The sequence below is a fragment of the Pyrgilauda ruficollis genome, unplaced genomic scaffold (genome assembly GCF_017590135.1).
Source record: "Pyrgilauda ruficollis isolate IOZ18807 unplaced genomic scaffold, ASM1759013v1 scaffold59, whole genome shotgun sequence".
NCBI classification, from domain to species: domain Eukaryota; kingdom Metazoa; phylum Chordata; class Aves; order Passeriformes; family Passeridae; genus Pyrgilauda; species Pyrgilauda ruficollis.
This window is the reverse complement of record NW_024527599.1, coordinates 2,499,770-2,611,817: the sequence shown is the minus strand read 5'-3', so window position 1 is coordinate 2,611,817 and position 112,048 is coordinate 2,499,770. Positions and strand designations below refer to the sequence as shown.

At 42.8% G+C, this 112,048-nt stretch overlaps 5 protein-coding genes across 15 annotated transcripts; 2 read left to right on the top strand and 3 right to left on the bottom strand.

Moving 5' to 3' along the window:
- Positions 1-481: 481 nt before the first annotated feature.
- PTRH2 (peptidyl-tRNA hydrolase 2) lies at positions 482-2,098 on the bottom strand. Of its 2 annotated transcripts, none has more exons than XM_041482673.1 (3): positions 2,013-2,098; positions 1,649-1,765; positions 482-1,146 (listed from the first exon to the last, which is right to left on the bottom strand). In XM_041482673.1, the coding sequence occupies exon 3, from the start codon at positions 1,123-1,125 to the stop codon at positions 604-606; it is 522 nt and encodes a 173-aa protein (XP_041338607.1). In that variant the 5' UTR covers positions 1,126-1,146; positions 1,649-1,765; positions 2,013-2,098; the 3' UTR covers positions 482-603. The 2 variants fall into 2 exon arrangements, with proteins under 2 accessions (XP_041338607.1, XP_041338606.1); XM_041482672.1 differs by having other exon boundaries at positions 1,675-1,765.
- On the top strand, positions 2,076-60,824 carry VMP1 (vacuole membrane protein 1). Of its 5 annotated transcripts, XM_041482668.1 has the most exons (14): positions 2,109-2,163; positions 3,331-3,373; positions 4,921-5,046; positions 9,104-9,205; positions 11,376-11,511; positions 13,829-13,919; positions 15,038-15,148; positions 26,501-26,668; positions 30,702-30,833; positions 44,000-44,080; positions 46,889-47,005; positions 49,151-49,212; positions 58,683-58,785; positions 60,007-60,824. In XM_041482668.1, the coding sequence occupies exons 4-14, from the start codon at positions 9,130-9,132 to the stop codon at positions 60,148-60,150; spliced, it is 1,221 nt and encodes a 406-aa protein (XP_041338602.1). In that variant the 5' UTR covers positions 2,109-2,163; positions 3,331-3,373; positions 4,921-5,046; positions 9,104-9,129; the 3' UTR covers positions 60,151-60,824. The 5 variants fall into 5 exon arrangements, with proteins under 5 accessions (XP_041338601.1, XP_041338603.1, XP_041338602.1 ...); XM_041482669.1 differs by lacking the exon at positions 3,331-3,373 and having other exon boundaries at positions 2,103-2,163; XM_041482667.1 differs by lacking the exons at positions 3,331-3,373; positions 4,921-5,046 and having other exon boundaries at positions 2,076-2,163.
- Positions 60,825-69,864: 9,040 nt separating this feature from the next.
- TUBD1 (tubulin delta 1) lies at positions 69,865-75,188 on the bottom strand. 2 transcript variants are annotated; one of them, XM_041482582.1, is made up of 9 exons: positions 75,154-75,188; positions 74,160-74,354; positions 73,720-73,867; positions 73,318-73,534; positions 72,576-72,807; positions 71,729-71,893; positions 70,960-71,091; positions 70,281-70,464; positions 69,865-70,191 (listed from the first exon to the last, which is right to left on the bottom strand). In XM_041482582.1, exons 2-9 carry the CDS (start codon positions 74,329-74,331, stop codon positions 70,089-70,091), a joined length of 1,353 nt encoding a protein of 450 aa, XP_041338516.1. In that variant the 5' UTR covers positions 74,332-74,354; positions 75,154-75,188; the 3' UTR covers positions 69,865-70,088. The 2 variants fall into 2 exon arrangements, with proteins under 2 accessions (XP_041338516.1, XP_041338517.1); XM_041482583.1 differs by lacking the exons at positions 74,160-74,354; positions 75,154-75,188 and having other exon boundaries at positions 73,318-73,569; positions 73,720-73,852.
- A 145-nt stretch (positions 75,189-75,333) lies between these two features.
- RPS6KB1 (ribosomal protein S6 kinase B1) lies at positions 75,334-90,260 on the top strand. Of its 4 annotated transcripts, XM_041482357.1 has the most exons (15): positions 75,334-75,495; positions 78,687-78,736; positions 79,339-79,459; positions 79,781-79,849; positions 80,268-80,415; positions 81,035-81,092; positions 81,405-81,505; positions 82,380-82,470; positions 82,672-82,762; positions 83,055-83,162; positions 83,459-83,521; positions 84,267-84,344; positions 85,664-85,771; positions 86,325-86,437; positions 86,923-90,260. In XM_041482357.1, the coding sequence occupies exons 1-15, from the start codon at positions 75,424-75,426 to the stop codon at positions 87,158-87,160; spliced, it is 1,509 nt and encodes a 502-aa protein (XP_041338291.1). In that variant the 5' UTR covers positions 75,334-75,423; the 3' UTR covers positions 87,161-90,260. The 4 variants fall into 4 exon arrangements, 2 of the variants coding, with proteins under 2 accessions (XP_041338291.1, XP_041338292.1); XM_041482358.1 differs by lacking the exons at positions 85,664-85,771; positions 86,325-86,437; positions 86,923-90,260 and adding an exon at positions 85,478-85,653; XR_005956356.1 differs by lacking the exons at positions 85,664-85,771; positions 86,325-86,437; positions 86,923-90,260 and having other exon boundaries at positions 82,672-82,740.
- Positions 89,036-100,044, bottom strand: RNFT1 (ring finger protein, transmembrane 1). 2 transcript variants are annotated; one of them, XM_041482359.1, is made up of 9 exons: positions 99,952-100,044; positions 97,853-98,253; positions 97,449-97,525; positions 96,779-96,879; positions 96,006-96,159; positions 94,432-94,590; positions 93,597-93,662; positions 93,021-93,122; positions 89,036-92,838 (listed from the first exon to the last, which is right to left on the bottom strand). In XM_041482359.1, the coding sequence occupies exons 1-9, from the start codon at positions 99,954-99,956 to the stop codon at positions 92,704-92,706; spliced, it is 1,200 nt and encodes a 399-aa protein (XP_041338293.1). In that variant the 5' UTR covers positions 99,957-100,044; the 3' UTR covers positions 89,036-92,703. The 2 variants fall into 2 exon arrangements, with proteins under 2 accessions (XP_041338293.1, XP_041338294.1); XM_041482360.1 differs by having other exon boundaries at positions 89,036-89,242.
- Positions 100,045-112,048: the final 12,004 nt, after the last annotated feature.

Sequence of the window (112,048 nt, the reverse complement as noted above, 5' to 3'; positions counted from 1 at the left end):
TCTGTCCCTGAGTGCCCAGTTGTTTATATGGAGGGTAACTCCCCACACCTTGGCTTAACTGCACATTTTTGTACGTGTAGGAGCTACACAGACCCCTCCAGAGGGAAGCTCAGCTTACAGCTGCTCCCCACAACTGTTTACTGGTCTGGGCTGCAAATCCAGTTGAACTGGTCAGCCTGGTACCAGTTACAAGCTGTTGTAGCAGTTGTTTGGGCAGGAAGTTGGCTACAGTTACCCCCCAGCTCCACTTATTAACTGCTTCAGCAGCTGAGCCTTTCTGAATTAAAGAATGTATTCACTGCAGAAAGAGGAAACTCTTAAACTCTATCAACCAATGTGCAAAATCCTCAACCAACTACACAAATTGTAAAATTACTGAGTTCCTTGTGCCAGCTCTGCTTTCCTCAACTGCATTGTGCCTAGAATATTCTTTCCCACTTTTGGAACACAAGCTAGAGAAACTCATGATTTACAAATTAAATCTTACAAAAGTTTCTTATTTTATTAACACTGAAGGAAGACATGGAAAAAAAAACCCAACTTAAACTTTTATCCCTTCAGTACTGACATACATGAACACATCCAGGTCTTTTTGGTACCAGTTTAGAAGAGCTTAAGGTGACCAGAAACTTTATCTATGACATCAGCTGGTCCTGGTCCGATCCCAAGGACTGTCCTGGAGCCTGGAGCTATCTGAGTACGCCCAGCATCCTGTATCAAGCTCACAGTCAGCCCCAGGCGCTTCGCCTCAGCCAGCAGCTGCACCAGAGTCTCTTCATCGGGAGCTTTGAGAACCACTTTGGGTTGTCCACAATATTCCCACTGCTTCAGGAGCTCGGGATTCCTTTTGTGGACCTGCTTGTAGGCAGAGACAGCAGCGTGGGAGCACTGTGCTGCCACTTTGCCCTTGCCCATCTTCAGGTCGTTGCGGACGATCAGCACCAGCTTGAGCTCCCCCGACTCCCCCATGATGTCGGCCTCGCCCCCCAGGCTGTTGGAAGGTTCTGGCACTGTTCCAGCTCCAGGCTTCCTGCGGAGCCTCCCCCGGATGCCCCAGCCCAGGCACACGCCACACACCACTCCGACGATGACTTTCAGGAACTCGGGCTCAAAGAGAGAAATCATGGTGGATTTTGGAGACTGCCTCTGGAAGGGGGGAAAGACAGGATTTACTTGAGCGTTTCCCAGCTTCTGAGAGCATTTTGTGTGCTCTCACCTGGTTTTCACTCGGTTATTTGAACACAAAGAACATTTGTTAGGAACACAAAGGAACAGCTCCCCAGACACAGCTTTCTGACTGCAAACATCTCACTGGAGATGGGCTTTGACTCAGAGCTAAGATAAAATGGGAAAATATCACAGAATCAGAGAATGGTTTGTGTTGGAAAGGGCCTTAAAGTTCATCTGTTCCACCCTCTGCCATGGCCAGGGACACCTTCCACTATCCCAGCTTGCTCCAAGCCCTGTCCAGCCTGGCCTTGGACACTTCCAGGGATGGGGCAGCCACAGCTTCTCTGGTGCCAGGGTCTCACCACCCTCACAGGGAAAAATATTTTCCTAATACCCAATCTAACTCCCCTGTCTGTCAATGTGAATCCATTCCCCCTTGTCCTGTCACCCCAGGCCTCTGTAAACAGTCTTGCCCCACCTCTCCTGTAAGTTCCCTTCACCTACTGGAAGGCCACAATTCGGTCACCCCGGAGCTTCTCTCCTCCAGGTTGAACGCTCCCAATTCTCTCAGCCTTTCCTCATGTCAAAATTACACCTAAAAACGGGGAGAGAAACGGTGAAATGCCGGAGGTTTTAAGACAATACCCCAAATTCAGCTGAGGAGCGGGGCCGCCTCCGGCTCCACCGCGGGCTGCGGCACCTCAGCCGCGCCAGGCCCGGCCGCGCTGGAGCCCGAGCGGACACGGAGGGCAAAAACCGAGCGGAGACCGAACCGTGCGGGACCCCGCGGCCCTCAGGAGGAGAACGAGGGGGCCATGGAGGAGCATCCCCTCACCGCTCACCTGCCGCTCCCGCCTGGCCGCTCCGCCGCGCCCGCCCGGAGGTGACGGGGCCGCGGCGCTCGGGAAGTGACGGAGCCCGGGGCGGGACGGGGCGTGCTGTGCCGGGCCGAGTTCCGCGTCGTGCCGGGCCGAGCGGAGCCGCTGGAGCGTGGTGAGTGCGGGGCCGGGCCCGGGGCTCTCCCTGCGGGCGGGGGTCTCGTCACCGGCCCCTCAGCGGGACCCCTGAGCGCTGCCCATCGCTCCCCTCAGCGCCGTCCCGCTCCCCTCACGGCTCCTCCGGCTCCGAGGTGCCGGCGGCGTGAGGGGACCCCCGGGCCGGGCGGCCCCCGGTGCTGTGCGAGCCGTGTGGGAGCCGGAGGGCGGCCGGGAACGCTGTGGGGGAGCAGGGCGGGAGGGGAGGCTGCTGCTCGCCGGCCTTGAGGGCGAGAAATGAGCCGCTGCCACCTCACCGCGCTGGAGAGCGGCTCTGCTCCTCCAGAGCCCCGGGAAGGGTGGGATAGACTCGCCCTGCTCCGGCCCAAGGGACGGTGCCTGGTGACACAGGGAGAAATCTGTCCTGCTCCCTGCGGAGAGGCAGATAGCGATGGCCTTTGTCTGCTTTTCCACTGGAAATGTGCTTTGCTTTCCCGGCTGGGCGCTCCCTGCATCCCTGTGGGCTGCCTGCGGCTCGCGGCTGTGAGGCCCAAATCCACGGGGACATTTCTGCTTGCTGGGGTTAAACACCTCGTCTGGTTTTTATTTCTCCAGCCAATGTCATGTGGTGTTTACAGCACAAAATAAAGCAGCAAGATTCCCGTTTTATTCCAGTTTTTCCTCTCAGATGCCTGGCAGGTCGTGTAGGTGACCTGAGAGAAGGGGTGATAAGTGTGTTTGATAGCAGCTATTTATCTCTAAAGTGCTGGTGAATCCAGGTTATCCCCGTCCGACTGCACTTGTGGCATTCCTTCAGGGTTTTCTCCTGCCCTTGTTTTCTCTGCTCTGTGCTTACCAACAAGTGGATATCCTGGTTTAGTTAATGGTGACAATGTGGATTGAGGTGGAGAAAGTGTGGTGTTACTCTTTCATGCCTTGGACGACCTGTGTTGTGTTTGGGCGGTGGATTTTGGTGCTGTTTTGCTGTTAGGAATTCTGCTCTTTTAGAGGTATTTTCACCTCAGTTTGACGGGGGATTTTCGTGCTTCCTAACACCTTATGATAACATACATCAGCTCTTCTTGATGCATTGATTTTTCCCATTGAAACAAGCTTTGTTATGTCAGTCCTCCTTCCAATCCTTCATTTCTGCAGCATGGAATAGACTTTCCTTTATTCCTTATAGGATAAGTGGCAGTTGTAACGATGGCTTCATCCCCTGTTTTCAGGTGAGCGTTTCAAAAGCCAGTTTCCAGTTGTGCAATGGGAGGTGAGCTCTCTTTATTAGTCTGAGCTTTATTTCGTGTCCTGCTGAGCTGCTGAAATCACTGGTGTTTGTAATTGCTGTGGGGAAGGGTAGGAGGAGACTCAGTAGCTTTCAAGTGGGTGGTAGCAATGAGGAAGGTGAGTAGGCTGGAACAACTGCACTCTTTCTGCCTTAAATCTTTTTTTCTAAGTTGTTGTCTTGGAATTCCTTCTGAATGTCATAACTGCCTCTGACTGCACCTCATGAACAGCTCTCTTTGGGGTGATCTCTGCCATTACGGCATGCTGGAGATTCCTTATTTCTTAAAAAAAAAAACAAAACCAAAACCTCTAATTCCTGATGTACTGTGATGGGAGACAGAGTTATCTGCAGGTTGGAACTTTAACTTCTTTTCCTTGTGGACAAGTGTGAGCTGGATGGACTTTGCTATTCCCTGAGGACGAAGGGCACAACCTTGAAGCTGTTGCAACACTGAGCTTTTTGTACCAGCTTCCAACACAAAACCACTAAACCTTGCTGGTTTGGTGCTGCTTGGACCAGAGGGAGCCAGGAGATGTTATTAATGAGGCAGGCAGTTGTTCAGGGTATTTCAAGCTTATTAAAAGAATATTTTTCTTTCTCCCAGGCCTCAGAATTGGCCTCTGTGAGCCTTGTCTGGGCACTGTGTCCTCACTGGATGGCCAAGTGTGAAATCTGAATTGGCTGCACTTAGAGACTGTTCCTGTGAAAAGCAGAATTTGTTATGTCAGGAGCTGCTTTCAGCCACTCTGGGCTTTGTCAGGTCCTTGTGTTCATCCCTTTTCATCTGTGCTGTGCCTCCTCTGCATGTCCTCTTATCCCTGGGTCTCACCTTTTCATCTATTTATCTCTACTGCTTTATTATAGCACCTGATTCTACTGCTGGATGTAATTAAAATTCCTGTTTCAGCAGAAAAAAATACACCAAAAGATGAGTTTAATATATGTGGCTTTAATGGCAGGGACAGAACTTTCCATTGACTCAAAAGAAATTGCATGGCATCCCTGAAGCTCATGTTACAACAGTCTTTCCTAAAAGGCTTTTTTTTTTTTTTAAAAATGGAATTTTAACTCTAAATTCTAAGATGATTTATTTGGGTAGGAATTGGAAAATAGGTCTGGTGTACAGAGGCATAACCCACAAAATGGAAACCTGTGGTCTTTAACTGAATTACTTCTCCTTTGAGGAATTAAACTATTTTAGCTAGGAAAACATTTTTAGTATGGGAATAAATGCACTCATATCAAAATACCCCATTATGGCTAAATCTGTGGAGATTTGGAACATCCTTCAGATGTGGCCTCATTTATTTTAATTGAAAACTTCCCAAGAGTGCTGAAAGACTGGGGAAAAAAAAATCAAGCAGTTACTTTTTCTATTTTCTGCCATCTTCAGGAAAGTCATGAGCCCCCAGGTGAGGGGCTGTGTCACTCCAGTGTCACTCCAGTGTCACTCCAGTGCCACATGCACGCTGCTCTCTTGCTCTGCAGGGGCAGCAGCTTTCAAGAGGAGGCTTTGGGCTCCAGTGCTGCAGAGCTGAGGACGTGGTTGGCTCCTCCACTGCCTTCAGATCCTGGAGAAGTGGTGGAGAGGGAATAACTGAGGAGCTGGAAGGGGTAGGTAATGTTTCACTTCCAAACTGATCCCATCCTTCACCTGAATGTGCTCCTGTGCCAGGCAGTCTTTGGCTTTTGAGGGAAAGTGCTCTCCAAGCTGTTTCTTTGCCAGGGAATTGTTAACTTATTCTCTCTGTAGAGCATTTGATGACTGAAAAAAAAACCCTCTCACAGATGTGCAATTCTTTACCCACCTGGAAAGGCTGGATTTTAATCCTTTTTTCTCCATATTGTAACTGAAGAACAGTGGTGTAGAAAAAGTAAAAGGAATATCAGAAAAGTTGAGGAGAAAGTAGCAGCAGGATTGGAACATTTGGCTTTAAATGCAAGAAATAACTGGAAATGTGTTGCTGAGGTGGCAGGGGGGAACAACGAAATTCTTCAAGCTCTAACTCTGGTTCTGGGAGCTGTGTGAGCAGGAACTGGTGGAGGTGAGAGTCAGGGCTCTTTCAGTAAGAAGTGTGATTCAAACAATGTCTGGGAGAGCAGTGAGACCATGAAAACAGCTTCCTTGTTGTTCCAGTACACTGGAAAGGAGTCCTCCAAAAATCCTTAGCACAGCAAGAGTCCACATTCTGCTCCTGCAAGTGAGAGTGCAGACACTCAGCTGCCTTGTCCAAAACTGGTTCCTTTTGCATAAATGCACCCAACACTTGGGTGCTTCCACAGCCTCCCCTGAGCTCCAAAGAGGCTTTTGTCCTTTTCTCTGATTACAGAGAGCAGATACTGCAGTGCCCAATTTTGTTGTGTTCTCGTGCTCTTGTTTTGCTTTGTCTCACTTATGTTGTGAAGTGCCAGTCACAGTTACCATAAACCCTTTTTGTTGACCAATTTGCATTTTTGCCTAGCAATAATTGTCTTTTTATACTTCATGTTTTGGGTTGCACTAAAGCTCAATGGTGTATTGTCAGCTCTTTGTTCAGCCCTACAAAGCAGTTCTTGTGTGAGCACAGCTCTAACAAATGATCTCAGCCACCCTGATACAAAAACTGGCCACAGTTGTTTTCCTCGCTCTTTTAAATAGTTTATTTTTATGTTTGCTGCTAAGTACTCCATGCAGTAGGCAAATTTATTTTTAGAGATGGGCTCTGTGTCTTTCCCAGCATCTGTCAGAAGTGAAGTTCTGTTTAGCAGATGGAATTTAATTTCCTGTGGTGAGCTCTCATGGATTGGGTGTGAACGTGAGAATATGGAGTGAGTTAATGAAGGATAACTCCATTTTGGGTCAGCCTCCCACTCCAGTTCATCCCTGTGGGGAGGCATTAGTGCAGGACTAGTGCTTCTGATGGGCACCAAGCAGCACAGCAGATCAAGGGCGCTGAGCTGAGGGGATGTGCATCCTCCAGTCCCTTTGCTAAGATGCTTTGGGTATAATTAGACTTAAGTAAACCAGGGAGGTTCTTTTCTGGAGAAAAGAGGGGTTTGCAGCCCTTTCAGGCCTGCCATGTGATAAGTATCCCATCTCCAAGTCAGCTGTGTTTTAAAATAGGAATTTTTAGAGCTTTCCTGCAGAATGGTTGAACTTTAAGACCTTCTTGACAAGTATTTGTCCTGCAGAAGTGTGGAAGGGGATTATTTATCTGCTTCATTGACTTGTGTACTTGAGGTGCTGTTATGCAAAGCTAATCCTGGATTAGTGCCTTTCCAAGCAAGCAGGGTAAAAGTGGCTCCGGCAGTTGAGCTCCTGAAAAAATAGCTGTCATGCCTTGGGAAAAACACACCTGAGCCCCCCAGAGATGCAGGAGTTCCATGGATTGCACTGGAATTCAGTGTTGTGCACAGCCTGGGCTTTAGCATCAAACATGGAGAGCAGTTGGCATTGCACTAAGTGAACTTCCTTGGAGTGTAATTAAGCTGAGAGCAGAGACCAAACCAATCAAGGCTTTAATTTTGAAGGCTAGATTTGCACATGTGAAAAAAGATAGATTTCAAAATGAGGAACGTGTGGCTTCCACTGAAATTTGTGGCATTTTTTTTCCCTAATCTTTGCTATATTTAAGTCAACAAAATGTGACTGAAGTTCCCTAAGCCAGAACACTTTTTTTAGTGTTGCTGTGTGTGCTCAACAGCTCTGGATGGCTTTTGCTTCCTAAGCAGCTTTCTGTGAACATCAGGCTTGCTGTGTGTGGGTGTGTAATTTAAATATTGCCCTCTGCAGTTTGAGCTCTGTGTGTGTAAATCCGTGTGGTATATACATGGTATGTGTGTATATAAACTTACATTGTAGGTGTTCATAAATACTTATTTAAATATATACAAAAATAAGCACAACTGAGTGCAGTCAGAAACAAAACACAATCCACCTGTCCTGATGGAACTAAGGGGTGGCTGAACATTTGATCCTGCTATTGCCACAGCAACTGGCCTGTTATCCTCAGCTGAGGACTGGGGTAGCTCCAGGGTGTCAGGCTGCTCTAAACTCACCTGGGAGAGGGAGAGCTTCACATTTTCCTGGGGTTTGAGCAGTCCCTGGGCTGCAGGTGATGCAGAGTGATGCTCTAGAGCTCCCACTGCAGCAGCTCAGCCGCTTGTCCTTGGCTGACTCAGGAGCCCTTGGCATTTTTCAGCTTTTGCAAAGGTGTTCTGTTCATTTTTTAGGTGCTTTGGGTATTCTGGGGTTCACATTGCAGTGAATAAAAGCTGTAACATTCATGAGATGACTTTCTGCTGCCCTGTTTAACCAGACAGATTTCTGTTTCTGCACATTTTGTGTCAGGGGGAGGTGTTGAAGAAAGGACTCCTTCCTGAGACCTCAGTGCTTTTGACTACTGGATTTTAACTAAAACCTTTAATAACTAGATTCTAGCTAACTACTTTATCTCTATTGCAAGTAATGCACAAGGCTTGTACCTGTTTAGAAAAACACCTGTCTAAAACTGACTTGTGACACCCTGGAAATGTCAAATACAGCATCTGAAATCTTTGAACATTTTATTTAAAAATTTGACAAAATTATTGCAGTCTGAATCCAAGAGGTGATCTCACTCCTGTTTACCAAACCTGAGTTGCTGCTTGGCTCTTAAACCTAACATAAATCAATGGGGAAGTATTTTTTCTGTAGAACTTCAATTTCTTCCACTGAAAAGTTTTATATAACCTGTCATTTTAATATTGCACCAGTTTTCTTTCCAACAAAAGCAACGTATCAAAAACTGTAAATCAAGTATGCTTACAGGAGAAATACAAGGCAAATAAAATGCTTTAGCTTTGTGGAACTCTCTTTTCCAAATAAAACTCTAAAAACTGTTTTAAGATTCAAGAGAGGGTTTTTAAAACAAGAAGTCTGACTGGTTACTCTCTTTGTGTTTGATTGCATAAGAATTGTCAGCTGTTCAGGTTTTTTTTTTGAAAGAAAAAAAAAGGCAACTCTTGCAACACTCTGGTTTGTGCTGGCTCCCACTTCTTGCATTATTTACTCTCCTGGATAAGGAAAACCACATCTGTTCTTTTGGGGTTTTGTTTTAGGGCTCATCTCTCTAGAGAAAGACTAAACCAGCAGAAAGTGTGGACAGTGCCAGCAAAGCTTCCATCAGAAAGCTCTTGTCCTCTGAAGAGTTTGCCTTTTGTGCTTCAGAGACACCAGGCTGTGCAAAGCTGGAGATGCAGCTCTGTATCTTGGTTACCACACTGAGGGCTAATCTTTCAGCCAGGGAGGTTTTTGATGTAGTGACAACCTGCAAAGCTTTAGTGCCAGGATGAGGAGCACACCTGAAGCACCAGTCTCAGGATGGAAGTGAGGTTTGTATGAAGCTCTGCTGCTCCTGGAGCCCAAACAGTGGGCTGGGTCAAGGAAGGGGTTTGTTTAATCAGCTTTTGTTCAGCTGTTAGAAGTGAGGGAGTTTTGTCATTTGAGTGAAAAATTTAGAATTATGTAGGTGGAAATGTTTTAATCTTTGTCACTGTGGGGATTGAATCACTTTCTGCTGTTGGATGGTGTAATGCAGGATAGTGTGAGTTGGGTTTGAAGAGCTGCTGGGTGTTTGACTGCATCCTTTGACTGTGGAATGCTCCTAACCAGAGCCACACCTTGTCCTTTTTGGGTTTCTTCTGCTCTCAGGTCCCCACACGTGGCTGATCTATGAAATGGCAGAGAATGGCACAGACTGTGACCAGAGACGCATAAGAATGAGCAAAGAGCAGCACAATGGCAACTTCACAGGTAGGTGGGAAATCACTTCGTGTTCTCAGCTGCCCTGTGTGGGGTGGAAAACAGCACAAGATGGAGAAGGAATTGATTTTGGTTTTCTGTTCAGGCCGGGCTGGATGGAGCCACCTGACCTGGGAAGTGGCACCTCTGCCCATGCCAGGGGGTGGAATGGGATGGGCTTTAAGGCCCCTTCCAACCCAAACCATTCTGGGACTCTGGGACTTTATGCCCACATAATGCAAAGGGCTTCCATGCCCAAATCAATCTTAGAAACCTCAGTCAGCTCTAAACCTGAAGGATTTAAGATTTCAAAGCCATGGAATAGATTCATGCTGTGTATTTCCATTCACATTTCTCTTAAACTCCTTTCTTCTCCTAAAGTTCTTTATACATTTAAGCCCCACAAAGCTGACCTGGGTACCAACAGAGGCTACAACAACAACAAAAAAAAACCCTAAAAAAGTTTAACTCTGTTGGCAAATGTGTGGCTGTGGAAGCCAGACTGTACAACCCCACCCTTTGGCACTGAAAAGTCAGTTCTTGGTAATAAAAATCTGATTTACTCTGGGACAGATCCAGTTATTAGTCTCCCAATTTCTAGCTGTTCTGTTGAAATTCAGTGTCACTGTAATTTATTGGTTTCAGTGATAAATTACCAACAGAACAGTTTTAACTGCTTCACCTCCTGCCTCTCCTCTGTTTTTCCTGCTGGTATGTCTGAAGTAGCCTGGGGTTAATGTTTAGAACTCATGAAAAATAACCTGAAAACAGTTAATGAAGATTTTTCTGTCACTGAATTATCCATGCTGTGTAGTAAAGCATGGAAATTATAATAATCTTTGTTTGTTTCCTGTCAGCTTTGAATGTGCCAGTTCCATATTTAATTAAGTTTTGTAATCAAGTGATTTCTCAAGTTGTGTGCAGTCTTACACCATTGTCTTTTACGACCTTTTACTAAAAACAAGGTCATAAAAACAAGGTTGAAACATTTTTATTGCACATATTAAACGAAAAAGATTAACTGCATGTTTGTATGTATGGAACAAATTAAAGCCTTTTACTTAAAGTCTTAAATCATTCTGTAACTCTGAGGGAATGTGGATGTTCTTCAGTATTTGCCAGGATTTCTGTTAGTTCATCTTAAGCAACTGATTTTACAGCTAAGGATACAAAATTAAGTGGGTTGTGTGACTAATGAGAGCTGCAATTTCTGTGTAAATATCAGCATCTGATAAGGCAAAACGTTTCAATTACTGGAGTAAGACTGAAATAATACATCTTGGGTTCCAATATGCTGGAGATCAGATTAGATCAATATTTTAAATGCAACAGCTTTTTAAAAATCTAAAATTTATGAATATTATTACAATGCAAAATAGAATACATGTGTTGTGACTGTGTAGTAAGTGATGTTTAAACAAGTTTGGTGTCTGTTTGGATACAAGTGTATTTTTTCATTGTTTACTGGTATTATTTTTAAAATCTTATGCCAGAATTCCTTTTCTTTAAAAGTTAAAAAATTATTACTGCTCATTAGCTTGACAACCTTTGAACAAGCCATTCTCCTCCAGAAAACCAGCTCGGGTTTGGGGTTTTATTCATCTTATTGTGAGCAGAAATAACACCTTGATTAGAAAAGCCCTTTTGTGAGCAGGGCCTGGGCTGGGTGTGAGCTCAGTGCCAGGCAGGGCTGTGCTCCAAAAGCAGCTCCTTTCAGGAGAGGAGTTTGGGAGAAGCTGGGAGGGCAGGTGCTCCTCTCCAGTTACACCGTGTAATTCCATCCCCTGGAAGTGGGAGGCTGGGAATAGCTCTGCTGGAAAAGACCCAGCCCAGAAGTTCAGAGGGAAATGTCCCTGCAGCAGGTGCTGAGGTCACATTTGACCTGAGGTGGTGGCTGCTTTCAGCTCCCCGGGCAGTGCCCTGCAGAAAGGCTGCTGGGGTGCCAGGCCTGGGGCACTCTGAGTGCCATGGGGGAGCAAACCACTGCATTCCCTGCATGTCACCTCATTCCTGAGGCACGGCAGGAATGCTTTGGGATCAGGAGAAAAGATGACTGAGAGCTCACATTAACTTCCTGACAAATTTAAAAAAAAAAAAAATCCAGTGTATTTTTGGGTGGGATAGCAGCTGACCTGCCAGCCTGTGCTTTTACAGATTTTTTTTTTTTGCTTTTCTTTTGCAGATTCCTCGATGTTGAGTGAGCGGAAGCGAAGGGAGCGAGAGGAGAGGTTGAATATTGTGCTGTGGAAAAAACCCCTTGTTACCTTGCAGTATTTTTGCCTGGAAACTCTAATAAACTTGAAGGAATGGACCATAAAGTAAAGATCATTTCTTTAACTTCTACTAAGCGTTCTGGGCAAACTCATGCTCTGATTCAGTAGGTCATTCTGACATCTCACTTTCCCTGATGATTCACAGCTTGAAAACTGGTTTTTTTTCAGAGAACATGTGTACTTTTGTCCCTTAAAGGTGGCTGCTGGAGCATCCCACACTTGTAGCTGTGCTCTCAGATCTTCTGCCTAAATTACATAAGTGCAGCAAGGTGCTTGGGAGAGAAAATGGCAAATTGCCTTTCTGAAGGGTTGAATGTTCCAATTTGAAAGAGTGGGACAGTGTTTAGGGATCCTCAAGGCAAAGGGATGTTGTGCTTATGGCTGCAGTGTTAGCACTGACCTACTAATGCAGGTGTTGGTGTCACTGAATAATCTTCAAACAGCTCAGCCAGGGCAGAGATCAGGGCTCTGTGGAGCTTGCAGTGATGTTTATGATGCTGTAAAGAGGACTTTGCTTCTCTGTGGGCCCTTTTACAGCAGGAAATGATTTATTAAAGCACTTTCCTTGAGTGTTATTTTCACACTGGATAAAACCAGCTTTTATTCCAGTGAGACAATTTGTGAGGAGCAGTCCTGCCATTCCCTGCTAGTGCTGAAAGGCAGAGCCAGTTCTTAAGGCACAAGGCCCGGGGGTTTAGGCTGCCAAAACATGAGTGTAATCTGCAATGAAAATGCCAAGAGTAGCAGCCATCCAGTGCTTGTGTTGGTAACTGGGCTCTGTTGTGCTTGGGACTGAGTTTACAAAGCCTTTCCCAGTCAGGAGACAGGATCTAATGTCACCTTGGGTGACTCCAGCTGTTGGGCTGCTCCTCTGCAGGCTGAGCTGAGCCTGGTACTCAGGGCTCTGCTCACTCCCTCTGGGCTAGGCTGGAGGTGCTGGCAGTCCAGATTTACTGACAGTTTCCATTTTGTTTTGAAATTATTTGTATGAAAAATACCAGGTTTATGTAGTGTAGCCTTAATTCCCTTTTACACCCCACACCCCCCCAAAAAAATTGAACCCCCCCAAGCCTATTTATTTTAATATGTGCATTCTTCCAACTACCATTAGGAATTGTCTCTGAGAACTGTTTTACTGGGTCTGACATCTGTAATTTCTGACAATGGCCAAGCATTTATTTAAACTAAGCAGAAATAACATTTGAGGATTTATTTTAAGACCTCAAATCTTATTTGGCTTCCTAGACATCCAATTTTGTTACAGATAGCACTTGCCTCCTCTGCTGAGCAGCACATTCAATTGTCTGGCACTCCCCTGACAGAATCTTTACAGAAAATAACCCTGACTATTATGAGCTATTAAGTTGAGACCTCAGATTGACTCTTAATGATCTCCTGTGTTCCATTGCATAAATTGTGTTTTGAATGATAATAATTTGAAAATTCAATTGTCATACTAATGTAAGCAGCACTGACTTTAATTTGAAAATGTTTTGAGTGCTCTTTTCAGTTTGCTTAATATGAAATATTTGTCACTGTTTTCCTGTATTACGCCTCACATTTCTATGTTTCTGTCTAAATAGATAATTTGTGTTTATAGTTTGCTATTATAGGCTGGGAATTTTAAGTGATGCTAGCACTTGCTTTTTTTATATATCATTAGGTGACAATATAATAACGTTTTCTGGAAAATAATGTATTTGCTAATCTACTGTGTGTGGCCACATACACATCAAGCAGAAAAAAAGAGTAAAACCAAACATGCTCAAAAATTATTTGGTAGCAAATTACTTTGGAAAACACTTTTCTCCCTTTACTCACCTAATGCTTCAGAGTTACCTAAAATATATTTATTAAATTTGGAGCTGTTACAAGATACTAATTTTAATAGATAAGGGGAAACAAAAATAATGTAAAGATTTGTTCCTGTGACTGTCACTGTGGCTCTGCCCAGCAGCACAGTTGGAAATCAGCACTGCTAAATTCCACCCAGCTCGTCCTTGCCCAGGGCCAGTGCAGGGCCTGCTTTGCTCTGTGCTTGGCCACAGCTGCTGCTCAGGGCCTGGGTCTGACTCTTGGCTCCAGAAGCTGAATTGTTTTCAGCTTGTGTTTGTTTTCAGACAGTGACTTTGTTTTTCTTTATTAAAAAAAGTAAAATATGAGTGGCTGAACTTTGATCTCGCTTGCCAGTGACGCGGAGGTTTTTCCCTAAAGAGTAAAGGCTCCCCAGATATTTTCCTGGGAGGTTTTACACTGCTGCCATTGTCCCTGCTGAGCACATCCCCAGTCCCCAGAGGTAACTGAGTTACTCTGAGATGCGTGTTTAATGATGAAAAACCCTAATTTGCCATTTGTCTTTAAGATTGTGGCAGCGGCGAGGGGCCCTGGTGTGCGTGTTGCTGGCACTGGCAGTGCTCACAGCCCTGTACTACATCGAGGGAGCACATCAACAGGTACCACCTCTGCTTCCCTGGCTCCCACTCCCTCCCTGTGCTGGGAATTGAATGAATCCTGCTGCCATCTCCATGAATTTATAATGGATCTTTTGAGCTGCTCACTAAGGTTTTGTTTCTCAAGTCGTGACTGCTCTGTTGGTGCACATGAGTTGTGTTTCAGAGGTGGGGAGGGATGAGCTGTGTCATTTGATCTGTTCTGGTGGATCTGGAGGTGTCTCATGTGTTCCTGAGTGAAGCACACCTCGGGTGCTGCAGCACTCCTTCACAGCTGCTGTCAGCAGGATGTTAATGGTGGAGGGAGCTCTTGAGGGGAAGTGTCACCCTGAGTCATGGCAGAGCTTCGTGCTTCCCAAGAAATGATTCTTGTGCTGCTGTGGAAGGTCTCCTGCCCAGCTAGGACAGGCACACACAGAGATGTAAAATGGTTTTGTCTTTCAAATCTGTTCCTCTGATGTGAACACAAAGCCTGGTGCTTTTGCAGCACTGGAAGTGTAAGACATGGCTTGAGCTTAGTGATGGTGCTGTCTACACTTTTCCCTTCCCCATTTCTCTTGGAGTTTCAGATTTTCCTGGAGGACACAGAAGCCTTTTTAAAACCAATTCCAGCTGCTGTCACAGCTCTGAAATGAGCAGGTTCCCAATTCCAGAGAACTTGCTTCCGTCCCTCCTGCTGTGGTGTGGCACTGCCTGCCTAAGGGATCTGCACTTCTGGAACCCAAGTCCTGAGTGCCCGGGTTTCCTTGAGCCTGCTGGGAAGAAACCTGATCCTCTGGGACAGGGCAGTGTCACCCTCAGGTGACAGCCAGTGCAGGAGCTCCCTGTTAAGGAGGTGTCAGCCATGTGCACTTGGGAACCTCCTGCTATTGAACCTGAATTTCCATCTATCTCCTTGGAAACTTGCTGATTCCAAAATATTGGGGGTTTTTCTTTTGAAAGTGCACTTTCTCTATATGTCTGTGCTGTTACTGAAATAAATTGCAAATAGAAGTATTTAGGAGTCTATTTCAGTTGTTGTAATCCACATAAATGTCTGTGTTAGCTTGTAGCTTCATTTTCTCCCTTGGGTATTTCATAATTTATATTTTTTTTTCTTTTTTATGCCTTTCTTTGCTCAGTATGTGCGGTACATGGAGAAGAAGTTTTTCTGGTGTGCCTACTGGGTAGGACTGGGCATTCTGTCCTCTGTTGGGCTTGGAACAGGTCTCCACACCTTTCTGCTCTACTTGGTAAGGATATTTCCACACCATGTCCTTTTTGAATTGAGCACTTTAATTGTTGCGTATTTTAAAATCAATGAATAAATTATTTTCTGCAAGTTCTCAACATAAAATACATCTAAAGTTGGTGCTCTGGAGAAAGCTGTTCATGTTCTACACTGCATCACCTAGTCTGTAGTTTGTAAGCTCTGTGTTTGTTGAACTGTGGATATTGGCCTGCTGTTGGTTAATCCTCACTTGGAAACAATGAGCCAAATCTGCAAGCTCTATCCTCTAATCTCCTCATTTAAATGAAGCCTGTCCTACTGTGTGCAGCTCAAGTGTTTCCATTTAAAATGTTTCAGAGTATTTTTTTAGTAGCTTAAAATGATCATTTTTCTAACTGAAGCCACCAAAACAGGCAGCTGGTTTGAAGTTCAGTCTGTATTAGTTTTGCTTTGAAAATAATAGCAAGAACAATGTTTTTCTGTGAAGATAAAATATTAAAATTTGCATGAAGTTGTTTATCTCAACGTAGCTATGAAAGTCAGGGAAATGTTTGGGTGTGTTTTGCTTTTGGCCATTGGATTAGTTCCTGGGTTATGAAACCACTGTCCTGGATTCAAGAAAAGGATTCATGGCCACAAAATAATTAAAACCAGTTCATGCAACAAATGTCGTCTTGTATTTGGAACCATTACAGATGTTTACTTTCAGAGCTGCTTTAATCATTAACAATAACACAGAAAACACTACAGGAAACTCCTGCCTCTCCCCCCAGCAGGGCAGTGCCTGGGAGATGGAATGGCATGGGATGAGCAGCCTCAGATTTGCTCTGACTGTAGCTTCTGTCCTAAAGGTTGTGGAAGGAATTCCTGCCAGACAAAACCAATTGAGCACTGTCAGACCCCAGGCCACTTAAAAATTATTTAGGCACATGAAATCTTCCAAAGACAGCAGCACTTCTTTTCTTAAAGGAGGTGGAACCTTTCTTTTACTCTGTATTTAAAAATCAAAGTTCTAAATCCCTTCAATGTAGAAAAATCAAATTCCGTAATACATCACTTTGATTATCCTGTGGGATATGTGAACTTTGTGGAGATACTTAGGCCTTGACCTGAGCTGACACTGAAATAATTTACAGGAAATTCAACTTCTCAGTTGGTTTATCAGTATAACTTCTGGTGGATGTTTGGGAGGTTCACAGCTTTCCAAAGATTCCTGGAATGTGTCACCCAGGAAAAGAAATTGAGTTTAATATTGGTAGGGAAGGTGTTTATTTGGAACATAAAAGGGAAAGCTTCACTTATCTTTCCTATGGGGGGGAAACAGTCTGAATAGATTACATTGAGTAGTTAGAACGTGGTTATAGAGTAAAATGTAATAAAAATATACCATCAACATCTAAAGTGTAAATACTACAGGAAAAAATACTGTTTTGCTTTAAATATATGAGGCAGATAAGCATGTTCCTGTTTCACTGAGGGAATTCCGTGGAGGCAGTGAGTGCAGGAACAACGAAAAACCGGGATTTGTTTCCCTTTTTTTTTTTTCTCCTGAGCAAGATTTAGTGATTAGCATGGTCTGCTCAGGTCAATTAACACCTGGGCACTGCCTGAGCACCTCATGCTTTACACCTCGGTGGAAGCCACGCGGTTGTTGCCACTAGATGGCAGAGGGAGCGTAAAAACAGCAGCTCCTGACCCTGAGAAACCGTGTTTGAACTGCTAATATTCTTATCACTGCAGCTGTACCAGCAAGGTGTACTTGGAATATGTTATCACTGTAGTAAAACAGGGCTTGATATCTGCTCAGAGTGGGAACAAGGAGTACTAACCTGAGGCTGCTGCTGCAGCTTTTAGGGGTGAGCTCTTTCAGAGTGGTGTTTTGGATTTAACCCATCTGGAAACAATGCAATTAGAAGCTCCAGCTCTCAAAGGGAGGAGCTGTAACTGTTTTGCTTTGTTAATTGTACAGCAGTTCCCTCTAAAAGTAGAAATATGACGCATTAAGTGGGGCTCTCAATATTATCTTCTGCATTACCATTGATCTCCTTTTCATGTTCCATATACTTTAATTATATTTCTTCATAATGGTAAAACTTATTCTTCTGTTGACTCAAAGAAATGAGAAGTTACAAAACAAATCCTCCTTTGCTTTAGTGCCTGGATTCGCTGGCAATAGAGAATAGACCCAGTAAGTGCTTTCAAATTGCTTTTAATTAATTGCTCATTTTAAAGCTGTATGTACAGGGAGATTGTTGGGAATGCAATTACATGCTGGGAGAACAATGCCCTTGGGCCCACCCATGTGGTGCTGAGCTCTGCTGGGACTTGCAGCACTATCTGTGCCACTGAGGGCACGTGGAGGAATTGATGGCATGTAGGCACCTGCTCAGGCTCCTTCAGCTGTCACACAGGTGCATCTGAATTAAATACACCGGATTAGCCATTTACTGCATGTGGCCATTCCCAAGCACTGGGCAGGCCGTGGAAGTGGTTATGCAATGGCTGCAGGATATGAATGACTCTGATGTTTGCTTTCCCTGGCCTGCTTAGCTGTTTCTGCAGTGTTGAAAACTGTCATTTGTCTGGATCCTTCAGAGCATCTCTCACCAGCTGCCTTTTGGAGCTGCATTCCGGTGCCAGGAGAGATCCCAGGGTTAGCTGAGAAGAGTACTTGGAAATTGCTAAAAGTAGAATTTAAAACAGCTTCAGTGTGGGAGGGGTGTTGCTGCCTCAGGATCATTTCAGTTCACATCTGATTTGGGATTTTTTTGGTCACCAATCCTTGGTGCAAGAGGGACAGGTCGAGTCTATCAGTTTGATATCAGGCTTTTAATTGCTGCTCCTGTGATTGGAGAGCCTTCTCTATATGTTAGAAAGGGCCTGAACATTGTCTGAGGTATCAGTTCCTAGTTTAATGCTGCTTCCTTAGTTGTTGCCAGCACTGGATGTAAAATCTGACATGGCTTTTTGGAAAACAGTTCTCGTGCTGCACTTGGCACTGAGCTAAGGGTTGGCACAGAGCAGATCTTCAACGCAGGAACAGGGAAGCAGGCCACCCTTCCAAGAATCCTTTCCATTCTGACACTTTCAAAACAAGCCTGCTGGCTTATTTTCCTGAAGCCCATTAAAGGTTTTTCACAGTTCTTTAAAAACAACCCTTAAAAATAGGAATCACGATGTGGTTCTGTAGGAAATAAAACTATTATGATTAATGACTCCAAATACTGATTTTAGCAGTACATGGCTTTTTCCTCGGTCCTGAGATGTTTTCTGTTGGTGGTATATTAAAATACGAGCAGCATGAATCACCTCATTACCAGCAGAGGATGGCTGAGGGTAACTCATGAGGAATTTTTGCTGTTTGTACATCTCTGAGAGATCTTTGCTGCTGAAAATGAAAATGAATGAATGAGGCGGCGGTGCCGGAGGGCTCCGGAGCGGGGCACGGGAGGTGCAGTGCTGGCTTGGGATCGTGGGCTCAGGCCATCCCCACCCAACGCCCTGCCTCGTGCTTTGGTTTCACTTCAGCTCTGAAAAACGGATTTTTGTCAAAGATGTGGCCAAAAAAAAAGTGCTTAAAACGAGTGGTTGAGGGCGCGGTTAAGTCCCCTCTCCCTGGGGAAGTGAAATCCCTGAGGGGATGAATGGCACCGAATTCCTCACCCTCAGAGCTCAGGGCGGCTCTGGCTGTTTGCACTGGTGGTGGTTTTGGTGCTTAAATGTGGATTTTGTTTGTTTGGAGCCAGGGGAGCAACTACCGAGGGGGTACATTTGTATTTAACTACTGAGGGGGTTCATTTTTATTTAACTGCTGAGGGGGTTCATTTTGATTTAGCTGCTGAGGGGGTTCATTTTGATTTAGCTGCTGAGGGGGTTCATTTTGATTTAGCTGCTGAGGGGGTTTGTGCTGGTGGCCAGGCCCTGGGCGAGCACAAACAGGAAATGTGAGGTACAATAGCAATGGTTGTGTTGAGGTCCAGCCCGGATATTTCAGTGCTGGAATATGTGGGTTTGTCAGGAATTCTTACAGTGCTGCTCGGCAGCAGAGTGGAAGAGGGCACAACAAAAAATAAAGAGCAGAAATATAGAAAAAATAAAAAAATAAAGAGCAGAAATGTGCCTTTAAAGAGAAAAGTGAGTCAAAAAGGCAATGCTCCTGTTGCCTGGGCTGCCCTGAGAGAGCAGGGCTGGGTTTGTCTGGTTTAAGGGCTCAGCATCTCACTTTCATTCTGAATTGGTTCCCCACACCCGGGGTCACATTCTGGCCTCCCCAAACAGTCAGAGTTTGCAGCTGAAATGAGCCCTGTGTTGGCCCTACCCAAACTGGTTTAGGTTAGAATTTGAAGATTTAAAAGCCAGACACTTGTGCAATAATGAGTCCATTATCTTGGAAAAAAAGATGTTGGTGGTGTAAATAATTTTAAAAGAAACAAACCCACACAAATAAACGGTTTCCTGTCAGGACTACTAAAAGCTTTTTAAAGTCAAACCTAATTCCTTTTAGTTCTCTTGTTCCGGGAGCTGAGCTTGTAAGAGGACTCATGATAAAAATTACTTAAGTCCCTCTTAAAAGAGAAGCTCACAGAACACGACTTACTCCACTTTTATGAAATAGATAGAATAATTTAGAAACCCACACAACTTATTCTAATTTTTTTTTCTCTCCCTTTACTTCCTCGTGACTAACACAGGAGTATTTTCGTAGTAATTATCAGCTTCAGGAGAGGTTTTGCTTTTTCCACGCAGATCATTCAAAACTATTGTGAGTAACCCAGAAAATGATGGTTCTGTGTGTGAAGGAAAAAGTGAGAAACAAAGGCTGAGCTGCCTGAGCCAGGTGGGAGGTGCAGCAGTGCTCCCCTTCCCAGCGCTGAATTCTTCTTGTGAAGTGAGGTGTTCATTTCCAGCCCTCACTGTTCTCCAATTCACACGTCAACTTAGAAGCCTAAAACAAAGGAAATAAAAAAGGGCTCTGTCTAATACCTGTGCTCACGTTACTGCTATTGAATTGCTGAGGTGGTTGAAAGAAAAATACGTGGAGGGTGCAGAAAGCAGAAATTAATTCTAAAATAAGTTGAAATTGAGCCTGTTTGTGTGAGGGTCGTTTTTGTCTCTTACGCTGTCATTTGTTTCTTTCCTGTCTTTAAACTACTTCCTCCAGCTGTCCTGAGCTTTCCACAATTAACTGAAATATCCTGGAATACATGAATCAACATAAAACTTTTTTTAAAAATCACTTTTGCAATTATCTCCCCAGAGAAATTCCTGCTTGCAGCACACCTGGGCTCTGTTCTGCTTGAAACTGCGGCATTGATATTAATAACGCACTGATGAGCTGGGAGGGTGTGCTGAGCTGCCTGGACACTGCTGCTAAATCAGTTGTGCAATCTGGGTGTTCCTTAAATCTGCTGGTGACTCGCTTGCATTTTAAAAATCTGAGGTGAAAAGTGATGTTTTCAAGGAGAAAAAATTTTGTTTGATGTCTTGGTCCCCCTGAGTGCTCCTGTTGTTGTGTTTGGTGCCTGTAGGTATCTACAGAGAGTAAACCCAGCACTGCTGCCTGAGGTCAGGTTGTGCAAGAACAGTCCCGGGGTGGTGGAGGAGTTAATGGGGTGGTGGCTGCACCCTTTTCTTCCTCCTGAAGGTTGATGGACTTTACCTTTTAGAAGCTGACGCCCTGTTTTCATTATCTGCTCTCCACTTCCTCAACGTTTGTTCTGTCAGATCTCTGCTGGGAGGACACCCTGTGCTTTCTCCTCATTTGTTCCCTTGGAGTTTCTAAGTTTTTTGGTTGGTGTTTTTTTTATGCACAGCCTGAACTTTATACCTTTCACGTCCTGCTTCCTGGAGCAGGTTGAAAATAACGATAATGCAGAACGATCTCTAATTGGAGATTCTAAAGCCAATCACCACTGCTGCTGGCAGTTTGAATAAAGGCTGAGGTTTACTCTTTAGAAATGAGAGGAGGATGGCTAGGGAAAGGCAAGGAGAAAGCACTGACAGAGTATTTTATGATTTTATTAATGATTTTCTGTCAGCAGCAGAAGATAAACTTGAATTCTTGCAATTGTGCCTCCCCCTGACGAGTCTATCTGTTTTGATAGAAAGTAATGTAGGTGCAGCCTTAAAAATAATCTGCTTTTCATGTCACCCCTTAGAGCAGCACCACGGTCCTTTACACAGACAGTGGTGCCAAGTGCTGCTCTCTCAGTGGCTCTTGTTTAGTCAAATTCAGAGGTTGTGGCTGATCATTTGGAATTTCCATCAGCTCTGCACTGTGGGGCAAGGCTTGGCTGAAGTGGGAATAGAAACTTCACCACAGCCACGTGAGTGTAAAATTAATACACAGCTTGAAACGCTGTGAGGGTCTAAACCCAGCCCTGACCACTTGATGGATGTTGGTGTCACTTGAGGATGCTCTAGGTGCAGGATCCTCTGTCCCCAGCCCAGATTTCCAGCCAGCACCACATACCAGACGTTATAAAATCATGAGACATTTTAATCTCAAAGCACAGACAGACAGACAAACTGCACATATTTACCAGCCACCTCCAGACCAAGCTTCTCCCTCTTAATCACAGAGCTGTTCTCTCTGTGGGTAGTTGTCCACTGCTCTCAGAGATAAAAAAGATGCTGTAACTGTGGTGTGACTTTCTGGAGAGGTGTAATGACTTCATGGATAAGTATGGGATGAGTCGTGGCCTGGGGCACCACTCAGAGGATGTTTCCCATGAGAAGCAAGCTTTTATTTTTCAAATTTATCTCCATCAAATGCATCATGACATGTTCCCCCCCTGTGCAAAGGCTGAGTCTTGAACCCGGTGTGAAGAGCAGTGTATCCATGGAGGAAAACAGATTTTTAGTGCATTAAGTTCAGCAAGGAGTTCAGGGTAATATTTTTCTTGCTGGCAGACATATCACTTTTCTTTGAGAAATGTTTCTAAATTAAAACCAGTCTAAAATTATATCTTCCCCAAAAATAAAAGGTTAAAATTAGATGTGGTTGTTCCTGTATCACTTGAGCAGCCTGGCCATTCTGTGAAGGGGCATGTGAGAAACCAACACTTGATACAGGATTTGTTTGGAGCTTTAATTGACTTCCCAGTCCAGGTGCTCAGAATGATTAATAATGTGAAAATACAATTCATTTTTAATTGGATATTCAGTCACTTTTCCTTATGGTAAAGACTTTCTGCTGTAAGAATTGTACAGATCAGCATGTTTTTAAGGATTTTAACTCGTGATTTTTTTTACATGTGGCTGCTGTCTCTTTCTGCTTCCACAGATGAATTTCCAAGCATAATTCACAGATAAAAAGATTTTTACTTTCCAGAAATTTCATAATACATCACTTTAAGTAACTTATTTCTGTGCCATTCCAACTTGGGTGCCTTCAACCACTGGAATCAAACTCCTTTGAAGGCCTGTGAGTTCAAGAGTTCAAAGTTACCTTCTCTGAGACATCAGGGTTGTGCAGACAGGGATTTCCAAACTCCCCTGAACTGCTGTTGCTGAGAAATAGATTTATGTTGAGTTCATCTCGATGAGCAAATCCTGTCTTGTTTGATTTGCAAATTGTACAGATATTTCTAACACATCACATTCCGGCCTGACCACAGGCTCCTTCTGGTCGTCAGCAGTGGCAAGCGAGTGTTTCTCACCTGAGTCAGCAGAATGCTTCTCAGTTTCTCCTCTGCCATCCTTTTTTAGTCCCTCCAAGGGGGGACATCTGAGAGGACTTCCCCAAGTGTTGAAACAAACTGAATTATTGCAGGGAGGCAAAACACTCCGTATTTCCTGCAGCCTCACAGAGAGGAGGAGGAGAGAGTGGAGAAGGTGTTTTTTGTGAAGAAGACTAAAAGCCTGGATGAGAATGAATCCTCCTGGCTGTAGAGTCAGGGACTTCCAAAGGTGGCACCTCGAGCCTGTTTGAAGCTGGTTCCCTGCTCCTTTCAGAGTTAAACCATCACTAAATGGAAATGAATTCCCCAATGCTCCTGCTCTCCTCCCAGCCCTGGGCCTGTCCATTCAGAGTTAAATCATCACTAAATAGAAATGAACTCCCCAGTCCTCCTGCTCTCCTCCCAGCCCTGGGCCTGTTCAGCCTAGCATTGTTTGGAGGTACCCAGGGCTTTGGGGAGCCCCAAAAGCAGATGTTGGGGTGTTGCTCTGAGCCTGGCCAGCCTGGGACAGAGTCCCTGTGACCCACAGGACACCCAGACACGGGGGAGGACTCGGGATTGCTCTGCCTCCCTTCGCCTCGCTCCACTTCCCTGCCACACTTCATCACTCTGAAGAAACCATTTGCACTTTATTCCTCATTCCAGTTCAAATGTGGCTTCTGTGGCTTCCACCACTCCAACTTTTTTCCATTATAGAATTGTTTACATTGCTCTGGGAGAGTTCTGTTCCCTTGGCCTGGCCTTCAGGTGGCCGTTTGCAGCTGTTTGGTGAAATGCCTTCTTTTTTTTTTTTTTTTTTTTCCATTGACTACTCCCTGTGAAATTTTTCCTTTTGCAGACATTTGTTGAGGCTTGGGAGGGCTCTCAACAGGAGGGTTTGGAGGATGTTCAGCCACTTCCAGGGTGGCAGCTCTGCTGGGAGAGGCTCCTGCAGCATCTCCACTTGGGCATTTTGTCCTTGTGTGCTCCCCTGGGATTTTAGGACCTGCTTTATCCACCTTGGGTGCACTTTGGGAAGAAATTTGGGTGATGCTGAAGCCTTGCAAGGGCTGAGGGGCTGCTTATCACTACTGACAGTTTGTCTCTTGCTATTCCAAATAAGCTGGCTGTAGTTCCTCTGTGCTGTGGTGTGTGTGTTCCAAATTTTGTGGAAGTGAAAGCCCCAGCTCTGGATTCCCTATCTCTGCCTTGGCCATGGCCCGAGGGAATGAGGCAATGGTCATTTACAGCTCAAACACCGGGGAATTTCCTCCATGCAAACCTGCCTTTCAGGAGAGTTTCACTGCAGATTTCTGCAGGTGAAAACCATTAATTTTAGGATGATGGCTTGAGACCTTTTTGTTTTTTGCGCCAAGGTAGCTGCCAGACCTAGGGGGGGGCAAGCAGGGGATGGGATTAAATCCTCCAAGTTCCAGAGTGAGAAAAGGGTTCCCAGGTTTGCCATAAATGTACTTTACAATTCTAGGGAGGTTTCAAATCTCTTTGCATCTGCCCTTGGTGAGTGAAGTAGAGAGATATTATTTATTTAGCTCTGAAGCTGCTGTGGAGATGATCTTGCTACAGGTACCAAGACATTTATTGCCATTAGGACCTATAGAAATATTAATGATATAAATTATTACTCCTTGGTTCATTCTTCCAGTGTTTGTTCTCCCTTCCATATCAAAATGACCTCGGGGGGGGCAAGCAGGGGATGGGATTAAATCCTCCAAGTTCCAGAGTGAGAAAAGGGTTCCCAGGTTTGCCATAAATGTACTTTACAATTCTAGGGAGGTTTCAAATCTCTTTGCATCTGCCCTTGGTGAGTGAAGTAGAGAGATATTATTTATTTAGCTCTGAAGCTGCTGTGGAGATGATCTTGCTACAGGTACCAAGACATTTATTGCCATTAGGACCTATAGAAATATTAATGATATAAATTATTACTCCTTGGTTCATTCTTCCAGTGTTTGTTCTCCCTTCCATATCAAAATCTCTTTTCTGTGTCAATTTCTGGATCCCCTCTTTTTCAGTTTTATTTCATTGAACCTTTTTCTTCTCCTCAAGAGAGACTGTGCCTCATTTATCATCTCACAGGTTTTGTATTTCTGCAATCCAAAATACACCCAAGCACTTGGAATGAGTCTCCTGTAAAGCAACGAGGAATAAATAAAAGCATTTTCTTGCTCTCAGAGCAGCTTGTCCTTTACGAGTTGCATGCCAGAAAAATGGGTTTATTTGGAATTGTTTGCATATGACAACAGTAGTTGCAGCTGCCATACAGAAAATATAACTGGTGTTTTATTTCAACATTCTTAATTCACTGCCACTGAAAAATCACCGTGTGGATGTCATTGCTCTGAAATGTTGGTGAGTGAACCTCATCTCCCCAGCAAATCCTGGAGTGCTGGAGCTTCCCCTTTAGTGTGGGACCTGCTGGAATTTCACCCTTTAATGTGCAAATGAAGCTTTTGGGGCTGATGTGTCCCTGGCTCCTGCATTTCAAAGGGAGCTCTGGGAGCCTGGGCAGGGCTCAGCTCTCTCACACTTTCCCTCTGCTCTGTCATAAATTCAGCTTTGATTTTTGGGGGTATATCAAGCTCCCTTATTGCTCTAATAAAATGAAAATAAATTAAGATTGCAGATAAAAACACAGATGAAAATTGCTGGCAGTATTTCCCAGCACGATGTCAAAACCCATCAAATAATGAATAACAGAAGTTAAGGTTTGTGTCATTTGTTCTGCACTAAATGAAACTTTTAGATTTATTTAAATGTGTGGGTTTACACAAAAATCTCACTTTATTGCAGTAATTTTATTTTTGTCCCCCTCCCTCTTCCCTGGACAGTGTTTCATGACCTTTGTTAAGTGATTGTTTTTTAGCTACAATGTCTGGTGTTCAGATTGTTTGAATTGCTTCTCAATTCTTTTGTATTAAAAATAATGGCAATTCTTTCAGGTTTTTAAACTATGTAGCAGTTCATTGCTTGAATAGATTTTTATGCTCCTTTTATTTGGAGGTCTGTCCAAAAAAATCTTTCAGTGTAAGATGGAAACTAAAATTAATTCAGTTAAATGGTATTTAAATAATGTTTAAGTTTTGAATTACATTTCAAACCATTTTTTAGCAAAAAGCACTGAGGTCCCTTTCTTGTTTACTCAGAAAAAACAGACACAAATTAAACAACTGGCTGTTGGAGAAAAATACAGAAGTTAAGAAAGTCTGCTGCAAGATGTCATTAAACCCAGTCATTAAAAAAATCAATATATAATTTAAATGCCTAATCCTCTAAGAGCAACAGCAGTAGGGTAAACACCTCCTCTAATAAAGCAGTAGGTCATAAAATACCTTAAAGAGAACATTGTAAAATATTTGAAAATTCCTGTTTTTTTAAAAAAGTAAGGATTGTTATTTCTCTTTGGCGACCTTCTAAATGGCAGGGCAAAAGCTGAAAGGCTCCCTAACATTTCAGTGGATCAAAAGAAATATTTAATTTTTTTAAAGTACTTTAGTAGCTCAACATTGTGATTCAGATGGTCTTAAAAGAAACTCCAACAAACAAGAATTTTACATAAATAACATTATTTAAAGAGAGAAGCACTAAGTTTTAGCCTAGGGACAAATGGGGGGGTTGCTAATTTTAATTTTTATTCCAACTCACATAAAGTAAAATTGAAATTTCTTTGATTTTTTTTTTCTTTTCTTTTTCAGGGTCCACACATAGCCTCAGTCACTCTTGCTGCCTATGAATGTAACTCTGTGAATTTCCCTGAGCCTCCTTACCCAGATCAAATTATCTGCCCTGATGAGGAGACAACTGAAGGCTCCATCTCCTTGTGGGCAATCATCTCAAAAGTCAGGCTGGAGGCCTGCATGTGGGTAAGGCTTGTTTAAAAACCTGCACTTTCCATTTGTGTGTTTCATTTCTGTGGCCAGCAATAGACGCAAATTCCTTAATTAGCAAAATAATGATGCCCAAGGTAATGTGAGGAGTGAACCTTTTAACCCTGATCATTTTAATGCTTTTTTTAATAGGATATCCCTGGGATATTTTTATCAGCTGCACTGCTGTTTCCTGAATACCAGCAGAGAATTTGAAGGCTGTTGATGTAAAAAGTAAATTTTAGGAAGGGTTTCTTCACCCCAGATGATCTGGCAGCTCTCAGGTCTAAGCAAGAAATAATTCCAATAATTTTGGGGCTGTAACGTGAGTGAAGCTGCAGTTCCTCATCTGCAGGACTCAGGACCTCAACCCACAGCTTCTTCTGGGCTGCAGCAGTAAATTGCATTTAATTAAAAAGTTATTTTCCACATTTTTACATATTTTAATAAAATATATAAATTTTTAATTAAATTTCATTTAATTTTAAAATGTTCTTTTCCACATTTTTACATATTTTATTTCTGTTTCTCTGCCTGCTTCCACTTTTCACTGAAAAGCTGAGCTGCTTTTCCTGTTTAAGTGAATCAGGGTCTTAGGAAACTCTGTCATTGGAACTTCCTTTCTGTTTTCCTCTTTTTTTTTCTCTCTGCAGCTTCTTGTAGAAGTTTAATTTTTTGGAGAATTTTGGTCAGCCAGGCTGTTTTTTCATTACATGTAGATAATTTTGAATTGCAGTTTATACAGATGCATCTGCTGTGTACTACATGCCAAATTAACTTTATTTTGCTGCTGACTTCCTGTCCTAGCTGATGATTTAATTACTAAATTCTTGGTTGTCCAACTCAAATGCAGAGAAAGGAAATTCTAAAAACAGTATCTGATGCCTGCCCTGGTATTTTTTAATATATAAGGCAACTGGTCACTACAATTTTTTAAATAGCAGCAGTTGTGTTAGTTACAAAAATTCCAGTCAGGTTGTGTGAGTTTAGAGACTAAAATCAAAATAGCAACAGAGAAAGTGGACTCACAGCCCTGTCAAAAAGCAAAGTACAGCTTAAATTTGACTCTTAATGAAAGTCCAGAATTGCCTGGATGCTCAGTAAGTAGCTAATCACACAAATACTTACAAGACTATAAATATATCTAAGATTTCTTTTTATTTTCTTCCTCATCCCTCTCCGCTGAAATCTGTTTAATAGAGACAAGCAATAAAAATGGCATTTACAGCTACGTTTCTAGGGTTGCAAAATAAAAATGCAGCTGAGGGTAAACATCTCTTGCTTCATCTGCAGCATGTAAAAACTGAGCTGTGAGGAGAATTAAGTTCAGAAATGAGAGAGCAGAGTTGCAGCCTCTGGAATCTCGTGTCCTCCAGAGCAGCCATGGGGGAGAACAAGCAGTGCCTTCGTGGTCTGAGCTCCTTGGATTAGATTAGGGAAAGGACAAGGGAACAGGAACATTTGTATCCCACTTTTTCACCCTTTCCCCCCCCTCCTTTTTCAAATTCCCTGTCAGCTACCTTTGCTCTGAACTCTGTCTCCTCTGGCTTTTCCCTGGGGAGCATCCTCTGTCCTCCACTGGTGTCTCGTGTAATGTTATGCTTTCTTGGAATGTTTCTGAGTACATAAACTTTGCTTGCTAATTTCCTGTAAGCCAAATCAAGTTGGCAATTGCTGCTGCTCTGCTTCCAGTGTGTTTCTTTTGTCCTAATTCCAGCTCACTTCTTATGGAAGCTGTGGAAGAGAGTTATTTTGGATTCTGTCACTCTTAAGCTAAATGTCCACTTAGCAAAGAGAAAGGTGACTTCCAGAAGGTGAAAAGGCTGATTTTTGCAGAAAACCCCCAGTGACTTTGCAGAGCTGGGGCTGTAAAGCTGCCCAGGCTGAGTGTCCTGTGGGGTGAAATGTGAGGATTTATCTGCACAAGGGTCACCAAACCATCAGCAGCCAACTTCAGCTAGAGATGAAAATCATTCCCAGTCCCCAGCGTGTCAGGGATGGCCATTCCTGCTGACAGTGAGTGTGACAAGGATTAAATATCCCTGTGCCCGAGGAGTTATTAGGTGGGATGAAAATGATGCTTTTTTCGATCCCTGTAAAAGTTGGCTCCAGCAGCCCTGGCCTGCAGAAGGGCTCACAAACAATCTCTTAGGTGAATGCCAGTTTTCACAGCCTCCCATCCCACAGGGACAAGGAATTCAATAGTGCCCTATATTTTTAATGTGTTGCAGCCTTTTTGGTTTTTTACAAGAAATAAGGGGAAAGAATAAAAATGTTTAATTGCTTGGGATTAGCAGAACAGGCTGCCTGTGTCCTGAGCAGGATCAAATCTGTTTAAAAGACTCTTTCTAGGGGAGTCATTTCCCAGTTTCCTTTTCTGAATGTAAAAGAATTTTGATTAGCATTTGCCTTTCCAGTTTGTTGTGAGTCCAAGGAATCTCCATGTAAAACTGGCATTCAGAGTTAAATGGTGAAAATATCTAATGTTACAAAAAGCAGTTAAATAGTTACTGGTTTGGAGCCCTTAAATGCTGCTTTTGCTTTTTTTTTTGCCTTTTTTTTTGCTTTTATGCACTTAAGGAACCTATCTCCAGCAGACATGAAATCATATGATTTTTGTTGCACTTCTGAAATGTTTTGTAATAATGAGCATGTGACTTATCCAATTTAAAGAAAGTTCATGTCCAGTACACACATGCAAACCTCTTCCTCAGTTCACAGAACGAAGCCAAAGCGAATTGGCAGAGCCTGGAGGAGCAATGTGACTTTTTCTTCTTGCATCACCCTGAGAACATAACCTCAAGTTAATTTTTCTGAAGTGTTGTTGCTACTGTTTTCAGGCTTATCTTCCCCTTGTGCCAGAAATACGCAGATTAATGAAGTTCAGCTTGTTGCAGTCATTTAAATTTTTTCTTCTGTGGAAAACAAGGGCATAAACATTTGAGGCCTGTGTGCACTTTGGGTGCTTAAACTGAGAATTTAACTGCGGTGGTATTTAAAACCACAACCTGTTGATTTGGAATATCCACAGCAGCTGGAATTCTTGCTTGCAGCTGTGTATAGAGCAGGAACAAAGGAAATTGAAAAGCTTTCACGTTGCTTCAAAGGAGGAGAAAAGCATTTGTTACTCACTGCTGACCCTGGGAGAGAAAAGCCATCTGCAGGGAGCACATTCCCGTGCAGTGCCCAACTATTGTCTCTTACCTGCCCTAAATTTAAACCATCCTGAGTTAATTCCAAGTTCCTGTTCCATTAGCCTCTGTTTATCCATATGTTCAATCTTAGCTTGTCTCTCTTTTTTCCCTTGGTTAAGCTAAAGCTGCCTTTACCCACAAGACTGAAATGAGTCATTTGATGTCCTGAGAAAACAAATACAATTTTCCTGCGGTGAGAAAGCAGCCGTCCTTTCATCTGGGGTTGGCTCCAGCTATCCCAGCTGAAGGAGAGGGAAAACTCAAGCTCAGGCTTTGCTTAACCTTTTTTTTCCTTGCTGTAGTAAAACCTGAGTCTGTTTTCTAACAAACACTTGCCCAGAGTCTCATGACTGAACAAGCAAACTCCAGGACAGCACCGGGGAGGAGCTCCCGGATTATTCTGGAGGCCCCTGGGGATCAAGGGTTGTCACATGCTGGGGAATGCGTCTGGCATCATGTGGTGGGGTGAGACACAGCAGTGCTGACTCAGGATGTGGGGGACAGCAGGGATGTGGGGGACAGCAGGGCCACCAGCTCCAGCCTCCCACGGCTCCGGCCACGCGCCGCTCCACGGGGCCCCAGGGATGCACAGGTCACGTCTGCTTGACCCTGCAACCCCCAGGCTTTCCCCTGCACGGGAAAAAGAAAGGGAAATAGGGATTCAAAGGAACAGCATTCTGTTGGAAATGATGGGAATTCTGACCTGGTGGATGAAAGCAAACTGCTCCAAACAGCTGGTCTTGTCGGCTCGGAGAACGGCCACGGCATTTGTGCGTGTCACATGTTTTGTGTTTGGGAATAAACAGGAAAATAAATCAGGATTGTTCTTTTCCCAGGGTGCTGGTACAGCCATTGGAGAGCTGCCCCCCTATTTTATGGCGAGGGCAGCCCGGCTGTCGGGTGCTGAACCTGATGATGAGGAGTACCAGGAATTCGAGGAGATGCTGGAACACGCAGAGACTGCACAAGTAAGGACAGCATGTAAAACACCAGAGTTAATAAAACACAGAGCAACTTAGAGGGAGTAAATAACCATTCCAATTAAATGATAAGGGGCCAAAGAAGCAGTTGGTGTGAGTTCACCACAGACTTCCCAAGGATGGAAAAAGATTCTGCACTGGGTGATAACCTGTGGTGATGGCAGGACAAGAATGCATCTTGTTGAAGCAGATAAAATAGTGCAGCCAAGTATTTGCTACAGGTACTGCAATTATTTGGAGTTCCAAGAGCAGCACAATAAAGGTAGGGAGACACTGGGCTGGGAAAACAGGGGTAAAGGAGCTGCTGTTCCATAATCCTGGTTGTTCTGGCTGCATTTAAGTCCTCGCTGGGCCAGAGATGATTTTCAGCCTCAGCTCATCCCTTTCAGATGACATTTGCCTGCCTTGTCACTGACACCCTCAGGGACCAGTGTGTGACCCATTCATCAGCCTGAGGAAGTATTTTTCCTGATGTGGAAATGCAGCAAAACTGCTCCAAGTCCCTTTTTGTTGCTCTTGTTATTTATTTTCTGCAGGGCTTGAATAGTGCACAGTTTGCAATCGATGCTGCACATCAGTCAGGTACTGCTGTGGATAATTTTTCCTTCAGGTCAGGAGTTTGTATCCTGGTCACGAGTTCCTGATTGTGTTTTAGACGAAATCAAACATTTTTTCCTCATGCTGTTTGCCACCGAATTTTTCCCTCTGTATTTTTCCTTCTTATCCTGTTTTGTCTGCCACTAAGTTGAAACGGGTCATGAGACTGCTGTTAAAAACCAGCAGATGCTATTTACCATGCACTGAGGTCTTTAAACTCCTCTGCCAGGGTAGTTTCTGGAGATAAATATACACTTTTCTTTTCCTTCCTTCAAAAAAATGGATGAAGCTTTTCCATGAAAGTGGTTTGTCTGGAAATACTGAGTGCAATCTAGTAATTCTAACAGTAAACCCTGTGTTTCCCAAAAGCCTCCCCCTACTAGAAGGTTCCAAAGGGTTTTTCTGCTATTATAAATAGTAAATTCTTCTGTTTTTTTAAAGATGCAGCAGGGGGAAAAAAGAATCTGCTTTGTTCTTTTCTCTCCCATCAATCTTTGCTTTGCAAAGTAATCCCTTAACTGTATGAAAATCAAGTTGTGGTAAAAAAAACAACAAGGAAACCAGTTCAATACATGACTTCAGTATCTGTGTTTACTGAAACTCTCCCAGCAAATTATATGTGTGTACAGTTGTGGGAGCAGCCAGAGATGGTTTCCAGAACGCACAGTGAGATTCTTGGGAAGAAAATTTTTGCTAGAGAGCATTTTGTCAGGCCAGGCCAAACTATAGCTGTATTGACTGCCTGGAGTAAACAAATGACCTTGTGGAATTAATGAAGGAAAATTATGCTGTTATTTACCAGTACTTTTGATTTTATTTTCTTGGCAATTGAGTTTGGATTGAAGCGTGTTGTTTTGTGGATGGATGGCCAGGAAAAAAAAAAATCTTTCAAACTCCACTTGTGGTTTGGTTTCTATAAACTCTTTTAACATGAGGCTTTGACAATCCGATTAAATTGTATTGTGCTCATAAAACTGACAGTTCAGTTTTTTCCATTTGCTAATGTGACTTCCTTTTTGCTTTTGGCTTCAATCATGTTTTCTCTGGATGTCTGTGGGAGACAGGCCTGCCTTTCCTATGACCTCTGTAAATCCCAATCTCCAGCATAGCTTATCACTCTTTGCCCTGTAATTTGTATTCATGAGCAGTGGTGATGTCTATTTTTAAATTGCTCATTAACAATTGTTATTACCTCCATCAGCTTTCTCCCACTCTGAGAGTTTGAAGCCTCACACGGGGGCTGTGACAAGTGTCCTGTGCCTTGGGGATGCTGCAAATGCTTGATGTCAAGTGACAGGAGCATTTTTTCAGTAGAAAGGTCTCCTTGCACCCAGCTTTTTGAAAGGTTTGGGGATGGGTGTTGGATTTTGAAGAAAGCTGAGCTGCTCTTTGCCCATGAGGCAGAGCCAGCTGCTTTGACGTTTTTGCTGCGTGTGACTTGTTCAGAGAGCTCATTGCTGCTGTTTCTCAAAAACAATGGTAATTTGGAGAAACAGATGAGCATCTTCTCTGCTGAGAATAGATGGTGGCTACAGCATCCAGCCTGAAGGATCTGGGAGGGGGAATACGCTCCTGGCTGGACCACAAAAAAACAGCCAAAAAAGGGACCTAAGAGGATTAAACAGCATAAAGGTTTAGTGCTCCATTCAGAGTTACACAGAGTAAAATGCCATTTACTTTAAAGAGTCTATTGATGGATTTTCTGTCCTGAATGTCAGATCTGAGTGACCTGTCTCCTTGTGCTGGCTTTTGAGAGAGCTCATTAACCTGCAGCAGATGTGTCCGTCCTGTACTTCCCATTAGCACACTTGAGAAAAAGCCCCTTATTTTAAAGGAACACTCACTTCTCCTTCCTCGCTGTCCCTCTGTGTGCTCACCAGTGAGTCCCAGTTCCGTGCAGGGAGTGTCACAGCTGCCTGGTGGCCGTGCCCTGCAGAAGGGGGTGGCTTTTCTTTGTCCCCAGAGCCGCCACAAGGCAGAGCCCAGCACGCCCCAGCTGGGATTTGCTCATACTTAAGGCAGAGTTTAAAACCCACCAGCGTTTCAAACAGCATCTCAGCTGCTGTTAGCTCTCTTCCAGTCGGATTCCAGAGGGAAGGAAGGTTTTATCAGAGCTCCCTTTTGGCCACGGGGAGTATCTGCAGTGCGGCCACTGAAAGCAGCCTCAGGGGAAGCGAATGCTCCGTGCTGGGGCAGCACTTTGGTAATGACACAGTCACGGACACTTGGTGCACTTTTGTGTCCCCACACGCATGAGCAGGGACTCTCTTTTACCAGTTTAATAGTTGCTGCTTGGTAGTTTTTCTCGGTTCTCTGTCATGCTGAAACACTTCAAGCCGAGGAGTGAAAAAGCAACTTTTGGTGCCAGCTTCCCTCAGGGTGCCCGGTGACAGTGCGTGGGCCTTGCTGTATCCTGGTGCTGCTTGCTAAGAGGGGAAAGTACTGATATCTTTGCATATCTAATCCTTAATGGCTGTGAGTGTTTGGCTTCATTAAGTGGCATTTCTTTAAGAACTAATGATTTACACATCGGGGGTTTGCTTCTGTGCAGCCTCGCCCGCAGCCAAATTTCCATGTAAAAATATTTTCTAGTTGCCTATGTTACTATCAGCCACTGCTGTTTGTTTACTCTCCATGCTGTGTCCTGCCTGGGGAGGAACACAGGCTTGGAGAAGGGTTAAATCCATAGAAATGCCGAGGTGCAGCAGGACTGGTTTGGAAATGACTGAGTGCCATCTGCACACTGGCTGTCAGTTGTTGCTGGGACCTGTTTTTGCCTCCACTGAACCTTTACTGGTTGTGGTTTGTCTGGCCATCACATGACTTCTCTGAAAATTCCCCCTCCCCTCCATTTCCAGTAAACTGTTTGAACAGGAGTGACTCAGACTGAAACCAGCTTCCCTGTAACCACAGGGCTTGTTAAAGAATTTGTCAACGTGGACTCGAGAGGGTTTTTGTGTTCGGCTGAGCTGCAGCCGCCTGCCTTGCCTTGCGTCAGGAGCTCCACCGAGCCCCCTCCTGTTCCCCAGGGCTACAAGGGGTTAAACCCACGCTGCTGCGATGGGGACAGGCACACACATCATTCCAGCTCTTCTGAAAACCCTGCGCTGCTTTTCCACATCTTCACGTGGGGCTGCTCCGTGCTGGAGCAGAACAAAGTCCGTGCCACACCCGGGAGAAGGCAGCGCTGTGTTCTGACACGACACTGACTTCACTCCCCGGGAATGATTAGGCACGACTAATGAGCGAAATCTCACTTAATTAGCAGCGTTTTAGATGGCCAAATTCAAAACGGATCTCTCCCGTGATTAAATTAAGAGCTCCCATCTGATAAGTTCCTGCTTGAAAAGGCTGCTGGCTTGTTTAATCAACAGCGTTTAAGGGTACTTGGGACAAGAAAAAAGAAGTTCAAGCAGACCACAAGCAGGTCTTTATAAAGCATTTATCATAAAAATGGAAGTGGAAGGGTCACGTATAATAACTGGGAAACCTTGACTTCTTTTTTATTTCTTTTTTTTTTTTTTTCTTTCCCAGAAACTACTTGTTGAAAAGGAACATCGAATTCCACTCATCCTTTCTCTTGCTCAGTCTTCCCTTTCCTCATCAGCTTCCTCTCTTTATTAATTGTTATTTATTAACTGCTGTGGGTGGTCACCAGGAGGCTGCTCCATCACACCCTGCATTCCTCAAGTTTGATGCCAGTATTTGTTAATAACTCTGGGGGAGGTTTCTTCCCTCTTTTATGGTGGTCTGTAATTAAACAGAAATTCAGAACTGATCAAACCTTGAGCTGCACTTCAGAAATTCCCCACGAGTGCTGGGGAGTGAGGTGACAAAGTGACAGCGTGTTTTCACAGACAGTGTAACGAGCGGTGAGTAACAACTCAGTTTTGAGCTGTTCTCCAAAATTACCTCGTTTAAAACAAGTTTTGGAATGAGTCAATGGCAGCTTTAAATAAGGGAACTTGAGCACTTCCTGAGAGAGGAGATAGCAAAGAGTTAAAACAGGCAGGGGGAGACAAAGAGGGCTGTGAGTAAGGAATGTGTAAAGCACCTCCTGGTTGGATTTCTTTGGGCACTGGCAGGAGAACGTGCCCACATTGTTCTATTCATTTGCACACCTGCTCACAGATAAGGAAAAAACAGCACAGGGCATTGCACTGGTTACTAATGCTGACTGGAGATGACTTTTTGAGTTCTATTTTGAGGGGCTCTTTGTGTCTGTTCCCTAAAAATTTATTTCAGTGTTCAGTGTGGAAGTACATAAATCAGAAATCAACCAGGCAGTGAGGAAACCTGGGTTACTTTGCAACATTTTCACTCGGTATTAGGTCAGGAGGATTTTCTCAGTAACAAATTCCTCACTTTACAACAGAAATTAGAAATAATGTCACCAAGTGTACTGGAAATGCTGGCAGCTGCATTTGCACAGGAGTTGTGTAAAAGCAGGTGGTTGAATTCTGTCATTGGATTTTCATGCCCTGTTCTATGTGTGTTGGGAATGCTCAACACAAGTTTCTAAGGGGCAAATTTGTCCCTAAATAATTGATATTTCCCTCCTCAGTATTCTGAGAAAGACCAATAAATGATCAAAAGCTGGGTCAGAAAAGCTGTTTTAAATTTTTTTTTAAGGACAACCTTCAATAACTGATAGAAATTCATTCTGGCATCATAATCAAGAAAAAGGCTGCTTTATTTCCCCCCTGCTCCAGACACTGTTTAAATATCTGTGTTGTACAAGAGTCTGGTATGCAGCCCACTTCTCTGAGCTGTCTGGGAACCTCTGTCCCTTCCAGGGAGAACAGGGGAGAGGTTGCACATCTGGGCTGAGAGGGAAGGCTTGTGTGTGCTAAAGGCTTTGTCAGCTGTGTCAGAAGTTCCTCACTTCCATTCTATTTTAATCCTTAACTTATGTCTGAGTCCTGTGTGAAGAAACAATTTTTTTTTTTTTCAGTACTGATAGCTTTGAGTTATCAGAGATTGAAAATGTCAACTTTCGTGACTGGTTATCAAAAATTCCTTCCTTACAATGTCTGGATCTTAAATCACCTCAAAATAGGGCTTGATTCTTTAGAATGGATTTTTAAAAATTAACAATATCCTGGGACTGGCAGAGCTGTGCTCACAATAACTGATTGCAGTGCTAGCTTTGAGATCAATGAGCAGCTGCAGTGGGGTTTTTGGCAGTGCTGGGATGTTCCTTTACTCCACTCATCTCCTGCCTGTGGCTGTAGTATCTTGTCATGGAATCACAGAAAAATTCACCTCGAGAGGGACCTGAGGCAGTTTCTAGTCCAACTTTTTTTTTTTTTTTTCCCCTAGTCCAGCTCAGGTTCCTCAGGGCATTGTCTGGGCTGGTCCTGGAGCCCTCCAGGGCTGGAGGCTGCACAAACTCCCTGGGAAATCTCCTCCAGTGCTGCTGACATTGCCACTGACAGCTCTCCTGCCAGATGTGAATAGAAAGTGGTTGTTCAGCAAGGAAAGAAATCGGTTTATTTCGAGTTTCTGTGCAGGGCTGGAAAGCTGCAGAGTGTCAAAGTGGACACGTTCTGCTCTGAGGAGCAGAGGTGGCAGGGGATGTGGTTTAAGGGGCTACAGCTCTGCAGGACAGATCTGATAAGGCTGAAAGGACATGCTCCTTCCTCTTCCTTTAGGCTGTTTCCTTTAATTGTGTCTCATTCTTTACGAAATTTCTTTATTCTTACAGCCTCTGAAGCGAAAGGATATTTTTTTCATGTAGAAGTTTGAGGGTTTCAGTTCTAGCTGTGGAAAAAGCTGGCTTTGAAATTGAGTTACAGAGCTCACAGATCCCTGTAATCTGTGTTCCTTTTGATATTTCCCTTCCGAACCTGAGTGTGGATTGTAACAGGCTGAAATCTTGAAATGAAAGCTCCTGAGATGGAGTTTGTTGTAAAAAAACGTTTTTGCTGGTTCTTCCCTGGAGAAGGGGGAGGGAGAAAGAGGGAAATAAAAAGTTCCTACCGTGATCCTGCTGATTAATGAAATGAAGAAAATACCTGGAAGTTCCTGGTGGAACTAATGGACTGATCCAGAGCTGGTTGACTTCACTCCTGCTCTTGTTAATGGGGAAATCTTATTTACCATAAAATGGACCCATAATTTGGAAATTTCACACTTTTACTTAAAGACAAGCTAAAGTTAAATGACCAGGAAAGCCAAGCCTGCTGTTGGAATGGACACTTCACTCTGTTGTCTGTTTGCAAAAAATTAAGCTCCTCACACAACTCTGTGCCTTCTTTTGTCTGTTTTTTTTCCTAACATCTAACAGCAATCTTAAAATCTGATAACAGCAATTTTAAAATCTGATAAGAGGACAATGGGTTTAATTGTATTTTCTATAGAAAAACTTAAGGTTTTCTGACCCAAGAACTAATTGTAGTTACTCCTGTCTGAGTTTACAAAGTCCCAAAGATGAGCATCCTCCTGATTATCTCTGGATTGCAGCATCATCCCTGAACCTTAACATGCAGTCAACCTGAAGAATCTGTAGACAAACAGATGTGGAAATAAATCCCTCACAATCTGTGTCCTGCATTCTCCTCAGAAAGGAAGAATCCACCTGTAGATAGTTTCTTGTTGACTTGGGATTTGTCTGCAATATCTACTGTAAGTTCATCCTTGCCTACAAATATTCTGGATATTGAACTCTTACCACTTTCAAGCCCTCTGATCTCCAGCACAGTCTGTTTAATGAGGCTTTGTGGGTGCTGCTCTCTTCCTTCCACAATTCTTTGGAGAAGCCAAGGGTGTTTTATTGCTGCTTGGTTGCCTTCATCTTGTACTTTTTAAAACTGCTTTCACGTTCAACATCTATGTCCTTTTCTTTTGCAACTGTTCCATGATTACCCAACTCCTTTTCCAGAATTTAATGCCTCAGAAAACCCAGACTTCTCATGAAGTGAAACTTACTTAGAATCTGGAATATCTGCCCTGTGCCTGTTGTGTCAATCCCTTTCTTTCATCACATTTAGTGCTTGCTTAGTTCTGCCACCATCCCACCACTGCTTTCAGTAATCCTTGAAAACTCTTTTTTCCAGCTCCCTCTTTTGGGGGTCTGATTTCCCAGACAGGACCTTTCTCTCCCAGATTTTTGGGTGATAAGGAAGTTTAAACCTTACCTCTCACACCTCTCCAGGCATCAAATGGAAATCTCCCCTTTTAGTTTGCCCCTTTGCATTTACCTGGAAGTATTTTGGAGAAAGCCTGAACAAAGATCCGTGAGCTGCTACCACAATATTCCTGTTTGTAATTTACTCATATTTTTGATATTTTGGGGGGGGTTGAGCAGTGGTTTTTGGCCAGTGAGTGCTGACCCATTGTGTCCTCCCAGCCTTAGGTACCTCTGTGGCTCCTCTGCAGCTGCTCCCCTGCAGTCAATGCTTTATTCCAAGGAGTTAATAATTCCTCCCAGTCTGAAATCCTGGAATCCATTCCCTGACCACAAATGGTCATTCTCCCATAAGTTGTGTTTGATTCCATTGTGTTGTAACAGAAAGCCAGAAGAAACAAAATACTGTGCAGCTCATTTTTAACATAACTGGGATTTTTACATAAAGAGGGGCACTGTCTTTGGAGGCAGCTCTTTAAATGTTAAGGACTCTGTAATTTTGGTGATCTAAGTCGTAGCTTCATGCCCAGTCTTCAGTCTTTGGTGGGAAAAAAGTGTTCTCCACTTCAGATGATTATCTGGACAATTAAACTTTTTTTATTACAACAATAATAGAAGTAATACTCAAATCTTGAGGGATTGTCCACACAAAAGGACACATTTGGCCTGGGGAATCTGCAGGAGGAGGAACTTCCCTCTCTCCAGCAGTCCAGAGTTCTCCTGGAGAACCACTGAGGTGTAACACACTCAGATCTCTCTCTGTGCCCTTCCATTTTTTTTTCACTCATGCTCCTGTTTTCTGTCAGAGTCACAAATTCTGTGTTCCCCCTTCCAGGCCTTCTAGAAAATCTTTTAACTCTTCCATGCCAGCACCTGCCAGGTGAGGAGTGTCCATGGCATGGATGCATCCCTGCCTTGCCCTGCTCCCACCCTGTGAGACCTCTGAGCACACGAGCTTGGGAAGGAATTGTCTCCACTTTGTGTTAAATCTGCCAATTTGACCAATTTATTGTAAAGTGCTTGAGGTATTTACAGCAGAAAAGAAAAGGGAGAGAAGTTTTTCCAGGCCTCAAATCCTTGGGATCTGGATGGTTTTTTTTTGGAGATTGAGCTGGGATGTGATGGGAGCCACTGGTTTCTTAGTGCTTCTAAAATCTGATTGCAACTGTTTGAAAATGAGCTATCACATTGCATAATCTGTGCAGGCTTCAGAGAACAGAGCTGGGGAAGTGGTACACGTTTTTTTCTGTGGGATTCAGTCCAACTCTGATTATTCAGAGCTCCTTGGATACCTCCAACCACTCCTGTGGATCAGTCAACCACCTCTGCGCTTGCAGAGTAAGAAAAAAGAGGCTTCACAATTTCAGGGGGAACAATTAATTGTGACTGTTCTGTTACAGAGGGAAAAGAGGGAAAAAAAGTATTAAAATTATTTTTTCCTCGAGCTTGTTAATTAAATCTGGTGAGGTGCTCGTTCTTCCCTCACATTGAGGAGCTCACCAACTTCACAGTGAGAGGAGAAAGAAGAGAGAGATTAAATTATAAATGGAAACCAAATAAAACAGAGGGATGGGGCAAAACTTTGTAACTTAGACAAGGTTTCAGGAAGGATTTTCCAGGGATAAAAGGCCCATATTTACACAGGGAGTGAGGCAGAACATCTAAACTCTTCTTACCACCCCTTTAGGTTGAAACTTTGGGAGGGTTTTTTGGAGCCAGTGGGGTGAATGAAATGATGAAAAATTCCCTTTAGCTGGGGCTGAGCAGATCCAGGACAGTTCCCCCAGCCCGAGCTGGGCCTGGGGAATCATCCCTGACCTTTCCCTGCTCTGCCCCAGCCCCGTGCTTGGGATGTGATGATTAACCCAATGAAGTCATCTTTAATCATTTAACCTTCCTCTGCCTGCTCTGGGGCACTCACAGGAAATCTATTTCCAAACCCCAAAAAATAAATCATCTTTGAAAGGGACACAGTGAGCTAAAGCATCCTGAAATGTTATAAAGAATGAATCACAATTAGCTGAGAGGCCAGTCCAGTCTAGAAACTTTAATTTGGGGGGAAAATGGTTTGCCTGTAAGTAGCTGAACTTTTGTCTCTTTTCATATATATATATAAATATTATTTTTTAAAGCAGTAATTTATGAAAGTTATTTTATTTCAAATGCTAAAAAAAAAAAAAAAAAGAGAAAAGATTGTTCCCTGTGCAAGCTTTAGAAAAGAAAAAAAATTCTGTTGTGAAAGAGGTAAAAGTTGTAAAACTGGGGATTGTATTCTCAGAGAAATGAAACTTTTAAGGCTTTTTTATTGTTGCAGATGTTGCAAAGGTTTGTCAAACAAAATTTAAGGAGGGAACCAAAGAGAAATAGTTCTGAACTTGTTTTCACAGAGTAAATGTTGAGGCTGGAATTCATAGTTTCGTTGCAGCCCTGGTAGGTTTATTACCCTGCAAATTATTAATGGCTTTGATTACATTAGATCACAGAAAATAGGTACAAAAAAATCTTCAATTTGTCTTTTGACTAATTTAGAAAATTTGGGAAAAAGGAAGACCATTGACAAGTTCTTGAGTGAAATTTTTAGAATTTAAAATTTGCTTTCTATGAAGTACTTTGTGATAGACAATGTAAAACCAAAACTTAACAAAGAAACAAGCTGAGTAATAACTTAAAAAATAAAGTTATGAATTAACAAGGTGAGAAAATTTGCTCCAATATTGGTTTTGGTTTGGGGTTTTCTTTTGAGACAACTTGTTAAACTTTTTTTAAAGACCTTCATTATTAGCTTTTTAATGTTTTATATGTTTTTAGCTAGAGGGAAAATATTAGTTTCAAGGACAGCCTTGAATTTTGTAGTTGAAAAATGTGGGTGAGGGAAACTGGTTCTTTTTAAGAAATTTGGTTAAAAATTGTGCACTTTGCCCTAAGTTAATACAGTCAATTTATATCTAATTATAATAATATATTTTATTAAAGCAGCTGTGCTGCAAGTATTAGTTTATAGGTCATTTTCTAGAGAGTTTATTTCCAATTCCAGCTTGTGAAAATGAATACAACAGTGCATTAGCAACACAGTAAAAGATAATGGGGGAATAAATTAAAATCAGAATAGAAACAACTTCCATGCAAATAAATCATGAAGCCATTTGAATAATTGTCTTGGAGTGTTTTATTTTCAAGATACTTTGCTATCAGATTTATGGAACTGAGAGGGAAAAGATATTTATTGGCTTATAAAAATGAAAATATTGCTGCAAGCCCGTGAGCTTTGGGAAATGGGGGGAAATAGGAGCTGAAAATGGGCACAGTGAGCTCTGCTCCAGAAATCCCTGAGGAGGGAACCATTTCAGGACACCTTTCCCAAGGACAAAATCTGCTTCAGCACCTTTTGGTGTTAAAGGAATTTATAAAGAATCCTAAAAAACTGCTTTTCACTGCGTGTTTGCCTGGGGAATTGGAGAGGTGTTGTTTTCCTTGGGGAAAATCCTAGAAATAAATCAAATAAAAGGGTATTTTTATAAAATACAAATAAAATAGTATTTTATTCCTTCCATCCCAAATGCTGAGGGTCCCACTGGAGCAGGGATCCCCTTTTTGGGTTCTGTTTCCTTGGAAATAACCACGAGGGAATTTGGGGCTGCAGCAGGAACTGCCCTGGATGTCGCAAGATTTTTGGGCTTGGTCGTCAGGAAATTGTTGTGTTTTGTTGTTTAGAACAATTTGTGTCAAAATTCGCTCTTTTAATGAAAAAAAAAAGAAAAAGTTTTGCTTTCCAGATTGTTTCCTGTCAGAATAAACTCAAGGGTTTGGTGTCAGCCTCACTGGGAGCAGGTTTAATCCCTCGTGTTCTGGGGGGATCCTACAAATATCAGGGGAAATTTTCATTTAAAAAGTGAATTTTGATCTCTTCCATTTGGTAATCGTGAGCCCAAGGTGTAACTCTTGGTCAAAGTGTGGAAATTCACCTTTATAGGGTATTCTAGAGGGTTTTTATATTCCCCTGTGGTTAAAAATGTCCTACTGAAAGATTTAGGAAATCTCATTTCTTTGGCATTTTTCTTACAGTTTTAATTTGAGTTATTTTTCCATGCATTAAATACAATGAATAGAATTATTCTGACTTGAGCAATAATTGTTTTTTGGGGGTTTTTTTGGGTTTTTTTTTAGTTTTCAAATAGGGAATTTAACTGTTTGAAAGCACAGTATTGGAGAAAAGTTACTTGAAAAAGGGCTGTAAAAAGAAGCAAATGGTCTCATCACAGATCTATTATTTTTTAATCTGCCACAGAAAATGCTGTCAATTCTACAGCTCAGAATTTAAATAATATGCAAGAACATTGTAAAATAATTGTAGTTTTCTTTCTTTGGTGTGTAGCGTTTAAGGTTTCAACAGAACTGAGTTCAAATTGCATACATGTAATTTTTCTGGATTACCTTGCAGTTGCTTTAATCAATAATTAAAGATATTCTAAATTCTACAATTCAATAGTAAAGGATGGAATTTAGAATATCATTAATTATTGATTAAAGTAATTTCCTTGGGTAATTTATTGCATTGCTCCTGGAAAATCAGAATTTTATTGCTTATTTGTAGGTTTTTAAAAAGGAATGGGTAATTATTTTTTAATGTTTGCTATTCCCAAGGATTCCCAGCTTTTTGGAACTGTTGTGGCCAAGCCTGAGCAGGGAGCACTGACCTTGCTTTTATTTTTCTGGACTGTTTTGCTTCAAAATAATTTTATCTCCTATAAATTCCCTTCTCACATGCAAAGAAACTACTTGTGAGAATCTTTATTTTTGCTTTTTGAGGGGTTTCCTGGGTGTTTGGCAAATTCTGAGCCTCGGGACTAAGGACTGATCACAAAATAAAAGGAGGAGGCAGCTTTGTGCAGAACAGCTCCAGCCACAGGGGCTGCACCTCCCCTGCTTTTAAAGTAATTTAGGCTCAACTTTCTGGATTTTAATGAATTTTACAAGTCTGTTGTAGGCAGTGCCTGGAATTGGCAATTTTGATGGAGATCCTGGGTTTGGGAGACCAGATCTGAGGATATAATGGGATTATTGTGCTTTTTCTGTCCTCAGAAAGGTCCTTTTTACCCCTGGAAATGGCATTGGAGGAATTCATTCCCTCTGCTTGTTTAAGGAATAGGTATAAGCAGCACTGGCATTCCAAAGATATGGGGAAATAAATAGTGGGAAATAATAAATATGCTGTTTCCATAGCAGTGGCAGCTCAGTGCCACTCACAGGGTGTGGAAAAACAAAACTCAGATTTCCACCACGATTGTCCCTCTAAACTCAGGGTTTCAAACTGGCCTTTCTGCTTTAAAATCTCTCCCAACTCCCAGTTAGGAAATCCTGGAGATCACACACCTCCCGAGCTCTGTTCAGGTGGGTTTCCTCATGAATAATTTGGTTTTTCTGCTTGCAGGACTTTGCTTCCCGGGCGAAGCTGGCTGTGCAGAACCTGGTGCAGAAGGTTGGGTTCTTTGGGATCCTGGCCTGTGCCTCGGTGAGTTTTCCCAGGAAATGGGGGATTTATGGACTCAAAATCTGCTGGAATTGTGTTAGGATTTCTTTAATGTGTTGTATTTGACATTCATGACATCCTCAAATCCAGAGGCGTGCATGGATTGGAGGGTGGAAAAGTCCCAGCAGAAATCCTGATTAGGGTATCTGTCCATCCCTTCCAGTCCTCCCAAATCTGCTCTTCGGGTCATTAGAAACCAGAAAGGCAAAAAAAAAAGCAAATTTCAATTGTGGCTGTAGAGCTACAAACTGCTCATGTTTTTTTTAATCAAGAGGTGAAAGGAGCATCTCCAGTGATTCTATTTTAGTTTTTTGTGGGAAGCAAATTTCAATTGTGGCTGTAGAACTACAAACTGCTCATGGTTTTTTTTAATCAAGAGGTGAAAGGAGCATCTCCAGTGATTCTATTTTAGTTTTTTGTGCTCTTCTTTCAGAATAAAAAGATAATACTGGAGGTTTAACTCTCTCTCTGGAGCTGGTAGGAGTGGTGTGCTTTGATTTCATCCCACACACAAGCTGTGGGGTGTGATTGCAGTGTGTGGGACCCCCGAATCCCATTTTTCTGGAATAACCACAACATTACCCAGTCTGAGGCTTTCACTCCACACTTGTCCAGCATCTCTTGCTTTTCTAAACTGTAAAGATGACACAACCAACTGCTTGCTCAGTTGTGGGTAACCTGTATTAGAATTAATCTGATCAGATCTGCTGACATAAAGCTCACTAATCCTTAGAAATGTCTTCATGTTTGGAGTGGAGTTTAGGCTACAAGCTGCTCCCTAAATCCTCTCAGGAGCTGCTCCCTGCTCTGCCTCAGTCCTGGGACACATCCCTGCCCCAGCTATTCCCTGTCCTTGTCACCAGCACAGCTTGGAGCTGGCAGGGATGAAGAACTGGGCAAGGTGGAGGAGTGGAGGGCAGGAGGAAGGGGTTGGTAAACAAACAGCCCAGAGTTCCTGCTCAGTGATATTTAAACATTTGTTTAACTTCTTCCCCACTTTGCTGCCCAGGCCCTGCTCACCCTGAGCTGCAGCTGGGCTGGGGGAGGGATGAGCATCCACCAGGGCACACCTGGCCTTTGGAAATGTGCTCACACAACAGCTGCAGGAGGAAGGGAGAGGTGGAAGGTTCCAGAGGCCTTGGAAAAGCAGGAATGTAGAGCTGTCCCTCTGTGTGGCACCTCTGGGTGAGCCAGGGAAGGAAAGCAGCCCCCAAGTGTGCTCCTTGCATTTGGCTGTGCCCCCACCAGCCCAGGGGCTTCTCAGGGCTGCTCTCTGCTCTTCCAGGTGTCTCCTCTGCTTGCCTCCCATGTAATTGTGATCTTCCTTCTGGATTTTAGGCAGTTTTATTTGATGTGTATTTTATGAGTGGAGAATTTGCTGGTGAAGTGGTAACGACTGTCCCAGCTGTGGGTCCTTGTCTCTCAAGTGGTGGCTTCTAAATGCTGCATAAAAACACCAGCAAATGGAAATTAAAATTCTGCAAGCTTATCCAGTGAAGTCAACTGACTGTCATGTTGTTTAGTGGCAATAAGGAAGTCAGGATTGTCTGGAGCTTATTTCTATATAAAGGCAGCTCTGGGCAAGGAACAAAGCAAGAGTCAGCCCTGAAGTTCCTCACTGTGACTTGTGAGAATTTACCCTCTTGTTTTTGTGGCCTTTTTTTTGGCAACTTTGAGTAAGAAGCACAGAGAAAACCTTGCTGGGGATGTGCTGAGTAATTTCTGCCCGTGGTGTGCTGTACCCACAGCACACCTGCCCCAAACTCTGCAGGGATTAAAACATTCTGTGAACCAACAAAAATCCCTGAGAGCAACCAGCCCAGAAGGGCCTGGAGCAGCCCTGGCTGCCAGGAGCAGAAGGCTCTGGGCTCAGTCATTGCCCAGCTCCTGTGGCCACAGCTCCTGTCCCACCTGGGGAGGGGAGCTGGAGCGGACCCAGTTCAGGTTTCTTCCTCTGCAGGTGCTGCTGTGGCTGCTCATAAATCTGAATTGCTGCTCTCCAACAGTCCAGTCCAACCCTTTCTCACAGGTTGCAGGCTTGGTGGCCGAGTGTCCTTTATTCTTGGCCAATCTGCACTCTTTAATTCTTTATTTAAGTCACAAAACACCAGCAGTGCTGCAGTTTGTCACCCCAGTACCACACTGCTCCTGGGAGTGACCCTGCTCAGACACTGCCCCTGTGCTCCAGGCTGAGAGGGAAAGGTTGGAATTCAGACACTTTCTTGATTTCATTTCAAAAATATTTTACAGATAGTATCACAATACCAAAAGTCAGGCCAGCAGTTTAATAATAATAAAAAATTCTTTTAATTTTAAATGAAATGCATATGCTTAATAAAATCTAATCAGTGTTTTTAAACTGGATACATATGACTATAAATGCCAGTTTTTAATGTAGTTTCTCAGCTGGAAATCACTGGGGATCAGTTGAAACTCTGGCTTCCAAGAGTGATGTGCTTGTCAGAGAGAAAATTTGATAAATCACTCAAAATGGCTTTGCTGTGGTTTCTGTGCATTTCACATGGAAAACTTTTCATTAGCTTTTTTCAGGATCCAGGGGTAAGGAGGGACCTTGAGAATGGAATTGTCTGGGACATTGTCTAGCTGAATCCCAGAGACTGAAGTTATGTGGTGGGACATCAACATTTTTGTAATTATTAAGACACAAGAGTTCTGGATCAAGTTGGAGAAGGGGAAACTGTTCATTTTTCAAAATTTCAGACCCTGTTTTGTTCCTGTCCATCCAATGTGTGCTGCAATTCATGAGCCTCTTTCTCTTGCACTCCACAGATCCCAAACCCCCTGTTTGACCTGGCTGGGATAACTTGTGGCCACTTTCTGGTTCCCTTCTGGACCTTCTTCGGTGCAACCTTGATTGGAAAAGCTGTGATCAAAATGCACATCCAGGCAAGTGCTGAAACCTTTGAGACCTTTGATTCTTTCCCTGCCTGTTCCACTGTGTTACTTGGGAATGAATCCTGCAGTCTCTTTGCCCGACTTGAAGTAATGGAAATTAATTTGGTGCAAGGGATTTACAATAAAGGAGCTGCTGGGCTGCTCCAAACTGAGGCAAGTGAGTAATTTATAGCTGCTGACCCGCTCAGGAAATTGGTGGTTAGCCAAAGTATTTACCTACAGCCTTTACCAGACTGCCAGGGCTCCAGCAGTGAACTCCTTTTTGGTAACAAACACTCATTTGCACTTTGAAATGCCCTTTTTTAGCTCAGTGAGAAAACCCCAGTGAGCCCTGCCACTTTGGGTGGATTTGCTGCAGTTTTGGGGCTGCTTTGCCCACTTTGGGTGGATTTGCTGCAGTTTTGGGGCTGCTTTGCCCACTTTGGGTGGATTTGCTGCAGTTTTGGGGCTGCTTTGGTGGCCCAGGTCACTGGGGAAGGGCAGTGCCAGATGTGCTGAGTTTGACAGTGCAGTTGTTTGCACAAAATGAGGAATTCTCTTGGAAATGCATCACCCTGGTCAGAGGAGAGCTGGAGTTGGGAGTCCCTGGGGGATTTGCTGGTGTGGTCAGGCTGGAGCTACGTCTGTGTTTGGGATGTTTTCAGCTGAGTTTGGGTTTTTGCAGCTCCTCTGCCTCTGTTGTTTGGAAATCTCTGCTGTGACTCCCATCAAAACAGCAGAAGCTTTTAGTAGAAAATAATTTGTGTTGCAGCCTCATCAAGCTGCTTTAAGATCTTTATTTTGCTCTAAACACAAGCTTTTTTCTTCCCATCATTTTTTAAATGGTTATTTTATTTTGCCCAGCTTAAGCAGAAAACAATAAATAGATTTGGAAATTCTTCCATTTCTTGGGATAGAACAGCTTTTTCACCACACTTATTTTTGTAATATCTGAGTTTTCTTCTGCTTTTAAATCTGTGTGTTGCTAAAATGTGTTCTGGCAGCACAGAAAAGTGAAATAATATTAGATCAATATTCCTCTTATTATTTTAATTGCCTTGTTCAGCTACCACAGTGTTTGCTGTGTAATTTATAGTGCTCCACACTCACATCCCATGTAAGTGAAAAAAACATTTCCCAGTGACTTGTACAGTTGATAAATCATTTGATTTTGTAATAGGCTCAGCTTTTAGAATTCTCATTTTCAAGCACACCCTTGTGCAATAACCTTGATTTTTTGGAGTGATCTGGCTGGACTTGGAATTTAGGAAATGTGAGAGTCATGGAAAAGGCTTTTAATGCAATGTTCAGACAGGAAGTGAGTGACTGGTGCAGTGGCCATCCTGGGACTCCTTTTCTGTTACCTTCCTAAAATTGTGTCAATTCCATTTCATTTTTGCATTCTGATTTACTTAAGTGCTAATGATTCCGTGGTTAGCAGGAAATTAAGAGTTATTCTGTTTTGTAAAATTTTATTAGATAAATCATGGCCTTTTTTCTTGTAAGGTTGAAATTGTATTGGAAGTTTGTCTTTTAATGTGTTGAATAGTTTTCAATATGATTAAATATTATATTTGGAATTACAGCTTCATGGGTACAGGTTTGATTTTTATTTAGGGGTAAAACTTGCTAGGTTAGATTTTCATATTTAATATTACTCTGCTAAATTGTTTTTATGAAGAGATTTTTGGATACATTTTGGATGAGGTTTAGGACTGTGATTATTAGGGACTGTGATTATTCTGTTCTATCACAGGTGCCCAAAGGCTCTTTCTTTTTTTTTTTTTTTTCTGTTTCTGTCTGAATCAGGGGACTAAACCACATTATTTTCCCCTCTGTTATCCTGTTTGTGTGAGGGGCTGTGAATTTCTCTGGCTGTTTTTCCATTCTGACATTGCTGATGGAGTAAAGTGACCTTGAGCTTCTGGGAATGGGAGTTTGGGGAGGATGAGAATGGGCAGCAAGAAATGAAAACTGAGCAAAAACGGGCAGAAAGTGAACAGCTTTTTTTTTTTTTCTCTCTGCCTCTTTGTTGAGGAGAAAAATAAAAAAAAAATTTAAAATATTGAAAATATTGAAATATTGGAGAGGAGGGAAAGCTGTGCAGGAGCACAGAGTGGCTCCAGGCTTTGTGTGACTGCTCTTGTCCTTCCACAGAAACTCTTTGTCATCATCACCTTCAGCAAACACATCGTGGAGCAGATGGTGGCCCTCATCGGGTGAGTAATTCCCAGCTCAGTAATTAATTAAAACCTGCACCCATCAAGTGGAAAACACTGCAGGAGGGTTTTGCTGGCCCTGAGGCTCAGGGTTGTGGGATCAGCTTCACCCCAAACCAAAATTCAGCTCCCCCACTCCCAGATCCCTGCATTTATGGGATGTCTGCCCTGGGTTTTCTGCAGTGCTGTAGTGGGATCCTATGGCAAAAAATGAGAATGTTTATAGAAAATTGTATTTATAGGAAAAAATCAGAGAATTCTGTGGTTCCATATTAAAAACCTGAGATTTTTTGCAGTGTTCAAGGTTGACAATAAACATCCTCCTTAACTGGAAGTACCTTATACATTTACAACATCAAATCACTCATAAAACACCAGAATGAGAAATTTGGTGTGTGGAGCTTGGTCCCCATTCTGTTAAATTCTGTAGAAATGGATGGAGTGTCCTGTTTTGAAAGTTTGGTTTGGGTTTTTTTAAATTAAAATGAATCCAGCCTAATATAAATCCATAAAATAAATTGTTCCTGCTTTTCCAAGGTTTCTTCTCTGGGGTAAATGGATATTTTGCTGCCCAAAGTGTAATAACTATTATCATATAAAAACCACACTCCTCAAGAAAAGTTCCAGAGGAGGAATGTGGAAATAATTCTTTTTAAATCAGAACTCCAAGCAGTGATGCTGTACAAAGAAAAGGAGTGTCAGAAGAACCTTGCAGGGTTGAAACAAATCCTGGCTTTATTATTCCTGATCTTCTGCTCGAGCCTCTGCTCTCTTCCAAAACTCAAAATTCATTTGTTGCTGTGAACATTATTTTAAAAAAGGGAGGGAGAGAGAGAGAAATGTGGTTTCTTTTAAGCATCCTGAGTTTTTCTCAGCATCAATCACTGCAGACAGTTTGATCTGCCCCCAGCTCAGGTACATTTCCAAGGATTTACTCTCCTGTGGATGCTTTGAGCCAAACCCAGTAGATTTTTCCTACTTCATCTGTCTTGGAGATAATTTTGCATGGAATTACTTCGAGTGCATTCACAGGAGCTCTGCTGGACTCGGGTTTTATTGGAGGGTTGATGTCAGAGTTAAAAAATGTTCCTGGGAGACAGTGAGATTTTTGGAATGTCCTGGTACCCTTGACTTTTCTCAAGCTGTCTCCAGCATTACCTCATCAATTTCTGTTAGAGGGGAGCCTCAAACATGTTAAACAATACCTTGCTCTAAAAGCCCTATTATTGAATTAAAACAGAGCTCTGTTTAATGGTCAGTAACTTCATTTTAATCAAATTCTATCCACCACAATGACTTTTAGACTTTCTTTGTCAGGGCTGTTGCTCTTAAACAATAGGAAATAGCTGAGCACAATACCTGAAAATAATGAACACACTGATATCCAGGGTAAGTGGAACCTAGACAGAAGATTAAGTTGTGAGATAAAGTCTGAGAAGATCTGATTTTATAAGCCAGGGAGAATTTCTTGACAATTTGGTGATTTTTAGTCAAAAAGCAATACTGATTCATGTGCAGACCTTGTTCTTTATTGTCACTGGGTGCTGCTGGGTCCCTCACTGAGCCTGCCATAACCAGGCATTTAATATCATTTAATTTGATTTTACAGTTTTGTCTAGGTCTCCGTTACAAACAGAACATAAAATAGTTTTTCTAGGCATTAAATTTAAAAAAAAGAAAACATGGCAGGAAATGAAGAAGCTGTTTACAGAAAATTTTAAATTTTTGTAGAATTTTTTGGAACAAACCTTGCTGGGAATGAGGGAGATAAGTGGGTTTGAGAAGTGGGGATGGTGTGAGGTGGAAATCCAAGCTGAGGAGGGTTTCCAGAGGTGCTGGAGCTCCCTGGGGCTGGGAGTTGCCAGCCTGTCCCAGCAGCTCCTGCCCTGGGCTGGTTTTTGGTGCCTCAGAGCAGGGAGAGGATCCTGCCCTCCCCAGGGACCTCCTGGGCTTTGCTGGGGGAAGATGCTCTGGAGGAGTTCTGTGTTCTGTCACTTCAGCAAGGGTTTATTGCTGATTTTATTCAACTGTTTCATTACCTTGTGTGCTGTGGGGTTTTTGGCTCCTCCATCTTTCTGTTCCTGTTTTTTACCTCCAGCTGCAGGGCTGTTGGTGAAGTCCCACCCTGCAGAGTGCTCCAGAGCAGGGTGATGTTCTCTGGGAAGGGGCAGTTTTAAATGTGCATTAAGAATTCCCAGAAAACCACTGAAGAAGTAGTTCTGAAAGCACACAGCATCCACTCAACTGTGGCCATCCATTCTGGTGGAAAATGGTCAGAAAGAAAAAAAAAAAAATTACATTTTTTTTAGGGAGAAATCCCACCCTGCCCACACAGATTCCCTCTGGCTGTGGTTAATGATGAACTCCTGGGCTGGAGTGTCTGGGATTGTTCCTGCAAGAGGAGCTCAGGTCCAGGGCTGGATCCTACAGCAGAATCAGTGAATTCCTACTTAAATCAGAATCCCAGAATGGTTTGGGAGGGATCCTGAAGCTCATCCAGTCCCATCCCTCACCTCCCACTGCTCCCCGTCCAGCCTGGCCTGGGACACTTCAGGAATGGGGCAGCCACAGCCTTCTTAATTCTAAAAAATTGCCTTTTAATTCCAGAAAACTCATCTATTCAGTTAATTACTGAGTGCATAACTGATTTGGAGTTAAACAGCCAGTGAGATTTTGCTACTTTGATTTTTAAGTCCCTTCTCGTGGGTGTTACCTCTGAGAATCCAACAAACTCTGGGAAATCCACCCAAAAATATCAGTGCTCCTGAAGTGTCCCTAACTCAGTGGTTTTTGTGGAACAGCTTTCCCTCCTTCCCAGCTCTGCAGGGCAGTGTGAGTGATTGCACACTGAAAGAAAAGCACTTTTTTGGTCCCAGGTTCTGGAGGCTTTGCCTGGACAAACCAGTTTGCTGCTATTTCTTGTGCCATAATTCTTTGCTTACAGCTTAATCTCAGTTGATGCTGGTAAAGGGAGCGTGGTGTTCCTTTCACCAAAAAAGCACAAATGAGATCATGGTGACTGAGGTAACTGGAAAGTTTGCTTAAAGATTGTTGGGGGTTTTTTTTAGTCAAAAATAATTTACAATACAGGTGGAGGTTATTTCTTTAGAACACAAGGCAAGAAGTGATCAAGGGACAACCAGAAATCTTCTCCTGGGGTGGGAAGAGGTGGGCAGTGGCTTCACAACCTCCTGGGAGGAATTTGGGAAGGTTAAACCAATCCCCTGGATATTGTTGGTTCAAAACTCAACAACCTCCCTGCCACAGGTACATCAGAAACCTGGGGGATGTGTCCTGAGCACAGCAGAGCAGCTCCACACAAAAATGGCTTTATTGCCCTGAAAGGGACACAGATGTGGCTGAAATTTGAGGAGCTTTGGTGTTGAAAGCTTGCCAGTGGATCACAACAGAATTAGAAGAGTTTATTTGCAAAAGGCTTGAAGGATTTAACTGAATAAGCAAAGGTTTTTTCCCTAAATTGAGTTTAAAAAGAAGAATCTTTAAAAAACAAGCAGAAGTTTACTTCCAAAGAGCAGCAGTGAGCAGAGCTGAGGACGGGCAGGTCAGAGATGTTGAAATTCCTAATTTTGAAAGCACTGATGGAACATAACAGAATGTCCCAAGGAAGAAAGCCCTGGAGCCTCCTGGGCTGCCCTGGCCACTGGAGCGTGGCTCAGGTGAACCACGTCAAACCCGGGCCCATTTCAGCCTTGGAACCTCCAGCAGGACCTTTCCTTTTCCTTCCCTCATCTCACAAAGCAAATGAAGCTGCCAGGGAGCCTTTTAACCCCAAAACCTTCCTGTTAAACCTGACCATAAACCAGATTTATTTTCTGCAACTTCAGAGCTCTGGGCACAGGGAGCAGCTCAGCCCCAGAGCTGGGGCTGGGGGTGGTGCTGGGGGCTCTGCTTGATCCTCAGGTTTGGCTGGAAAGGGAGCTGGGTCCAGCTCTGGGGAGCCCCAGACCCCAGGAGTCAGGTTTTGGGCAGCCTCAGCTCCAGGATTCAGGTTTTGGGCAGCCTCAGCTCCCAGGAGTCAGGTTTTGAGCAGCCTCAGCTCCAGGATTCAGGTCTTGGGTAGCCCCAAGTTTCCCTAAACCTAATCCAGGTTTTGGGCAGCCCTGGGTTTCCTTAAACCTAATCCAGGTTTTGGGCAGTCTCAACTCCTAGGATTCAGGTTTTGGGCAGTCTCAGCCCCAGGTTTCCCTAAGCCTAAACCAGGTTTTGAGCAGCCCCAGGTTTCCCTAAACCAGGTTTTGAGCAGTCCCAGCCCCAGGTTTCCCTAAGCCTAAGCCAGGTTTTGGGCAGCCCCAGCTCCCAGGGCTGAGTCAGGCTCAGGCTGAGCCCCTGTGAGTCACTGCAGGGTCCTGCTGGTGGTGGAGCCTCGGGGAAGTGGATGGTTTAAATACTGTGAGAATCTTTATCAGCACAGGAAATGACAGCTCATTAAAATACTAACCGTTGAGCCAGTTTAGATCACTGTCTGGAAAAAAATTAACCATTGAAGGCTCAGAGGGCTCAGGAGAAGAAAGGTGCCCTGTTGAGACAAAGGACACGTTATGCAAATGAATCAGCTTTGCTAATTGGCCAGTGGCATAAACATATTTCCACTGGAATCTGTTTTTCAATGATTTTTCAAATATCTGACTTCCAAAGAAATCTATGCCACCGTGCTGGAGTGAAGTTTTTGAGGGAGGGGTGGCTAAAATACCCTAAATACTAAAATCCCCAAATCCAGTGCCTGTTCCTGAATGTTTTATTGTTTTGAAGCTGCAGGATGGATTTTTCTTGCGTTCTCCCAGGGGAATGGAGAAATGGGAATCTCATACAGTTGCTGTTGGTGGGATTGTTCAGTGATGTTGTCCATAAATGCTGCCAAGGTGAAAGCCTTTGCCTTCCCCCTCTGGCCTGGCTGTCAATAATCCAGTTGAAATGAATTATTTGAAAAGAGCTGAAGGTCCGCGCAGGGAGGAGCCCATCCCAGCACGTTCCCTTTCTTTGTGGGATCCTGCAGTGCCTCTTCCCTCCCTTTTCTGCAGCAGGAGATAATCCCTGGCCTTGGGCAGTGCCAAGCCCCCGGGGATTTGCTGCTCCTGTGTCAGAGCTCTTCCCTGTGTTCTTCCTTTGCAACTGTGCTGCCATTCCCAAAGGATCTTTTTCTCTGGATGTTTCAGCCCAAAAAGCTGAATCTGGGCAAAACCTGCTGGTGTTTGCCCCAGTGTGTGGAGTCAGAGGGATTTTCCAAGCTGAGGGCTGTGAATATTGGAGGGATGATCCATAAAGTGGAGCCTGACTCAATATTGCATCACCTTCCCCAGGTGTGTCCAGCCTCGTTTGCACCTTCTGCTCCCCCACGGGGCTCTGGTGTCCCTCCAGGTTAGAATTCCTGTGATTAAATTAAATTAAATATTAACTCCCATGTTTGTGACCCCCCCAGTGCTCCCAGTTTCCTGAGCATCCCACTGGGATGGATCCCAGTTGCTCTCAGGGCTCACTGGCTGCTCTGAGGTTCTCATTTCCATTTTCAATCCCGTCAGGATCAGTTTGAGAACAGCTCAGGGTTATTAATCAGCTGCTTCAGCATCACTTGGTGTTTGAGGCTCTAATAAACGGGAAACTTCCATAAACTTTCAAATTTTCACTCATGAAAAATCCCATGGTTTTGTTCCCAAAATTTGAGTCTACAGTGGCAGCTTCTTTTTTTTTTTTTTTTGGAAAATACTTGGGAATTCCAACATTTCTCCCTGGAAAAGTGAACAAATATCCACATATACTTCGGTAAAATGGGACTTTTATATTCTAATTTATGGTGTGACAGATTTTTTGTGAGATATTGGTGCAATGGCACTGACACACCATTTGATAGGGACCTGTACGTGAGGATTTAGCAGAGTTGGAATTAATTCCCTGAGTGTTCCCAACCTCTCAAAGCACAGGCTGAGAGATTTCAGTCACTCAGGAGCATCCCATGCTCCTAAAGACCTTGTAGGATGAAAATTATGCCTTTCAGAAATGCAAATATCATTATTAAATCGTTATAAATAAGTATTTTTAATATTAGTAAAAATGCAGATGACGAATATCAAACAACTTCCTACTTTTTGTAAGCTGACCCAGGGAAAATACAATTTTTTTCTCCTCTGGTGTTGGTGCTTCATGCTGGTGTCTTGCAGAAAAATCTTCCTGTAGTTCCAAAGGTTCTGCTAAAAAGATTTAAAGTTACCCCAAAATAATTTAATGACCAGTGAAAGGCATTTGAGGTGCAACTGCTGACAGTTGTTCTTGGAAAAGCAAATTAAATAAATTTAAACTCAAATTTGCTGTAACTGGGCTGGAAGTTTTTGGAGTCAGACTATGCAGGTTCTTGGTGTAATTTTTAAAATAATCCTCGAGCAACTTTGCTGAATCTCTGTCATGTTGGGGAGTTTTGTTTTATTTATTGGAAAAAGAGCTTTAAAATTTGTCTTTTGGATAGAAATTGTGGCTCTGAGTTTAAAAAATGAAAAAGTGCATCTGTTTGATTACAAATACCAGGTAATTGTTCTGAAAACAGGCACCAAGAGTGGTTTTTCAGTGAATCCAATTTTTTATGGGTGTTTCTGTTGTAGTATTAGAACAGAAATAATGGTTTTGACTAAAATGTTACAATTTCAGTGAATTAAGGATTATAAAGGCTGCTGCAGTTTTGGGGAGCCTGTTCTCAGTTTCAATGCCTTGTCAAACATTAAAATTTAGCAAAGAATCAGCATGAACCCAAACGAAAATTGAATATTTAACATTAAGAGTTTCTAAAACAACTTCTGGATGAAAACAGCTTCTGAATCTGAATTTCTCCTTCATATCCTGGGTTTGAAAGAAAACGGGTTTGATTGCCGAAGGAACACAGGGAACTGGGTTTGGATTATTCCGGGGTTATCTTCCAGCATCTTCCTGCTGCAGTGCTGGGAAATTTGCCGTTTTTTGGAGGTGCTGAGTGCAGGAATTGTGATGCAAATCTGGCCCTGCCCGGTCCCACCCGGATCCCACAAAATTCATCCCAAATTCCCCCTCCAAAGGTCACACCGAGGGATCTCTGAGTTGGATTTGTGAGCTTTGCAGGGACACAGAACTCACTGAAATAAAATTAAATTCGTTTAAAGATTTTTAGATTTAAGATTATGCCTTTGGATATCAGGTGGCACATAAATAGGTGATTAAATTATTTATTTTTTTTCCAAAAAAGCACCAGTAACCAACACTGTGCTGCCCAGATGGGATTTCAAGAATTTCATGTGGATCCCTGATTTTCTAGGTTTTCCTCTGCTTATTTTTTACTCCTTATTTAAATCTGTGCACATTTTTTTTTTCAGAATTAAAATCTTTACCAATGTACCAAAAATAGGAGCTGAGGTCCTTGCATTTAGGATCTTGCAGTTCTTCAAAATGGCTTTGATAAAATTAATTTTGTGCACTTAACAAATAGTCGTGCCCAGAAAAGGAAATAAAAAGTGAATTATTTAGTGAGAAATTTTTTGAAATATTGTTTTGATGCACCAGGACTCTTGGGTTTCATGTCTTTGTTTTGTGTTTAATTCGATTTGGGGACTGACCGAGTTCAGTTTTCGGTGAGGAGCGGAGTCATTCCAACACCACCCTGTTAATCATTGATCCCTCACCATTTAAATATTCCTCATTTCATAATCATGCAGAAGTTCAAAAGTAAACCATTACCTTGCAGTCGCTGCTCAGGCCTCCCAAGGATTGGGTGAGAAAGAAAAGAAACCTCAAAATGTCGCTCATGTTCCAGGCGTGACTCGTCCCGCGGGCCCTGGGAGAGCTTTTCCCAGGAAAGGGCAGTGCTGAGACACCTCTGGATCATTGGAATCCTCTGGAACATTGACACGTCTTGTGTAAAATGGATAAGGGACGTGCTTGGGGCACCACAGGGTTTTTGTTTTTTTCCCAGAATTTTTACCAGTCCGGGCACAGAATTTCCTCACCCGGCGGTGAATCACGAGGGAAACGACCTTTTGCTGGGAAATGGGTTCAAAAAACCTCCTTTGCCCCCGGCCATGAAGGAAATAAATAGATTTACTGGAGGAGAATGAGACACTTTGTTTCGTGCTTTTCATAAATTCCTAAAATTAGAAAGCTGTTATTTTTTAATTGGGCTTCGGCCTGGAAAGGAGAATATGGTGTCAGAGCAGGAGGCTGAGGGGAAGGGTTTGAGCCACGGGGAAGGAGATGAGCAATTCCACAAGTCCTGGGATGTACACCCGCTGTTCCTTGGGTCTGAGGGTTTCACTAAACCCTCCCTGGGTTTAGTATTATTATTATAAACCTCCCTGGGTTTAGTATTATTAGTAGTGGGTATTACACCCACTACTCCTGCTGCTCCTGGAGTAGCAGCAGGAGTAGTGGGTATAATAAAATCAAATAATCAAAATTTAAGTGAGTTTTTTGAATGTAGAAGACCAGGTGTATGATAATGTATAATGTAGATTTCTTTAAAATTAAACAAAAATCAGAATCTCCCTTCTCTTTGCGGTTGAAGTGGTCAGTAATGAGAATGCCCCGTGCTGGGGTTAGGATGGGGTGGATCCGACTTTGGGAATGCTCTCCCCACACAGCTCAGGCCGTGGGGCTGCTGCTGATCATTTCGAATTTATACTTGGAGAGATTTTGAAGGGTTGTGACCACCCTTACAGGGTTTCGTGTCTCCTGCTAAGCAGGATTTGAGGAAAAGCTGCTGGGAAGGCTGGAGGCTGCCGAGAGCCGAGCGCTGCCGTTCTCAGCCCGGGCGGGTCCCGGCCTCGGGAGCGGGGCTGAGCGGGCCCGGGGAGCCGGGGCAGCGCTCGGGGCTCGGGGCTCGGAGCCGCTCCTTTGTTCCTTTGTTAATCCCGGCTCGGGGGAGGCGCTCCACGATCGCTCCCGCATTCTTTTGGGGCCGGGATGACGCACGGCTTGTCCTAAAAAGGACTTGGCCGGGCAGAGGGGCCGGCTCCGTGAGGGAGAGGGGCGAGGCCTGGGCGAGCAGTTTCTTTTTTAACCGAGGGATGACACAAGCCCCAGTCATTTCCTCATTAATCGGTTCAAACCAGTTCTTACAGGAACTGCCGCTGATAAATGTGGGACTTCTCCGAAGTCATTCATTGGGTTCTCGGCGCTGCAGCCTCCCAGGAAATGCTCCGGCTCTCGGCTTCCTCCTCTCCTCACAGCGCTGCCTCGCTCAGAAAGATTTTTCTTTTTAAGCACTTTTTGAGGATCTGGGGATAATGCATCCCTCCCGAAATACCAGATCAAAAGATGAAATGTGATTTTATTTCGTGCCTTTCTGTTTTCTCGAGTAGCTTCGAGTTCTCTGCTGAGCTGCGGCTCAGCCTGAACTTTGTTCTGATTAGGTAAAGTGGTAAGTTTAAAAAAAAAAAATGTTTTTTCCGTTTTTTTTCTCCTCTATTTTGTCTTGCTCTCTGGGATGAACTTTCCATCAGTGCTATTCCGAGTATAGGTCCTTCTCTTCAGAAGCCATTTCAAGAATATTTGGAAGCTCAGAGGATAAAACTTCACCACAAATCCGACAGTGCTGTGCCACAGGTAAGAATCTCTTTGCCTCCCTCCCCGGCTTTCCCCTTCCCTGCCTGCCTTAGACTTGTAGATTTACAAACATAACTCCCCATTCTGTTCCTCAAACAGGGAATCTGTTCCACTGACCCAGGGAATAGATAAAAATCTCATTTTAAAAGCAACCTGGGAATTAAAAATATTAATTGTGTGCTACTGGATTTAAATTCTTTAGAGAAAAAATTAAAGTATAAATTAAAACCGGTGGCTTGTCTTGCCCCTCTGCATTAGGTGCTTCTTTGGAAAGTTAAATTTAAGGAGAAAAGTTGCCTTTCCACGTGAAATGGTAACAAACTGGGCAGCACCGATGCTTCAGAATCCAGTGGGATCTGTGGCTCTGTGGGCAGTAAGGGAATTAAAATCCCCAAGCCTTTAGTCTTTGAAAGGAAAAGAAATTCCAGTTTTCGGGGCACGTACATGGGGCAGAGGTGTCCTTTGATACAGAAAAAAGTATTTAAATTTTTTTCAAAACTTGCCCTGAATTTTCAGTGGGACAGAGCAGCTTTGACATGAAATTCTTGAGGCTGCTGAGGCATTTTGAGGTGAAATCCATGCTGACATTTCACGTGCAGCACTCGGAGCTGTTGGAAAGATCCCTTTGCCCGTTTGTTACCACAAAAGAGCCGCAGCTGGGAGGCTGTGCCTGGAGCCAGGACCTGTGTGAGATCGCTGAGCTGGGCTTTGCTGCCCTCCTTTGGCTAAAAGCACAGCTTTAAATTCCCGTCGGTAAAACGCTGCAAGTGGCCCCGGCTCCGGAACTTCAGGGCCACCAAAGAGTGGGATCCTAACGGGGAGATAACCCAGAAAAGGCAATTTAGGGGGAAAAAAACCCCATTATTAACCAACAACCTGATTTCTTCGCGAGGAGCAGGGAGTGACAGGCAGGGGCTGCTAATTCTGAGCTCCACGAATTGTTAAGGAAGCCCAGACAATACTGGGAATAATAAATCACTTTGGGAGCACACAGGGTTTGGCAGAGGGTTTGGCAGCCCCTGTTTGATTTTCTTTCAAGGGACTAAAGTCGGCTTTGCAGAGGGACCTGCAGGAATCCTGTCGGCTCGCACTTGGTTCCTGCTTTTAATTTGATTAATTGCAGAATAAAGACACGGTCAGGCTTTCCCCTTCCACCAAGAACTCTCCGTGTTCTTGTCCACTAATCTTCATTCTCCTCCTCCTTCTGTTTTGTCTCCTCAGGGGGAAAACTGGCTATCCTGGATATTTGAAAAATTGGTGATTGTCATGGTTTGTTATTTTATCTTATCTATAATCAACTCCATGGCCCAGAGCTATGCCAAGCGACTGCAACAGAAGATGTACTCGGAAGAAAAAACCAAATGAGCTTGGAAAAAATGGGAAAAACCCCTCAGGATGGGTTTTGGCAGACACGAGAAATGACACAATTTTTCATATGTTTAAAAAACAGCGTTATTCATAAGGGGGAAAAAATTTTAACATCAATTTTCAACTGTTAACAAGTTGGGTTTTTTTTTTTGTTTGATTTTGAAAGTAATTTGGATATTAGAGCAATGGTTTCATTGACAAACTGATAATTACGGTAAGGTGTGAATGCTTCACGAGTCTGGGTTGTGTTTTACAGGATGGGCTGTGGGATGTTAAAGGGAGTTTAACACAAATGTTGTCCATCCAAATTACTTCCAAAACGGATTATTTAATACTCCCCATCTCCTGATTTAACTACAGACTCACCTGAGGGTAACGTTTTCTTTTGAAGGGTGGCTGGTTTGCTTTTCCCATAACTTTCAAGACCATGACAATGTAAATAATTGAGTACAGGTCGGGTACAAACTGTTGCATGTCCCTCATGGTAAGGCTGTTCTGTCTGAATTCCCAGTGTCCCATTGCATTGCACGCTGGAAAAGCCACCCTCCAACTTCATGATGTTAGCAGAGATGGTTGATGTCAAAATGCTGAAGCCAACATTTTTTATTCTGTATATTTAGAATGAAGTTAAGATAAAAACTTTATAAAGTCATCTTATGATCATTCCAGAATTTCTTGTGTCAGTCTTTTTAAGCTGTTTCTTTTCCTCTCTCTCTCACTTTTGGATGCTCTGTGCATGTTTGCTCATCCTTCCTGCACTAATGGTGCTCAAACCCTTTGTTCTTTTTTGTTTTGTTGGTTTTTTTGTTCTTTTTTCTTTAGAACTTTTTGCTTAGCAGAGGGAGGAGGAAGGCTGTTCCTTGCTTGAAGCACAGTCAGTGCTTAAGTAGGTGAAATAGAGAACAAGATTGGTTATCTTAAATTCTGCTCAGGTGTTTGCCCCTGAGCCCAGAACTGGGGGCAGTGGAGGAGAAGAGAGGGGGAAGAGTTCAGATTCCAGCTGAAAGCAGATTTTGTGTCTACCCAGTGCAGAGAACTTCAGAGAACCTTTACCCTCATGCTTTCAAAGTCGGATTTGTTATGATCAGTGTGTGCCAGTTCAGATGTCCAGGAGCAGAACTGATACTAAAATGGCTCTTTTCCCTCTTCAGTGCCTCAGTCCCACTGCTGCTGTACCTGCACTGCTCTCATCACTTGTGAACACTTGGTTTTCATTTTTATCCTAGGGGGGTAAGCACCAAGAATGAGTTTACCTTTCTAATGAGCATTCTCAGGAGGTGGCCTAGAGCCCAGCTTAGCTCAGGCTGCTGGCTGGGCAGTGAGGCAGGGCTGGGGCAGGAGTGCTGAGCTGTGCTGTGCTGTTCTGTGCTGTGCTGTGCTGGTTGGAGCCCGTGGTGTTGGCAGTGCCATGGCTGTACCATCCTGTCGGATAGCTTATCAGACTGATGTTGACTGTTGGATCTCATGGCAACAACAGTCGGTAGGCTGTCTGACATTTTGGTATCTCTCATCTGACCCCTCCTCATCCATCCCCAGCTGTTTCCATTGAGCATCAGCAGCACATCCTGTGTGTGTTGGGCTGGGACGAGCTCCAGTCCTGCAGAACAAAGCCCTGGTGAAGGTGAAGCTCCCTGGCGGGGCTGAGGTTTGTACGGTTCTCTTGGCTTGGCTGCGAGCTCCAGGCAGGTGGGGAGGGTTTCATGGGCTGCTCAAACTCCAGCAGGAGCAGTTCCAGTGTCTGCAAGTCCCAGAGCAGGACTTGGTGTGAGGGAGTTCAAAGCACAAAGGCTGTTCAGCTGCTCCTGGTGGTTTCTAAAAGGTGACAGTATTTAATAAATTTACCATTTTTTGGCCTGAAGATGGCCTTTGACAGTAATGTCACAAAGAACTTGTTCTGGTACAACTCCAAACCCCACAGCTGGCTTTGGGACTTCACCTTTTCAGCCTACAAACCTTCAGTGCTGCACTTTGTAAGGGAGCACTCAGGACACTGGATCAGTGACAGCCCTTGGCTGCTCTCCCCACTTCTAGTGGCAGCTTTTTGGTCCCCAGATCTGTCACCTGAGGAACACAGGTATTTATTTATCTCACACTTCTGGGAGGGGATGGCATTGATGCCATGCTGGGGTCCCTGTGTGTTCTCAGGTTGCAATCAGGACACTGCAACAATAACTAAAAGAATAAAAACCCCAATTTTCCTAGAGCCTGAGCCAATAAACTGCACATTTCTAAATGCTTTAGAGGTCTCCTGAAAATTCTGCCTCTTGCCCACAAGGAAAACTGAAAGCTTTTTCCCACTTTTGGTTCAATATGTTTACATATTTATAGTGTGATATATATATATGTTCAGCTTGTGTTTCCATGTGTCCATTCCAGTAAGCTCTGCTGTTATTTTGAAGCTTTTTAACACTGTTTAAAGAAGGAAGTGATCATTCTACCTGCTTCTGTCTGGGAGATAAGACTTGGTAAAAGGTAAAAAAAAAAAAGAAAAGTGACACAAACCTGATGAGATTTGCAATGGATAGTTTTATGGTTGCTAAATAAACAAAGAAATAACGTTTCCCAGTGTTTATTTCAGCTGGATTGTTTCCATTGTCTGTATTGAACTCTCTTGGTAACACTGTGACATTTGCTGTCCCAGACATTCTCCAGTGTGAACACAGAAGATAATTCAGCAGTTGCATTTTGTGCTTCAGAGGAAGACTCAGCCTTTAGCATTTGACCTGAAAACATGGATTTTGCTCCCTTAACCCAAGTTTCCTTTTGTTGTACATATCTTCATTACACATTAGAAGCAGTCAGTCAGTTCAGTGCGTTGGGGACAAATCCAAAGGGAGCTCTTGCAAGAGGAACAATCTTGGCACAAATCCCTATTTTTAGCTGCTGTTTTGTGCAGTTAGACACTAAATAAAACATCTTGCTTTTTTTTTTTTTTTCCGGGAATGACTGAAAATCACACGGAAGTAACAGCCCTGTAAGAACAACTAATGACTTTAACGTGACAGATTTTTTTAGTCTCATTATCTGCGAAACAGGTCAGGTAGGGCTGCAGCTCCTCCTCCTCTGGGTTCTCTCCCTGTTTCCCTGCCTGCCCTGAGGATTGTGCCTCCCCACCCCTCGGAGAGGTGGCAGTGCCCCAGCAGGCAGGAATTGTTGGTGGAAGCAGAGCTCGGGTCACAGCGAGCCAGGTCAGGTCAGGCCGTGCAGTTGCAGCCTCACATCCATCAGAGCAGTCAGAAATCTCCCCGTGCTCAGCCCTGCCCTGCCAGTGTCACGCTGTTCCTGTTCAAGCAGCTCCCTCACAACTCCCAGCTGCCTGTTCCTGCTAAAAGATCCTTGTCACTAACACTTGACAGTGGCTTGGTGCTGTTCCAGAAAGTCCTTCCCTGCTGTGCTTTTGGGCTTCATTATTTAATTTGTTGGAATCAGCCTCCCTCTCGCTGCAGGCACTGCTAAGTGCAGGCAAAACACTCTGGATGTTTCCCTGATTATCAAGCAGAAATATAAATATTAGTGAACAAAATTGATGGCAAATGTAAAGAAAAGTGGGGCTTGGATGTGTTCTTTGGAGGTAAAAATAATCGGTTTTCTTTGAAGCACATGGTTAAAAAATACTTTGTAATCAGCAGTTAAAAGCCTGAGTGTAGTTCTAGATAAGGTCATTGCAATGACTCTCGTGAGATTTAAAATTCTGCTTTTTTTTCCTGTAAATTTGGTTGGTTTTCTGGAGAAGGAAGGACAGTAAGACAACACTGAGTGGAGTGTGGCAGTGGGAGGGGATCCTGCTGGGCAGGGGAGGGGTCAGTGCTGCATCAGTGACCCCGGGGAGGGGAGGGGAGCGCCCCCTCCCCTGTGAAACCCCTCTGATGCATTCAGACAGGAGGCACGTTTGCGTTTGCTCGTGCAAAGTCATTTTTAGAAGGATTATGGTGAAAAGCTCGCTGTGGCTTTGCTAATTCAAGTGTCTAATGGAGAGTAGGAAATGCTGGCCTGAATTTCTTCATAGATTTCACTTGTTTATTGATGCATCCACTCTGCCTTCTTGGAGGCAGCAGAACATTGTTCTGGCAGAGGGAGAGGCTGGAACAACCTGGGGCAGCTGTCACAAGAGGGGAAGGAGCTCAAACAGAAACTCCCAGCAAGTGGGGAGAGCCCTGCAATCAGTGACTGCTTGGAATGTGTTAAAAAAAATCGGGGAAATAACCTGGTATTTTGGTCAAAAAAAAGGTGATTATTACCATGTTTGAATTATGAGTGAAGAGGCTGTTGAGGCCACTGAGCCCTTCAGTGCTGGTGGTGTCCAGGTGTGGAACAAAGCTGCAAATGGGAACCTGTGGAATGAGCCCAGCTTGGGCTTAGTTTGCTTTAGCACTGCCCTTTGTTGTGCTGAGGAGGTTTTATTAATTTATTATTACTGTCCCTGAACTGAGTCAAAGAGCAGTGACTCTATTAGCATTAAACCAAAGGTCACCTTTCAGCAGAGCTCGTTTGAGGAGCTGCTGTGGAATCTTCCTTGTTCCCGGGCAGTGGCTCCCGGCTCATTGTTGGGCTGTTCCCGGGGCTGCCCGGGCAGGGGCAATGAGGAAACCGCGGCTCCTTCCTGCTGAAAGGCGAGCGAGAGCAGCGTCAGCTCGGGGTATTGTTCCTGCTCTGGAAACAGCCACACCCGGCTCCTGGAAACGGCTCTGCCGGGCCTCCAGAACGGGCTGGTGACTCTGGTGACTCTGGTGTCACCTGTAAGAAATTCTTACCAGAGCCAATGCAATTCCCAAAGTTTGTTGCATCCACAGGAAATGACCTTGTGGTGCTGTCAGGAAAGAACCTGGCAGTGCTCTTGCAGGAGCTGCTGCTGCTGCTGAAAACATCAATACCTTATTCAAGGCTCACACTTGAGGGACTGTGGCTTTCCTCAGAAAGGTTATTAGGATTTTTCCATCCTTTGATGGGAAAACACAAATTTCTGTGCTCAGCAGTTCTCTGTCTCAGAGAGAAAACACATTCAGATTTACAGCCTCGTGCAAATCCCACCATGGTCACAAAACCTCTCAGGGCTGGTTGGAAACCTCACAGCTCCCAGTGCCTGGTGTGCTGCAGCTGCTTTCTGGAGAGCTCTCAATATTTAGGATATTTTCATAACGTTTCATTTCTCAGATTCCTGGATTTGTAGGTCTCTCCTCAGCCCAGCTGACCTCTTGTGACACAGGCAGTGCATTCCTGGCTGTTGTGTAAGGCCCGAGGTGGGGAGCAGCAAGGAAGAAACTTTTAAGATGCCTGAAGCCAGTATTTACTTGACTTCTAATTAATGGATGCCAAAAACATTTTCAAAGCAGTATTTTGCTACTGCAAGTGGTGATTTCAGTTCTGTTGCCTCCTTTAACTCCTGTACAAAGTGTCTCTCCCTCTTCTGCGTGGGGCAGAGCCCAGGGCAGCCCTGCCCAGGAGCAGCCAGGTGTTTGTGGGGAAGTGAGGCAATGCTGGCAATCGCTTCCAGTTGTGACTGAGATCCTTCCAGTTCAGTGAAAAAGGAAAGGGTTGAAGTGTTGTTTGGCAGAGCCTGAGAGCCTTTGCTTGAAATTGTCACTGCTGTCCCCTCCCTCGGGCCTTGGAGCCCTCTCTGCCCTCGTGTGGAGCCGTTTTTGGCCAAGTTCAAACCCTGCAGGTTTGTTCAGCTGGAACAGGACCCCACGTGCTGAGGTTTCCTTCCTGGTGGCACTGAAGAGTGAGCTCTCCTTCCACAGCACAGGTTTGTGTCAGTTTTTTATGTGAAAATACTGGATTGGAGGAGAAGCCTGACTAAATCTTTATAGAGGAAAATAATGTGAGACTGAGCTAGTGGCTGGTGGGGGGAATGGAAGCTTTCTTCTTGGGAGCAGAGTATTTAACTGCATTTTTGGTCTTTCATTGCCAAATTTATGGTTTTGACTGTTTTATCAGTTCCATTTGGTTTCTTCACCAAAATTCAGCCTAAGATTCACAACTCCAAATCACTGCATAAACACAATTGCTGACTCCAGTGACTCCCAGTCAGCTAACACAGGCTGGAATTGCCCACAGTGTGGTGAGGAGGAAACTTCCCAGAGTTTTCTTTGCAAGTGGCAGCAGGACAGGCCAGCAGCAGCAAGCACCTCCATGGAAAGGTGGATCCTTGAGCTCAGGATTGTCCCAGGCCCTCTGGGAAGCAGGAGCTGTGAATTGGAGCCCAGCTCTCAGCACCCCCACTGAGCAGATTGCAGGGAGTGCCCTTCCTTGCCAGCCCAGCCCAGGCAGGATTTGGTTCCACCTTCAGCCACTTCCCACCCACTCTGCTCTCCTGACTGCTCCTGTAAATGATCCATTACATCTTGGACACTGCTGGGCAGAAATTCAAATCCAGTCCTGCCATCTGCCCACAATTACCCCATCTCAGGCAACTCAAGTGTATTTTTGTGAGCCTTAAACAAACATGACATTGTCCATGTAACCAAATATGTACAATAATCATTTTAGCAGAATGCACCCATTTCAGTGCAAATCCAGCACAGGGCTTGTTTCTCCTCACACAACCAGTGAAACAAAAGCTCAAGAAATGCTTTTCTGTCTTTTTTTTTTTTTTTTTTTTTTTTTTTTTTTTTTTGCTGTTGTGTTTAACCAGTGGCTTATTTTAGTTTCTCCACTTAGTGCTTTTACTTTCAGAATAGGAATTTTGGCCTAGAGAACACCCTCAGTTTACTAATTTTTCTGTCTTACAGTGTAACATTTGGAATTTTTAAGTTTGGTTTTAAGACAAGAAGGTTTCTAGCACCTAATTCACACAGATAAGTGTGACTCTTAGGAGCCACTGTTTGATATCTCTCAGGCCTGTATGAACATGGGCTTAAAATTTACATTTCTTCCCTGCTCTTTATCATGGAGCACCATTACTCTAAAAATTGCCTTGATTTCCTAACGAGCAGCTTCTCCAGTCTCTGGGGCCGTTTCCACCTTTTCCCTGTGGCTGGCAGGAATTTCTTGCAGCTCCTGGAAAGGGTTAAGCGGGGCCGAGTGCTGCCCCAGGCGGAGGGAAGCGGCCGGGCCTGCAGGGACAGCATTCCCACAGTGCGGGCTCAGGAGGGACCATTGTGAGCCCGGGTTGGGCTCAAAGAGCCGGAAAGGCTCCGAGCTTCAATCCCAGGATTATCAGCCGCTTCCAGGCCGTTCGAAGCTGCCCGAGTGCGCGGGCTGTGCCTCGGGAGCGGGGGCAGAGCTGGAGCAGGAAGCTCCGGGGGAATTTGCTGCCCTGGAAAAGCTCTGTCTGGGCTGCCCTTGAGGAAAGGCAGCAGCTCAGTTCCTTTTGGAAGTTTTTTGTGCTATATCGGATCCATGAATCACTTTCCTGATTCCTCTTGTGCAGTTTTTAAAGTGGAGTCCAGCAAAAAGCAGATTCCTTTAAAGTACACTCAGTCCTGTTTCCTTTTGGATGTTTGGGCTCTCGTTTAATAATATTTATCCATACTAAATTTATTAGCAAATGCAGAAAGAAGTGAATTATTCATTCAAGGCCCTTTTGTACCTGAGGGTTTCTCAGTAGTGTTTCAACTGGTAATTTGAATATAATTTCCTCTTTTCATGTATTAAACCCTGGTTATTGTGGGAACCACAGATTTTTTTTCTCTTACTTATTTCCATCCTTCCTGTGCTGGTACTGAGTCTAACCTTAAAAACACCAATATCCATTTATGCCCAAATAAATAATTTGTAACTACACTGCCAAACACTTACTGTGTTTAAAACATTTTAGGTTGTTAAAGGTTATTTTTTATTTTGGTGGGTTTGTTTTATTTTGCTTTCTTTGTTTTTTGGGAGTAGGATTTGTTTGGGGGTTTTTTTGGTGGTCAAATAAATGTTCTCCTATTCATGAAATGTCTGCTATAGTTGGAGTTCTTGAATCAACTTCCAAGTGAGCTGCACCTGTCCCTTCCAACAAACAATAGTGAGATTTGGAGCATTGTTCCTGGCTTTATGGACATCCTGTGGGGACTTGGCCTACAACAAGCAAGGTCAAGGCCACTGATTCTGCTGTTCCTGTCTCTGAGCCATTGGCTTGTGCTGACCTTTGATCTACCTCTTTAATTGTAATTGTTAATGAAATAAAGGCCTTCTTGCAGGCTCTATTTACATAATTAATTTTATCAATTATGTAGAGAATTACTCCTCCACCTTTTAATGTAATTGCAGGTGATGACTATTTGATAGTGGCTGTTCACTTCCTGTCACTTTGACCCTCTCCACATCCTGGGGAAAAAATAAAGGAATCCCATCATGGATCAAAAAAAAATGAAGGCTGAGTTTGGGAAAGGGTGTGAGATTTTCAGGACTGGAAAACATTCACAGGAAGAAGCTTAGAGATGCCGAAAAAAATTCCTGTCAGCCCCTGCTCCAGAGCAGTAAGGGATTATAGCAGCTAAAATTTGAATTTTTGCTTTGGGGTTAGACATCTTACCTGTGTGCTGTGTTTTCTGATGTGGCACAAATTCTGCCATCACACAAACAAAAAAGACCAAATATCCTGCTCCATTAGCAGGACATATGAAGTGCCATAAATAAATAACAAATATGGTTCTGTATCATTCACAGGTTCACTGAGCACCTGCTGTGTTTGCCTGATGCTCAGAATTATGAGTACAGAGATAACATGAGGTTATTTCTGCAATAAAGTTATTTATTGCTACAGCACTACAATGACCCACTGCTCTCTTCCTTGTTTCTCAGGGCACTTACCTGTCCTTAGCCTTTTGAAAAACTCTTTTACCTGTTCTGTGAAGTGAGAAGGAAAAGGATTCCTGGGACTAGGCCAATTTTTCATGGAGTTACCTATTCTCATTTCTGGAAATTCTGTTTGTGATCTGTTGAAAACACCAGGGGAATTTATTTCTGTGTTGCTGAACGTCCTGTGCCTTTTGGAGGAGGGAGAAGCTCACCATGGTCTCCTTTCCTGACCCTTTGTTCCTGCAAACTCGAATTCCCTGTGCTGTTTGTCTGAACTTCTTGTGCAATCTCTCCTGCAGTTTCTTCTGTGAAAATACCCAAATTAGACAAAGGTTGAAAGTGGTAGAGACAGCAGAAATTCTCTTCAGACCAGAGCAAGCCCCAGCTATGAGCTGCCATCTCTTGAATGAAATGGCACTAAAAGCTGAAGGTGCACTGTGAAATTTGTCCATTTCTCAAGGAAAAAGTCCTTGAGACTGATTTAACTCTTTTAATTTTTGGCCTGTGGGATTATTTCTGTGGGAGAACAGTGTGACATGGGGAGGAATGGCAAGAATTCCCAAAGCTCTCCCTACCATTAATGAAGAGCTGACTGAGGCAAAAGAGAGCTCAGTGTTACAAGGTGATCTTTAATTTCACTGTAATCTTTTATTAATTTTAATTCAGTGGGTGCCTTCCCAAGTCATGCCATCCCTTCTCCTGCCAGGAGGGAGCTGCAGCTCCCAGGGCACCACCTTGTGGTCGTGGTAAAATTCGTGCAAAAAAGGAACCAAGTCCTTAAATTGACTTTGGAAACTAGAAAATGTATTGTATTTATTATGTCAAATTATAAGTTCTTACATCTGCAATCTACCAGCCATCCTAATCACAAATATGTTTAAATAATTAACTAGTTAATTAACTTATAACTTGGAGAAAAACAGGAGTTCTAGTTTTGCTTAGTGAAATTGTCAGAAAAGGATACAGCTACAGTACATAGCAAATGTATTGAAAAATAGGTGTTTATTAGAAATATTAAATAAGAACAATATAAATATATGAATATATTCCATTCTTGCTATTGAAACACACACACACACACACTCTCTGCTCCTAAGAGTGGAAAAGAACTCCAGTCAATAATTTACATACTTCAGGGGGTTGATGGAAGGTTTTCCAGCTTGGTTCTTTCAGAAAATCTCTATTTCAGACCATCTTAACAAAGAAATAAATCACAGATTGGTGTAACTGGAGATAACTTGTTCCAGGGTTGTGAAGCAGTCCAGGAAATCTTCCTCTTGGATTCCAAACTTTGTGTACTGGTGAAGGTAAGCTCTGTGTGTTGAAGAATGGGTCAGACATTAGAAATCAGTGAAGATCTTGGCAATTATTAGTGAAGTACCAGCATAATTATTTTCACTTACTTGGAAGCAAACATATTCCAAGCTTTTCCTACGATGCTGTCAAGAGGTTTCAGCAGGAACTGGCTGTTGCTGACCAAAGCAGCAGACTTTTCATACTTGTTAAATGCTCTGGGAGTTTTCCATGCATTGAAAGCATCCTGGGGGTTTAGCCATGATGTGTATAATGAGGGATCTTGGAAACTTCCTGTAGCAGAAACAGGACAGCCCTTTGGACAAAAGCCACACCTGATCCCTGGGTGGCCTAATCAATGCTCTCAGATCAGTTCAGGCCTGGGAAAATATCTCAGAGTGGACAGCCTGTTGAAAATACAACTTTTAAACAGATTCCTTAGATTATCTAGAAGCACACTGGTGTGGATACTTCAGCTGCCAGCAATGCTCATCACTCCAGAAACAGCTAAATTTATTTTCAGACATTATAGCCAAGAATTCCAGATACACAGACTTGAGTCTCTTCCTCCTTCCCTAAAGTGCTTCAGGAAACTCAGAAGTAAAACACAACAGCCCTAAGCAATTAGACAGTGTAGCTTTGGACAGTAAAATGTTTCTAGAGGGAATATCAACCTTAGGAGTTAAATGTGTGGTCTTGGGGAGTTTCCACTTGCATCAGGTCTGGTGGCAAAGTCAGCAGTGAGATGTGAAACCAGACCCCCCGAGGTGCTGTGCTCCTCCCTCTTACCCAAGTCCACGCTGTGCACATCTTTTCCTCTCAGGATAACCAGGTTGGCAATGGAAGTGTTGAAGTGCAGGGGTTTGTTTGTGGAGGGGATGGAGGAGCCTGGGTGTGGTGGTCGTACTTGCCAATCAATACCTTTGGGATTTGGGAACAAGAGATGGAAAAGCAAGTTAATGTTTTGTGAAGATGCAGATGGGAACTATCACTGTGCCCAAACTGAGACCACACTGGAGTTTAAAGCTGCTGCACATGAATGAAGCAGCAATCACACAATTCCCAGAGAAAACCACTGCTAATCCAGCAGGATTTGCCTGGCAGTCACTCTGCCAGAGAAAATTGATACCTGTTTCTATTCTTAGCAAGCCTCCAGCCCATTCCTTGCATAACTGGGAGCTGTAACTGAATTCTCCATGTAAATTGCATGGGAGAGCTGAGCCTGATTTTCATGCGCAGAAGGTGTAAAAAGAAAAAGCAGAGCTCACCAGCCAAGGAATGTTCCAAATGAGTTATGTAAATGAAGAGCACAGCCACAGACTGTCAGTTTGGTTTGTGTATTTTCAATAGTTATAATTAACTGAGCTGTCTGGAAGCAGAGCAGGAGCAATCTGGGAGCTGCTGTGGCAGCTGAGGGAATGCTGAAAGGAGCAGCTGGTTTTGTGGGGGCAAATTCCTGCTGAGGGCAGCAACTTCTTTCTGAACTCTACAAAACATCCAGCTTTATTGCATCTGCACAATTGAATGTGTAAAGAGTGAAGGACTGGTGTTTATTTACCTTCCTCCATTTGAGCATTAGCAATGAGCATCTGCCTGAGGTGTTTGATGAGGCCAGGCCAGCTGAAGGTGCTGTAGGGCAGGGAGTTCTCAGGCATCTGGGGGATGTTCCTCAGGCCCAGCATCTTGAACTCGGGATGTGGGACCAGTGTCTCCATTAAATCTCCTGAAAGGAGAAATCAACAGCTGCTCATGTTTGACAAAGATATCGCACGGGGCAGTTACAAAGTTACAATGAGAGAAGAGTGAGGAATGTTCAGAGATTTAGCGATTTCAAAGCCATGCAAACTTGCTGTGTATTACTGAGTTCTATACAGGAGGTTAGTAGCTTTTATTTTACAGTTTAGCTCAAAAATCTCAAGGACTCTCTCTGCACTCCAGACACATGTGGAAGTTTAATTTTACAAGCAATATGGGCAACTTTCTCTAATTCTTTCAAGGTACACGTGTCAGTCTGCTGCATGTTGCTACCCAGCTGTCTGCTCACCTCTTCTGCCTGAGCAAAACTCTCAGTTTGTTTCAGCTCACACAAACTTCTAACCCAAAGTGAAATGTGAAACTCAGTCCAAAATTACTGCCCTGCACAAATTTCCTCTGAAATGTAAACAGGTACAAGGGTGTCTGTGATCACTTGAAAAAGGAGAAACAGGTTGTTTGGTAAAGAATGAAACCAGAAGTCGGGGGAATCTATTTTTGACTCTGCTACAACATTGGGATTGAACTTCTAAATTGGTCTTTTCCTGTCTTAAAACTTGGGTTGTAGCCAAACACTTGAGCAAGGAGACTGAAGAACTGCAGTTCCCAGCTGAAGTGACCCCAGAAAGGTGTGTGGGTGCTGCCTTTGGTACCTAATGGGTTCCTGCTGTAGCCTGAGCCCCCTCCTGCTGTGTGAGTGGGCTGGAACACGCTGCCCAGCTGGTGAGCAATGACTTGATTGACATCCCTGAAGGAAATCTGTTTGATATTCATCAGCTGGGCACAGATCTTGTGGATGACATCATTTTCATGGACAAGAAGGACATCTGATGAGTGGTACAGATGTGACAGAGTCAAAACAGAGTTGTAGTTTTGAACAATGACCTGGAAGCAAACAAAAAAACACACACAAAGAAGAGTCAAACAACTTAATCTCTTTTTAGTTTATAATCCTCTGGCTCCTGCTGTTTCCTCAGTTATGATTTAGGAAGTGATTCATTTTCTTTGCCAGAGTGCAGAATGAGGTCAGCAGCTCAGAGCCTTTTCATGGAAAGAGGGCAAGACCTGTGAAAATCAGGTTATCCATCTCTCTCCACACAACCAGATCTGCCTGGGAACTGATTGCAATGCTGAGATAAGAGCATAGCAGGAGATTTCTGGTTAGCTTCTTGTGAATCTGCATCACTTCAGCAGATTTTAAATTATCAAAAGGAATTTTTTGGTGAAAATTCTTTAGCTGTGATACTGGGTCACTTGAACTTTTTCAGTGTAAAACATACTCATTTTTTAGTTTAGTTCTGTTGTAGATATTTTGTTTAAAAGCAACCAGCGATTATAAACTCATAAATTCTGTGTAAACTGTTATTATGGATTAAAAGGCAACATGACATTCACCTCCCCAGTGCCATAGGGCCAGATGACGTGGTTCAGGATGAAGGAGGTTGGAAAAGCATCTCTCAAACACTGGGTGACAAATGCTCCCAGGCCTGATCCTGTGCCCCCAGCCATGCTCATGATGGTGACAAATCCCCCCAGTCGGTCACACCTCTCTGCTTCTTTCTGCACCAGGTTCATGATTGCTTCTTTGTGCCTGGGCCCATGAACAGAGTAACTGTGGGGTGACACAAAACAGCAAGACAGGGCAGGCTGCATCAAAATAAGAGCAGAAAGGTGAAGTTATTCATCAAGCCAATTTTACTTTAAGTGCCACAGCTGCTGCATTACCATCCCAGGGAGTCTGAGCAGCCCATGAGCCTCCAGAACTCCCTCAGGGAAGCTTGAGGCAGCTGTTCCTACCCGTTGGCCCAGTTGTTCCCAGAGCCTTGCTTCTGGCAGAAGTGTGAGTGGCTGCTGTACTTCCAGTGGCCAGAGCTGGCAGCCATGGATAAAGTCTGGCTGATCACTTTGGGCTCCATGTCAACAAGCACAGCCCGGGCAACAGGTACTGCACAGGGAGGAAAACAGAATTGGGGAAAAAATGGATTATTTAGGTGGGATGGGTGGGCTTGGATGGATACAATGTCCCAAGGTTATTCCTACCACCCACTTCAGCTAGACTCTTAATGGGACAATACAGAAAGGATCTGGCCATGCCCTGATTTCTGCTGAACCTTTCATTGTGCCAAAACCAAATCTGAACTCCAGAGAGCACAGATCTTTCATGAAATAAACCATCTGATGTTTCTGTGTGCTGAAATCAGACCCTGAGAGGGGAAAAAACCCCTTTAAAGCTGTACCTGCAGATTCCTCCTCGCAGAAGAACCGTTCCTTGCAGGAATCTTGGTAGGATTGGTTCTCCTTCTTGGAACACAGCCCATGAGTGCCACGGATGTCACTGCAGAGAGCACTGAACACCTCGTGCCCAATCTGGTTCCCACACTGCCCAAGCTGCACTGTGACAATTGACATCCTTGTTCACTTGGTATTGAAGCCTGAAAAAGAAAATAATTTGTTTTCTCACTTTTGCTTAGTAAAGAAGGATGGGAGCTGGTAATTATAACTCAGGAGTTACAGAACTGGGATGCAAAATTGGAAAACTTAAGCCAGTTCAAAAATGTAGTTATTTTCCAGTTGAGAACTGCACCAGGCCTGATGCCAGAGCCTGCTGAGGTGACAAAAGGATTCCCTAGAGAATTCCCCTTGTTTCCACCACACAGAACAAACTGTTTGACTCCCTCCCGGTATGTTTTGACATTTTTCCCCACTCAGCATTTGACAGCAGCTCTGCTTTCTCACTTTTCTATTCTTTCACAGAAACAAGGTCAATTTTTTTAAAAAACTCTCTCGGTTATTCTGGGCTGCTGTTCCTCACTGCCATGCCAGCCTGTAGCAGCACTCCTGGGATCGCTGGAAGGCGTTCTGCAGGCAGCTGCGAGCTCGCCGCCATTCCCGGCCGATTCCAGCCCGCGTCGGGCCACGCCGGCTGTCACCGGGAGACCGAGCCACCCCCCGCAGAAAATTAATAAATAAGTATCTGAATTATTGTCGGGAAAGGCTCATGTCCCAAGCGTACAACACCGACCCGCCCGTGCCCGATTGTCTCCGCGGGGAGCCCCACTCCACAGAATCCCCTCAGGGCCGGTCTCCCCCTCAGGGAACACCGCCATGTTCCCGGCGCTGCCTGCCCTCACGCCCCTCGGACCCGAGCGCTGTCCCCGAGCCTTTTTCCCCAACAGCCCGTCCCGGGGTCCCGATGTCGCTGCGGGTCCCGGTTCCTCCCTCAGCGCTCACCTCATCCCCGCCCGTCCCCGCCGCGCCTTCGAACGGCCCGCCTGGCGCATGCGCACAGCGCGCTCCGGGCAGCCGGCCCGGGCGCTCCCTCCCGCGGCGGCTTCACGGCTCCCTCCGCGCACGCGCCGCCCTCGCGGCTTCACCGCGGCCTCTGCGCAGGCGCCGCACCGCTCCCGGGGGCGGGCGGCCGCGGCGGCGCTGCGGGGCGCGGGCCCATGAGGCGGCGCAGGCCCCGGGCACCCGGCGGAGCCAGCGAGGGGCGGCGGCGCCATGGCGGGAGTGTTCGACATCGACCTGGACCAGCCCGAGGACGCGGGCTCAGACGAGGAGCTGGAGGAGGGGGTGAGAGCGGCAGGCGGGCCGGGGAGGGAGCGGGGGAGGCCGCGGGGCCTGAGGGAGGGAGGGCGCGGGAGGCGCCGCGGGGCCGGGCGGGGGCCGCGCTGGGGCGGCGGCGAGACCGCGGCTGTGCCCGGGCAGAGCCCGAGCCGAGCCCGAGCCGCCCCGGGACAGCCGCGGCCGGAGCGCGCCGGGGCTGCGGGCAGCGCCGCTGCTCTCCCCGCGGAAATTCGGCGTCGAGATCGCGACACAAGCGCCGCAGCGGTTTTTTTTGGTTTTTTTTTTTTAATAATTTCTGTATTGTCACATGCCCGGATGTCAGTGCAGGAATGCCGATCTTTGTGCAGCACTGTAAAGTCGCTGCTCTCGCGCCAAAATTGAAAGGCGAGGTTTGAAATGCTGCGTTAGGCGAGTCAGCGCTGCTCGCTGCTCGGGCTCTCCCAGCAGCGCAGCTGGTAATGTGCAGTTTGCAGCTCGTGATGCTCGTCTAGATCCTGTCACAGCCTCAAGGGGATTTTATTGCATCATCTCTGTTTATGTTTTTCTAGGTCTTGTGTTGCTTTTGGATATTGTTTTGTGTATTAACCCTTTGCTGTTGCTCAAATTGCCACTACGTTTATTTTCTGCTCTTTAAATACTAATGACAGTCTTGGAGTCTTTGAGGTCATGGAATCACGGAACTATTTGGGTTGGAATGGATCTTAAAGATCATCTCAGGCCACGGGCAGGGACACCTTCTCCTATCCCTGGTGGCTCCAAGCCCTGTCCTTGGACACTTCCTGGGATGGGGCAGCCACAGCTTCTCTGGGCACCCTGTGCCAGGGTCTCCCCACCCTCCCAAGGCCGAATGTCTCCCTAATATCTAATCTAAACCTCCGTGCTCTTTAGAAAGTCCCTTCCATGTTTGCTGTAGATCCCTCCAGGTACTTCCCTTGGGGAGATAAGCAGATATCACTCCACGGAACCTGCAGAGACATTGTTTTGACAGCTGAAGGCTTGAAAGCTTCTCAGCCTGCAGGAGAAGCTCTGTCTGTCACCTCAATAATCATTAAAACACTTGGCTTTAGAAAATGTTTCTTGCATCACCCTGTTAATGCTGCCAAGAACAGGTTCTGATCGAGGTGGCCAGAAAGTTGAGTTGTTCTCTCTGGTGTTCCTGTAATTCAGTCCCAGGGAACAATGAAACCATTGTGGATTTTAAAACCTTGCCATGACTGACATCTCTGTGGACTTTGGCAACCTTGGTTGGTCTCAGGTGCCTTTTGGCAAACAGATAAGAAGGGTGAGAATGGGCTTGAGATGAAAACAAGAGCAAGGAGGGAGGGGAACATCAGGAATGTGTGAGGGGAACAGCATTCCATTCCAATGGAAGTTATCTGTCTCCACTGGGTGTGTGTCCTGCTAGGATCAGAGAGAGGATGCAGCCAGAGCAGTGCAGATCAAGGAAAGAGCAAGGGGGACACTCAGGACTGTGCTGTCAAAGTTCTGCTATTGGTCCCTGGTATCTCCCAAAAACTGTGAGGCCAGGAGGAGCCCAGGGAGCTCAGCTGTGGGTTTGAGTAGGCACAGCCATCCTGGAAAATCTAAAGCCTTGTTTGAAAGGAGTTTCCTCAAAAGCCATGTGGTTGTTTGCACTAATTATTATGGTGAAAAAAAAACCTCAGCCTTAATTTAGGTGTTTGTAATAAATGAAACAATGTATGGACTGAAGGGCAGGTGGCTTCCCACTGCCTTTCTTCTTGTTGTGAAATGTGGAGGAACCCTGAAAAAATCCCAGAATGGTATCTGAAGTGACTTTTGGTTAAATTAATACTGAGAATGAAACCCAAAGTTCACAGGAGCAAGAGCAGCACACGTAAACTTTGCCAGAGCCATTGGGTAACAGGAGGAGTTGCTCTGGGAACTGAGGGGTGTTTATTCTCTGGGTTGAATTCTTAAAAACTCATTTGTTGGCATCTAAGAGTGGGGTCAAGGGCAGCTCTAGTGGCTTTTATTGTGAAACATGTCAATAAGCTGGATTTCTCTAATAAATATCAACGGGAGGACATGAGCTGGCAGCTCTCTGAGCTGGAAACAAACCTGATCTTTTGGACTCCTTAATTGCCTGTGGTGTTAGTAGGTGGATCCAAGAGTTAAATTCCCCTTTAGATCACCCAAAATAAACCAGCCTCTGTAAACTTTAACGTTGAAATGGTCTGGAAGCTGTTGAAAGTTCTGAGTTTTCTTTGGTTAGTGTTTTCACTTGGATAATATTTTAAAATGCACTCCTTGGCTTGGGCTGATTTTTGCAGATCTCAGTGCTTTTCTTTTTCTTCTGCTTCTCTGAATTTCACAAGTCACTCAATATATTTATATTCAGTCTGTAGGTCCCAGGCTGTTCACCACAAACTCACAGTTGTTATTTTGTGTCCATATTTCTACAAAAAAGAATGTGACAGTACAGTCTGCAGCTCACTAGAAGCTTGCCCCTGACATTCTATTTGCATTCATTCCAGCTGTCTGCTGCCTTTGCACTTCTTTTGCCATGCAGAGCCACAGTTAGAGGGAAGGGATCAGGTTAAAAATTCTTTGAGGAAAAGATCTCTTCAGATTTCAAGCTCATTCCTTAATGGTGACTGGTTCTGGTGCTGAAGTGCAGGAACTTCTTCAGTGCTGATTATTGGTCAGAAAATGTGTTTCACATCAGAGTAAAGCTGAATTCTTTCTTCACCATTGGGATTTGACTTTCCAATGTAAAATAATAAAACCTTGTCAGTAGATTTTTAGTGCAGAGGAGTTCCAGTTCATCTGTTCACATAATCTTTATTATTGATCTGATTTGCATAGTGCTGCAATAGGACTCAAAAATTTCTGGGTAAGAGGAATTTTAAAGAAATTTGCAGTACCTTAACATTTTTCAAGTTCAGTTGGGGGTGTGAAATTGTACCTGTGATATTTGAGTGACTGAATAACAATGCAGCCAGGTAAGACAGGGGTTCCTGTGTCACTGTTTGAGACACATGGCAGTACTGCAAATCTGGCACAGAATTTAGTAGATTTTTTTTGATCTTCTGCTGATAATTTTTTATTCCTGACCTATTTAATTAGATAGAGATTTTGTCTTTTCAGACTTAAAAAGTTGTAAACCACATCAGTGCATTTGTTTTTAATGCTTTCCTTTTTCTAATTCATCTTTCTTCTACTCTTCTCATCCCCAGGGTCAATTAAGTGAGAGCATGGACCATGGAGGAGTTGGCCAGTATGACCTGTAAGTTGCTGCTAGAAAATATTCTGTATCATTCATGCCCACCACAAATAACTTCTAATTTTGTTACATTGTTAAGGTAAAAAGAAAATTTTGTCGTTCTGGTTCCATTTTGAGTCATTTTTAGATGTTTCACTATTTCCTCACATAAAAATTTGTCAATTGTATCTTGAAATAAAATAATAATAATAATAATAAAAAGAATTCTGGTGAAAGCTGCTGTTTGTCTTTTGATCCTTGTTTCTCCTAACAAATCTCTTGCCTTTGAATAATATTTGTAATATGGATATAACGATATAAAGAAATACCTGAGTCATTTTGAGGTTTCCATCCTCTAAACGTGTAATTCTGGTGTAATGCAGAGATGTATTGTGCATTAAATTGAAGGGGTTTGAAGGAAATCTTGCTACTATAAATCCCCAAAATCTGCAGGCAACCTCTCAGTGCAAGGTGCAGCTTTGCACACCATAAACAATAATCCCTAGTGCTGGGAGCCCTCCAGATCTCTGCCACTGTTACTCAGACACTTTCCAGGGAGTCAATTCTTTCATTTGCTCACTTCGCAGTACCAGGTAGACTCACAGCCTTGTTCTGCTTTTCTGCAGTGGGATGGAACATTGTGAAAAATTTGAGATTTCAGAGACCAGCGTGAACAGAGGCCCCGAGAAGATCCGCCCGGAGTGCTTCGAGCTGCTGCGCGTGCTGGGCAAAGGCGGCTACGGCAAGGTCAGCAGCCCCAGCAGCGAGTCCCTCCCACCCTCAGGGTGCTTTGCTCTCATTCCCCCTCTCTGAAAAGTCCGTTCTGCCAGAGGTGGAATGAAGCAGAAGCACCCCAAGGTTGGCACTGAGGTGCCTGGCAGAGCCTCACTGCTGGAAGCAGCAGGGAATGTCCCAGAGTCATTCTGCATCCAGTCTCTGCCTCTTGCCTCGTAGTTTGTGGGTGATCTCCTCTCTCTCTCTCTCTCTCTCTTGCACGACTTTGCTTTTTAGCTTGTGGCAGTTCATGCAGCTGAGATATGTGATTGCCATTGTGTTGGTGTTGTTTAGGTGTTTCAAGTACGAAAAGTAACCGGAGCAAACACGGGGAAAATATTTGCCATGAAAGTTCTTAAAAAGGTAACCTGAATTTCACTGCTCTCTGAATCTAAAAAAAAAAAAATAAATCTATCCCTCCATTTTGGAATTATCTAATGATTTAATATACCTAAAAATAAGTTCTAGGATATATACAGTTTTTACTCAGATCCAGTTGGATTTAGAATTACACTTCAATTTTTCTGTCTGGGTAGTTCTCAGCAGTTCATTTAAATAGGTCAGGAGGTCCTTTCCAAACCAAATTATTGCTTGATTCTATGAAGTAAAGACTTAAAACTGTAAGAAACCTCTTATGTAGATAGTGTGGTGAAATGTAATTTTTTAATGCTGTGGCTAACTCCTATGTAGTGTTGTAATTTAATAAACTCAGAATTGAATTCAGTATAAAAGTCTGCCTTGTTTAGCATGTTCTGTGCTCACATATCCCTGCTTTTTGCAGGCAATGATTGTAAGGAATGCCAAGGATACAGCTCACACAAAAGCAGAGAGGAATATCCTGGAGGAAGTGAAACATCCCTTCATTGTGGACTTAATTTATGCCTTTCAGACTGGTGGAAAACTCTACCTCATCCTTGAGTATCTCAGTGGTCAGTATATGACATTCTTTTACCTCCTTGGGGTCTTGCACAATCAAGAATTTGGGGTTCTTACCCTACAAGTAAAAGGCCAATTAATGATGGCTTGGTGTCTTAAAGCAGGTTGGTATTAAAAATACATAGAAGAACATGAATAAACTTTCTAATTCCATACAATAAAGAGGAATGAAACATAAAACAATTGTTTTTCATGACAGTACAGGAGAGAGGGGGTTTAAGACTTCTTTACATTAGATTTGTAATTTTTGTGTGTTTTGTGCAATCCTTCAGAGTTACCTGAGGGTTTAATCCTTGCAGGTTCTTTGTGACAGAAGAAAGTGTTACCCTTATTTCATGGTTAGGGAAACAGATACAGATTAGAAACAATTTTTTCAAGCTGCAACTACAAAAAACAGAGACAGAAATGCTCTTGTTTTTAAAATGCTGATTTCTGCAGGTTGCTGGAATCCTGAGGGTAACAGAACAGTGGCTCAGTTGTTTTTTTTGTGAAACAGCCTGTTGTACAGCAGGCAAAAATACCTGTTGGCTTATAATTTTCCTAGAAAATAGACTTTTGACTGACTTAAAATGATACTTTTAATTGAGTACAATCTATTTTTTCTCATGACAGGAGGAGAACTATTTATGCAGTTAGAGAGAGAAGGGATATTTATGGAAGACACAGCCTGGTAAGCGAAGCTATTTTTGTAAATTAATAGTTTGGGTTTTTTTCCAAGTGCTTAAACTATATTTAACTACTCATTCATTTTAGAGGGTAGTGAAAGAGCAGTTCAGTGGGTCTGGGGAGGGTGTACATGTGCTGCCCTCACCAGTTTGTGCTGGTGGAACTCCAGTCTTACAACAGAGGAGGGTCCACTGCTGGCTGCTCAGTGAGGCTCTGTCCATAGGGCAGTGGTCAAGGTTTGGGGGTTGAAAACTGTGAAAGATTTGCTTAAGATGCTCTGCATGATTGAATATGTGTGATTTTTGTTCCCTTTCAGCTTTTACTTGGCAGAAATCTCCATGGCACTGGGGCACTTGCATCAAAAAGGAATCATCTACCGGGATCTGAAGCCAGAGAATATCATGCTTAATCACCAAGGTAGAGCTCTAGTCATGAGTCAGGCTGCCAGTCCTTTGAAAACAATTCTCCCAAAGGTCACAGCACCTCAATTCTAGGTGATCTCCTTAGAACAGTGGCAGGGCTGTACCACTCCTGGGATAAGTGAAGAGCTGCCAGAGCTAATTGTCCTCAAACACAGCTTCCTTGGTTTAACAGGCCACAGCAAGCTCAAGTTCCATGGACCCAGGCATATTTTGAGTGGTTCATCTGCCATTTCTGCACCTCTGGATTTTTTTTCTTCTGCTGGATCATTGTGAAGTAGAACCTGTGGCATTTTAGTCAATGGGGATGACTGATGGTAGCAAAGGCACTTTGGGTAGGATGCCAGATCATCTGTGGCTGAAATGACTTAGCCAGCAGCTGACACTTCCCACTGACAGCAGTTTCATTTCCTGATTGCACTGTTCCAGTGACTGTGACACTGATTAGTCTGGCAATCTGTACCACCCAGAATTTTCATGTTTTCCTAAACAATGTGTTTACTTAGTCTGAGTCTTCATACTGAATTATTCAGGGCACTTCACAGTTTAAGATTGTTCTGTGAATTTTGAAGCAGGCAGTAAAATTCAGTAACCTACTTTTTTAGCTAAATGATGCTCTACAGTCTTTATGTTTAAATACATTTGTGTGTATTTGAATAAGTTTTGGTAGTTTGTCAAGTGGCAGCTCTTGGTTTTCTCTGTAAGTGTGATTACCTTGTTCTATTTTATAGCTGCGTTGCTTTTTCACACCATATGTGGAAGTAATTCAGAGTAATTACATACCCATGTTAAAAATTCCTAATTTTTCTCAGTGTTACTTCTACAAATGGCAGCATTCTGACAAGTCTTAAATCTGATCTATTTAATTTCAGGTCATGTAAAACTGACTGACTTCGGGTTATGTAAAGAATCCATTCATGATGGAACAGTCACACACACATTCTGTGGAACAATTGAATACATGTGAGCTGCACGATGAAATACAAAAGTATTGCTCTGCTCTGGGGGTAATGCCTGTGGTTTGCCTTTTTTAACTGGTGGTTCATATGTTCAGTCACTTAGGACAACTTTACTTGATAAATGGGGTTTTGTTTGAAAATAGCAGTCACAATTAATATTAAGCTCATTAAAACACTTTCATATTTTTGATTTTTTTGCTTATAGGGCCCCTGAAATCTTGATGAGGAGTGGGCATAACCGTGCTGTGGACTGGTGGAGTTTGGGGGCATTAATGTATGACATGCTGACTGGAGCAGTAGGTGCACAGTTATAATTGCATGTATTTCCCTCTGTAGCTTTTCTGCTTCCCTGTACCCTATCTCAGCTGCATGTAGAAATACATATATTACATATATACACACTGCAAGTAAGAAAGAACCAAAATCCAGCTCTCAAGTTTGACTACAGACATGAGCTGCTTTTGTCCAAACAGTGCTTATTTGCAGTAATTTTACCTGCTTTATAAATGACTGAAGTGAGTTCTGTGTACACAAATTAAAGATCTCAACAAGTCCTGTTTTCCCTCCTTTCTCAATGGTGTTTTCCAGCCTCCTTTCACTGGGGAGAACAGAAAGAAAACAATTGACAAGATTCTCAAGTGTAAACTCAACTTGCCTCCCTACCTCACACAAGAAGCCAGAGATCTGCTTAAAAAGGTAGAATTTTAATGATTATTAGTACTGCACATGTATGTAGAAAATAGAAATATAATGATACCACTGTGGCTGTTCAGTTCAAGCTTGATTTGTTACTGATTAAGTCACTTTTTTGCTGAGTGGTACAGAAAGTGATTTCCCTTGAAAATACAACTGTTTTCAAGTGAATGCAGATTTTCCTGACTGTTCTGTATTCATTCTGCACAGTACTCATTGAAGTGATGATTCATGGCAGAACTAGTCTGGTTGTAACAGCATAACTAATTCTGCTTTTTTGGGTGTTATTTCTCATCAAGCTGCTAAAAAGAAATGCTGCCTCACGTCTAGGAGCTGGTCCTGGAGATGCTGGAGAAGTTCAGGTAACTGGAACTTAACTTGAGACTTCTTGAATGACCTCATTGAAAATAAAACAGCTTTGAAGGTACCTCAGGGAAGGAGAGTGTCTGTCTTGAAGGGTAATGAGCAGAAAGGCAGCCACATGTGACAACTCATCAAAACCTGAAGTCTTCAAAGCTTAACAAAAGCAGCTGTCTGGCTATTAGATGATTTGAGATTTGGAAAATAACTTCTGTTCTTTAGCTCTGTCTTGCAGTAGATCTTTTCAAGTAATTGCACAATGCTAATTGTGCAGCCCTGGAAGGGTGAGGATACTCTCAGCAGTCTGATGAAAGCCTTGCCAACCCTGTATTAGTGCAGCTCCCTGAAGGGACAAGTGTAGCATTCCAGCTTGACTTTGTTTTTGTGGTGATACTGACAAGTATTAGAGAGTCCTCCATATTTCAGAGTTCTGATAATTTGTCATTAATGCAGTGTTTTGTCATGGTTTAACTTCTGAAGTTGGAAAATGCAGAGGTATTTTGCATGTAAACTGGCTTTTTCTGACACTTCCAAGGAAATGGGGACGTGTGTCTGACTTGGAGGTGTGATCTCAATTCTCAGCTCTTCCAGCCACTCCGAGGTAGTGCTGCAGAATATTCTGCACTAGACCAAACATGATTTTGGAAAGAAACAGTCCAGAGAAAGGGTGTGGATAGATGTTAATGGTGAAGCTGTGAGCTCTGTGCACTGGGGCAGGTGCTGACTGTGCTGTTGTCCCTCCTGCAGGCTCACGCCTTCTTCAGACACATCAACTGGGACGAGCTGCTGGCACGCAAGGTGGAACCTCCTTTTAAACCCTTATTGGTATGTACTGGGATTGCTGGGAGAGAGATATCCCTGTGTGCCTTTAGCAAAGCTCTTAATAAAACTGAGAAACATTCACTGGAGTGCCACTGGTTCCTGGTACTTGAGTTGTATCAACTCAGGGGACAGATTCACCCTCAATTAAAGCTGGCAGATCTGATCTAGCACCTGATCTGCTTCAGTCTGAATTCCTCCTGCTTCTGACCCATAGGTTAAACAGACCTGCAAGTGCAGTTCACCCTGAGATCAGCTTCTAAACCCTCTACAGTAAGTCAGTACTTAGTTTCAACTAGGTAGAGTTGCTAAGCAAAAGTAAATGAAATCACCTAATTAAGCATTTTCTGTGTTTGCTTATTAATCTTTAAAATGCATCTTGTGCATTATAAGCAGTAGTTAGAGTTTACCTCAAACAGTGATGTGATGAAGAAGTTTTTATTATCCCATCTTGCATTTGGATGGTGTCTGTTTTTCCCTCTGGGTACAATCAGCTCCAGCAGCTGTGGGTATTGCCACCTCTAGAATTCCCAGCTACTAAAATTCTCACCTAAAACTGGCTTAAGCATCACTAATGTCAAGCATTCTACAGCATGGGAACTCCAGACCTTTTTCCCATTAAAAGGACTCAAGACTGATGTCAAGACTGATATTTCCAATACTGATCTGAAGGAGGTTTTGGGTTTTTCTGTTAGTAGCCATTTTATGGAAGTTTCTTGTATAAACCAGATGGTTTTTCAAATTGTGTCGTGGTTGCATGAAGGCCTGCAGTGAGTACCTGCTGCCTTTCCAGTGACACATGGGAATAAAGAAGGGATTTTGGAATTACTGCTCTTCTTTAAGCAAATAAAACAATATTCCTCATAATCACTTATTCCAGAGTTGTCCTCTATCCCTCAGACTATAAACACTTCTGTATCTGCAAAAACATGACAAAACTATCTGGAGAGGCCTCCAAAAACTAAATAGTTGCAACTGTTCTATACTGGTTGTGACAAGGGCTAAACTTGCAAGAAACTGGCATTGTATTTCTAAAAGTTTTTGTTTGTAATTTTAGATTTTTTTTTAAGGCATCTTTTTAATTCGTGTTCCTTTTTGATCCATAATTTTTGCCCCTCCCCCTTGCCTTTATTTCTCAGTGTCAGTGCCCATAGTGACCTCCCACTGGCAGCGACAGGATTCCGACACCACTCCAGGGTTTTCCTCCAGCAGAGCTCTGCCAAAAACCCATGGAATGAACTCCATCCAGAGGCTGCACTGCTCACCGCTGAGCCATTTGGTTGATATCTGTAATATAAACCCTTAATCATTTTGTTTTTGCAAAGCAATCTGAAGAGGATGTGAGCCAGTTTGATTCAAAGTTTACACGTCAGACACCTGTTGATAGCCCAGATGACTCAACTCTCAGTGAAAGTGCCAACCAGGTCTTTCTGGTGAGTGAGCAGGAACAAGTGAGGAGTGACTGTGGAGAGGGAGGTTTGCTGCTGGAAATGGGGACTAAATCCATTCTATTGACTCCTAACACCTTGAAGCAAACTCTCATAACTAAACCCAAATCCTGTAACAGGTTTGAAATGTTTAAAGGGTTTGAAGATACTTTGGTTATTGCTGACGTTGTCTTTATCCAGCAGCCAACAAAGAGTGCTGCCCTTGTGGAATGTCAGCATTCTGATTCAGAGTTGCACTGTGAGCCCTGCACATGGCACTGCTTTCAGAGCCATGCAGAGACAACAATGGCCAGTCCAGAGAGCAAAACTAATTAATTTGAGTGTGTCTGTGGGAATCTGTGATCTGAGGAGAAATAGCTGGGGTGTAGCAACTTCTTAAAGTCCCACTGTTTGCTTCAAGGAGTGAATAAGAGTTTGTCTGTCTACACTGACTCTTCTTTTTATAATTTTCCTGTAATAATCAGATTTTCATAATACTACAAGTGATCCTGAGTGCATCCTTGCCTGTGAGTTGCAGTGCCCTTTTCCTGTTTTGCAGGGTTTTACGTATGTGGCTCCATCTGTACTTGAAAGCGTAAAAGAGAAATTTTCTTTTGAACCAAAAATTCGATCACCTCGCAGATTCATAGGTAGCCCTAGGACACCAGTCAGGTACTTCATCTTCTTTTTCTTTGTAATATACTTTTTGACAAGTAGTTGAAGCACTAGAAATAAAAAATACAGCCTTGCTTCTGAGTAAGCCCAGCACTTCCATTAGAAGTGATTCTGTTTTATAAACCACATTATTAAAGACAAATCTGTGGTGCTGGGCAGCACATGAAGTTCTAATTTGTTGCTTTTCAGTGCTGATACAGCCTCAGTGGTGACTTTGATACAGCTAAAACTGTTTCAGAACACCCTAAGCACTAAAGAACTGTGTTAGTACAGAAAAACCCTTCTGCTATCACCTCAGAATGAGAGATTTTCACAAGAGGCTGTGGTAGAAACCAGACATGGAAATTTCTCAAACTCCTGGAAGTGGAACAAAGAATTAGAATTGCTTCTCCATAGGCATTTGAGAGCAGCTTCCTGCAGAGTAAGGGAAGGCCTTGGTGCTGTGTATGTGTCTCTGATTTTCTGTATTTCTTGTTTTAAAGCCCTGTAAAGTTTTCCCCTGGGGAATTTTGGGGAAGAGGTGCTTCTGCCGGCGCATCCAACACCCAGCCACCTGTGGAATACCCGATGGAGACAAGTGGAATAGAACAAATGGATGTGACAGTCTGTGGAGAGGCTTCAGCACCACTTCCAATCCGGCAACCAAACTCTGGGCCCTACAAAAAACAGGCTTTCCCCATGATTTCCAAACGGCCGGAGCACTTGCGCATGAATCTATGACACCACCATCTCTGTAAGCCTTGCAAGGTGCAAAACCAAGGATGGACGTGAGCCCCCTTGAGGCTGAAATTGGAGGGCTTGTTTGGTTTACTTTGAAAAAGTGACAGTATCAAAGAATCGGTCATTGCACAGAGAGACTTGGAAAGCAAAGAAAAACGGATTTTTTTTTTTCCCGTCAATCAATGGTGCATAAAAAAAAAACTTTAGCAAATGGTATTGCAGAACTCTAGGCACATCATCTTACTGATTCCAGTGACATCTTCTCACCTTATCACGGATCTTTCAGCTCGAGAGCTCGAAACTGACAGTATTAAGGGGCAGGATGTTGCTTCAGAATCACTGGTGTAGTCGTGAATGTGTCGAGGAGGGTTGGCCCTTTCACTAGGCAGAGTTTGGAATGCCTGCAGGCTTGCAGCTGAGGGGTAATTAGCATGCAAGCTTCGTTAAGCGGTTCCCTACAATGGGGTGGAATCAAAGAGGAAAGCTAAACTTAATTGGTGTTTCACATTCAAAACATAATGAGTTTTTTTTATATATATATATAAAAAAAATATATATTTTTCAAATAGATTTTTTGATTCAGCTCATTATGGAAAGTATCCCAAAATGAAAAAGGCAAACTTAATTGGTTGCTGTGAAGAAAGTTCAAGGCTCTAGTTCTGATTCTCCTCCTCGTGAACCAACCAATCAATAAATGAATCACTCACTGACCAGCCTGGCAGTGTGGGGTGGGAGACAACTGTTTCCCTGCTTCCCCAGCTGAAATCCCTGTTTGTTCCTGCAAAGACAAATGGATCTAATCAAACAGCACTGCTGCTATGTTCTAGGCTTAACTGGAAGCCATGGGCTCACACATGTCCTGCTTATTTCATGCCTGTCCTCAGCAGACATTTCACTGGGAAACATCACTTTTGTACACGCTGGGCCTCAGCTGGGCACAGCTTGGCAGCTCAGATTCTTACCCACAGAGAGGTCAACAGTGAGCAGAACACAAGGTCAGTAGAAATCTCTAGGAAGTACCACAGGAAACACAGACAAATCCTCCAGAGTATAAGGAAATAAATATTTTTGTAACCAGTGGGTAAGAATTTGAGGATTTTTAAAATTATTATTAATGAAATTTTGCTTATGGTAGTTTCCTGCCATTATACATTTCTAAATTTATCAACATTTTTTTTTCTATGCTGGGGCAATAAATTTGCTGATTGTATGACAAAAGTGTTCAATGGCCTTTCAGTGAATGTCTTCCACAGTGGGTCAGAACTTTAGCAAAACTTTAATTTAGCAAACATGTTCTTAAGGACACTATTTATGTTTTTAAAATTGTCACGATCTGTACAACTGACTTACAGGTACAAAGAATAAAATAAAGGTAAAACTTTACCTTACTTTAAATACTTCCTGCCTTAAAGAGAAAGCATTTCCATGAACATAGCTGGTGAAAGGGTTAATATCTGCAGAGCTTTACCCTAGAGTTAGAGTGTGGATGGTGTGTGCGTGTGTGTGGAGATGATCATGCAGCTGCATACAAGTCCTGTCACTTTTTGCCTGCCACACGTTGCATTATCTTTTAGTCAAACTGTGCAAAGTCTACTTCTGGTGTTTCACAACAGTAGGGATTTTTTTATTCTAGATTCTGCTTACTCTGTGGATACTGAATCTTTTTGAGCCATAGGATCCAAGCCATAAAACTCTCTGTAAGCATTGAATCCAGTCACAGTGCTCTTTGCTGAAGCTGGCAAGGCAGAAGGATTCAGCGATACCTTGATGCTAACAAAGAAGCAACACATAAAAATGGTTATGATTGAGCAAAAATTAGGGGTTTTTTTGTTTTTTTGGTTTTTTTTTTTACTTCCTGGTAAGCCTTTTGTTGAAAAAAATAGATTTTTTTTTTTTTTTTTTTTTAGTTTTAGCAGGAAAATCAAGTTACCTTACAGTGACATACTGGAAGATTGCCATTGTTCAGTTGGTGACGTGGCCACGGGTGATTTGGTGGAACCAAAATCCAGGAGTGTTTGCACTGGGCCTGTCTGCAAACACACAGCACCTGGACTTTCCTGACATTCACTGAGGATAAAGGAACTTGGTTGAAAAACAAAAAAAAAAAGAACTTTTTAGAGGCAGATCTCTCTTGGTCCTAGTTACAGCTAACAGTTGCTTTTTGCTTGGCTGGATAGAATTGTCCAGTGGAATTAAAGGTTTAATGGCTGGCAAGAATGGCAAGAGTTGTTTGTCTGAGTTCACTGATCAATCACAAACCCAACCCATTGGTTTTCCAAGGAAATTCCATGTACTGTCAATGTTTCAGCCCGTAGATTGTAAGTTGAATTCCCTACCATAACTGTGAAACTTTGGGAGTGTGACTCAGACAGCAAGCACACACTATGCAATATGGTTTATCCTGTATTTATTTGTAAAAATATCAGACATAGATCCTCTATATATATATATAATAGTGTCAAAATTACTAGTTGTGAACTAAGGGGAGTGGAGTTCTAGCTCCTGTCTGGCTATTTCAGATAAGTGCAGAATGCATTGAATATTGGAGAGCTTAACAAGTGCTTTCTTTTGTTCATTTAAAAATGTCTTAAATTTTTCATTAGAGTATAGAATCTTATTTTTTTTATTTTGTACAAGCTGCGCTTTTTTAATTATAATCACTGAAAAATTCACTATAATTTGATTTTATAGGATTTTTGTAGCATTACAAAAGTATAGTAAAACTGAGGTTAATACCTGTTGTGGCTAACCATATAAAAGTATTAAATCTTAAACTTGAACAAAAGTCATATTTTTTTTTACTAGATGTTAAATAGGGAAATATTTTGTTCTGCAGGTCATTACCAGAAAAGGTTTCTAGGTCAGCTGTGTTACCAGCAGTTTTTCTTTTTCCCATTTGATGCAGAAACTATTCTGGTAGAAGATATTCAGAATTCCATCATTTTTCTCTGTGGGAGTGATGCATACATTTGACGCCATTCGTGTACTAAATTGTAATTTTGGGAATGCTGGAATAATTCCTACCAAGACTGTCTTAATTGTGCCATCTGACATTTGAATGTCATCCTGGTATTAGCTCATAATAAAAGATAAAAATCAACGAGTCAATTGTTCTTTTGAATATCCCTTTTTTTTTTTTTGCTGTGCTGTTTAAAAGCTGAACTGCTGGAGAACATTTCATATTTGAGTCCACTCTGAGTGTACAGTTGAAGTTTATTTTGGGTCTGTTCTCTTTCCAGTATTAACTCCCAACCTGCTCTCAGTGTTTGTTAATCAAAAAGTGCATCAAACATTGAGGAGGCTGTTCTGGTTTTAGAGCAGATGTTTGGGTTTGGATGGTTTAAATTCTGTCTCTGCAGCAGGCTCGTTGCTGTTTCATTTTCCCAGTTTAGTTTATCCAAAGGAGAAATCATTAAGAACAAAGCAAATTACTTGAATATTTTTCCTGCAAATCCTTGTGTGCAGGTCCCATATATGAACTTCTCCAGTTGCTCTTTTCTAGACTAAATCCATCTGTAGCTGTCTGCAAAAACACCCTTGAGCTGCCTTAGCAGAAACAAAGGTAATCCCTGTCCTGGTTTTCATCTCAGTTTACTGCAGCTAAATATCCTCAAGAGCTTATTTAAATAAGGTGGATGTGAATAGCAACTAAATGCAAATTTAAACATATGTTTAACACATATGTTAATCCAAGCGACCTATTTGTTTTTATTTTAGGAAGTAGGTAGGCCCTAAGAATAACAGGAAATGTAAATCATTGTCTTTCCTGAGAGCTCTGATGGGAAATGGAGGAGGAATTCCCTCAGAACTTAAAGACCCAAGAGAGGCTCCTTCTGGTACTTTCCCCTGGGTTCTTGGGCTCTTAAAAAGGGGCTGTTGATTGTCCTTTGTCACCTTGTGTGTCCCTGCAGACTCAGAGCTGCTGGTGTCTGTGGCCCTGGGTCACTGAGGATGCCATTCCTGGATGTCACTAACTCCCTTTTTTCCCTGTCTGTAACTAAGATGGGATTGACTTGCTTGATTGATGAAGTGTAAATCTAAACCAGTTGACCAACATCTCTTTTTTTTTTCTTGGTTTTTTAATAAAACATGTTTGTTAATATTAGTGGGTTTTGGATAGAAAAATCAACAGAAGGAGAGAAAGAAGAGAAATTGTTCCCTGGTCCCCGTTTTTGACCTGTCTCCACACTTACTGCAGTTGTTACTACAATGTTGCAGCCAAAGACCAAAGGATCAGGGCTGATTGAAAGCACCAACACTTTCTTGTGCTCCATAAAATAATCTTGAGCTTTACAGGCCAGATGTAATGATATTTCTTAGCTTGAATTTTCCATCTCATTAGATTTTTATTCTGAATACTGGATTCTGCCCTTGGAGCAGGGTGAATACCTTTAGGATGTTCAAGTGTTTCACTTTCTTATTGTTTGTCCTGAATTTACAAGTTTCCTAAATGTCTTCAGGCAAGAGAAGCTCAAGTTAATGGTAACTAAATGTAAGTTTCCTGTAACAGAATCATTTATGTTTTCAGTCTCATCTGAACAGCAAAGTGAAAAAAGAAAATCAGGGAAGAAAGTGAGGTTACACAGAAGTTAGTGCTAGAAATAACAAAACATCATGAATAAATTGTAACATTTAAAGGGTTTTTGTTTTCTTCAACAAGAAAAATATACCTGGCAGAGAGCAGCTGTTTGTGCTTACATGAGTTAATACCAAAACAATAAGGAATCTTCTTCCTTTATTCAACATGCACCAAACAAATAGATTCAAATGCATTTATTCTCTCTGATTTTTTATGCAAACTACATATTGCAAATAGAGTATAAAATAGATTCTCCCCAGTAAGAAAATCTGGTTCCTATTATGACAAAAATATAGTATTAAAGATTCCTTTTAAAAATACCAGCTTTATAAAATGCTAAGTAAAAAACTAACATCAGTGGTTGGTTTAAAGCCAAAAGATTAAGCCAAGGATCCATTAGAAGCCTACAAGAACCTAAAGGGGAAATACCTTCTTCCTGTGCTTATCTACAGGTGCAGTGAGAAATAGTTGCTGTTCCAGGTGCATTAAAAAGCTAATTTCTCTCATTTACTGGGCAAGCATTAAAGATCTTTAATGCCAAGAGTGACAAGCAGCTCTAATTCTCACTGCAGTCCAGAGTATAAAATTTGCTCATAATCTTAATAAAATCAATAGGTTGACCTTTTGGCTTGAGTAGTGTTAGAAGGATAAATACAGTTTAGTACAGTCTGGAACCCTACTGAACTTGTAAAAGAAAATGTTGAATTAAGAAATAATGCAGCACATTTCAAGGATTTGACTGTTTCCTATGAGAACATAAGAGAAGCAATGCTGGCTTTTTCTGCATTCATTCTGAAAAGTTTTCTCTACTTAGAAAAGGTCAAGTTGCCATTTTCTGCACTGTTTTAAATACATGGTATCTGGAATTTGGAAACTCCTTCCTTGTGCCACCTACAGTTTAATCTGCAGTAAAAAAAACCTTAGTGTGAACAAACAAACTGGAACCCAAGTTGTTTGACAAGCTTTAGAAAATCTGGAGATGCATAGATGTAGCTCCATCCTTCCACTTGTTAACATGGTCTGAAATAACAGTTCTGCAGAGTGGACAGGTTTTTTCTCTATTAAACCATAAAGAGATGCATTCTTCACAAAATGTGTGCTGGAATGAAAAGAATGACAACTTAGAGCTTCTAAGCTCTTCCATTTATATTATTTGTACAGTCTGATTTCTAAAAATAGTCATCAAACATACACTCATCTAATTTTATGTTGTCTTGTGTAACAGTATTTTAAATATTCTTTAATTTAAAAAAAAATAAAATTTGGGATTATGTGTATTACCTGACAGATCAGCAGAATAGGCTTCTGAAATTCAGCTTGGCAAATGGAACAAATATCATCAGATTCAGAGCACTGTCTCTTGCTGGCTGGCACCCCATAGTGCTGGAAAACAAAGGATTTGCAGCAAAAATTAATTTTGAGGGGGATGGAAAAGCCACACCCAAATACCAGGACAGAAAGGAATTTGGAATAAGGGCTGCTATGTCAGGGAAACTGAAATCCCTAATCTAAAGGAACACAGCTAATTTTTAAAGTAGAAACGGGACAAAAAGGATTATTTCACATCCTTTTAACTGAAGGGATGTGCAGAGGTTTTTTGTGGGTGATTTGGATGTTCAGGTGACACCACTATCCTTTAGTGAAGGAACTCAGACTGTGAAATGGGAGAATGAGTATACAGGGGTTAATTTAAAAATGCATTTGTTTATTGCTAAAACAATGAGTATACAGGGGTTAATTTAAAAATGCATTTGTTTATTGCTAAAACAATACAAAGGAATTGGAGTGAGGGATTTCTAGAAGGATTTTCATCTAAATTTGGGTTATGGTTTTGTCATAAGAGAATTCAGTACTCACTGGGCGTGTAAAAAATATCCGTAAGACCTGCCTGAAGTTTCTCCATTGTCCAAAAAAGCTCAAAAGCTGAAATGGGAAAGAAAACTTGAGTTATGCTTAGTATTTTTTCACTGTGAACTAAAAATCTCCCAAGCTTTTGATTCCAGCACTGCAAGTCTCACTGCTGGTTGGATGTTGGAAGTCACATAAGCACAGCAATAGTTCAGCCTGACCCTATTTTAAATGTTTAAATGTGACCAAATGAAGAATTTAGGCTGAAGTTTTTCCTAGTAGGGGTCTGGTTTTTAAGAGTGTTGAGGTTCTGAAATGAAGTATTGGAGTGCAAATGGATCAGTATTATTATCATATTTGCAATGGTCTTTAGCCCTGGAATTAAGGTACCAGAGCATGAGGAAGCGTTGGTCATTTTTAAAGCCAAATTGTTACATTTGGGGCAGATGAACTCTTTGGAGAAGCAGAGAGCCAGCAGGAAGATGGTTAACTTGTTTAGCATCACACAGGATACTCCAACAGAGAAAATTTCATTTCCTGGAAAATGGTGACTCTTTTAGCTGTAATTTTATCTTTATTTTTGCAAGTTCTGTGTCTGATGTGAGTGAACCTATGGCAGCTGTGTGCTTTGCTCTGCAGTCCCAATCCATTGCTAGATAAAGATGATTTTAGTCCTGAGCCAGTTCTCCTGGAAGGCTGCAGCAGTCAAACTGAAGCAACTTGGCAGTGAGCTCAGAGGGGAACATTCAGAAATGTTGTGTCTGTAACCCTGCCCTGATTATTCCTGCAGAAAACCACTTGAGAATTCTATATAAAATCTGAGAAGAGTCTAAAGCTTGCATACCTTGAGGATGAGGTAGAGAAGGCCCAGCAGAATGCCAAGGGTCCATCCCAGGGCAGTGTCCAGCTCCCCATAGGCCATGAGGTAACGGAACCAAACTGGTATGGGGACAAACATACGGTAATACTGGCAGAGTTCTTCTAACAGCATGTACCAGTAGCCCTAAGCAAGACATGCAAAGGAATAGCTCAAGATTTAAAACTCCAAGGATGTGCAAAATACACAGAAAAGATGCATTGTTATTCTTTGGAGTAGCTTCTTTTAATGAAACAATTCAATGTGAAGCACAGAAAAAAAAAGATCAGAGGATGAGTCTCACAACTGTCCAAGTAAAGGAACAGAATTGATTGCTGGACTGCAGAAAATCAAATTACAGGCTGAATTGGGATGGCTTGGCAGATGCCTACCTACTTAACAAGGCTGTCAGACTTAATTTCATAAGCATTATAAAAAGTAAAGTTACATGAAAAAGGAGAGTAACACAAATTTGGTCACAGAGATCAGCTTGTCATGGGCCAGAGTTGTGTCCTGCACTCAGGGTTTAAAAGTGAGAATAAGGTTCATTACATGGACATTCTGTGTGTACATGTACAATAAATATTTAGCTTAGCTTTTAAGGAAATAAAGTTTTTCTTAAAAATGTATTTGTAACTCTTTCTATAATGTACACTGAATGATGTCACAATTTGCCACTATTGACCAGATTCTTTCTTTAGTTTAGCCATAGTTGGTGTAATGGAATTTTCAATAACTTTTTTTTCATGTTACATCACTAGCTGTAGAAAAAAATTTGAGATCTTGATTATAAATCAGTATTTAGGGAAGCCAGTTGTACCTCAGAAGAACTTGTTCTGGTACATTATAAGAGATAAAAACGTCCCAAAACACCCTGTTCAAATGCTACCACATCAAACTGTACTTGCTAATTTATTTTTTCTGAACCAGCACTAGTAATTGCAATTTTAAGATAAAATGTAATTGGTTTTGCCTGCCTCACCTTGGGAAGCAGATAAAAATAAATACACCACCAGTGAGTGTAAGCTTCTGAGGAAATTATTAAACCTCACTGATTTGAGAAATTAAACTGTGCATCAAATTCCTTGATCTGACACAAATATTCCTTAAGTTTATTAACAACAACAAAAAAATCAGGATTATTTTTGAAGAGACAGAAAAAAACCAGCTGTATGCATGTGCAGATCTTAAAATCTTGACAGTTCTTGTTGAGCATGAGCAAAATTTGCTGTGCCCCAGCTGCTCCAGGCCAACTGCCTGTGTACACATTCCTACAGAGCAGAAAATAAAAGGTTTGCTTCAACCCCCAGCTTGGAGACAGAAATAAACCCATTTATCCAATGATATAATACAAGCAATTGTTTCTGATCAGACTGAAAACCTTTTTTAGCACCAAGCAGAGAAGAACATGAAATCCACAGGGTTTTCTTGCCCATGGTGTAGTGGTGGATTATATACAGACATTTAATTAAAGATTTTTCTCTGGGTAGAATTTAATAATTAATTACTTTTACCATAAGAGAATCTTCACAAGGAATCAAAACTCTAGCTTGTTTCCTTACCTTGGATTTAAAGGACATGATAAAAGAAGGCACCAGGAGAATAAAGCACTTCAAGCCCATGAAGAGGAATTTCAGAATAAAGTCTGTGACTCCCACAATCCAAAGCACCTCCCAAAAGTTCATAAAATCCACAGTGGGGCTTAGGAAGATTAAGCTACAAAAAGAAGTATCAGAAGTTACTGGAGCACCCTATTTAGAGGAAACTGTAACCTGAGATTATCACAGCAGGTTTAATTAAAAAAGGAAACTTGGTTCACACCAAGGGAAAACATTTGCTAAGAAAATGAACTGCTCATTGTAAATGGATCACTGAGGATCTCTGACAACTTTTCCATCCTGGAACCTTCTTTGCTGGATCTTCATCACAGCCCCCATCCTCCAGAGCTCAGTTTGCTGTCTCAGTTTGGCATTTAGCCTTTGATTTCCAGCCAAGGCTGCAGCTACAGAATGGTCAAGGGGGGAAAATCAGTTGGAGTCATAAACTCCACAGAGCCCCAGGATGCCACGTTTGGTATTCCCAAGGGTCAGAGCTGGCAATCAGAGCCAGGAATGTTCTCTGTGGTACAGCAATGCCATTAAATCAAGTATGGAGTCTAGCAAATTCCAACATACTGTTTTTAAGGACAGCACCTGTTAAATTTGGCAGAAGGGGAGGAATGGGAGATTAAAGTGAAAGACAAACCAATGCCACAATTAAAGAAAAACAGCAGATAAAGTGTCCCCAGTTAATGTCTGAGTCATTTATGGTGGGGTAGAGCTGTTTCTACACTCACCTGTGATACAGGGACTGAGAGTGGAAGGTGTAGTACAAGAGCAGAGATGATCCACTTAGGTAGAGCAGTAACCAAGTGCATTGCAACCTGGAGCACCGTTCCTGCAAGGGGGGTGTAAAGACACATTGCAGTCCTTGCCTCAGAACAGTGCTGAAACACATCCCAAACACCTGGTCTACCAGAGGACTTTATCTTAGGGGGGTTAGACCCCATAAAATACGAGAACTCAATGGGAAGGTAAAGCAGTAAGTTTAGTATTTTCAACCTACCAATTTCTAGGTGTACCAAGGTTTTTTCTAAAAACAACCAAAACCCACCCCACTCTGAAGAAACAACAGGTTTCCCTCAGGGAGTGAACACAGAGCTGAAGACTTAAACTGTCAACTGCTATTTCATCCCACAAATATAGTTAAGAAGTTAATCCATAACTTACAAAAAAGTGATTTCAATACTCGAAATCTGAGGGGAAAAAACCACCCCCCTGAATTTTGCAAACCTTGTTATCTGAGAAGTTCCCCTGTACAGAAGCATTAAGACTTTACTTCTATCTTGACAGCTAATATTATTAAGCAAATAAAACAACATGTCTATTCACATTTCTTTCAAAAATGATTAACTTGTTAAAGTCTTGCTTAACTTAAAGAATTTTGTTGCATAGGGTGATACTTACTCTGAGAAAAACCTGATTTACTATGCTTTTGTTTGCATATGCATAAGTTGTTAGCAGCCCAATTCCAAGAGAAATGCCTATTAGGAAAATAGGATCAGTTATAAACATGAAAAGGAAAAAAAAAAATCACTGAACTGGGTTAAAAAGCAGCCACTTCTAATATGTCTTTGTAATTAGAATTAATAGCTCAGACTCTCAAGCCAGGATAATTAAGCACATTGTGCATATGCCAGCAAAGGAAACAGAAGCCACTGAAATGTAGTTTAGTAAATCTCCCTTTCTGATGAATAAAGCAAATAAAAATAAAGCTAAAAATAAATTGAATTACATTTCAGGCATGGTTATTAGTGCATTTCTTGGCCGGGGGGTGGAGGGGAGGAGGGTCTGGTTTTGATCTACTCTACCGGTGATGTGCTGCATGAGGAGTTTGACACCGAGGATCAGGAGGTAGGGCAGGCTCTTGTGCAGCCACTGCAGGAGGTACCGCAGCTCCGACAGGGAGCTGCCGCCCTGCTCCTCGGGCTCCGCGGCGGCATCCTCGGGCCCTCCTGCCTCCCCAAGGGCGTGCCCGTGGGAGCGGCTCTGGGAGCCCGGCCTGGAGGCCCGGGAGGTCGCGTTTTCCCTGGATTCCGCCGCGCCGGAGCCCAGCTGGATCCGCACGTCCCCGCTGCAGGAGCCTTCTCCCGCCAGCCTGGCCGAGGAGGAGGAGGAGGAGGCATCGCCGCTGCTCTGGATGCTGTGGAGATGGGAGCAGTCGGGGTGCATGGTGGGGTTTGCTCCTGGGGTTTTTTCTGATTTGTGTCTCCTAGAGCGGGATATAAACAGGGACAGTTAAAGAAAGAGATAAAGAGTTCAGGAGAATAAAAATCCAATAGTTGTACTGAGTGACTGCAAAATTCTCTGTGATCCCGCCTGTTCTGTGGGTCACGCCCTCTCCACAGGACAGCCTTCTGTGGCCCAAATTAAAATTATTTCCTTCCCTCCATGTGCAGGTTTTCCTGGCTGCCTTAGGAACAGCTAAAAGTACAAATCAGAACAGCAGAAGCTGCTGGACAGGAGACCAGCACTGGTTTGTACAGGAGAGATCTTGGAAGTGCTGCATAATTTCACAAAAATAGCAACAGCAGTGGGCCAGAAAAGGAGCAAACACTGATGGGAAGGAAGCAGGGAGTACATTTCCATGCATCCATTAATTGGTGAGCACTGGTTCAGACACGTCCAGTCAAAAGCCAGTGCATGCTCAAAACTGAGGGCCATTATGAGATTAATGAGATTATCCTGTCTGGGGAAGGGAGCAGAACCAGGTTAGGCCATTTTCTAAGAAGCATTTAAAAGAGTGAAAAATGAAATGCAGCCAAATGAGGGATGATTTATCTTTCCTTTGGCATCTTTTGGTTGTCTTTCGGGCACTTTTTCACTTCTCTGTGAGTCTTTACTCAGATCAAATAGGGTTAAATCAACTTCTCTAGACTGGTGTGACATCAAAGTAATGATTTTGGAGAATGCCTCCAAGCTGAATTTGACACAGTACTTGTCACTATGGACTAATATTGAAACACTGAGAATTTTGATATAATCTTCTTCCTACTGTTCAAACTCTTAAGGATTCCTCTTTGAAAATATTTTTTTCACAGCTAGGTTCACTGGGAATACAGAAACAAAGTAAAATTGGTGTTGCACAGCAAGTTCTGAATGCATTTGCACAAACCTCAAGTTCTTTAGCCTTTAAAAAGAAGGTAACATTAAAGAGTAGAACACATGAATATGAGTACTTACTAATATTTACAAGTGCTGCTCCTACTACTACTATTTTTTTTTGTTCGCCAAAGATGACATCATACTTCAAAACAACCTAAATTCTCATTCTGTATTTTTTTGCACACGAATGAAACCGATGAAGCGGAGATGGTAATGACTAGTGAACAGCCTTACAGTGTTACTGAGCGATGTTTTTACAGGAAGGAATAAAAAAAGACACCTCATTTGCCCTGCAGTTGGTGTTTTGGGGCCGGGTTCTGCAAGGAATGACAGCTCGGCGCTCAAAAAGCCGGAGCTGCGGGATCGCACCTCCCCTGGCACTGCGCCGAGCAAACTTTCAAATCACCGAGTTATTAAATGGGATTTCAGAGAAACTCCCGCACGCGCCCAGATTTTATTCTCCCCCCCGCCCCAAAAAAAAAAAATAAAAATTAACTAAAATAAAGCTCTTGATTAAGGCCCCTTCGCGCATTCCCCGTGTCTCCCGGGGCCGCTCCCGCACCTCGCCGGGACCCCCGGGAGGGTTTGAACCGCCGGGAGCTCCTCAGGAGGGCTCGTCCCGGGAACCCTTCGGGTGGGTTTGAACCGCCGGGACCCCCGCAGGGAAGGGAAGGGAAGGGAAGGGAAGGGAAGGGAAGGGAAGGGAAGGGTGACCCCAGAGCCGCGTCCCCGCGTCCCCCTCCCTGCCCTGCGCTGTGAGGGGACACGGCGGGCGGCCCCTTTCCCGCCCTTCCCCTCATGGTACCTCATGGGGCGCCCGGCGCCTCCCGCCCGCAGCCCGCCGCCATCGCCGGGGCCGAGGGGGTGGGAGAGGCCGCGGCGGGGGGAGGAAGAGGAGGAGCCGTGAGGGAAGGAGGAGGAGGAAGGAGAGGAGTGAGGAGGAGGAAGGCTCCGAGCTGGGCGTTGCTCTGGCAACGTCGCGGCCTTCGCCCCGTGATGGCCCGTGAGGAGGGTGCGCCTCCCCTCAGCCTCAGCCCCGCCAAAACGAGGTAGGCGGGTCCTGTTGCTTTTTATTGAAAGCCTCAATTAAAATTAATCTGGGAGGGCAATAATAAGGAAGGAAATGAAGGGATGGATATAAAAGTATATGTGTGCTGCGGTGTCATTACTTGTCGGTGGCGATTAAGGGAGTCCTGCTGTCTGGAAATTGGCTTTGCCTCCCAGGAAACCTGAGGAAAGCGCTGCCCTAGTTAATGCTGCTGTAGCTCTTGGGAGAGGCTTGGAATGAAATAGATACAGGTTTTCTTTTGAAATATGCTCTTGAATAAATTAGTTTGCGTCCAGAAATGGCATCTGTTTTCCCTGGCTCAGATATTTTTCTAGAAAAAGTGTTTAGGTATGCAGCTCACACGGAAAGTGGGACTAATATCTAAGCAGCTTTGAAAAATCAGTGCTGTGTTGTTTTGAGTTAGAACAAAAATGCTGGTTTAATTCCAAAGTTTGAATACAGCAACGCTGTGGGGTCAGTAACCCCTGGAGAGGGAAAGGATGTGCCCTAAGATGTAGATGTTATGAAGTGGAAAGCTTAGTGTTTGGTGTTCAGTGACACCATCTAACAACAAAGCTTCTCTTTTATTTTCAAGGCAGTAGCTGAAAACACTGGCTGCATCTCTGTGTCTCTTGGAGGTAGGTTTTGAGGAGGCAATTTGGTCTACTTTTATGATGTTTTTGGAAACTGTGCCTAGAATTTCCCGACTGGAAAGTTCAGGTCACATATCCTTTGCTTTTTGCTCAGGCTGTGGCTGATGGATTGGAAGAAACCTGGGCTGGTTATTACAGATATACTTAAGTATTAAACATACCCACAGTAGGGGGTTATGTTCCTGTAGGCCCTCTGAACTCAGAAGACCTTTCTCATTTGTGTAATTTTTCTGTCTAATGATCTCAGTGCTGCTCAGTAGCAGCACCAATGCAGATTTCAGATGCCTGGCAGAAAGCACTCAAAAAATTTTATGGCCATGTCCCCATCCTTCCAAGGATAACACAAACCTGTTGTGTTTGGCTTCTGCTGTGCCATATTGTTCATTCTCCCACTCTTTACTCAGTCAGTCACTTGCATCGTGTTTGGATTATGAAGGACAATGTGAAAAAAGTCTTAATTTGCTTCTCAAATCAGGGAAAGCAATTATAAATCTTTTATTTTTAAATAGTGTTTTATGATTGGAAATTATGCATGCCTTCTGTACATTGCTTGGAAGGGTATAAATATAAAAGATTTGTTCAGCTGTTTCTTTTTTGTAATTATAAAATGCATTAAAGTACAAATGTAGCTTTAAATCCATGTTGTTCTCAAACTATTTCTCATTGCCACATGCACTGAAAATATGAAATTAATTCATGGCAGCTTATTAATCAGTGGTGTTTGCTCATGCAGGTCACTTGCTGATTTATCTCCAATTCACAGCTCATTAGAAGGTGTGTAACTCTTCAGAGATGTTGTTATTTAACAGGTATGTTTTCCTAGTGCCATTAATGACCTCTGGATTTAGTAACTCCTGACACAAGAGAGATTTGGGAGATTATTCACAGAAAATTGCAAGTCTTTTCCCATGGGCATTGGACACATTAGGTCATGGAATACCTTGTGATAAATTTACCAATCTGTATTTGGATTCTACTCCTAGGGTGCCAATAAATTTCACAAAGTGCCCAAGCACATTTTCAGGTGTTTATACACTCAGAAGTATCCCAGACTTTCTCATCCTCCCAGGAACAGGTGGTACCTCCTTGATTGGTGCAATCAGCACTTTCCATCAGTGTGTGCCTTCTCCTCCTGAGGTTGTTCAGTGGATGAAAACATTGGAACAAACTCTGATCCTTGTGGAACTCTGCCTGGGATGCCCTGGCAGCTCAGTATTTACCTCTGCAGCAACAGTTACTCTCTCCTAGAAGTTGCTGAGAGCTTGTTTTATGGGCAGAAATATTAGAAGAATATATTTTGTGTCCTAAAGGAGCTCTGCAGAAGCGTGAGCAGGTTAAGGGATTACAATCTTCACCTTTTGTTTCACCTTTTTTCATCAGAAGGAACTGGTTCTTTAAAATGGGGTGTGCAGCGTCATCTGTGGTGGAATTTAAAGGAGCTGATCTCAGATACAGGGAAAGCAATTTTAGTTAATGATATGATAAAAAAATGGGCTTTTTTGTAAGAGTCTGTAGAATAGCAGAATGTCCTGAATATTCAAAGACTTTATTGGTTTGTCTTCATTTTTACCCAAAATGCTGCTTGAGTATGGAAGACTTCTGCAAAATTAAGAGGGTTTAGTTTAAACTGTTTGAAGGATTTTAAAGTCCTGCCAAGAGGCTCAAATAACCTTTAAAATTCTAATGTTTCCTGAGCTTTGAGTGCTCCATCTTTTAAAAACTGTCTCCTGCAACTCTACAAACCCTGACTTCAGTTTGTATTTCAAGCACAAGAAAACAGCTCCTGCATCTGAGACAGTGAAGAACAGAGCCCAGTTCTGGAAACACCCCTGAGGTGATGGCTGAGTTTTCACTGCTGAGCTCTGATCCTCTAAGCTTTGTCAAGGAGACTCGTGAGGAATTCGAAGCAGATATTTTTGTGTTGCAGTGACATCACCCCGTTCCCTGAGGTTTCCAGAAATCTTACAAGCCCTCTGTGTACAGCAGCCTGTTCATTCCTGTGAAGTCATTCTAAACTGAGAGTAATTCCACTGCAGTGCTGTCATGTAATTGTTCCAAAGCTGCTGAATTAGATCCCGGAGTCTTGTTTTATTTTTTTTTTTTTAGGCAAAGATAAAGCCTTGAATGAGAATCAGCCAGCGGAGCCACAAAGGGCAGCTGTAGTTTTTGCTCCCTGCACAGGAGGGTGCTCAGCCTCTGTCTTTATCTGCAGGGAGGAGTGACTCCCCTGGTCATCAGGACCAAGTGGAGAAGCTGTTTCCTGAACCGGGCTTTTCTTGTAGTGACACTGGAGGATCTGTTAAATCCAGTGACTCAAAAATTATTCAGCCGTTCAGGAATTTCGGGAGGTGTGTGTTAATTGCTGCTGTTAAACCATTACGGAGGTATTTAGGTCAGAAGATGTAATGATCATGACGTTGGTATTCTCTAATGGGTGTCCTTAAAGGTGCCAGGATTTTCAATAGGATCTTTGAAGTTGCTCAAAATTAGGGTTTTTCCCATCTCATTTGCTCATCTGAACGTGTGAATCCCCGTGTGAATCATTCAACTGAACAGTGAATTCTCATGTGTGTAAACATGAGTGGGTTTACCAGGAAGGAGCAGATGAGTTTGTTAATTTATATTCCATTTGTAGTACCTGTAGTAGTTATATCCTTAATTATTCTGTATTTTCCTTGTTAAATCAAAGAACATCCTGAGTTGGAAGCGACCCACGGGGATCATCCAAGTCCCACTCCTGGCCCTGCACAGGACAGCCCTGGCAATCCCACCATGTGTGTGATATGCAGCAATACATTTCATGTTCCAAAGCAATCTTCTAACATAACTCATAAAATGGAATTTGACTTTCTGTTTACCTTTTTAGGGATCAAAGAGGGGTCCTGGATGTTGTTGTCTGGTCAGGTTTTAGTTAAGTGAGTTTTCTGTCTGAAAGCAATTTGTCAAACCTGTGTGTTGTACAATATTCCAGCCCTCTGGGTGCACATCCAATTTAGTCACTGAGGAAAGACAGTTTTGTTTTTAAAAAGCAGATGTCTGGAAAAGGAAATATCTCATTTCAAACCTTTTGGAATAAATACAAACCCAGAAATGTAGTAGGCAAAATCTTGTTTGCTGTGGTGAAGGGGATTCGTCCCCTTAACATCAGCACGTAAATATTTGCTTCATTTCAGTCAATATTTACTTCATGGGTCAATAAAACTTGTTTTGCACTTCACAGAGTTAATATTTACTTGCTGTTTTTAGCTTGGTGACAATATTTAAAATTCTCTTAAGGATATGGGGGGCTTTTCTACTTCTTTTCTAACAAAAGATTTTGTTTTAACAGAGGTGTGTTAGTTTATTAGGGAGCATTATCCATGAATCAGACCATGTTTGTCATGTAATAAGATTATCCAAATTATGCCTATAACATTTTACAAGTATGAAAAGGATTTTTTTTTGCTTGAAATTGTCTAAATGTCTTACCAAATTTAAAAGCAATTGCTCATGTCTGTAAAATTAGGCTGTAAAACTTAAGACACAGATGCTAGTTTAGAAGGTAAAGTGAAACTAAATCTGAAAATTCTTTTTGTTTGGAAAAACAATCACTAACTTAACCATTTTTTTCAGTTAAGTCAAAGCACAGTGGCCAGGCTTGTATGGTTTAGGAAGAAATGCAGAGATGAATTTTAGATCCTTCAAGTTGACAAGACCACGTTTGCAAACTGACAAGTTCATTTCCGTGGAAGAACTTCCCCTGTGCATTTCATATTTCCATCACAGCTGGCTGTGTGCTATTTCCAGAGGTTGAGGTGTATTAGAAGTTGATCCATGGCTTTCAACCTGCTCCAGCCTTTGTCTGCAGCCCGTGGGTGAGGGCCAGGCCCAGCTCCTGTGTCTGCTCCAAGGAGATAACGGGGTGCTTGTTAAGCCACGTGTGTTATCTCACTGCCATGTACCCTGCTCCTGCCTGCTGGGCTTAACCCCAGTCCTCAGCAGCTTGTTTACATTTCTGTCACAAAAAAAGACCCCAAACATCTCCAGTTCTGTCCCTCAGAATGGTGATTTTGTGATTGATACAATTAGAGATGAGGGTGAGGTTGTTTAATGGAAGCCTTCAGTTGAACTAAAATCTCTGAACTAAATCACAGCACACCCATATCCTTCAAACTGTCAAACAAAACATCTGTTTATGATAATGATTATCTTAATTGAAGAGTTCTAGCTCATGCCATGCTTTTCTTCATTAATGAAAGAATACTTAGAAAAGTACTTAACTATTTAAGTAAGAACTACTTCTGAAGTGAAACAATGCTGAAGGAATACTGGAATTCATCTTAGCCCCCTACATAAACTTCCTCCAGGTGAACTTAACCAAGTTAACCATTTTTCAGCCTCCAGTGCTGCAGTAAAAATGTGCTTCCTTAAATCTGGCTTGCTTGCAGACAGAGTCTGACACACTGGATTTAGTACAGCTGCAGAATTAACATTCAAAAACTCCCATGCTGCACAGTTTCCCCACATGTTACATAAAAATGCTGTGCAGCTACTCTCTCCAAAGCTCCTCTCTCAGGGCTTTACCTGCCTGTTTGCCTTCCCTTTGATTACTGTTTTCATTTCTACACAGTCCAATTATACACACTCACCCAAATTACTGTTCATTGGGAGAAAAATATGGTAAATTGATAATTCTGCCAATATTGGCTTAACATGCAAGGTGTAACAGCTTCAGAACTTATTTTGATGGTATGTTGTGTTTCAGGTGATGGGAGGAAATGTGGGTTTCTTTGAACACCTGAGCTGTAGAGCTGTGATGGTTTGGAGGTTGTTTCAACATCCACATCCATCTCTATCTTGTTTAATCCTTCAGGGTAGAGAATGGCTTAGATTCCATTCCCAGATTTTCAGGATTTTTCATCCAGAGACTGAATTTCATTCAGGAAGATTTTTGGGTAAGTAACTGATTTGATTTAGGGAGTAGATGGATTTTAAAGTCCTGTGGTAGGTAAATACCATCAGGAATACCTCCTCCTCCTCCATAGCTTTTCATGGCAAAAGTAGTTCTATTATTTTTGTATTCTAAATAAATATTTCCTAAGCTTTATTTTACAAAGAGTGCTTTTCAGGAACCAACTAAATTTTTTTGACTTTTACCAGTTTTTCAGCCCAGACTTGGAAATCACTCCTTCCCTCTTTATCCTGATGGTCCTTCCCCTCCAGGAGAATCCCAGCTTGGATTCCATTGGAGTCAGCAGTGAAGGATGGACTGGGAGCAGTGTGAAATTCTTGCTGGTGCTGCTGCATCTCCTAACAGGAGAGCAGAGCCACAGAGGAGGAAACAGCATCAACATTCTTCATAAAGCAGAGAAAATAGGTGCAGGCAAATCCTTTAAATTGAACTATAATGAAATTATTGTTTATGGCCCAGCTTCTCCCTTCCATCCAGAATCTGTCATTTAGGGGATTGGGCCAGCAGGTGCAAACATAATTGAATTCAGGGAAATAAATAAGGAGGGAGGCTGGGGATTGTTTGTTAAAAAGAAGACATCTAGTTTACTAATTAGGAGGATTTATAGGATGCTGCACTTAAAAGTAGATGATTATTGACAGCTCATCTTAATCATGAGAGTTACTTTATAGTTTGAGGTTTCTTCCAGCAATAACCAGGATCAGCCCCTCTGCTCTGGACACTGTTGTTTGCAGCTGGAACCTTTCTGAAAGGCTGCACAGAAACAATGTTGTCAATTTAGAGAGGAGGTAGCAAAAAATGTGTGTTACATCTGTCTTTGAACTAGTTACACAGAGGAAAGAAGTTGGAATTGTTTTTAATTATAAGAACATAAAAAGTTATAGGACTGTAGGAAACTAAGATGGGAATTGCTTTTGATATTCTCATCTAAAGGTATTTTAATGGAAATCAGAGGTAGATATTAAACTAAAGTATTTGTCAGTGGACACTGCTGAAGTGCAAGTTAAATATTTTTAAATTTCATTTATTTTAAATGCAGTAGTGCTGATAACACTGGCACTTAGGTCAATATCATTTCTCATTAAAGTTCTTTTAACACTCCCAGCTTCATCAGTTACCAGCGAGCTCATCCCAGGTATGAATTACACATTTCCCATGCCTTTATCTAATTCATTTCTCCATCCTGCACTTCAGTAATTTGAATCTGAAGTATATCAGGAAAACAGAGTTGTTTTCTTCTCTGTGGAGAGCTCAAGCAGAACTATTCCTCACAAAGAGTAACAAACAGCCAGACTGAATTACCATGGAGGATGTTGCAGCTGAGCTTGTAAATATTATTTTGATAGACTTACATTTCTTTCTGAAAGGAAAGAGCATTAAGGAATATTTTGAAAATATGGAAAGGGAATAATAGAAAATAAACTGAAAACCAGTGAGATAAATTTGGCTCACCAGCCTTTTTGCCATTTCATGTCTAGCATTCATTTTTGAGATATATCAGTTACATCAAGCTGAGGCCAGTTTAGTTTTATGTGCCTGATAAAATGGAGTGGATTCACAAGGATCTGGCCCATTCTCTTCTGTCACCTCATATTTCTGTTACTGTGTCTGTACATTCTATTTTAACAGTTTGAAGAAAAAGAAATGAAAGTTTCTAAGTAAATATTTTTACATTCAGTTACTCCATAGAGCTTCTGTATTGTGTATTCCTCCAAGTAATTCATCATGATGAAATGCAATGCTGAAGTAAAAGAGTTAATTAAAATTTAGATTGGAAATTGAAATACCAAATGAATCTAATCTGAGAGTTATGATTTCAGGTCTTCTTATGCCCAGCAACACATAAATGAATATCCAAGGAGTGGGACAGCCACACACTCAAGGCTGGGGCAAACACTCAGCAGCTATGGAATGAGAGAATCCTTTAATACAGAAATCTGCACTTTGCTTTTGGCAGAGCTGTTCTGAGAAGGGGTTTATAATGCCCCAGGAGACTGGATTTTCCTGGATTTGGGAGGAACCAGTAGGTCCCGAGGTGTGTGGCTGTATTTGCCATTCCTCAGCTGTCTCAGGAAGTGCAGAACTTTGCTTCTACAGCTTCCCTCTGGGTGCAGACTGATGTGTCCCATGGACAATCCAGCTTAGTGTAAAAATTAGTTCAGTTTGCTTCTGATTTAATTGCAAAATCACTCAGACTTTGTGTGTTTTCTCTATGAGTAATCCAAATTTAGATTTCACTGTTGGTGCTACCTGGGGTTTTTTTTTGTGTTTGTGTTTAATGCAGCTGAAACTTATTATGTAAAATGGGTAAATTGGAGTCTTTAAAGGAGCTGCCAACTTACATTTGCCTGAGCTACTTCAGCAGTGGAGAGGAGAGGAAGAATTCCAGACACGTCATCCTGATTTCACAAGTCTGCAGAGATCTCCAGAGTGGACTTACCCATCTGTGTGAGGTAGGAAATAGCTCGGTGCTTTTGTTCCTGACAAGTGCTGCACATGTGTGCTCCAGCCATGTCATCCATGTCACCCACAGCTCCTCCTCTGTCCAGGCTGGCCGTGCCCTGGCTGGGCACAGCAGTGTCCTCAAGGTTGGCAGAAATGGGCACTTGAACTCAGAATCACCCTGAAGTGCAGAGCAGGTGCAGGACTTCCTCTCTGACCTTCCCCCAAACCACAAAAATTGGCATCTGAACATTCCTGCTTCACTGTTCAGGGACAATACATAGCTCATTACTAAAGTGTTCCTCCCAAAACTTGACATTTTTCTGTGTTCACTCACCCTGAAGTGACAAAAGATAGGAAGGAGAGGAAAATGGGAAGGGAGGCTTTCCTTGCTCTAACCTTGGCTTCCAAAACAATGCTGGAGAAATCCACTCTTGTGTCTGGGATTCCAACCCAAGGCACCAGCCTGGCCAGCTGGGGACAATCCCTGTCAGGGATGTTGTTCACAGCTCCCTGCTCTGACAGTGCTGGAGCTCTGTTGTTCAGTTTTGTCCATGGCACTGTGGGAGAGATTTCCCCTGCTCCAGAGTCCCTGTGGCATCTCCTCAGCACACACAAATTCACCTTTCAGCTGGGTCCTACAAATCAAAGCCTCCTTGTGGAGCAAACCCACATTCCCTTCGTTGTTGTTTCACACTGTGTACCCATGAAGGGTCCTTCTGGACTCAGTTCTAAAGGGATAATTGTACTACTTAAATATTAAACATCCAAGTTCTTTTTTTTATTGTTAAACCAATATTAAAGTAGGACAAAGCTGATTTACAGTTTATGGCAGTGCATTCCAGAGTCACTGGCATTGCAGCTGATGTCCTGTTCCAGCAATATTGGCACTGCCAGGAGCCACAGAAATAGAGATTTTAATAAAAAAAACTTTATTTCAGATCCACTTCAGTTAAATTATAAGTTAATCTTGCCTTGTGAACTTCCAGGCTGTTAAAAAGGGCAAATGGCTGCAGTGTCCTCTGAAACAATTCAAACCCTTATTTTTCATCAGGAGATGATTCCACTGCCCTGGAATTGAAAGTAGGGTGTCTTTTCCTCACAGATTGTTATTTAATCACTATATATTAGCTTTCATTGCCCTTTTGATATATTTAGGCTCATAAACTTCTCATTGACTAGATTGAATTTACCACGATGTTGTTACTTTTTATGAACAGAATGAATCAATAGCAGATCTGTTGGTTTGCGCTGAATTGTTTATTTTAAGGGATGTTTAAACTTTACTGAGGGAAAATGGAAGGGCTGATGCCCAGTCCTCCTCTTTAATACTCAATATTTGATAACTCTGAGTACAGCCTGCCTCAACCAGCAAGTGCTGCACACATTATCCAGAGATCCAGGGCCAATAATATTTCCTAACATTCTTTGAAATGTAAAATATTTTGCAGTTTTCCCCATATGTGGTATTTAGTACTTGTAAATTACTTTATTGTTGTAATAGAAGGCTTTTGCTTCATTACTAGGGAATATTCCAGAATAAGACTATTTCTTCACTGAAAATAGTGATTTAGTTTCCTGTACTCCTCAAATAATCTCTACAAACCACTTGACTTCATCTATGAATTTGAAGCACAGTACTAAGAAATATCACTGAGTTCACTCTGTCATTGAATTTTAGGGATGTGGTTTCTTGCTTTTTTTTTTTTTTTTTTTTTCTGTTTGTTTAATAATAATTAAAACCATCTATTAATCAAGTTCCATATAGACAAGTACAAACCTGTGCCTAGTGGATCTAAAAACTTGAGAATTCTTACATCAGTGTAATCAGGTGATGACAGCCCAGACTTTGTGCTTGCTGGAGGGATTTATTTGGATTCACTGTTGCCTCTGTGAGCTCCCTCCTCCATTATTTGTGCATCTTTATTATTGTATTAAGTGGTTAATTAAATCTGGTCAGGTTAACCTTTGTTGATGATTAGAAGTAAGCATCTCAGCCACTGGAAAGCAAATAATTTTGGGTGGAACATCTTGTTCTTGTTTGAATAATTATCTTTGTTTACATTCACACAGCATTACTTGCTTGAACCAGACATTTTTGGGGAAAGAGGGGCAGTGTCCAGAGCAGGTTTCCAAATGTACAGAAATTATAAAAGAAAAACATTTCCCTTCCTTCTCCTCTATGAGAAAAACAGGGAAACAGTTTGAATTAATAAGCCAGAATTCCAAGTATTCACAAAGAGCTGTAATTTGTTGTCAAATAACTTTTAAAAGCCAAACCTCCAGGCTGCCCAGCTGAACTGAGTCCTGCTTCCTCACTGAGAATTCTTCAGCAGTAGCAATATTTTCCTGGTGGAGTATTTGTCATTCTTTTCCAATTATTACTGTTATTATTTTGTAACTCTGTTTGTCTTTGTTCTGTGGTCTGTTCTTTTTTTTGAGTGCTAGTGAAAACCTCTTGTCATTTGCCCTGTCCTTCCCCTTGGTTTGATATTTTCTGCCAACCCCTCTGCCCTGAAGCATTTTTCCCCTTTTTCTCCATGCAATGGGATCTTACCTCTACAAAACCATTGCTTTTATTGCTCATGGAGGAGTGATTTTATCCCAGAAAAATTCTTCAGTCATCAAGGTGGGAAAGACCAGAAGGAGAGATGCCAAAGTGATCTCCTGGCTGATTTTCTGATTCTTCTTTGGAAGAACTCAACAGCTCAGTCAAAAGATGTTCATTCTGAGGATTATTTCATTTTGATAATGAAAATTTTTTATGAACTGTTGCTTCTCTGGAGCCAAATTGTGGGATCATAGGAGATCTGTAAGCTCAGCATGGTCCAGGAAGAAGCATAGTAGGAAATTAGAGAAGAAATAGAGAAAAACCACACAAGATTTCTTGGTACCACTATAAACCCATCATGTATCTATGTGAATACTCTCTGCATCAAAAAGGAGATGTTAAAACAGCAAAAGCTGTAGAGAAGGGCAAAAAATGCAATCAAAGATATGGCAGATGTGGGGAAGGTGAACTGTGTTCCCATGTTCCTTCTACAAAAGGCCTCCAAGTCATTTAAAGATGTAACTTTCTTTTATGGATTCCTTTTCTGATTAAAATGGTCTTCTGTAAGTGATTTTATGATACATATAAATATTATGGTTATCAGTCTTCACAGTTAAAATAAGGCTTTTTTCTTTGGCAGGAGGAAGGCTATACATGCAAATTCAGATTCCTGATGCATTCCCACTAACTCTGCCCTTCTGTTCTGGCAGAATGAGGAGAAACTGGGGTTTGTATTTTCTTTTATTTGTTTCTTTATGTATCGTGTGCTCTCTGATTCTCACTTATTTCTTATTTCATTATCTTTCCTGTTCTTTTTCTTTTTTTTTTTTTTTTTTTTTGTGCCTACATTTGTGGCTGCATTTTTTCTTTTATTTGTTTACTTTGCCTTGAACTTTCTCCTAAATCCTTCTTTTCTTTTCAGGCAGACCTTAATAAACACATTGAAGCACAATTTTTCTCTCCTTCCATTTCCACTTCCCTTCCTCTTCTACTTCCATATATTTTCCCCTTTTCCCCCAATATTATCCTTTTCTCCTCAGCATTTTTTGATGTTTTTCTTTCCCATGAATTTTCCTGTCCTTCTTTTGGCATTTTGCACTTTACCTCAGGGGAGACTCCACAAGAATTTGGGCTTTTTTTCCTTAATAGTGCAAAACTGGATAGAAACCACCTTAAAAATATGGGGGACAAACTCTGTCCTAACTGTCCTGTGGCATGAGTATGTCTGGGAGCAAATAAATTCCTGTTTAGAAAATT

Excerpts from the sequence above, each read along its gene's own strand:
- PTRH2 (XM_041482673.1), bottom strand. The coding sequence starts at position 1,125 with ATGATTTCTCTCTTTGAGCCCGAGTTCCTGAAAGTCATCGTCGGAGTG.
- VMP1 (XM_041482667.1), top strand. The coding sequence starts at position 9,130 with ATGGCAGAGAATGGCACAGACTGTGACCAGAGACGCATAAGAATGAGC. Across the intron at positions 13,920-15,037 it reads TCGAGGGAGCACATCAACAG|TATGTGCGGTACATGGAGAA; the intron begins GTACCACCTCTG and ends TTCTTTGCTCAG. Across the intron at positions 26,669-30,701 it reads GGCTGGAGGCCTGCATGTGG|GGTGCTGGTACAGCCATTGG; the intron begins GTAAGGCTTGTT and ends TTCTTTTCCCAG.
- TUBD1 (XM_041482582.1), bottom strand. The coding sequence starts at position 74,331 with ATGTCAATTGTCACAGTGCAGCTTGGGCAGTGTGGGAACCAGATTGGG. Across the intron at positions 73,868-74,159 it reads CTGCGAGGAGGAATCTGCAG|TACCTGTTGCCCGGGCTGTG; the intron begins GTACAGCTTTAA and ends CTCCCTGTGCAG. Across the intron at positions 70,465-70,959 it reads TGTGCACAGCGTGGACTTGG|GAAGTTTCCAAGATCCCTCA; the intron begins GTAAGAGGGAGG and ends TTTCTGCTACAG.
- RPS6KB1 (XM_041482357.1), top strand. The coding sequence starts at position 75,424 with ATGGCGGGAGTGTTCGACATCGACCTGGACCAGCCCGAGGACGCGGGC. Across the intron at positions 82,471-82,671 it reads TGTGGAACAATTGAATACAT|GGCCCCTGAAATCTTGATGA; the intron begins GTGAGCTGCACG and ends TTTTGCTTATAG. Across the intron at positions 86,438-86,922 it reads AGCCCTAGGACACCAGTCAG|CCCTGTAAAGTTTTCCCCTG; the intron begins GTACTTCATCTT and ends CTTGTTTTAAAG.
- RNFT1 (XM_041482359.1), bottom strand. Across the intron at positions 97,526-97,852 it reads CCTCATGCAGCACATCACCG|GCATTTCTCTTGGAATTGGG; the intron begins GTAGAGTAGATC and ends TTTTCCTAATAG. Across the intron at positions 94,591-96,005 it reads TCATGTCCTTTAAATCCAAG|GGCTACTGGTACATGCTGTT; the intron begins GTAAGGAAACAA and ends TGTCTTGCTTAG.